A 144,179-nucleotide genomic window follows, 5' to 3' on the forward strand; every position below is an offset into this window, starting at 1 on the left:
CCTATAGTCCGGTTTTTACGGTAGTTGCCATATCTGTGAGACTTCCCGTAATTTCCCCTGCAAAGAAGTACAAGTGTAAAGCTTACAGGATGCTCGTGTTTGCTTGAAGGTGTTCCAAAGGATAAAACTTGCAAATAAATGTGGCAGGATACTAGAAACGCAGTGTACTGATTTATTTCAAAAGCATCTGCTATATTTCATGCACGTTCTCCCTGTACGACACAGTCTCTACCGGCGATACGTCTCAGTATACGCTGTAGTTTTACGACTATCAAAAGAATATGGCACAGTATATAATACAAACATAGCCATGAGCTTGCGTAACCCCGAGTTGCTTCGTCTTTCGCATCATATAATGCGCGCCGGCAATTCATATGGTGACTTGTTTTCATGACAGTGCTTAATGTCATCAATAATCACAGCGACGCAAAAATAATTTAAGGCCACAGCTACATAACCAGTATGTAATCTCAGCGCACACTTATTATTATAATGTTTACAACAGTAAGCATCGTCATCGTAACAGTGCAGACGAGAAACTGATATCGAAAATTCGGATACAGCTATAGTATTCTTAGCTACTTGTTGGCTATGGCCATTTTTGGAGTGTACCACTGCATTTTCGTACACGTCAATGTGTTAATTTTTTCCAGTAAACAATCAAAACTTTTCTTGTACGCAAAGTTTCTTCGCTGAAAAAGTTATCAGCTTAAGTCCTAGCCGTGTTGCTTAATTGAAGTCGAGATTGTGAGAGGATATAAAAAGTATTGCCTTCTTCAATTACATTCGTTAATCGGTAAATTCAGCCATATAGACTAATTACCATCTCTTTAAAATGTTCCCTGTATAACGATCAACCTGTGGTTTGGTGCGATCAACCCGCATGGCGCGCGTCAACGCAAAACCGCTCGCGCAATCGGCTTGCAGGCGCAGCATCAAGATCAAGATCGAATGGGTGCCCATAGAGTTGCATACCGTGACCGTCACTGTGGACAGAAAGACGGGGCTTGCCTGTCGGCGCAGGCAGTTTCCCGTGGTTCAGGCCAGTGCCATACCATTGACAAGTTGCAGGGGGCCACCTACTTGGATGTGGTATACGAGTACGACCGTAGACACCCGCAGAAGGTCTAAGTTGTCCTCAATAGGTGCACAGACCTCAACCGGCTATACCTTACCAACGCAAAGAGAGATCCCACCTTCTACTACACCCGATGGAACCTTGACCATGACTTGCTGGACGAGTTTCGGCAGCTAGATAACCACCACCACCCCACCGTCACGAAAGCATGTGGGCCGAGACTCGCCGAACCACAATATACCTTCTTGCTGACGGCTCTCAACGTCAGGTCGCTGTGTGTGCATGCGCCGGACGTGGTCCACGACGCTCCTACTTAGACGGGTATCCTTCATGTGTCTCTCTGAGACGTGGTCTGATTTCTTCGTTCAAGTCGACGGCTACACCAGCGTCAAGTGCGAGCGCCGCCATCGCGCCGTTTCGTCCACCACCTAAGAACTAGAAAGCGCGACGTGTTGTGCCGACATGTGCGTCGTAAAGACCGTCGTCATACCATCCTCATTCCAGAATCATCCCATTGTCGTCATACTACTTTTCCATCGTAGTGATCCCATCTTTGTCATGCTCGTTCAATCACCGTCATTATCGTAGACACTGCAGTGTTGCCCTGCCATCAACGTCGTGATGCCATTGCATTCGTTCCATCATTCCAGCTTCATCATACATTTGTCGTCATAGAGTCATCATGCCACCACGGTCGTTATATCGTCATAATTCTGTTGTAGTCATTTGGTCATTATGCGTGGGATCCGCGTGTTCTAGTGCCATAACTCTATTTGAACTTCGTGTTTTATGGTGAAAATTTGTCTAACTTGGTCGCGTGCTCAATGCTTGCAAATGGTTGTCAACCAAGAACAGTGTTCTTCCCAAACACCAATGAAGGCTTTGCTTAAACCAAACGCCACACTGCATTACATCAGCAAATTTTTTATTTTTTTAGTGTCCATTCCCCCCCCCCCCCCCCCCCTCCGAAAGATTTTTTTTTTTTGTTTCGGTGGGTACTTTCTCATACATAAACTGGCACATGCTTTTTTCGGCGGAGATTTTTTCACACCAACCTTTCACGCTTTTTGGCAGCATATTTGGTTCACTAATTTTGTTCATACTGGAACACACTGTATGACTGCAGATGCTGCTCTTCAACACTGTCTATATAGTTGTATCAAATACACAGAATAACAAAGTTTTTGAGGTGTTTAGCAAGGGCACAATGACATATGGCTGCAGGTGAATGCATGTGATATTCGAACATATATAGAATGAGACGCCATTCGTAATACTATGCATGTACAGAGCTCTAGTGAATAATACTGAACAAAATTTACTGTACACTAAAATAATTAACCCTTATTTACCTTTAAGGGTGTCAATTATTTTACAGCGTAGGATAGGTAGATGTGACACAGCGTTATTATTAGTGAACTTGCCCACTTCATCCACTGCAGTGGACACAACACGAACGCTTCAAGGACCTGTGGCTTTCATGCCCCCTCAGCGTTCCACCTCTCTGCTTTTAATTATTGCTACAGCGGCAGGCTGATGCAGGACCTTGACATCGACTAGCCCCTTGCCTCAGGGCACACGTAAGCTTGCAGCTGAGCACCTGGCTGCTGTCTTAGCTGTCCGATACATTTGCTCTCACTTACGCTTTTCAATTAAAACTGAATAGTACGGCATAAAAATACGGCACAGCGTTTTTTTTTTCCCAGCTTATACCGAAAACGCTGCACCCTACATATATGTATGCCATATTGTTCATCACATGGCGTTAGCCAGTCCAAGCACGGATCTCAGGTTCAGATGCTGTGGCCGGACAAAGTATAAAAACTAAAACCCATTTGCAGTAAAAGAATTATTAAAAAATGAGCAAATGATAAATGTATGCTGGAGTGTGCATGACAACGGTAGGATTGAATGCCTACTGAAATGCCTACCCAAAGCCCTTTCGTATGATTTAGGACAGATTGGAGCCATCCAATAATTTACGTTGCGCCATGCAAGGCTCACGTTCACCAGTAATTGGCACAACGTAGGGTACCATGGTAGTTGGCAGGGGTTAGACTGATGTCAGTCTCCAAGCGCGGCCCAAGATACATTTATCAACTTAGCCCAACTAATCCTTGTTCGGCCACCAAATGTACATCTGGCCAAGGTTGGGCCATAAGAGCTTTTCCCAATGGGTTTATACTAGCAGTAATCAAAGCAATAGCTTTCGTGCGAAACCTTTCCCAGTTTCTATAGGTAAGCAATCTGGCCTAGGAACGCCGCGCTAGGCTCGCAGGTGGCGTGAGCACTGATGTTGCCAAAGCGGTAACCATCAATAATATGTTGTTGCCATTCCATTGTCATCATTTTGGCATCATTACATTGTTGTCGCCGCTGCTGTCTTGTCCTCATCCCACACACTCGCATTAAAGAAGCACTATTATGACATTTTAGAATTTTTGTTTTTTGCCTTAGGTGAAGATCATGAACCTTGAAAACCCAGAAAAATTATTGGCAAGTCTCAGGGCACCCAAATTATTTATTAGTAAAACAGACCTTCTGCGAACCAGTTTCAGCATCAATTCCCAGCAGGTGCATGTGTCGTGAAGGCATGGCGCAGAGAGTGGTCATGTGAGAGCAGGACATTGCAATGATTTGGCACTCACTCCAGCTCACTCGGAGGTCTGCATGCTGCTACATCGGGGGCCACACAATGAGTAGCAGCACAGAAAACAATGGAGTGAGCTGGAGCAAATGCAAAAATGTCCAGATGTCAGGCTGTCAGCCTTCTGTATCATGATGTTGCAACATGACTACAGAGCAGGCGCAGCACACGTTTGCAGAAGACCCCACCAAATTTCCAAGTTGTAATTCAACAGATAGATGCAAGCAACTCCAACAAAATTAATTCCGAAAAAGTAGTTTGGTTCACTGTGTCTGCTATCGTTTTGAATCTATGATGATGCCATGAAAGATGAAACAAGTGCCAAAATATATTAGCACATTATTTCTAGCAATTCATGCAGTGACATGGTCATATGTTTCATCCAGTTTGCAAAGCAAGCTCAAGAAATGTTGAACATTCACTTCCAAAGTTACATGTGGCTATGTATGCAACAGAACAAAATTAACTACGATCCAATTATGAGGCACGCTATAGTGGGGGGACTCTGGATTAATTTTGACCACTTGGGGGTTCTTTAACATGTACCTAAATCCAAGTACATGAGCATCTTTGCATTTTGCCCCCATTGAAATGCAACCGCAACGGCCCGAATCAAACCCGCAACCCTGTGCTCAGCAGCGCAACACCATAGCCAATGAGAAACCGCGGCGTGTTACAACAGCACATGATCACTAAAACAAAAGGGCGTCCTTAATCAAAATGCACTATTAAGCTACAACGAGTTCAAGTAGTAGAAGTAACTTTGAACAGCATGCCCTAATATGCAGTACAGCGGCCCTTTACCCCTTTTTCTGATGCTATTAGCACTCTTTGGGTACTTCACCAAATTTGCAGTATGAGAATGTATCTATGTTCGCGCCTATCTTCTTTCCCTCCAACTTGGGTCAGTGGGTAGTTCTTGATGAAATGGGTAGAGCATCGGGCTGCTGTCCTGAGGAAACCGGGTTCTAAATCCCCTGTAGGACCAACTTGGGTTCCTTGGTATGTAACACTGGGTATATCATGCTCTTCAATAAACCTCTTTGATGCCAACTTGGACCACTGGGTATATATATGCCGCTGGCTATGTGCTGTTCTTCAATGACCCTCTTTGATGCCAACTCGGGTCACAGGGTATTTGCCACTTTGTATGTGCTGCTCTTCAATAAACTTCTTTGATGCCAACTTGGGCCACTGGGTGTGTGTGAATGGTTACGTAACTCCTATCATAATAATCATTATATAAAACATATTGACAATTACCCACCAACCATAAGATACATTGTTAATAGCATTAAAGTCATCAATCATCTCTTAAGGATGGATGAACCACCAATTTTTACCTTGGCAAAAGCTAAAAGAATGCATTAAAACACAAGTTACTGACTAGATTCACCATACCGGAAACAACAACAAGATATTCAATATCTTAAAGACTCTCTGCAAAGAGGTCTTCTCAAGGTTGCATTTTCTCTTGATAATGTCATTTATGTACCCGTCTCAGGCAGCTTGCCGCCTTAATGATCAATTTTTACTTTGACTTTACACTCTACACAATGGTACTCTACAAAACAAGAGAGATAACATTCAAAACAAGAAAATATCATGTTTCCATCACAGTGGTTGGTTCGGTATCACAGTCTTCAGTGCTTGACTGTGCCATCTTGATCTTATCTCTGGTTCGAGACTTCTTGGCTTCTAGTTTCCCCTTGAGGCCAACTTGGTGATTCTGCGGCTGTTTCTCAAGATAGCGTGGGTCCACGGGGGCTCCGAGGATTTCAGGTACCATGTATGGCTTGAGCCAGCCAACCAGGGGTGAGACACCCTCAAAGTAATGGGCTTTCTTGTGATAAAACAACAGTCCATCCAACTGTCAAAGAAACAAAGTTGAAACTTTTCAATGCTACTCTTGAATCTCAAGATGCCACTGCTTACCGTAGTGCTTGATAAATGTAGTTTATTTGTTTATTTTCATTTATTTAGCATTATTTCAGACACAATGAAGGTCTTAGATGGCAAGGCTAAAGACAGAACATTGTCTGCCTAAGGCCTTGTCACCCGTACATTGCTCAGCAGTGAGGCAGCATAGCATACAATATAGCATACATCATACATACACAGCATACATTATAGACATACGTGCATCAAATACGTATATCATTATACAATTTTCTAAACAGGAACAATTTAGGTCTAACAGAGTAATTTTTTTATGTTTAAGAAAAAAAAACACATAAATATATACAAGCACAATATGAAACTGACATAACAAAAAATAATTGTAAATAGAGCACACAAGAAACTTATTGGCACACTCCTAATCAAAAAGAGAAAGCAAATATATTTCCTCAGCATTTTTAAAGCAGTTCAATGATCTCGAGTTTCGCGCAATAGTGATCGTATTCGGATGTGCATTGATTAAGGATGGGACTAAATATGTTAGTTGCTTTGTGCCGCAGGTGGTGCTGCAAAAGCGAACTTTAACATGGTCACACCTGAAATTGTATTGGGTGATATTTGAGAGGCACTTTTAATAAAAAATTAGTGCATGTTTCTCGAGTTCACCTCGTATGAATATAGCAAGCTTAAATTCATACGGGTGATTAATTTTTCAAAGGCCATGTTTAAAGAAAAAATGTGCCGTTCCATCGTGGCATCCAAGGTTTTCAATACCGCAAACTGCTTATTTTTGAAGACATATACCGTATTTACTCACGTAATGAACGCACTCACATAATGAACGCACCGTCGTCAAGATTTGTATTTTTTCATCTCCCGCGTAATAAACGCACCCCGAACTTTGATCCCCTGCAGTCACGCGAACAGCCCTGCTGTAGCTGTGTTTTTTCTTTTCCTCGCATAATGATCGCATCCTGAACTTGCTGCCGTGAAGTAGGAGAGACGCAGTACAATTCGGCATCCGATATGGCATCCGGCAGGTACGATTGTATTGGACGCCGAATCGTACCGTGTGTTTCCCACTTTTATTGCAACAGCAATCGTATGGACACTCCAGGAGCATTTTTGCCATCGGCACTGACAATCGCGGCTCTATCTGCCGAATTTGAAGGAGGAAAGCGGGGAGGAAACGCGCCGTATTCCGTTACGCGCAGGGTGCTGGGGGGAGGGAAGGGGGGGGGGGGGGGGCGGCGCAGCAACTGCGTATTGCACGGCCGTGCACGCCCTATCTCGAAAGCGATCTTCGTCGGGGGCTGAGTCTAGGTGTGACAGCAGCTTATACCTTTGTGCGTGCTCCGATCTCACCGCTCAGTTTGCATTGAAGCGATACAAGGCACGAAGGTCACTTCGCTCACTGTTGCTGCTGCGCTTGCTCATGCCAGCGTTTTGATAGAAAGTGTCCACGGTCATCGAGTGTGATGTGTTCATATTTGCCTGTGCATGCTGACACCGAGCTTGTTAATCTATACAGTTAAGGGGGGACGCGGCAATTGAAGTGGTCAAATTGGTTAAAATTATCGATTTTGCGATTTATTTTTTTTCGCGATCCTCGGGCCTTCTTCTACCTTGTGGTGAAATATTATAACGAAATACGCGGTAGAAATCGAGAAAATAGCACTTTCCTAGAGTACTGTCATCGAAAATTGCGGAAAATTCGGGCTTTGGAAGCGGCCGTCGCACCGCAGATCGCTCGACGAGACGTTGACGCAGCGCCGCCATCTTGGTATCATCGTAAAGAGGAGAGATCGGAGCTCAAGATAGCCGCAGTAGCGTATTTCTCCACCGAAAAATAAAACCAGCAAGCGCGAGCGAAAAAAAGTCAAAAGCGGCATTGCGATTGGGCGTAGCAGTCACGTGGGGCACAGGACGCGCTCTTATTGGCTGCTATAGATTTGAATGGCTGACATTTTTTTTCTCGCGCGTATTTGCGCAGCAGCGAGCTGCACATTCCGATCAACGTGCTTGACGACCGTGGCAGCCTAACGCACGTTTTCTGTCATGAGCCCCAAAGGAAGCAAGTTCCAAACGACCCACGCGTACGGAAGGCGAAGAAAGGCGTGGAATAGAGGGAGGAAACTACTCTTAGAAGCAGATGCCGCCGACCTTGTCGACGACGCACGACCGGCGCACGCGGTTCATCGGGAAAGCGTGTGCGACAGTGACGGCGCGACCGTGTGCGACGACGATGACGGCGCGGCCGTGTGCGACGACGACGGCGCGACCGTGTGCGACGACGTTGAAGGCACGACCGTGTGCGACGACGTTGACGGCGTGACCGTGTACGACGATGACGACGGCGCGGCCGCGTGAAAAGGATGCACGGCGCATCAAAAAGGCAACTAAGGTGCACGAAACTGTGGCAAAGAAGCGAAAACCTACATCAAGATGCAAAGAAAATGTGTCCTCACATGCAAAGGACTACATCCCAGGCGGGTTTCAGGTGCTCAAAGTAAATATTTAGATGTTCACATCAAATAAAACTTTGAGCTCCGTTTTCTCTGCTTTCATTTTTTGTGCTGTTACGTTCAGTCATGCCATTTCACAACGAATGAAGATAAAATCATTTTGTCTTTTGCACTTATATCCTGAAACATTGGTGAGTGGAACAAAGCTGTCCATTTTAATCTGCACCTCATAAAAAAATTTATAAAGAATTTTTTGCAAAAGTTGTTAGTGAGACAATATCCATAGGAATGTTCGAAAAAACATTTTTTACTTAATTCGGCATTTAAAAAATAAACCAATAGCTTTATTGCAGAGAATGGGCCTCTGTGGACATGCTGATGTAAACATCTTTATGAACTTGTGTGTAATTATTTAATTAATTTTGGGATGACCATTAGAGGTTGTCAAATGTTGTAACTCAAAAACTATAATAGATAGCTTAAAACTGATTTCAGTTATTATATCAGCATAACAAATCACACCTGCATGCCAAATTTCATGAATTTATTCCCTTAAATAAAAAAACTAATTTTTCATTGCCACGTCCCCCCTTAACGAATGTTTGCAAGTTTATATGGCCGATAAAACGACTATCCTCACTTCGTATAGCTCTCTATGCATTTGCTATCGCAATTGATGTTTCGCCTTTGGCGAACCTGCGACATTTTTAGAGGTGGCCGCAGAAAAACCAAATTGATCAAAATTTCACCCCACATATGAACGCACCCCCCCCCCCATTTTGCACATATTTTTCGGGACAAAAAGTGCGTTCATTATACGAGTAAATACGGTAAGTTGATTCAAATTTGATTGACATGTAGTCCCCCATGTCAATAGGCAATAACGAAAATTGGACTGAATTAACGCATGATACAGCTTGCTGTTTCAACCAAATAGGAACATGCTGCCTAATCCTAAATAATATGCCTATTGACCTACAAATATACTTGAATGAATCTATGTTACATGAGGTGTAAAACTCAAGTTTTCATCAGAAAAAACACGTAAAAATTTTAAAGTTGGTCTACTCAATTACACAACGACTGAACTTGACACAAATAGCACAATCAGGCTTATTTCTAGGCTTAAAAACCACATATTTGGTTTTATTGACGTTTAACTGTAGCTGGTTCGCTCCTAATGAAAATAACAGTTGATCGAACCAATTATTGGCTGCAATTTTGAGCACATGTAGGCTGTTACCTGATAAAAACAAACCTGTGTTGTCGGCGTTTAAAACTACACCAGGAGTAAATTTGATCTTCATTTTTTCTTCTAATAATCAACCAATTACTGCAAAATAGACCTAAAATTGGCCCTTGAGGGACACCAAGTGGTATTTCTTTCTTTTGCAAACAAAACCCATTATAACAAGTATATTGTAGTCAAGCAGTAAAGTAATTTTGAATCAGGTTTAGGGCAATCCCACAAATTTCATAGTATGACAGTCTATTAAATAGTATGTTATGTTTAGTGGAGTCGAAAGCTGAATTTCTGATATCCAGGAAAAGACCGACTGGATATAATTTGTTCTCAAAATTACTGAGGATTTTTTCTTTGATCTTACGTGCCATTTCAGTAGACCTACGCTCACAGAAGCCGAACTGTTGACCCAAAAGGACATGCTTTTCATCTAGGAATTTAGTTAGTCTGCACTTAAGAGTCCTTCCAGCACTTTCGAGAAAAGAGGAAGTATGAATATCGGTCTGTAATTATTTAAATCAGTGAAGGAGCCTCCTTTATGCAATACAATCACTTTGGCGATTTTCATAGAATCATGAAAGATGCCATTGACTAAGGCACTGTTACAGATATGGCATAATGGAGCTGAGACAATCTCAGCAACAGCTATGATTGGTTCAGCTTTTATGTCATCAATCCTTATTGCAGTATCTTTTTTCAAGGCTTTAAGAATGAAGAACACCTCCATTTCAGTGCAAGGTGATAGAAAAATGGAACTGGAGCTCTCGCAGTTTACGTACTTTTCAGATTCCATTAATGAACCACTAGAGTGGGATGTCCCACCAGCCAGTAAAATGTGATCATTGAATTTGTTGGCCAAGAGGTGTCATTGTATTCAGTGCCATCAAACGTTAGAGTATTTGGATTTGTGTCTTACTGGTTCCTTTAAACCTGTGAACTGTGCTCCATATTTTCTTATGATCATTTGATACCGTGGAGAACATATGTTCATAATACCTGTTTCTAGCTTTCTTTAGGTCCGAAGTAAACTTGTTTCTGATTTTCTTGTATTCACTTAATACATTAGGATCCCTGTAGCGAACAAATGTTTGAAATAATCTGTCACGTTTCTGCATTCTTTCATACATCTCTCGAGTTACCCACTGCTTCTTAGCTTTCTCATACCTCATTTGTTCCAATGGGAAAGCAGCATCATAACACGACTTCATTATCTGAATAAGCATATCATATGAAATATTTGGACCATTTTCGTTATACACTTCAGACCAGTCTGTGTTCTCTATAACTTAGCGAAAAAGCACTTATATTCTCTTTGTTAAAGTGGAAACAGAACGAAGGCTGATATCGTTTTCTTTTGTTCTCCTGTCATGGCAAAAAACAAAATACTACTGGCAAATGATCACTTAAATCAGAGTTGAGAATATCCGAAAAAACATCATTTGGATCGTGATTTGTTATGCATACATCAATAATAGATTCAGAATCTGGCGTTATTCTGTGGCACATACAAGAGTCACTTTCAAAGGTTAAGGTGAAAGATGGTGCTTGAAGCGATACAAAGAGAAACACTACATTTATACTCATAAAGTTTTCTTTCATAACTGTGTTTTGCCTAATTTTGCAGTAATAGGTTGATCATTAGAAGAGAAAACAAACATTTTAAAATTGCATGGCAAAATCAGCACCAGTATATCAGTGTGACGTCACGGATTTCAAGTATTGCTTTCGATTTCGGCCGCTGTGTCTCAGTAAAAGTACTTGGAAGCTTGCTAAGTTCATTCTTTGGCTCTTCAGCAATACTACAATGCAGCCTTATTTTTTATTGAAGAACATTAACTAGGCCCAAGTAGACGTCGTCAGAATCCATGATGCCCCACCGAGCTGGTGTGGGAGCTTCCCAAGTCGATGTTGCCGCCCGTCCTTAGTTTTTTAGTTGTTTTTTCTGGTCTACCAAGCCTCTTTCGATAATAAGAATGGCCTTTTTGGCATTGTAGAAGGGTAATTTACTAATACAACCCAAATAATTTTTCCTTTAGTGACCCTTTGAGACAGAAAGCTTAATGCAGCACTCTATAATCAAAAAGTGAACAAGAAACTTAGAAATTTTTTAGCTACTATGTACTTTTAAATGAAATAGTAGTACATTTTAAAAATGCAGTGTTCAGCCATACCTCATCTTCAAAGGGAAGAGGCGAGTTCATAAGAGCAGAAATGGCTTCCGTGGTGCAAGGAGACCGTGGCAATGTCACAAACCGACAGCGCCTGTTGTCATCACTTGTCTCCTTGATCTGAGGCACCTCATTTAATTTCTCATCAAGCCAGTAGAACCGAAACTCTGCCTGCAATTGTGGAACGAACATTAAAATTGTTGACAGTGTATAGTAGCCATGCTGTGTTTGTGTTCACAAAAGAGGGAGAGTAAATCTTTCCAGAATATTAAAAACAGCCTAAGTACAGACATTATGCAACGAGAATGACTGAAAATGCCCAAATATAAGGAAAACTTGCAACAAAGAAGTGTAATGTTGTGAATAACGATAACGATTGCAATCAAAAACATCATAACGCAACATATCTTCAATTATTGAGTAAATTTTATAGCTACAGCCCCTTCCATATATACAGTCTCATATATGCATACAATATACAGGGTGTTTCAGCAAACACTTTCAAAAATTCTTGCAGGTTGCCTGTGGCAGATAGCGCAATTCTAGTTCATGAGCTGGTCTACTCGAAGAGGCGGACATTATTTGCACAAGAAATTGAAATGCATAATCAAATAATTACCAAAAATTCACTAATTAAGATTTAACTAATTACCTGATGGTCCATATTGCAATTTACAAATTGTAGCCGTGGAGTTCGCAAGGTGGATCCACTTGGAACGAATTCTTGGGATGAAACCAGTTTCGAGATATTAATTCCCAAACTTTGCAGAGAAATGCATTGGCGTTCAAGTTAGTTTCTTAACAAAACGTCACTTTATGCATTGAAGCACGGAATTAACTGGAACGCCAATGCATTTCTTCGCGAAGTTCGGGAATTAATATCTCGAAACTGGTGTCATCCTGAGAATTAATTCCAAGTGGATCCACCTTGCGAACTCCACGGCTACAATTTGTAAATTGCAATATGGGCCATCCGGTAATTAGGTAAAAACGTAATTATTGAATTTTTGGTAATTACTCGATGTCCGCCTCTTCGAGCAGACCAGCTCATTAACTAGAATTGGGCTATCTGCCACAGGCAACCTTAAATAAATTTTGAAAGTGTTCGCTGAAACACCCTGTATATGCAGAGTACTATAATACATACAGCCAGTAGGCAGCACTTTCATCATGTTGCTTGGTATGGTGTTCCTGTGTTTGCTACTCCAGAGCGAAACTGCAAATCATTATTGCAAGAAACAAACCACAGCAACACATAGGTACAGCTTTCCTCGTTCCTCTGCACACATGACAATCATCCGCAATGTATTTTTGTGGGCTCCAACGTAAACCTGCTGTGTCCCACTAAAATTAGTCTTGGAACTTGAAATGCGATAGCATTTCTTGGGGCACCTCCAGAGCAAAATTTCGTCTTGCACCTATATTTGAAGGAATGCAGGGTTGAAAGTGGAGAGCGTAAATCTTGGCGTCATAGGATGGGAAGAGGCATTGACGTCATTTCAAGGCCAACCCGATTCAGGGGAAAGGAGGAGATACAGCATTGCTTGTAGTTGGTCTTGCACATGAGATTACAGTTCTCTGCGAGCATAGGATTAGAAGGTCTTCAAAGACATGAGTGACGTGATGTGTGTATGGGCGCAAAAACAATTAATCCTAGTGGATGCACCATTACACTCCACTCAATCGGCTCTGCAGTAGAGCCAGCACAGCGTTCTGCCTTCCGCTGCTGGCATGACCGCTTCGCACACCCACATTAGTGTTTCTGCTGAGCAGCTGTGTGCCTACTGCACAGTACGTGGTGCATACTGGTCAGAGCAACACGGACAGTAGACGTTGAGCTATAACTATCTAAGCCTTTCATTGGGCAATGACAAACCGCAAAGGTTTTCCACAGGTCTCATTTCGCGCACTATTGAGGTGCGATGCCTGCAGCAGCGCTGCCAGCATTCCTCATCATATCAGTGTTGTAAGACACCTGGTATCTGCCAGGGTGCCATCTGCCAGTACCAGTTGCCTTGCGTGCTATGTCATCCCAACATGTCGTTTCTACGTATTTTTAGAACACCATCAGAGTAGATCAAGTGCAACGCTAAACCTTGCTATTACTTTCAATGCTTCACCCTTTGACCGAAACTACCACATTTTTAAGCAGAAGCAAATGAAATGCTGCAAGGCAATGGTGCAAGGAGGTGAGCTACAATTCCCGCAGACAAGGCTCTTTCACACTGCTATGACTAGAGCGACATCCATCAATACGTTGTTTTATCGAACACTCTACTTTGAGCAGACCCTACAAGTGACATTACACTTTGCCTTCTCCCATATCGGTGCCGTAGGCACTTGTGATGTACATATATGCCTCTTTTCTCTCCCTTCTTGCTACAGATGCATTTCCAGCAGCACTTTTGCACACTCTGCTCTTTGCAGGATTTCAGTTTTTAACATTGCTTTTGGCTATTTGTGCACTGCAGGCTGCACATGCGATGCAGACGTAACAGTTGCGATGTTCTCTGCTGACGGAGCAAGTGCATCCTCTAAGAAGGGCATGCCTGTGTTTATTTTAATTTGCAAGATTTTACAGCGTACATCAGTGTAAGAATTTGTGGACATGACCGTCACTTAAAGCGGCCATGACACCCCATCTTCAATCTTGAATTATGCATGCATATTAAACTGTGTGCGTCCTACACCAAGAAGGCAAAAATTTAAGCGCATTTTATGTGGCAGAAAATTTGTACTTGAATTTTTTATATTGCAGATGAACCGTACAGCTGTCTGACAACATTGATGGGTGATGAAATGAAGTGTGCTCTGCATGGTCAATGTGAACGGTATGTGCGTGGTTTCGTTTTAGCATATGCGTCTCTGCTATGCCGTTGCCGCATCGTCCAGGAGAGTTCACGAGGGCATGCACATGGCTTAGAAGCAGACGACACAGCACTTCTTGACGTCACACAAGCCATCCCAAAATGGTGGTTGCTGTTGATAGAAGGGGCTTAGAGGCAGTGATTTGAAATTGAAATTTCGGGTTAAAATGTATCTTGAGAGCATGGTTCTTTTTTTGTGTGTGTCTGTACGTATAACCATGTTGGTCCCTCCTCTCAGTACCAATGATACAATGAGAATAGTGAGACGACAATGTCATGGCACCACAGTGCTAGTTTGCAATGCCCAAACCTGGTCAGGGGCCTTTTAAAGTTAGTACCAGATGCCTCACAAGGGGGAAACTTGCATGACATTTGTTAGTATAGACGTCTTAAAGCTACATAATGATGCTGCATGTGCAGGAAGGAATGGTGGGATAAGCTCTGTGTCAAGCATTACAATGCATCAATAAATGGATACCTCACTGTCGCAGACAGGGTGGGACTTCCAGCACAAGAGGTCCAGAATGTAGTACGTCCGATGCACTTCCGAGAACACACAATCCAGCAGGCAGAAATCTAATAAAGAGAAGTCAGATTCTGAGAATTGTCATGTTCGGGATTTGTGCTGATGAAATAGGAATGCATTGTGCAGACCATAATTAAATATGCTTATTGCAATGGATTATTACTGAAATTAACTCCTTATACAAAACAAAATATTTCGTTTCTTGTGCTCATGGCAGTGTCAACAAATAATGGTGTATTACTTGATATCCAAGCACAGAGTTATATTTAGGAGTGCCTGCAACATGTGGATACAGTTGAGTCCATTTTATGTTCAGATACAGTCACGTCCATTTAAACACCACAAAAATTTGACTGCCGTTACTAGTAACCATTACATTGAGGCTGCTTAGGAAAAAAGCATAAAGTATTTATCACTGTACGACATAAAGCATGCCTTGGTGCTTTCTTTCTCAGCAGGAAATCCACAGCCAGATAGGCTAGATTAGCACTAAGACAACTTGCATTTTTTCCAATACATCCAGACTTTGTACAAGATTCAGCGAAAGGCCATTATAAGAATGAAGTCCCTGACAGAGTATATCATATGAAAAGATTCTTGAGATGACAATACTCGTGTCCATGCCTACCACTCTGGTTAAAATTATCATATATCTTGAATGCCAGTATCTGGCGACTGTGTCATCTGCATGCGCAAAATCCTCCAATGCTGACGCACTGCCTGCCATGGAAGACCATAGCTCCGCCACCATCATATTGGCAGGATCTTCGACAACCTGTGAGTAATGGGATTGCGAACAAAGCTCACCTTCCTGAAGCAATTTTATATACAAGAATGTTGGACTTCTGGCTACCCATCAAACAAGAACTGGACCACCATCAGATGACCAATTTTTACGACAAGCTTTGGGTGATTTTCCTGCACTGCCCATGTCAATGTTCAGCACAATTGTGCTTAAGATGGCTTAGTTTAGCAATAACTCCAGTGTCGATGGGTTGAAAACCTCAGTTGTATTTGCAGGGAGGAGGAAAACCTCAAAAACTGCCATCTTGGGCACAACATGGTGTGCACTGCAATTATCTAAAATGAATCACCTTTCTCCCCTTGCACCAAATTCTGGCCCATTTGTGGAAAAGTTCAGCTTATCCAGGCTACCTCATTGTGGCAGTAGTGAGCCAGTATTTTGGCAACACCACGGCGACAACATTAAATTCTTGACCTTCCATATTACAAAAATGGGGCATCTGTTACTTCCCTCATAATTTGCCACTAAGAAAAATGGTGATACACAACCTGGTGCGAGTCCCCTTCTAAGGCATATGTCCTCAACGGGTAGCACATAAAAAAAATAAGCTTGTCTTTTCACCACTGTACATGACCCTTATTAGCCTGTCTCAAAGTAGTGCTGTCTCATTAATATTTCAATGAGCGCTGCGTGCGAAGTTAAACATGTAAAACACGAATCCCAAATGAAACTACTGTAGGCACTATAAAGCGTAAGCGTCAAAGATATGACCGTTTCTTGATGCCAGCTTCACTCGGCTCGTATTTCAAGCAAAACTGCCTTGTCGATGATGCCTTATACACAATTCAATGTCTTTCTTTAAAGCAATGGATCCAGCCTCCCCCTGGTTGGACATGATGCACATATGCAGCCTTCTACGCCCTCTGTTGGAATCTGTATCCTTATTAGCAGCTACTATGTGCAGGCCCCTCAGAAACCACTGGTGCAATGCCTGTTCAACTTCTTTTTCATTCCTTGGCACCTCACTTTCCAAGGTGTCCAATGTCTGGTTCTCCTGCAGTTTGATTGCAGAATGAATAATCTCCAAATAATCAACTGCGCGAGCCCATTATCCCATATAGTAGACCAATTTGCACAGCTTACTGCCGTTGTTGCGATCTCTGGTGTTGCTTTACTTCCTTTTCGCAGGTAGTGCTGTGCACTTTTTTTTCCCTTGGCTGTTGCGCTCAAGTGCAAGTGGAGATGTGAAAAGTGCATCCACCATTGTATGGGCTCTCTGGTTATCGAATGAACCAGCTGGGTAAGAAGTGTGGGTGAAAACAAGCACACGCTACAACCCTGCCCGACTATGCGAGATGCACTCGAAAGGGACACAAGGGAAGCATGCGTCCCCTGTGACCTTCTGACCCTTGCCTGGCTTTCCTGTCCTTGCAAAGACGAGAACACTACCGCACACACAGTGAATGCAAGGCCCTTTAAGTGGAGAGTAAGGGCAAGGTTGTTGGGAAGATCTTTGCTCCACTTCTATGTTTGGATGAGCCAATTAAGGCACCAGGAGGTAAGGAGTGTGTTGAAAATACCATTGTATACGTGGCATATTTAAATGGTGAAAGTCATTACATGGATGACTCAGTAGTGCGCCGCAGCAATCCTCAGCTAACGTTTGCAATTTAGAGGCCACAAATGCATCTCCGAAAAACCTACAGATAAGGTATCCGAGCTGAGTATTTTTGCCATTGCACCTTGACTGCTTTGTGTAAACTTGCATTGGGTGCAACAAATGGCAACATTTAATTTGTTTGGCTCATCTCATGCACTGTGCCATGGTGGCTTGCTATTCAAAGTCTAATGCGTCAATTTTATTTGATTAGCTTTTCCTTTAGCTGTGGCGTATAACTGCAATGGAGCATCAGCCAAGAATTGAATGACTAAGTAAATGCCACCTTGCCAGGGGTTCACATAGTGGGCATATTTCACATGTCCTGCTTGCAAATGAGTGGCGTAGTGGACAGCACGTGTCTATTGCTAGATGAAAGTTGAATGCTTCTTTAAACTGCAGGGAAGCCTCTTAACACTGTCCAGAAGTTTCATGGAGCTCTTTTGATGGCACCGGAGTTTTTCCCAATGCTCTCCATAGTAGTGCGAGGTGCTTCTCAATGGTTATGTGAGGTTCTATGAAAACACCTCTATTTAATGCTTAGCACGCGAAACGAAATGACTCTCACCATTACATTTCATTCACGCCCAAGCATGAAGTCTCTTGCAGGCTTTTTCTTGCCACTTGCTCATACATATTAAATTGTTTTTACCACTAACTTAGTCCACAGTATTGTAATAACAGGTTTATTTTACCACAGAATATGTTATGAAGTTGATGGTGCCATGCTTTCATGGTTTATCATTGCTACATTGGATATATTGTACTAAGCAATATTGTTATAATTGGTCCTGAGTGCATTGCTAAAGATATACATGCAGAAGCTGATAGAGAAATGTGTAAGCACAAAAACCTCCTTTACTACAATATATGAATGCATATCTGCCATCTTCGTCACGGTCCTCGTTTTCTTCTTCATTCCAGCAAAGTATTTATGTATAATGGGCTAACTTTCTTTTTTCTTGCTCATCATTACCACCTGCATCACTAAAAAAAATGACAATATGCTATGAAACCCTCTGCCACCCTCATTTTGTCTGCAATATACTCAACTGTCCTTGATGTACATTTAATGGTTCACCAGTTACGGTGCCGCTATTCCCAGCACATGTCAGCAATGAACAAGGTTAGTTGCCAGGGTAGCATTTTCAGAATACAGAGATTGAAGGAGTTGATTACCAGTGCAAATCTGCGATTCCAGAGCTGCAAAATGTATTTTGCTTTCCATCTGCACCACTGGTAGAAAGCATTTTGCACCTTTAATTGAACTCGAAGTATTATTTGCCTTTATTTTGAGGCCATTGGTAATGTCATGCTCCTTTTTTGCGAGATCTCTAGCAGCATTGAGCTAAGTCAGCACTTAAGAGAAAGACCCTCCACCTGGGAATGCCAAGTACTCAGGCATACGTATCCAGCTGTCATGAAAGATGCCCGCCTTGAGTGAGTCAGTTACTATGCTGTCCAGAGCATGAAATGCCCATCACCATTAGCAACCACATCCAACCCACTTTCTGTCAGCTGAGGATCAGTGACAGATCTTCAGGAGACACTGTGATAGCATGGCTAAGCTGGTTTACACCACCTAAACCATGTCACAATTTAAAGGAGCCCTGCAACACTTTTTAATGAACTCGCTCGTCTGATTGCTCGCTTAAGATGAAATATTGCTGAAGCGCAGGTGATTAACAAAAGGGATGATGTTTAAGTAAGCATGCAATCCTTAGCACTAACTAAAAAAGAGGTCACATACCTTGGCAGTGCATAGTAAAATCAGCATGCAGAAGCTTGCATATATTTAGTTATTTTTTTTGTAAGCATTTCTCCTCCTTAGTGTTATCATGCGGCATGTTCTCATGACAATGCGCTCTAGCTTTCACCTGTTTGGTTGTTATTCCTATTTATTTATTCTCATTGCAATAAATCCTTCAGCTAACGCTTTGGGGTGTGCTCATTCCTCCTGTCTGCCTTCATTTCCTGTGCTGTAAGTTACGTAATGTATTTGCCATTAGAGGGCATCACTTTATGATTATCCACTAGCAAGAAGCATTCGAATTGGTTGCATAATGAGCAGCATTAACAGAAATCAAAGATAACAGTTCAACTCCTCTATAGTGCTCCCACTCCTTCTACTACCCGAACGCGACAGTCTATGGAGGACGCATGCCATTGGGCCCAGTAGTCTACCTGCCATTAGTCAGTGTGATGTGATGTTCCGTCTAGTTTTGCTTGAAGTTATAATGGTCACTATTTCCAGATTTGGCGCCAATGGCTTGCTAAACATGAAGGTTCTCACTTAGCTTACAAATGAATTACTATAGGCATACCAGATATAGATGCTAGCTCCCACATGGAACAGTAGTGCAGAAACAGAGAAATTTCCTGCTGCCAGCAGTGCTGTAAATACACAGAGCAGCGAGTGGAGGAAGTACCTTTTAATAGTACATGTTGTGGTTTTGAGGCACCACTTTTTGTGGCTGACTGAAGCGCAAATGTCCTGTTTCAACTACAGGGCCAATAGCACATTCTTTGCATGGCTGGGCAGCAATGCACTTGAATGCAAAAGTGCATGCAATTCTGTGTCCAGACTGTTCCAATTCTGTTTGGCTGTACACATCAACAAGTGCTAATGCAGCTGCACATCTCTTGGAATTTGTGATGGAGTTCCATTCTGATGGAAGCCCAAGTGGCTGGCATCTTGAATGGACACACACACACGCTATTCAATGTGCTCTAAGCATAGTACTTACTGAAGCTCATCATCTAGAGAACAATCATATCACTATCTGCACCTTTGCAGACAATGAATGCTCAGGTGTATCGTAATTTCGCATTCTTAGATGACGCTGCCGTTGAAGTGTATTCTATCAAACTCATATAGTGATTGCAAAAGACATAGTATTAATGCTGCATGTGTTGAAATGACAATTCTATAATAAACAACAATGCCTCAGCCTGCAATCAGATTTGCAGAAGAATTCGCAGGAAAATGTGATTTAAGTGAGGCAATCCAAGGAACTTTAGTGATGACAGTCCTCTTGCACAATGGAGGGGGCAGCATAACTCAATCAGATGAGTCATTTTTTATGTCTGAAAGCTGTGCTTCCTATAAGCAGTGCAGCGTGTCGCTACAGGCTCATTTTGACTGCCGGGGATTGTTTACCATGAAGTGAAGTTTCGGTCCGAGACCATTTCCACAAACCAGTGCAATTTGGAATGTGGCCACCCCACCATCACCAGGCATCAAATCCACAGCCACAGAATGCCATAGCAACTCAGCCACTGATGCAGCATAGCTTAACTCCACTGACATAACATGTGCCTTCAGCATAGCTGCAGAAAAATGAAGCAACTAAATTAGGTCCTCGCCGATTCATTTTTCTGATCAACATGTTCCTCATGCTTGAGCCAAATGACACTAACAGCATGTTTGGTATAATGTTTCTTGGCAGCTACATTTCCTGTAGTCATGTAAAAAATGTATCAGAAGACTGCTTTGCAGTGTAGATGTCTGGTGGCATCAGCTATAGCCACCATCAAGATCTGTATACAACAGTAACTCTTTTTCTTTGCCAGGCATCACTTTTCCATATTCTTTTATACAAAGGCTCTTTCAGTGGCTGCTTACAGTTGTCTGTGAAAAAGAGCAAAAGAAAAAAAAAATGAAACTCCACAGGGCTAACCTGAGGGCTTTCCATCCGAAGATTTGCTTCCGCCTGGCAGTAAGGATGAAAAGATAGCGATACGATAGCCGTTTCTTGCGTAGCATCTTGTCGAGCCCTAAAAGAATAAAGTAGAAAAATAAACAATAAGAAGCTATAAAAGCAGCAATGTGGCTGCAAAAATTAACATGAATCCTAAATTAAAAATAAATAAAGAGATTAAAGTTAATTAGTAAAAGTCAAAAGTTACACGGCACAGAAGCTTCTATAAATTTGGCATAAGTTAATTGAACATTAACTTCCACTCAACCAACCTTGAAAGTCTAAATGGTTCCCATACTTTTAAGCAATTGTTTCAATTTGAACTCCGGCTAACTTGAACCAATTTTTCATGCCCCAAGGCTGCCACAATGGTAAAGTTAATGAATGTTAGCCTTATACTGCATATGACAAGAGTGGTGCCATCCTTTAACTAACTGAAATACTGACACACTCAACGGCAAACCCACCAATTAAAGCTTATGATAGCAGACAAGTTTTGAAATTTCAATGTATGGTTGTATGGTACAGCACAATGCTGACAGAGAAGATTTATGTGACAGCTCACACAGACGTAGGAAATCAGCCCAGCTAGAAATATTATTGGGTCTTTGCAAGGCATACTTACAGCATAGAGCTGGTGGCTGGTTCTAAAAGTGAATGCAACATGATACACGCTAGAGAATTTTGTCACGTCTATGGCATGACTACAAGCTGTAATGACAAAGAAAGAAACATAATAATTTCGATACATTTTTGCTGGCCTCGATGAGCTCCTCGATAAACACAACTTAACTTGGCTTGGAAGTTTGAAATGACTTTCAATGCTGTCTATTTGATCTCACCTCGTAACGCGTACCTCAAGCATCAATGTGATTTAAGCTCAGAGATTTTTCGGAAGCAGTGAATACACATTAACTGATGCACTGTGCAGAAGCAGATGACTTGGAAAATGAACTCATGTTGCCTGCTCTAGTTTAAATCAAAAAGCCATGGTTCTTTTCAAGTGATACAGAAGGTTCCACAATGTTCACATTTAGGAAACGAAAATTCTGTAGTTTGAAAAAATTTGTGTTGTAAATAACTGACACTCAAGCCAAAGAAAAGCTTTTGTCCAATGCCAATTGCAGTCATGGCATCAGCTTTACATTCTTGTGTCCTTTGTGCTTATGGCACTGCTGCTTCAGTATGTCAAAGCAAGAAGCCCGTCAACTCGTGCTGGAGCTTACTAAATTCATGCAACCACACATTTTACATAAATTACAAGGACCCTCAAGAACACACAAAAAGAACAGCATGCAGGAGAAGAGGCCAGGAACGTTGTAAAATTATAAGAAAGAACAAAAGTTGAAAGCGAGTGTTCTAAAGCATTACTGGTAGCTACAGAGTTAAAATATAACAAAGCCTAGAGGCAAAGCTCCAAATAGTGCCCATGCATTAAGTCACTAACAATAAGGGCGCCGCAGTGTTGCTACACTGGACAGGCACGCAGGCGCAGACAATGAGATGCGATTCAGACGAGATGTGTAATCAAAGTGGTCTCAAGCCTCCCTCAGCATGGTGGCGCCATCTAGTTCAAATGCCTTCAACCGTATCGTTTCGCACACCGTAAATTTTACATAGGAATTTTATAAGTAGCCATCAGATCTTTAACAAAAATATATGGAAGGAACTTTACACATTGTCTATACCTCCGTGGTACGTGTAAATGATTGTTTTTGCATGAAATTTTTATTATTTTATTCTTACAAAAATGAGAGGTAGCAACAAGGCCCAGCACCTAGCTTTTTCTCTATAGTCAGTTTATTACCTCTATGCCTGTAGCAACCAAGATTCAATACTAGTGATTTTTACACCATTAGTGCTGTGAATGTGAAGAAGTAGTAATGTTTATATGCATAATTGCAGGTTTAAAAAGTTTGTGTTTGTAATATTAGACAGTTTGCTTACTTCCATTTTATCTTTGGACACTACAGCATGTTTGGAAATTGAAGTTTGAGGAGATTGGATTGCTGCACAACCGTTAAAGGCAGCCGCCAAGCATGACAACAACTGCTATTAGCTGCATCCTTTCTTCGTAAACTGATTGCTTTTAGCATTTGTGAACAGGGGCAGTGGAGAAAGAGCGTCACTTTAAGCACATTTGTGTTTTTCAATCGACACCATCAATGTGCTTTGTGTTACTTTATAAGCACCCTCCAGGGCACTTTTCCCGATTTTTTCTTATTGATCATAGTCACTGCTTGCCAGACAATAATATGGCTTGTATTAGCATAATGCTTGGTGACAACATTAGCAGCCATGTGCTTTTTGGTCACGCCATTTTGGTGCTGTTTGAGACGCTGCTCCAAGTTGCCTTCACAAATAGAGGAAGCACCTATATGGGTCTCAAAACATCAATTTTTGATTTTGTCCTTGTTGGGTGTGGCAAGAGCACATTCATTTGTGAAAGCACACTGGTTTAAGCGTGAGCCAAGCACACGCACAATGCGCATATGAACGAGATCTAAAATAACACATGAGCTACCCTCAGAAAGGTACACCTGCTTCATTTTTCTTTCTCTTCAATATTTCTTGGGTGTGGCAGTACTGTGCAACAGTAGACTGTTTTGGAGGTTAACTCATAAATTGCAAAGCTGAAAAAGGAAGAAGGTACCTTCGATGACACAACAAGACAGCGCTTGGCAACTGGGCAGGGAACCACAAGCCAATTTTCAGCGAAGTCTTCTGGCACATCCACAAGCCATTCCGACAGCATCAACTATAACAAAAAAACAAGACAAAAAAAAATAGGAGTCAGATATAACACTTCCTTTTCTTTTTATTACAGACTATGAATACAAAAAAATTTGGTCTTTTAAGGTAACTGCATGTCCTGAATGTCTACAATCAGTTATAAACTCAACTGCCTGTGAATGGGACTTGCTTATTACACTTTTACATCTCCAAGGCATTTAAAAGCAATCATATGGCTCCACATTGTCAGGTTTTATTGACTTTATTCTCTCCACTGTTATGAAAAATTTTTGTGACGGCTCTGGCTTGATGAATTATCATTTACATATTTTGCTAAGCCCTTCAAGGCAGGTATGCCCAGGCATGTAACTACACTGCTCTACTATCAAGCAAAAATACAATTGAATTGCATAGAAATATCGGACACCATGAACAGTTGCACAATGAATTATCGGGCACCATGAATATGTTCTACTTTGGTGGCTGTTACATGCCATCAGAAAGCTCAAAGTCAAATGCCTTCTCCTCCTCTCGCTAGTATATCAACGGTGCAGCATGACTTCAGGCATGGTTATTCCACTGTTACTCAGCTAGTTGTGAAGTCGTTCATGAGTTCGCATTAGCTGTAAATAATCGAAGTCAAGTCTACTTTATTTTCACGAATTTTGCCAACACATTTTACCAGCTGTCGCACCCCAAACTACTACTTAAACTATCACGCAATTTAAAAAGCAGTATAATTTGTAAGTGAATTTAGTTGTACTCAGAATCTAGGTAGAATGTTTCATTTTCTTCCAAGCATTTCTAGATCTGCTTCCAGCTGTCGGCCATTCGCAAAGTACCATGCTGGTTTCATTGTTGTTGCTACTGATATAAATAACACTGTGGACACCCAACTGACGATCAGCTTCAAATGAACAGAGAACTTCATGAACTGTTTGGGTGGTGCTACACATAGCAAATGTCAGTAAACCTTAAGAAAAGCATTGTAATGTCTGTAAAAAATGGAGTGCACGTCCTCTTATTTGACTACATAATGAATCTTGCATCGCGATGATCACATAACCCAAATCAAGCAATATCTCAACTACATTGCTTGAAATGTTCCCTTCACAATTCTTCATGAGAAACAAAACTTGCAACATACAAGCTTTATCCTATGCATTCGTGAGTATACTAATATTGTTTGTGTAATGAAAAAGAAGAGCACAGAGACAAGGTTTGCCAAATTGTTGATTCGATGCCTGCACTGCGAGCCAGCCGGATCGCCAGTGCTTGATGCAACTGAGCTACTCGGGCTTCCAGTTGTTCTTGCTCTGCATTGCTTGACTGCTCATTTTTACTTGATGCTATCTGCTGAACTGTTGAATACACCCCTTTATAATGGCTGGGTCCCTTTAAGAACATCTCCACACCGGAATTCTGGTCTTGGACTCTGCCACCAGTCTTGCCTGACTCTACCAGCACCTCTACAAACAGTTAAGCAGGTAGCGTCAAGCATAGGCGAGCAGCAAAGAGACACAAAACAGGAACAGCTGGAAGCCTGAGCTGCTCACACTTGTGCCAAGCACTGGCAATCTGGCTGGCTCAGTGACTGCACTGCAGACATCGAATCGACAATTTGGCTGACCATGTCTGCGCACTTTTCTTCTTCAATACAACTGTGACACCTTTACTCACGTTATATCAATAGGTAAGAAAGAGTTCACAATAAAGCAGTGAGATTTATTTTTAATCACTATGGCCAAGTACCAGTTTCAAGATTCATGGCAAAAGCTGTCTAAAGCCCACCGTGGAAAGGAATAGAATTGCATGGTTACGCTTCATGCTTAAAAATTATTAAAAGACATTTAACTACATCTAACTACCTATGTGAATTTTTTAACAGGTTACACTATTAAAGGGCAACGTAGTCATTTGATAGCTCCATTTCAGCTGAAGAACAATGTGTTAAGCATTCTTTCTTTCTGCAAACGATCACGGTTTGAAATGACTTACATTCGGACACTGTTGAAACAAAAGATATAGAAAATTTCAAGACATTGATTGCGAGGTGATGTCTTTTGCATGCGTTTTCTTTTTTTCTTAAAACTACCACTAATTCTCTCTGTTTGAGAAACTGTTGCTATGTATGTTCTCATCATTTGTTACCCACTTCGTGACGGCTCCTGCTGGAGCCCGCAGCTTTGCAAAATAAATAATGAATAAATAAAGATACTTCTAGTAAAGCGCTAGAAAGATGAAGACCAAGTGCAAGGCGGTATGAATCTTGTGAGACACTTCAAATTTCTTGCTATCAACAGTGTATACAGAACGCTATGGGGGACCCGCCTCGGTGGCTGAGCGGCTATGGTGTTGCGGGATCAAATCCCGGCTGCAGCGGCCAGATTTCGATGGGGGCGAAATGCAAGAAGACCCGTGTCCTGTGCATTGGGGGCACATTAAAGATCCCTTGGTGGTCATAATTAATCTGCAGTACTCCACTACGGTGTGCCTCACAATCAAATCGTGGTTTTGGCACGTAAAACCCCAGAATTCAATTCAGAACGCTGTGGTGCATACTAAAGTGCATCTAGTTTCAGTGCCATATTCACAAGCAACAGTTTTTACACACATGCAATTATGCACTCTTTCATAACAGCAAGCAGCTTTATTTCTTTGTCTGTGAACACACAGAATAGCAAGCTGCGAGCAGTGCAGCTACTCGGTAGCACAGAGGTTAAGAATTCGTGCCAGCAGTTAAAACAAATTGCATAGGACCAGTGAGTGAGTAGACAATGTCAATGAAATAATGAAACAAAATTGCAATGCTTCTTGTATGTTGTGCACATTTATTTGCAATGTGTATAATGACAGTAATAACCATTTGTGCGCATGTTGTCAACATTAGACAGCTTGGATGCCCCTACTTTGCATGTTCTCTTCTTATTCGAAACAACAGTGGAAGTGTTTACCAGAGAAACAACATCTCTGGAGAGTGAGGATACAGCACATAGCAGGGCGCGTATTAATTAATTTTTATTGTTGCGAAAGGAGTGCGAGTGCTACTTCTATGAACTATTTAATAAGGTTTTGCTAAGTGTCTCCATATTACCTCGACCACCTGAGCCGCAGACTCGGCATGAACAGAGTCTGCAGCTCAGATGGTCCAAATTAGCCCCAGGCCCTCCACTACCGTGCCCGCCACGACCAAAATGCATTGCTTTCAAAGCATGCCGTACCATCGTTTAAATACTGATAATATGAACTCACTAGATTTTGAGCAGGGCATCGCTTGATCGTGCTGTTGCGCACGCCACTTTCAAGCAGCACTGCAAAAACATACGCGTGCGCGCGTGTAGTTCCCGCAACTAGCAGCAATGAATGCAGAGTGCGCGCGAAGATCAGTGCGATCCCTCTATGACGTAAGGTCTGCTGTTAAAGCACGTCTCCAGCGGAAAGCAAAGAACACACCCTGTTTTTGTAAATCCTTGGTGCGCTGTTCCGAGGCCGCGATACGGAACAGTCCATTTGCTCATCACCGTTCTTCGAGGCATCGTCAGAACCAAGAGCAAGGCGGCGTGCATGCTCGAAGAGGTCGGACCGTTTCCTGTTACAACGAAAAAGACAACCTAAGTTCACGTACTTATCGAGCGCGCATGCCGAACTCACTTTTTCTGATCCTCGAAAAACTTCAGCCTCCGCGCTTCTTGCGATGATGCGCTGTATTTAAACTTATAAGACGCAAACCTTGGATGAGGAACCAAAGTGCTATTTTCGTCTTGAGTGACTCTTAAGCCTGCCGACAGGCTATCCAAAAGACCATCCATAGTTTCAGGCTGACAAAATTCAACCATATAATAAAGAACCAACTTCAACGCAGTTCAAAAGGAATAACAGTACAGATGCTCAATGAGAAAACGACTGAAGAACGAAACCGCCATCATTGAAAAACGAATGACTCCCTAGACAAATGAACACAAAACCTCTAGGTAAGTACCTTTAGTGACTGCCTTCGAACACAAACTGGTCACAGGCACCGAAGAAATAAACTTTTTTTTTATAGTACATCTGCTAGTACGAGTACAGTGCCTAGAATATACTTAGGCACTGTTGTACGAGTTATAAAAAATTGAAGCCAAATCCTTCAAAAATGTTCAAAAGTATATTGAGCAAGAACTAGCAATTTTTGCCTTATTGCTTTGCAATAAAGCACAATTATAGTATTTCCCGTAAAAAATATTTGTATTCGCAACAGTGCAGTTTTTATGCACTATTATTCCTTTTGCAAAGTTGGACCATAGCAAATGTAAGAGGAAGTGCGTTGCACTCCATGGTTGCAGTGGTGTGGCCTTACTTGCCATCTAGGGGAGCTTACACAAACTAAACACGCATCGGTCTTGCATCTCTGGCGGCCAAAACAAGAACCAACAGATCCGATCCTGTTTCTGTCCGTACGCGAACCCGTGTGTGCGTGTGCTGGAGCTGTCAAGTGCATCCCGTCGTGTTTTTAATTGAAAGAGAACGCACCGGGTACCGGCGCTAGGCACCGGGCTTCTCACGGATTGTGTGACCGATGGCCGCGCGTGCACTGTGAGACCTCGGCGGCTGCAAGCTGTTTGTGGACCTCTAACCGGCCTCCCTTTTTAACAACGGGCGATGGCCAAAATCCTCAAGCACCTCGGCTTCGGCAAAAAGCCGCCGATGCCTCCGCGAGTGGATTACAATATGCGGTCGTACTTGGGATTAGGTGAGTGTGCGCTATTCGTTCTAATAACGTTCTCCGTCGGCACAGCGGAGCATGTAGCTTCTGTGCTTTTTTAGTGAATGGAGCCGCGGTTCTTAGCGTTTGCTGCATCCGCGCATGCGGCGTTGGAGGAGCGCGCGTCCGTATCTTCGATTTTGTCGGGAGGGGTGAGTGACTTCCGAGCAAGGCACGATTATCCGTCATCTTCCGCACCGGCCAGCTTCAGTTGATGCGTGCGCTCATCGGGAGAAGACCAAATTTTTCCTCGATCGTGACACAGATGCATGCAACGGCATAACCGCGACCCCGTTATATATTTTTTCGCGATGCTCCTTCGTAAACAGGAGGTACCGTTGCACACGCGGAGTCTCCATATCGCTCTCACCTCCCTCCGCGTGTTTCGCGCGGTTGTCTTCTCCTATGACAGCGCTTCGCTTAATTCCTTTACCTTTGCCGCAAGTCACAGCTAGCTTTCGTTACCCTGCACCGCTTTAAGTAGGCGATACGAAGAAATGAAATTGGATAAAAATGAGCGAGAGTAGGCGGAATTATTAAAGCTTCAAAGCATTCGTTTATGCAAAAATTAAAGTGAGTGCTCCCTGCGCGCCTATCAAAAGGAGGGATTGTGTTCCGTAACTAACTGTCCGATTCGAGAGGGCGCGGATTCGTTTGTAAAGTACACAACAGAAAAGGGACGCTATACATTTGTATTGTTGCGTTGCAGCATGCGGTTAAATCAAGCACTGCTTTTTTCATATGCCGAGAGAAAATATCTGAATATAAATGAAAGGAACAACATGAAAATTAAAATACCATTGGGAAGGACGAAAACGCACCATTAAACGGCCGCACGCTCCTGTTTTTCTTTCTTTCCTTTTTTCTACCCTTCTTTTTTTCCCTTGTTATTCTTTCTTGCTCTTTTAGCGTCGCTCTTTCCTTTTATTTTCGATTTAAAACTCAAGAGACCTGAAATTCTAGTCTTCACACGCGTAAAACATCGTGCACATTCGATCTGTATCGAGTGAATGAATTGGAAATGACATTTTCCGTTGTGCAATTTGAGTGGCGAGGGCTTGAGGAAGAGCAACAGAATTTAGGAAGGAAAACTATATATTTTTCCCCTGGAGGCAAAAAGGGTGAATGAAAAAAAAAAAAAAATCAATGATCTAAAATAATATCGCACTTCGCGATAAATCATGAAACGACAACCATAATTTTATCTAATATCTAATTTAGGGTCAGATAATATCGCAATTCGCGATGAATCATGAAATGACCATCGTAATTTTATCTAATATTTTTTAGGTCAGATGGTGCGCAATATGTGCATATATTTGTTCCTCTATAAGCACTAAGCACCAAGCTCGATACCCATCGCTTTTAGGGAGGGATCTTTTACGGATGTAAAACGTCAGGAATGAAAGCTCCGGTACTTCCCATTCGTCGAGATCCAGTAAAAGGTAGTTTCTAAAATCGTTCTGTCGAACGCCCTGCCTCGCTTCTCCATGAAAGTTTGGTTTGTACCTAAGGACAGAATTAGTCCTTGACTTTGCGGAGCGCAAAAGCTGGAGCCGTTGGAAAAATGTGTGCTGCGTTGTTCTTCCGTCTGTCGGTCAAAGCGCTGCGCGCTCTTTTGTAGTTTGATTTTGGCCCACTGGGCTGGCAGAAAAAGAGGGTCTTAGTACTAGTAAAAATAAAATGAATACACAAATCGGGCACGTAGCCGTCTCCTAGTAACTGACGAAAGCGTACCACTAACATTCTTTTCTTAAGTCGATGTTTGCAATGTTAAAATGCTACTTAGCGTGTGTATGGAATTGCCCTTGTAGATGTTTTTTTTTTTTTTTTTTGATGACATGCTACTCACTGAACCCTCTGTATAACACCCGTTCCTGCCATGGTAGTCAGGCTAGCAGTAATAAATAAGTAAATAAATAAACACAGACGACATAGATCGCCCTTGCGAACGCCTCATCAAGATTGGCTTGATTTTCGGTCTTATTCAATCGAGGAAAAATTCCGTGGGAATTTCTTTGTTTCCGTTGACTCATGATTTCATTTGAAGCCAATTCATGCTGTCGTTTTCCTATGTCGGTTGCGGCGTGTGCACAGCTTGAGCTGACGAACTCCTTCACTTTGATGATGATGATGATTCTTTAGACGAGTCCTTTGGCTCTGTAGGCTTGACGTCAGGCGGACAGTTTCATAATCTTACCATAGTGGCCGCACGTGAGGCGATAACGTGAAGTTTGTTTATGTCTAGCTTTGCCGCCGTTGAAGTACGACTTTCACCAGAACGTTTGACCACGGTAACGTGAATGAAATTCACGGCAGAGCCACGCGCAGTGTCCGTGTAAACTGCTCTGAATGACTAATACGCAGCGCGCCAATCTCTCTCTCTCTCTCCCTCCTCCATTCCCGAAGAGAGAGAGAGAGTAGATTTTATGGTTGCACGTAAAAGGCATGAAGGAAAGGGGGGGGGGGGGGTTAGGAAGGAGTGCCACGTGATAAAGCTGAATTCAGGAAATTCTGACAGAAACCATCGATAACATGACTATAGCTGTCCACCTTCTTTGAAGTCCGCTGAACCCACCGTGGTTGCTTAGTGGTTATGGTGTTGAGCCGCTAAGCACGAGGTCGCTGTATCGAATCCCGGGCCACGGCGGTCGCATTTCGATGGGAGCGAAATGCAAAAACACCCGAAACGCCAGGTGGTCGGAATTATTCCGGAGTCCCCCACTACGGCGTGCCTCATAATCAGTGTGTGGTTTTTGCATGTAAAACCCCATAATTAAACTTAAAAAAAAAAAGGCTGGAAAAAACGCTAGACTCCTTGCCTCACTTCTCCACAATTCCTTCACCAGAATCACCACGTCCCCCTAATTCCTTTACACCGCCCTCGCAACATTCCTCGACGTACTCCTTGATCGTCGCAATGAAGCGAACGCATTGAAAAGTCGGCCCAACACGTGATCACGACGCGATAGATTTGCGTGTCTTCCATGCCGGGATCAGTGCATGCTCTTCCGAGTAGAAGCAACGGGTGTGAGAGCAACGTCCGGCTGCCGCACTCGCACGTGACAACGAAGAGGATAAGTGTTTACGTTGCAACGAGCAGACCGAATAAGTTGCACAAACATATCGGGCGAAAATGTGCACCGCACGGGTGGAAAACGCCCGAACAAATGTGCTTCGATCAAAACATAGCGGAAACCGAATACAGTGGTCCGCCGCATGAAGGAAAGAAAAAGAAACATTGTTCGGCGAGGGCGAGCGGTCACGTGTTGGGCCAACGTTTGGATAGAGTGGCTAGAATGTAGTTTGGAGGCATCGGATAAAAAAAAAAAAAAAAAAAAAAAAAAAAAAAAAAAGACCGAAGAGGATTCGCTTGCGAATGCTGGCTGTATGACGTCATACTCCCTCCCGCTTTGCTTTCCTTTCGCAATGACAGAAAGCCACTAGTGCCTGAGCACACGGTTGAGGTGTCCTCTATTGAGAGACAGTTATCGCGTTGCACTTAACCCAACTTTTCACCCTTTTCCACAACAATCTCTCCACTGAGAGCGAGAGAGGGAAGCGGAGAGAAAGAAATCACATTTGTTTTTCAAGGCATACTTTAAACTGGTTGGGTTGGTGGTGTGTGGTAAGTTTTGGCAGAATCTCTGAGCGAATGAAAGTGCCCCTATAATTATTATACAATGTGTCGTAACCAGTAAAAAAAAAAAAAAAAAAAAAGTTATTGCATGTGTCCTCGTCGCCGTTTTCTTTTATTTCACAATCTGCTATGGTATCGTATTAAATTCTATTGTTTCTTTCTTGTAGTTTTAGGCTTGTATTATAGTTTAAAAATTTCTTTTCGCACTTTCATTATTTCCGAATGCTTTACATCTCTAGGTAAAAGAGAGAACTACTGGAGGGAGAGCGTTATTTTTCGCTTTAATTGTGTGCCCGTGTAAATTCCTTTGTAAATGAAGTAAACCATCAAAATAGATAAATGTTCGCTCATGGCCGGCTGGCGTTAGTGGAGTCTTATTGTATTGTTTTCTTTTTTAAACATTGGTGAAAACAAGGCGATCGCCATGGTTTCTCACTCGACAGTCTGTTGAATTTTTGTCCCTTGCATACATCTCCTAATTTCGCCGATACCATGCTTCGTCCGTTATTACTGCCGCGGACGCGCTACCCCTTTCAGTCCCCTGGACCGTAGCCAAAAGCACGTGCAGGGCGGCTTACCTTCGGCAGGGCTCTACAGTAAAGATACCGTGATCCCTTGTCAGCGTGTTTAGAACGAGGCCGTTCCATTGTCGTGCCGGCATGTCCTGACATCTGGTTTTGGGACTTCGCTGCTGGCAATGTACGGACAACCGTAGATGCTGTTGTGCTGTTGCGCTAAACGAAACGCGCACGTTTGTGCGGCAAGCTATCTATAGCTCGCGTCATTGTTTTTGCTCGTGGCGGTTATGGACGCGCGTGCGCAACAGGCAGGTAGAAATTCGCGTCCAATATGTAATAGCGTCACCTAATACACTATATATGCGAATCGAACCCGCTAACTTCCGCTCTACAGCACTACGCTATAGACCCTGAGTCGCCGCACCTGTGTGTGTGTGTGTGTGTGTGTCCTTCCCCACACGCGCATCAGGCGCTGTTTGTCGATGCGCGGTGACGTTTCTTCGCTTGTAATTTAATTGTCTTATAGCCAGCTGTCGACCTTACCTCACCGAGCTATAGCCTGAAAAGGCGCTTTTCATTTCCGCTTCGCTTACACCATGTCTATTATCGCCTTAAAATTTTTAGTTTAATTAATTAATTAATTATTATTTCTCGGGCGGGGGGGGGGGGGACCGCGAGGCGAGCTTATCACCTTATCATCCACTGAGCAAGTAGTATCACACCAGCTGAAATGTATTCGGAGGCCAGCAGCCGTCCTGTACTCGTCTTAAGAAGTTAAGATCCTTCTGGGCAGTTACTCTTATGTTGCGACGCGCGGCGTAAGCGGAACCGACAGCGCGATCTCTTGCATGCCTGCTGCTCGCTCTGCTGCTGCTGCTGCTGCTGCTGCTGGTATACCGTTCTCTGTCACGCGTCTTTCGCTCGCGAACTTCCAATTTCCGCTCCGTCTGCGAGCAGCAGCACCCCGTTCGTTTCTTCCTCTCCCAAACGCGGACTCGCTCGGCGGGCGGCGGGTTTCAGTCTATTTTCGAGTGAGCAGGCGGGGTAGCGTCTGACTCCTCCAGAAGGGAGATCCGGCTTTAATTTACGCTCCGTCTCCGTCCCGTGCGCGCGCCACAGTTTCCTGCGTCTGACTCTCTCTCTCTCTTACTTTGTTTAGCTTGTCTTCTTTTTTTTTGTTTCGTCTGCCTTCTTTCTGGTTCCATGTTTGGCTGCCCAAATGCCCGGTTATAGCTGACGCCCCTCTGCGCCACGAAATCCGCTTCCCCGGAACGTCTCCTGCTCGACCCCTCTCTTTTGTTGTCATCGACGCTTCGTTAGGCGTGGAGTGACGTCATAGATGCGGGACGTCGCGTTGCCTCCATTTCAATATTCTGATTACCGCCCAAGCTATATAGCGCCGCACTGTTCCCAGCTGTCCCCCGTCTCTCTCGAGCCCCCGCGCAATGTCTCACTCGAAGCAATTCGCTGCTGGCCTGAATGCAAGGCTACGTTGTCCTACAGCAGGCGAACGCGCGTATGGAAGCTCGGGATGCTCTCATAGGGAATTGCAAAAGGGATCCACACAGCCAAAGTTAGTTGATTAGTTATTTGGTTAGTTTGGTAGTTAATTAGTTATTTCCCCGAGGATGACAGAGATGGGCATTGACCAGTGAGGCCAGAAGGAGGAATGGACGCCCGGCGTTTCGCAGGCTCGACGTTCCCTAGAGCCAAAAGGACGTCAAATGGCGCTTACAGGCTTCAGAAAAAAATTTGACCCGTTTGCATGACATGTGTTCAGTATTGGGTACTGGTTACTTTATAACCACAAACATGCACAAGCATGAATGGTTCTCATTTTATTTTTTATTTGTTTCACCCGAGGAAGGAGAATTAAAACACCGCAGGCGGAAAACTACAACAGAGTATATATTGTAGAGTCCTGCGTCTATAGAGACTGCTGTAACACACGATGCTAATAGCCGGATTGTATCTGAACATGTTAGGAAATTGTATTTTGTCGTCTCGATCGATTACAAACATTTTTGGCGCCGTTCTTGTCACATTGCTCGAAGTGAAATTGCTCCCTGTAAATCGCAACTACGAATAAGCAATGCGTATCAATAAATTAATAGCAAGCTTTTCTTTTTTTCTTCGTTCTCTCTAAACTGTGGTACAATTTAGCATAATCTCGGACTTCTTGCAACTGATAGCGACGTGAAGTATATGGCAGGCGCCCAAGCGCGCGAGAGTTACCTCCATGGCACGAATGGGGCGTGGAAATGTGTCAGCGACGGGATATACGGTCTAGAAAGTCGGAGCTCTGACTTCGCGCTGACAACGCGCACGTATACATCTGAGGGGAAGGGTTAGCAAGCGAGCAGTGACGGTTATAACGAGCGCTTTTGTCACGGCGGGCTTTCCAGCTGATGTATAGTACCATCATCATCGGATGACTAGACTATATTTTCAGACCGTTCGCTTAATCGCCGCGTATAATACTAGACCTACAGCCACGAGCTTGTGATGTCCGACTTCCAGGAATCAGGACCACCCGGTTGAGAAATGTTAAAAGAAAGGAAGAAGGAAAGAAACAAAGAAAATGATCAGTAGTTTCGTTTGAATTGGTATTCTGCTGCACAGTAAGGACATGTGTCATGGGAAACGACACCTGAGTACGTGACTTGACCTCTTTATTTACTTAGCTAAAAGGGAAGTCGGCAATAAACGCGCTTTTCGTTTAGCCGAGCGAAATAACGAAATAGAAAAAAAAAAAGTTTGTGGCTGGTTGCTTCTCGAAGCAAAGTCAATGAACGCAGAAGCAACTAGTGCGGTGATGAGCCATCTTGAGGTATTTTGAGTGCACCAAGTCGTAACGGGGACGGCAGTTCAGTTCAGGCGCGTACAAGCAATGAGATCATTTCCGCTGTGCAGTTTGACGTAGACAAAACACTTTTGCGTTAATGAATCCCGAGAAAATAATCTCTTCGTCTCGAGGCACTCCTTACACGTTGTTTGAGTCAACGGATGGCAATATCAGACTCTGCGAGCTCTTATATGCTCGTTTTGTTTTCCCCACTTTTTCCAAACGTCTCGCGCGTTCTCTAAACTTTACTTACCCTTCTATTATTTGCTTGTATCGTGTGTTTGTGTGTGTGTGTGTGTGTGTGTGTGTGTGTGTGTGTGTGCGTGTGTGTAGTGTCTGTTCCGTACTTTGTCCTTATTGTTAAGCTTCGGAATTCCCCGGAGTGTGTGTCCGCGTCTTCTTATCGCCTCCTTATTTTCCTGAAGTTGGCGGGCTTATACCGCGTGGTTGCTCTCTTTCGCCATGTAGAGGGAGTCACGTGATAAAGAACAAGAAAGAAACGGTTTCCGCTTTTCGTCCTTGAGCGCGTCAGCTTGTGGCGCGTCTCCGTTGAATGACGCGGCTTTCGAAGCTTCAGGCAACAGTTTTATCGCTTTAGCTTTGTGGTTGCGTTTCGTTGGGGCACAGTGGATGGTGCGAGGAGCTGCTAGCTGACTTTAGCAACCCAGCCCCCGTACGCAGTAGTGGGCGTGCCAGATTTGCTGCTCTAATCAAGCAAAGAAGTTCTTCTGTACGAGCATGGAAAAACCGTGCTACTGTGTGGAAATGATAAAGTTAGATTTCTAGGATAATGTAGCAGCAATCCATGCACGTTCCCGTAGTCTTCGAGCATAGTTACATCCTTTATGATCACATATATTCATTTTCATTTCATTTTATTAGGTGTCACCAAACGCAGATTACACGGCAAAGTTGTTGGGCCAACATCCGAAGCTAGTGGAGGCTCACGTTCAGGCATAATTTGCAGCACAACACATATAAGATTAAGCAACATAGTAAGTATGTGGTACATTCAATTATTAAAGTAATCAAATTACATTTCAGCAAATGAGTCAAATAACATATGCAGTCAACCGTAAAAAACAAAGAAAATTAGTAAAACAGTCACATATACAAAAACAGTAAGTTTGTCATAATTACGCTCATATTATATGGACTAAATTAAAGAATAGTTGAAGCAGAAGAGAAACAGCGATAGGCAATGAAATAACATTAGTGGAGTCATACGTTTGCAAAATAGAATCTTTTAAAGTTGTGAGCTGTTTTAATTTCAAGCGGATATTGTATTCCATATTTTTGCGCCATAGGGTTGTGTAAGACGTTCGCAGTGTACGTTACGTACGCGTGGCAGCCAAATTGAAATTAAGGTAGTTTGCGCTTCTAGGCGTTACTCGTTGGTACAGTAAACGGGCCAATTATAATGGATGATTATTGTATATAGTGTCATTGATTGCTATTAAAGATTTTACTTCTAAGACATACATGAATGGTAGTATGCGAAGTTCTTGAAAAAGTGGTTGGCTGCGATGGCGTACTGTGCGGAAAAACATGATACGTAAAACCCTTTTTTTTAAGTCGAATGATGAGTTTTAAATGGGACTGAAATTTAGAACCCCAGGATTCACAACAGTATGTTAAGTGACGCCGAAAAAGAGAGTAATAAATAATCCTTAGGACCTGGGTATCGAAATGACGTTTGGCTTCTTAAAAGCGCAAATAATTATGATGCCAGTTTTAAGCAGACATTACCTATATGTACTTTTCAGCTTTAAGTAAATTCTAATGGAACGCTTAGATATTTTACAGAATTAACCGCTTCCAAGCAACAGGTATCAGAATAAACGTGTAACAGTGTCGTATCAATATGGTGAGCGGGATATAATATAGTTTGTTTTGGAACTATTTAGTTCCTGGCTGTTTGTTTTCAGCCAATATGACAAGCACGACAGTCCTCTGTTTATGATTAAAGCAACCTCGTCTACAGATTTCCCAAGAAAATTAGGATAGTGGGATTCCGAATTCGTTGAACGGGAAATACGGCTTATTACTATCGAGAAACTGCCGGCGAAACTTTCCTGATCCAATTTCCCGCCAAGGACCGCCGAGTCGGTGACGTGGGTGTGTCGTCATATATTTCGCGGTGTAATTAATTTTGAGCGTTTGAATGTGCCCGTGCGTTAAGAGAACCAGAGTTGACATGCTGAGCCTTTTGGTTTTTGTTTTGTTCTAATCCACTAAAATGATAATTATAAAGGATATAAACAATCAACTAACCTCGACCAATGGTCGCCATATAATGAAATAATCTGGAGCTGTTGTTTGAATGCCATGGTGTGTCATTATGACACTCACTTATACACAACTTTTTCTTCTTCCATTTTGCTTGTAAAGCTACCACTAGTGGTAAAAGGTGCACATTATTTAGTACGATAGTTGCGAAATCTGCTTGATACACCTGAATAAATCGGGGAACTGATTGATGCCAACCTGTTGTAGAACGATGCCTAAAGCTGCCCAGATGGCGTACCTGCAGTAGGGTGTCGCATGCACGCGTGCCCAGACACATTAGAAATTTTTCGAATTTTTTTCAATTAAAATTTTTAGAAATCGCCTGTGGCAGGTATCATAATCCTTATCATTGAGCTGGGTTATTCGATGAGGCGAATATTAGTAGCACGAGAAATCGAAACACATACTCAACTAATTAATTTCTTAGTTGATTACTTTACGACACATACTGCAACTTACGAATTGTAGCCGGTGAGCTTGTCAGGCGTATGTATCCACTTGGAATGAATTTCCAGAATGTCACCAGTTTCGAGATATGCGCCATCAAACTCGCCTTAAAAATGCACTGTTGTTCCACTTACCTTTTTACCAAAATGGGGGCTGTTTTGACATCGAAGCACAAAGGTAACTGGAATGCCCACATTTCGTCCCACACTTTGGGAAATAATATCTCGAAACTGGTGTCATCCTGGAAATTCATTTCAAGTGGATGCGTCATGCGAGCTCACCGGCTGCAATTCGTAAATTGCAATATGTGTCGTTAAGTAATTAACTAAGAAGTTCATTAGTGAATTCTTGTTAATTAGTTGAATATGTGTTTCGATTTCTCGTGGTACTAATGTCCGCCTCTTCGAATAACCCAGTTTAACGATAAGAATTATGCTACCTGCCACAGGCGATCTTGAAAAATTCCGTAGAGCCTAAAAATGAACACCCTGCATATCTTATACCGTGGCCGGGCCTCAACAAAAAATCAAAGTTATAGTACCCTCCCCACTTCTTGACAGAAATCGCGGTGCAGTTTCCGTTCAGCTTTTGACCTCATAGATCTCAGTAAAGCGCGCGGAAAGAAGACCTGTATGGCTAAAGTGCTGTTGAGTTCACACCGTGTGACTCGGGCCGAAGACCGGGACGCGGAAATGAGGTGGGGGAAGCGGTGGGATGCGCGACACTTGACTCTCTCTCTCTCTCTCTTGTTCTCTCTGCCACTGACTCTGAAACCGATCTGGCGGGTGCGGTGCTTGGCACACTGATAAGACGAAGGAGGCAGATGCGTCGCGACTGCGAGGCGTCGCCGCTTCGTTCGGTCGGTATCAGGTTGCGTGGCAGCGTTCGACCCTTGCGTCGCGAAAGCAACAGGCCCCCATATACGCCGCAACTGCCGCTGCCTCCCTGCTGCGCTTTTTATTCGTGGCGTTTGCTTTGAGAGGAGAAGGAGGCTAACAGTGGCTTCGTGTGCATGAACACCGCTCGGAGGGCCATCGTAATTTTTTGCACTTAGCCCGACCTTGAGTTGGTAAGCGATGTTTTGACGAAGGCGCCGTGTGTTCGCGGTCGTAGACATTAAGATATAAATAAGTGAATAAGTTGACCCAGCAGGATCTCAACACCTTCTGGCTCTTCACAAGAGAGGCAAAATCTTTGCCCATTTTAGTCCCCTTCCCGTCTGTTACGAAATGAGCCATCTTTCCTTCAACAAACTCTTGTTCAGTCATTTCCGCCCGTACTGAGAATATACCGCGATGTTGCCGCACTATTTCATCATAGCCGCCAGCATAGACGGGAGTTCGCTTTGAAGAGGCCAGTCTCCTGACCGTATATGTTGCTGAAGCTAATGGTCTTCTTTATAACATACAGCGATATCCGTTGCAGTTGTGCTTTAATTTTTCTTGCTTTCTGTATGCACGGTTGACAAAAGTACACCTCTGTTAGCGTGCCCCTATAAAACCATCCGTGTTCCTGCCGACTCTAGCACACTTACCTAAATAAGTTCGTGACGCAAAGTAATAACCGCGACCAAAATATCAGCTCTACTTCTTCACACATACGCGTTCATACACGCAGCGAAACTCCACATGTCGGCTGGAATATTTATACGTATAGCGTCGGTGTTACGCGGTGCGAGCGGGAGAAAAATTAATAAAGCGTGGTGGAAGGAACTACTGCTTATACTCCGCGCTGCATAATCAATCTCTCGTTTCCTGCTTTTTCTTTTGTTCTTGTAGTTCTGTCTCTCTCGTTAAATCCGTTCGCATCGCTCCGCTCCCCAGTAGCGACGCAAGGCCGGTCAGTGACGGCGCCCGTTCTGCTGCAGATACCCTCTTCTATATCAGCGCGCGCGGTCGCCCAACCTTTCGAGTGCCTTTCCGTTCGCCGTTGTTGCCTCGGGTCTAACGGACGAAAATAACCGGGGCGGCTCAGGGACCCACTTGGCTGAATTGCGCGCCTGGGCTTCGTGAGTGCGCGCGCGCGTACCTATTATACTATATAGAGGCCGTCAAATGGGCGTGTGCCGAAAAAGCAGGCAGCAGCGTAACAACAACATTCGGGGCGGCCATCGATGGTACACAGATACGCGCCGACAACCACCGCGCCTTCTATATGGGAACGTGTAGTACATTGTCCCTGCAGTTTGTGTATTGTTTTCTTTCTTTGGAGATGGTATACTTGTGTGCTTCAGGGGTGCCGCGACTGTGCTGATGGCGCCTCCCCAAGGAAGTCTGATATACTATATACGAGACGTCATTCATGCCATCGCTGAATGAGCGTGGGACTTTTTTTCGGCAGAGCACTTCCTGTTACATAGCGCCTATACATCATTGACCAGCCGGTCGATATCCCCCTATATCATAGCGCATGCTCTGCGAGCATTAACATAATTTCCAGCACCTTTATTGCACGCACTCACAAGCAAACAAACAGCGCATGTACGAGCAAACACGTGATCGCACGTGTTCCCGCGGTGGCTGGACTGGCTGTGTCGTCGTGCTACTGAGTACGAGGTCGCGGGTTCAGTTCCTGGAGGCGGCGGCCGCATTCCCATAGGGCGGGATGCGAAAGCGCTCGATCGTGTAGCTAATCGGCAGACAGCCCCGCTTTAAGATCGGAACAACCTCAGGTGGTCAAAAGTATAATCCGGTGTCCTATAGCAACTACGGTGTCTGTCATAGCATGTGCGTTGCTTTGAGAACACGTTGAAGCCCATTAATGAATCAAATCGCCAAGGAGAGCGCATGTGTGGGCGCTCTCATATACTTTATTGCCATCCCGCGCGCTCAGTAAGTCAGAGATACAAGTCGCTGTAAAAGACGTCATATAGTGCACTTACATATACGGTGTTTTGAAATAAGCGTGTGTGCCACAAACGCTGTGCTTTAGTGCTAATTGCTCCATGAAAGTATTCCATCAAGGTGGTGTTTAGGGGAGTTCATGTGGTACATGCCGAAAGTTCCAACACCCTGGAGAATGAAAATGACTTTTGTAATCACCATCCAGAGGCCTGCATTGTCAGGAGCGCCACGGAAATCGCACCATAAAACCGAACGACATATACAGTCGACTCCCGTTAATTCGACCTCGACTAATTCGACTTTTTCCTTAATTCGAACGCACTGGAAAGTCCAGGTTACAAACCATACCTTGCTACACGGAAGAAAAGCTTGCTTCGTTCAAACTCGAAAGCATGCCGCTTCGGTTAATTGACCCCGACCCTGCAGTGCCCCCCCCCCCAACCCACCCCCCGTACGCGCAGCTATTGCTGATAGCTATGGAACACAACAAATTCAGCAGATACTGCTACAGCTTCCCTAGTCGCGAAGCTGTTTTATTTGAAGTCGCCGACGCTTCTTCCACCCATGCAGCATCCATTCCCGCTTGTTTCGTCTCGTGTCACACTGAGGCAGCGTTCAACATGTCGGCGCACTTGGTCTCATGCTGGTCGAGTCTAGCTTCAAGGACAAGAAACAAAAATAAATTATAGACTACTTCAAACAAGAATAAAAAAGAGATTTGAATTCGTTCATTCGGCAGTCGTTAGCTAATTCGATCTTTCGGATACTTCGAGCAAATCTCGCGGTCCCGCAAGGATCGAATTAACAATAGTCGACTGTATGACGAAGAGGCGGGGTAGCCCGTATACTTTTGACAAAGGCTGTACGTATATGTATTGTTACGTACTGCAAATCTTCTATGAATGCGCCGACAGTTTTTGCCTGATTAATTCCGCGACCGAAGCAGGTTGCCCCCTGGGAACTGCATGCGTAAGCACGGCACTAAATCGTGTCGCGCTACCGGGTACCCTCTGTTGACGGAGCTCATTTGTTTCCGGTGGTCTCTGGCCGCCAAAAGTAGCGTTGTCGCCATTCAGTTAATGGGGCCCGCTGCTATAACGCGGGCCGAGTAAGGGACCACGTGACGCCGCTAACGATGTCCGTCTATACTTCCCGTTGCGCTCCGTGCAGGTATGCCCATCCGTTGCAACAGCGAGAGCAACCTGCTGGAAGCCGTGGCCGAAGAGCGTGCCATCAACAAGATGACTCACCGTTCCCAGGACGACACTCAGGTCAGTGGCCTAGAGACGACGGCGTCGTCGCCTTGGCGACGCTACCCCCCTTCTCCGCACGCTCTTTCACTTTGTTTAGCGTCCTCCTATGTGCGGGCGTCTCGGTAAATCCGTGCAGTGTGGGGAAATAATAATTGCGCGAATTGCGAATTGCGCGAAGGAGTTTGTATGTGCACGCATATACAAACTAGTAGAAGAGAACCAAGGACGACGCTGGACCTTCATCTGTGTTTGAATAAAGGAAGTGCGTAGATAGGAAGGGGCTCTTATAACCTTAGAACGCGATGGACAAGTGTGTCGAGAACACCCTTGTTAAATGCATGCGTTAAATGCGTTAAATGCTGTTATCTGTTTACTGCTACGACGGGATGAGTGTATATAGATAACCACTTGGGAAATTGCAGGAAGTGACCTTAGTGGTGGAACACGCGGGATCAGGGAGGGGGGAATACGACGCTGGATTCTGCAGTCTTATATGTGTTAGTCTACGTCTGTATTTGTTTTCGAATGCGTAAGCATTACTATGCTTACCCAACGACAAAACTGTCCGTGCTTCTGTCCGTGCCTCCCGTAAAACGATCGCTTTCGAGATAGAGCCCGCCGCAGCGAGTGACTGTACCGTCGCGCTGCCTGTCGCTGCAACGCGCTGTCGCTTCAACGCGATCGAGGCGGCGAGAACACAGCGCTCACGGAGCTCTCAGCACATGCCGCACTCTGCCCGTTTCGCAGATCACTTTCAAGATATGGACCCGTGCGTCTCTCATCAACGCTAAGTGAGCGGCGAAAACACAGCACGCCAAGCTATCAGCAGTCGGCACACTCTGTCGGCATCGCACATCGCTTTCGAGATACGGACCGCGCTGCCGCGTCAGACGTAGCAGCTGCCGGAGCACGGTTGATAACGCTTCATCATGGTTGGACGCGAGTGGAGAACGCGCTAAAGAGCGATATCACGGCTTCTAATGATTGGAACGTAATCAGCGCACCTGACGCCGCCACCTGCAGTAGTACCAACCAGCACGAGGCAATGCACATAAGAAATGTTGCATACATTTCATTCATTTCCTACATCTCCCTCGTCATTTAACCCCACGTACACATCCGCTGCGGGCTATCTATAACACGAGTGAACATTGCTTCTATACTTGCCTCTTCATCGTCGTCTCGTGCAGGTCTCAACCGTGTATCTCTGTTTCACGATTCTTTCGCGCTCGTTCTCGCAATTATACGAAACACACCAGCGTATACGATCACTGAACATCACGTCGTTGCTACGAAATGCTTACGCATCTTTCAGATAACTTCTACAAGAGATTCTACGTGGATTGTTCAATTGTAGCTTTAAATGAAAGTACAGCGCCAACCTGCATTTTTATTACACGGTGTTCGTGCAAGTTAGCTGGTTAATTTCTTGCAATAACGCACCAACTCTCTTAACTTTGTGTTTTCTGGTGGACTAACATAACTGGCAGGCCTTCATAACAAAACAAGGGAAACTGTGATGCGGAGAAGGAAGGGTCTTTCCTTGTAGCTGAATTCCTTGCACCGGTGATCTTTCTCTTTAGGCATTCAAATGATAGTTTGTTATTCCCGCGAACGTTCTCTCGAAAGTAAACTGCGGTGCCTTTGTGATGGTGCCGTCGGTTATAATGCGATTGGTCAGCACTCACACGCTGGCCAATCGCACACCGTTTTCACGCGTTGAACAACTTTGGGAGCTCGGGTGCTGGTTGGTGGACCGGTGCCTCTCCAGCTTTCGCGATAGTGCACGGTTTTAGTGGTACAGTCTCAGGGCGAGGCGGCATGGCGCATGTTATACTGACCACGAGACCGCACCCTTCCCGGCCATTGCTATCTCACTCCGTGCCTTCCTGGTGATGTGGCCTCTGCACTACTCGAGCGAGCGCCCCTTTTATCTCGCCGACGTGACAGGCATGTGGCCACATACAGCGAGCCGCGTTCGCTTCTTCGCGCGTGCCTTACATCTCAGCATTGCGAACCCAGCTTCGCGGTTGCACTTCGGTACGCACGCCATGTTGGCATGTGTTATTACTCGTGTGATCCCGCTGCCGTGCTGCAGCTCTGCGTACATGTATACATCCCGCCTACCAATGTGGGGCTCGCTATGAATGCCGGTAGTGGAGCGCCGTGTTATTGCGGTAACTTAATTGCGTTGCCAGCGGTCATGCGGACTGTCTCACATATTAATCCTGACACTTTTCCCGCAGCTGTACGACTTTCGCTATCACTTGCGCCAACTCTTTGGAAAGAGACGAGCGTTTCGGACAACTACAAAGATCACGCGACTAGAATCAAAACCTAGGCCGTTATTTTTTCAAAGGGGTTTTATCTAATGTGATAGGGAGTCTTACCCGAGTCTTGCAGAGGTCTTATGTATTTATTTTTTGCTTTATTCTGCTCAAGGCGTCACTGACACGCGAATTATCGAATAACTTTATCGTACTCGCGTCTTCGTAAATGTTTGTGCACATTTCTTAATTTTGTAGCCCTTCTTTTTTTTTTTTTCCTTGTTTCGTCGCCCTCTATACTGACTTTTTATTATTTCTTTTTGCCCTTTCATGTCCCTCTCCTCTCTGCTGGCAGCTCTTGACGGGTGAATCTCAAGATTAGACATTTACGATGCGGTCGGCCGCTTTTTCCTTGTTTCTCTGTGCGTTTCAAACCGTCGTTGTGCGTTTCAAACTGTGAAGGAAAGACGTGTTCTTGCAAACTCCCTGTATTTAAAAAAAGTTACGTTTTACATCACCACGGGATCGATGGAACGGACACATACACTTGGTGACGCTGCACAAGTGTTAAACTAACTCTCCTTCCTCTCGCATCGTACTTCAAACAAACAAACAAACAAACAAACAAACAAACAAACAAACAAACAAACAAACAAACAAACAAACAAACAAAGAGAATTGTGCATTATTGTCTACTTTAGCTTGCAACTAGATGTATGAATGACGACGAAAATGTGTACTATGAAAACGTCGAACTTCTTTTTGAGATATCACGTGTGACATCTAATATGCCTTCGCCGTCGAGTTGCACTGTACATGGAGGCTTGAAGTTAATACGCGAGGACTTTAGCCTCTAGTAAAAATAACGAACAGGTTTTACTATAGATTATTCGCGCAAGCCAGCATGCTTTCGTATTGCAGGGATGCTGAGCGCGTATGCATCCTAAAAAAAAAAAAAAAGTTAGAGTAAGAGAGAAAGTGAGCGAAGGAGAGAGAGACACGCCATCCTCAGCGGGAGCCCTACGATATGGCGCCTGCCCCGTCTACTGAGGCTATATCAAATACACCGAGGCCTCGCCGAGTCGCCAGCACGAAAAGGCCATCATCGAGCTCGTCACGACTGGCGGCGAGAGCAAGCATTTCTTCATTATCCAGACACGACGCACCAGGAACGCACGCAGTGGCGCGAAATACGCGAATACCTTTGGGCATTCTTCCAAGCGCATCACGGGCTTACGAGAAAATTCCTTTCGACATCAATGGACGACTCAGCCACTATACCGTGTGTGGAAGAGGAGTTGTTTTTCTTTTCTTTGAACAACGCAAACGCAGAAAAAGGAAAAAGAACTTTTTTTCTCAATGCTAATGCAATGAACGGGAGCTGCACACGGAGTCTTCATGTGCTTGACCTTAATGCTCGAGTAAGACCCGCTTTGTTGGAGCTATGCGCAATCGAGGTCAAGCCTCGCAATCGCTTGTGGCGTCAGCGTGTCAGGAAGCACGAGATGCGGCGGGTGGCTTTTCACGCGCAAGTAAAGGACGTGAAATCTCCCTGGATGAATGTGGGAATATCAACGCAATTAAAACTTGCCTAATTTAAATCGTCGCTATATATTTGCGCGTTTTATTTTTGTTGATGAGCGCGGTTGGCTCGCGTCACTATTCTGAAAATAATATGGGCCAACGAGTAGCACGATTTCTTTATCGCTCTTTGGCAGGTCTCTCGAAACGGCAGATTGACTTACTTCGCACATTAGTTGTTTTTGTTTCCTTTTATTGAGATGTCTCCTAGGCTTCGAAATGCACTTTCGTGGCTGTTTAAAAATGTGAATATTTCTGTTCGCTCCGGGGAATCACTGCGAGTCGACTTGACCAAACTGAAGGGACAGTACTGTACACCCGAGAAGAAACAAAACGGAAAATTACACATAACCAGAAGCGATATTCTCAGTTGCAGCTCCGCATTTTTGCAAAAGCGCTATCTGACGGCGCCGTCTCCCATGGCTCGCATTCTGAGCACCTTCGACGGCAGGTGTGTTTCGGCGCCAGGTGATTTTAATCTTCGCTACACCATCGCACTGGCGGCCGGTAGCAGATGGAGCGAGCTCTCGTCTCTTGTAACGTTGCCAAGATAGGCAAGGTCCAAAAACAGGGGTGCCTCCATGGCTGCGAAGTCGCACGCCGTCTCATTCGTAGCTGTACCTATACTGTCGTCTACCGAGGAGCATCATCGCAGGAATCTTCTTTCTTTCTTTCTTTCCTTCTTTCTTTCTTTCTTTCTTTCTTTCTTTCTTTCTTTCTTTCTTTCTTTCTTTTCCTTGTGGTGTCGAACACGCTGTCGAGTACGCAGGCATTCGGCCAGGAGAGACACGGTACCGCGCGCGCACTGCTGGTCGCTTCCTTCTTTGGTGTGGCGAGCAGACCACGTATGCCCGTATTCCTCGAAGTCGTTAATGATTTGCAGCTGTCGCCACGACGGGGCGAGGCGGTCGCAGACCAGAGGGGAAAGGCGAGAGGCAACGGGAAATCCACGGCTGAAAAAGAAAGAAAGGAAAAGTAAGACGCCCTAGCAAAACCGCAGAGGGAGGATGCGGAGAGGGCTGCGTAGAAAAGAAACTTGTGCAGAAAATAGCAAGCTGTCGCACCACAGCAGCAGATGGGAGTCGGGAAGCAAGCAGCGGCTCGATGACACTAGAGCTGTCGGCGAAGCTTCGTGACGTTGAGAACTCCGCCTGGAACGGAGCCTCCGTGCAGGAGTTGCGCTTGTGTGTGTGTGTGTGTGTGTGTGTGTGTGTGTGTGTGTGTGTGTTGCTTTATAGAACTGATACGGTGTTAACGCTTTCCGCTCGGTTTCTTTGTTCTTCTATTTCGTCTTTCCCCTGCTCTCTCTCTTGCATATGCGTGATTAAGATCGTTTCAACTCGGCTCCTGTCTCGGTGTTCCGCACTCGGGCGAGGGAAAGACAGACCGGATTTTTTTTTTTCTTTGTCGTTTCTTGCCATCGTGCCCCCGGTCTGCGAAGAGAAGCGTAGGCGCGAGCTGTGAGGTGCCTTCCTTGACTAGCCAGGCGAGCCCTCTGCACAGACGGCACGGGCGACCCCCTTTTCCCCCTCCACTCCGTATGTACCCGGTCTTCGCTGGTCGCGTGGACCGCCTCAGCTGGTTTCTCATCTGGGGGACCGGATTTCTTGTTCTCGCTTCTCTCGGACAGGGTCATGAGTCAGGCGTCGTCGGCCGCCACGCCTGTGACCTTCGCAAGGTCGCCGCCGCTCGCCGGTTCTCTCTTTGCGTGCTCGTTTTGAAACTACTGCAGCAGCGCTCATTTCGTGTCTGTGTTCTCCCGGATCTGCATAAAATTTTGCCCTAAGCGTACCGCGCGGTCGCTAGCTGAGCATGACGTCCTTGGGTTACGTTCGCTTATCGCCGGCAGCTGCTGTTCAGACGTAATTGCAGCGGCGTTGCAGCTCTCCTAGCCTCCTGCGTAACGACTAGCTTTGGGCGCGCTGTGGCCGCAGGTAATCGGTTGTGCGCTTCTGAAGACGTAAGAAATAAAGCGAGTAGCCAGTGGGAGTGCCCTCTGCTTCTTGCTGATACAAGCCGGTCATAGTTGAAGACTGCAACGGTTTTGTGACGTTGCGCGTGTGCCGCTGCAGTCCTGCCCTGTGAGCGCGTGATGAAGGACAACTGAGGACTGCAGCATTGCCACTAAAAGACTATACAGGGGCTGGTTTTGACTGGTAACTGACTTCTCGCGCGGTTTCGGTGTGGCAATCTCTAAAGGAGCTGACCACTCTGTTCGTTGTACATATGCACGCATGCGCTCAACTCCGAATTCCAGTTTGCTCTTCCAAGCTTTGCGGGAATGCAGTTCTTAATGTGTTAGCATTCTTACGGTATACTCCACGCACTTTCCGGGGGCTAACTGTTTATCTATGTCTCTAACTGTTTTCTCGCCTATACCTGGGTCACTGGGTAGTTCATGGTCGCGGATGGGTAATGCATCGAGCAGCTGTGCTGAGGGAACAGGGTTCGAAACCAATCGTCGGACCAATTTGGGTCACTGAGTATGTGGTAATGTGTGCACATGTGCCACGTTTCAACAAACCTCTTTCACGCCGAGAGAGAGAGAGAGGAAAGGCCAACCAGACGAGCGTCCGATTTGCTACCCTACACTAGGGGTAAGCGAAGAGGGGGAATAGTAAGAGGAAAAGAGGGAGGGAGTGAGTAGTGAGTACACGTGGGACGATGCACAATGACACTATAACACAAGGACACTCTTAAACCGGTGCACTTCAAGTAGTGTACTATAGTGCCCGAATCGCTTTTTGTGCCAGTGACGGGTGTAGCCACAGTCCGAGTATCTTTGACTCGGAGAACGGTCTCGAGTCCAGTCGGTTTAAAGTTGTCCTGAGAGAGAAGCGTTGGACGTCGTAGCGAGGAACAGGTGCACATTAGGTGCTCGATGGTTTCCTCGCATCTACAGGAGTCGCACATCGGGCTCTCCGTCATTCTCATACGATACGAGTAAGCGTTCGTGAATGCCACTCCCAGCTACAAGCGGTACAGCAAGGTTGTCTCGCCACGGGAAGGGCTAGATGGCAGTTGTAGCCGTAGCAAAAAGGGGTCAAGCTTATGCAATCGGCAATTGAAGGCACTTGAACTCCACAAAGCTTGTGACTTTTTGTGTGTAAGCAGACGAAGTTTCCTGGCAGTGTCCGTCCTTGCCAAAGGTATTGGACGCGTCTGGCTGTCTTCGTGGGCAGACCGGGCAGCCCTGTCTGCAAAGTCGTTGCCGACGATGCCACAGTGAGCAGGGAGAGAGAGAGAGAGAGAGAGAGAGAAAAGTCATAAGGAAAAGGCAGGGAGGTTAACCAGGCTGAGCCCGGTAGGCTACCGTGAGCAGGGATCTACTGAAAGATTATGTTGTGCCCTCCGACGCGAGTCATTATAGATGCGAGCCTGGGTATGTACCGCTCTTCCATGAAGCACTTTGACGCCGACTTGGAGCGCTGGGTATGTGCTATAGTATTCAATGAACCTCTTTGATGTCAATTTGGGTCGCTGGATAGGTATGTGCCAGTAGGTGTGTGTCATTCTTCAATGAACGTCTTTGTCGCCAACGTGGGCAGCCAGATATGTGCCACTGGGAATGTGCCACTCTACAATGACAAAAAAAAAAAGATCGTTGCAATTTCTACGATGCTGGGCGTAATTGAATCCACGCCACACGGCTTCCTCAAAGGCAGCGACCCGGCACTTCAGCAGTCTGCGCCATAAATGCACCGGGTATGTGCCGCTTTTCGATGAAAGTCTTTCACGTCAGCGCTTTAGCGAGCTGCGCCGTGAATGCACTGGCCACGTGCCACTCTTCTGTGAGCCTCTCGTCAAATTGCACAGGTCACTGAGAAGGTGCCACTGGGCGTGCGGCAAGCGAGGAAACAGTTACCCGCTTTCGCAGGCACCGGCGCGCCACGCTTCTCGTCTCGGAGGCCACGCGTGGACTTCTCGGCAGCGTCACTAGACGGCGCAGCGTGTCCAGAAAGAAGCGCGAGAGAGGAGTCTGGCTGCCGCATGACGCGTTTCTCCCGGGGAGTCACGCATTTCGGAGGCCACGCGCAGGCTTCGCAGCGGCGCCGCCAGATGGTGCCTAGTGTTCTTAGGGAAGCGGGCTAGGCGACTACTTGTCACCGCCCCGTTTCAGAGGGATGCCAGTAAATCATCGTCATCGAAGCGCGAAAGAGGAATCCCGCTGCAGTGCACGCCTCATACGTAACTAGTTTCTACGGTGACAGTATACGTTGCGTCGCTGTATTGATTCAATGCTAAACGCATTACCGTCGACAGTCCTGGAGAGATGGGTTCTGGTAATTTCTTTTCTTTCCCGCAGACGTCCGTCTGCAAACTTTTGGCGCCAATGGGAAATATTTTGCAACTCTCGCAAGTTCGATATTTAGCCGTGTCGCGTGCATGGAACCGCGCTCAATATGAGCTGCAACGCAGGAGCCCGTGCCACCCAAGGAGCTCCAAAGTTGCATGAGAGCACCAACGTACGAAAAATAAATTGATATAGTAAACGCCGTTCTAATTACTGATAATAACACCCCCGGTTACAAGAGTAATGGCAGGTTTATGTACAACTTTCATTTTTGCGAGCGAAAGAAAAATGGCAGGTTAAACCGTGTTGCATGTCGTACCGAGCGCGATAGTATACATATATGCATCGAGTACCGCCATGTCTCGACACTTCGCTGCTGCTTGTTGACAAGACATGTTTCCTCATTATCTTTCTTTGTGGGCATAGCAGCTAGCAAACCTTATAATCTTCTGATATGCCATATCCAGAAGTCGCGCCTTAAATGTCGTGCGCACCCGTCGCGCGCCGCTGCCCTGCGTGCAAACCGAATGCTTGTCTACCCTGGCGTCGCTGTACGAGCAAAAAGTCAGCGCGTCTGTCTAACAGCTGTGTCGTGTTGCCGGAAGCAGCGTTATGATATGCATATATACGAACAAACATTTCCGCATTTGGTCGCATAACCTCGATCCTTGCGACTGGGCAGCCTCGTGGCGCCGACGCGTGACATTTTGCCTGCATGTGGCAACGAGCGCAGGCGAGCGAAAAGAATTGCGAAATTGCATGCTGCAGTCGCGGGGCTGCTGCAGACTGGCGCCAGGGGCGTTTCTTGCGTTTTTCGAATAATCGCGGATCTCTTTCTCCGTGGATGCAATCTCCGTTTACTGCTTCACGCTCTGTTTAGCTGGTTACGAGAGTGCAGTTAGAGGAGAAGGGGTGGGTTGGAATGAGAAATAGTGATCGAGTTCAATCAGAACCACGTGATCAGCAGCTCGCAATAATGCCGCCACCGTGTGTTGTTCGCGCGGAAGCGCTGCAGCGCTGATCGCATAGCATGCTTTTAACGGCCAACTTGCAGAATATTATGATGTAGTAGGGACGTGTACCGCATTATATCATTATGCGGATGAAGTATGGCTGGCACAACCACGACGGGGCGCGAACGAGAAAAAATGTAGCAGCCGTGCCACAGTTAAAGGGACACTAAAGTGAAAGGATGAACCAGTTTAGATTGATGAAGTATTATTGAAGTAGTTTACTTTAGTTGATTTCGCAGTAATAGGTTAATTATTAGAAGAGAAAAATGACAGCCAGAGTTTCATTTTTGAATTACGCGCCGAAATTCGAGGGCCGGCACGTCATTTTGACGTCATGGATTGCAAAGTATTTTCGTTTTTCGCTTTTCGGCCGTTGTGGTTCAGTAAACGTTCTTGAAACCATCCATGTACACTCATTGGTCCTTTTAGTATACGATGTAGTGCACCTTTAGCCTTAAAAAGCTTAACTAGGTCCGAACAGACGACATGAAAACCCGTGACGTCACGTCGTGCCAATGCGGGATCTTCAAGGCGGCGTCGCCACCCGTCTTTCGTTCTTGCGTCTTTTTCTGGCTTACCAAGCGTCTTCTCGTGGTAAGAGTGGATTTTACGTTATTGTGGAAGGGTAACTTACCAAGCTCAAACCATCTTTCTCTTTAGTGTCCCTTTAAGTGACAAGCTGTGGCGCGTGACTTCACAGACATGCTGCGGTGCTACCGTCACATTCCGTCTGAACAAATGGTCTATCTTTTTATTTTTACGCACTGTGTTTAAGCGAATTTTAGCTGCAGGCAAGATTTATATGCGTGTCCAAGTTTACAAAGTTACTTTATAAAGACTTATTCGAAGCGGCAGCCGCGAAGAAAAAGTGGCGACGTAATCGTCTTTCTTTTTTGTCCCTACTGTGCCTGTTTGTTTACAAACACGCAGTTGGTCTATACGCAAAATATACGTCCGTAGCTCATGCGCTGGACGGAAACTGCCTGTCTCCGTGCGGTTCACACTGAAACACGGAATGGCCGGTGCTCTGCTTACGACGGAGAAAGGGACGCTGTCGGCGAAATGCTATTTTCGTTGAATATGCGACCTTGTCGCTTTTCGCGATTCCTGTTCTTTGACTGCGAAGCCCCCCGGTCGTAGCGCGTCAGGGCTTCGTTCGCTGGAAACGTTTGAATCTCACGCCGCGCGCAGCATCTGATCGATACATTTCGTTTTCGGCTTCTCGCGGTAGATGGCGACGCGCGTCCTTGGACGCAATGGCTGAGCCGTTGCGGTTCTTCTCTGAATTACACAAGCATCAGACGGCCAGGAGACGCGTGTACAACTGTATGCAGTACGCCGGGAATGCGCCTGTATTGTCACGGACTAATTTGTACGGCTAGGAGAGGACTTTAACACAAGAAATAAAAAAGAAGGATGCGTGAAAGCAAGAGTCGGGGGTAACTGAACAGTGAGCTGCAGGCTGTAAGCGTTAACGCTATTCTTAAATTACCCGCCGTGGTGGCGTATAGTGGCTTTGGCGTTTCGCTGCTATATGCCCGAGGGCGCGGGATCGAGTCCCGACCGCGGCGGTCGCATATCAATGGGGGGCGAAATGCAAAAACGTCCATGTACCGTGTATACTGGGTGCACGGTGAAGAACACGAGGTGGTAAAAATTAATCCGAGTCCCCCACTATACGGCGTGCCTCATAATCGTATAGTGGTTTTGCCTCGTAAGACCCCGGACTTTAATTAATGCGAATTATTATTATTATTATTATTATTATTATTATTATTATTATTATTATTATTATTATTATTTGGTTTGTGTACATATAACACAAGGACACGAAGGAAATAGGGAGGGAGCAAGCTGACAACTGCCACCGAGAGGGACACAACAACGCCTGCCTACTCTTTCAGGAGGAGGGAATAGAGGAAATGAAAACATGAGGAATGAAATGAGGAAATGAAGAAATGACGGAGACACAGACAGAACAAAGCAAAATACAAATAATGTGTATAAATGGGAGGCCAAGTCAGTGTCCTTAAGAAAAGTTAGCAGGGCTCGATGTCCCTGGTCACGTCGGGAAGCGCACCCTCTTGGAAAGAGGCAATCGTCAAGGGTCGCACATTGCAGTCCAATAAGTCCATATTCCTTAATTAGCAATGCGCGCTGCGCAACGAATGTGGGGACATTCTAAAACGAGATGTTCAAGTGTCTCAAAGGAAACTCTCAGCGAAGTCACGCAAGGTCATTTTAAATTTTTCGGTCCACCTTAAAAAGTCCATTTTCCGCTTACAAATCCTGCAAAGTAATGCTACGATCCTAAAATAGACCTAATAATGCCTATTATATCCCAAAATAATAAGGATATATGCAGTAGGTAATTGAATTTCAAATAAAACTACGAATATGAGACAGAATCTTGATTTTATGAGGAGTGTGAAGCTTAGTTTGGAGTTTGAAAATAGCCAATCTGTATTATTGATGTGGTCCTGAGTCCCGCCCCCTTCAGACGCTACTGGAGCAGCTACCGCGCACATGGCGGGTGGAGGCACGCGCTCATATTGGTGCAGTGATTGGCCAATAGGAGAGGAGGACGGCAACAGAGGGCTAAATCGCTACTCTCCACAGTTGCTCCTGCTCTCGGACTGCAAATATGCCTCGACCAAAGATGAAGGTTATGTGGGCGATACCATTTGACCCTTCCATATATTGTTTGCTCATTTAAATAAGGAGACATGATATAATGGTTCGTACCACGCGTTTCGGCCGTAATGTGCTGAATTATTAAATTGTCGGGGAATCTTCCGTACAAGACATTGCATGGTGTACGGTGATGTGCGCATGAAAGTACGTCGCATGTTCGACATATTGACACCATTGTCCAGCAGAAAGAAATTCATTAAAGGAAACGTGGAGATGTTGATCTGAGCAACATTGCATGCCTCAAACCTGCTATACTCCGACACAGGGAAGGAGAATATAGGGGAAGTACAGGAACAGGGGAGACGTAATTAAGGCATATGAGTATGGCAGTAAATATGTGTACGAAACAGATATGCAGCTGTGCGCACAATACACGCACGGACATTACTGCTTTGGTGAAAAAAATGTGGTTGATCCCTCTTATATAGGAATCGGTATAGAACACGAAAGTGAAACGTGTCTTCACAGAAGTAGTGTAATGTTTATTGCACATTGATATATAATGTCTATTGGTGTTTTGTGGCTAAAGCGCCCTTAGGCGTTGATGCACCCACGCTGACGCCTGGTGGCACGTCTCCTCCATCACGACTACCAACGTCGATGACCATGAGCAACCGTCGTGCATATGGAAGCTGCACTACGCTGCACACGCTAGCACAACGCGAAAGACGAAGCACGTAACTGACACACTAATACAACGCGCAAGACAAAGCACGTAACTGAATCGTCACCGAGTCAAATGAGCGCGTACAGCGCGTCGTAATTGCAGCCTCCGCGATCAACTTCAGAAACATTTTCAGAGCTAATTGCGGAGGCCACGCTCCGCTGTGCTGAGTACGGTGAACGCCACCTAGGTGGCGTTGGTAGTGCTTCTTGATGCCAGCGTCCCTTCGAATGCTGGCATCGAGGCGTCGTAGTGCTGAGACCACCGAAGCGTTCACTGTCGGTGCGCGTTAGTGTCATAATGCAGTACTTCTCTTTTCTGCTCGTAGGCGGCGGCCCGCCCCGAGCAAGAGCGCGGGTACACGGAGGAGTGTTAGATATATAAGGCGCGTCTGTGTAGCTCTCTGCAAATGCTTTGTGGCGCAATGGGTTAAACGCTCGGCGATCTATCGTCGCGGACCGAGAGGTCGTGGGTTCGGTTTCCAAATTTTGCATGTTTGTGGAACTTTTTCTTCGGGTTTCTTTCTTTGTATTATGCGTGTATGTTCGTGTGACGTATTTCCGTGACGGAAATACGTCAGTGAAGTCTTGGTGGACCCCGGCATAAAACACTTTCGTGTTAAAATGTTCGATACCTTAAGCGTAGCTATAGAATATATCTATATAGCGTTAATTTATTCGCATATATATATCGACGTTCTTTCCACTGGCGCGTTTAAGCAAGTATTGTGTCGTGTCCACATCGTATGCCGCTTGTCGGTGTTGCGATATTCTTGCGCCCGGCAATAATGGAATGATTGCATTTTTAAGGGGCTCTAAGCGCCTACTATTCCGCTTTTCAGCTCACCTTGAGTTAAACACCAGGCGCGAAAGGTTTCCTTTTATAAAGCCATCGTGTGCTGAAATGTTGTTGCGCGTCGATATGCTCGACTGAAAGGGAGAGAGAGAAAGGCAAAGGAAAGACAGGGAGGGTTAATTATAGAATATCTCGGTTGGCTACCCTGTACCGGGGGAGGGGGAAAGGGGTGCGATAGATGAGAGAAAAAGAATACGAAATGAAAAGGACACGTGGTACGTTGAGTAGTGAGATGTGGAGAAGAACAGTTTCTTGTTATGGTTAACCTCTCGAGCCACTTGATAAAAGACCATCTTTACGTAGAAAAAGTACGCCATGTGCTTCAAATGGGAAGAGCCAAAATATTCAAATGCATTTCTGTGGAGATATAATGATATCTTTTCTTCGGCAGAGCATTGCAATCGGCGGCGAACGTCAGTGTGTGACTATCGCTAGCGAAATATTGAACAAATATTTGCTAAATAACTTTTTATTATGATACTTCTGGCCGCTTGATGTAATCAGACACATAGGAAACCTGACACCAGTTTCAGGATGACCCTTTTCAATTTGAAGCACATAATATATCATCTTCGAAGATTACAAATATATTAGGAAACTATAACGCGTCTACTGCAGTGCATGGCGATTGTGAATTAACCCTAGTATCTACAAGCAGCAAACCCTGTCGGTGTAGCAGCTTCTTACTTATTTTAAGCCGGCAAGAGATAAACCGCTACTGCTTAAACTTTATTTTGCATTCTATAGGAAGCAAAAGGAATGAAAAGTACCAAGAGTCTCAATAACACGCCTACATCAGGCGCTGGCGTACATTTCTCAAGCTAGCCGATCGTGATGTTTGATGCCAACAGTTCCTTTGTTTTCCGCGCTGGCGCTTGGCCGTGACTGCGATTTTCCGTATACTCGACGGTTTCGTGAGCTCAACAGCCCTGACTCAATGCTGATCGTAGCGCCGCGAGGTCGCAAACTGTTCCACTTTGTCGTCCGCATTTGTGTGCACGCTCGCGGGGCGAGGTTATTCTCACGCGCCGCTGTTTGTTTAATATCGGCCCCGGGGAAGCCAGCCGCATTACATTTCCATGTGTTTGTCACACGGCTGGAGCCTTCCTGTAACGAAATATATAGATATTAGCTGTCATACGGTTCGTTGGTAAATGTTGGTTCGTGTGGGTAGCAGTAAGAGTTTGTTAATGTAGTAATGCATGAAATATACTCACCAGGAGTCGTTAATGTGGTTGTGGCAACTAATGGTCTTATGTGGCAATGACGCAGCGCCATTAGGCACATCACCCGCCGTACGGGGCTCAGTGCATGTCTATGGGGTTTTGATACCGAACACAAGGTCACGGGTTCGATTCCTGGCCGTGGCGGCCGCATTTCTGTAGAGGCGAAATGCAAGAACGCTGGTGTGCTATTTAGGTGCACATCAGAGAACCCCAAGCGGCCGAACTTAGTCTGAAACCCTTCACTATATGGCGTTTCTCACATAGCGTCAGCGCTTCTTTGAGATGTTAAATCCAATCAATCAATCAATCAATCAATCAATCAATCAATCAATCAATCAATCTGCTTTCCACTGTGCCACGTTTCCATTGCGCACGAGTTTCATGTTGTAGCCGGAAGGTCAGCGACTCTGTGTTGACGCACGATGCTCGCCTGAAATAGACGGATTAAGGACCTGAGATCAAACCGCGTTGTCATGCAATCGTGCCGAATGCAAGAGACTTGTGGCTCTCGCGAGAAGCGTGCGTATACTTCTGCCAACTCTTCTTTCCAATCCCCGCTTCGAGTCGCGCTTCCGTGTATATAGGCTTAGATTGCAGAAGCGCGTTTTGTTGACTTATTGGGCGCGTACTGCTGTATATGCCACTTGACTGCGTCACCTGCGAGGCCGGCCTCGACGTCGCCGCGAACCGGGCCGTGTGCGGTCGGCCTGCTGCTGAACCTGGGGAACGCGCGCAGTGCATTCAGCCGGTTCGCTTCTCCGAACGCTGTTTGTTTTTCTTGCTTCTGTCGTCGGCTGCGAAACGACTCGTGGCCTCCCTCGGCTTTGTGCGCGCGCGCAAACTGGGTGCCGTTTCTCCATCGCGCTCGCGTGTGTAGGAGAAGCACCCCGCCGCGAGCTTGGGAGTACAACGCAGTATACTTGGGCTTCGTCCTGGAAGAGCGTGCCCGGGGCCCTGCGAGGGAGATTGCCTCGTTACTGAACACGCCGTCTATGTTCGTTTCGATGCACTAGAGGCCACGGTGACTTCTATGGTATTCTCTCTCTCTCTCTCTCTATTTTTCTGTTTGTTATTTCTTCAAGCACTCAGTGCGAGCGGTTATCCTAACAGCTCCCGCTGCTGGCGAGGAAGAATATGTGTGCCGTGCTCGTGAGTCAACAAGTGAGGGCTGTCTTTGTAGATCGTTTTTCTTTTCTTCGTCTCCTTCTCTACGCGACTTTACCCGCACCGAGTTCTCGAAGCGCGTTTTGTATCTCGAGCGTTTTTTAGAGTCGTTTTCTTTCGCCTGTTTCGTTAAGAGTTGCACTTGCTTTGCTTGAGATTGCGGTCATAGCTCAAGCGAAACGCAGCGCGGCGTTTGTTTTCTATGTCTCGGAAGAAAGGCGATAAAGAGGAAAAAACAAAAATAATACAACGGGGGAGGGGGGGAAGTAAACGCCTTGACGTGTCCGATGACCCGTGAGCTTGTTTGACCAGTGATGCCTGCCTAAACGGGGTGAGCGGGTAAATAGCGCTAGAGTTGGCTTCTCCTCGCCGCTTACTTGTTGCTTCGAGCGGCGAAATGAAAAACAAAAATAACAATAATAAGAGGTAGAAAATTTTGCCAAGCAGCACGCGTATCTTAGGCGTTGCTTCTTACAAACTTGCTAGCGGAGGTCGTTGAACTCTAGAGGAGAATGGGCTGTAGCGAGCGTTTTTAAAAGGGCTGCTGAGTGCTGGGGCGTTACCGCGGAACTGTGTAACGTTTTCTTTCTTTTTTCTTTCTTTTTTTTTTCTCTCGAGCATCCAGTGTCGCGATGTGGCTGGGGCGAAACTGGCGCATGCAGTCGTGGCGCGAAGATCGTTGCGCAGAATTATTTGCAGATGGGTAACTGCGGAACGATTGGAGTCAGGTGTCGCGCTAATGCGCTCGTTTATTTGTTTGTATTCGCGTCGACTGTACCAGCCTGTTTGTGATTTGTTTACAAATGTTTATTTTTCTTCTCGCCCCCGTTTTCTTGCCCTGAAATCGCTTGGAACGATTCCGAAGAATTAAATTTTGATGGCCTCGGTCATTTCGAAACGGCTGCCCCGGAAGGCAAGCCAGAAACGAGCCGCCAAATGCGCGACGTCGATGCGATACATTTAGTCACTTTAAGGTGCAAAAGTAAACGGACGTTTTTGCGTAAATCGTTTCCGGAATAAGTTGAATGACCCCGCAGTTTATTTCTTTTTTTAATTTCTTAATACATTCTTGTCATCATCATCCTCCAGTCCCCTTTCGTTCTCTTGTTTCCTTTCTCACTGCAGAGTAATAAAATTCTGTAAATAAAATTCCTCATCCTCCTTTCTTAAATACACCTGCGAAGAAGAGGTTGGTGTTTTTTTGAGGGGGTGTTAGGTGCTCTTCTTTGCGTAGCGTAATTACAATATATGCGTATACAAGATGGAGGGGATAGAGAATGAGAGAGAAAGAGATGAGGTACAAAAGTAGCAAAAACGTTTTTTTTTTCTTTTTTTTTTTTGAGGGGATGGCCTGAAGGCCTATCATGGGGGCACGGGGTAAAAAATATCGCCACGCTCATCCGTTACAAGTAGGGAGTCCAAACAGGCCTCCCAAGAGGAAAGGGAGTATCGAGCATGCGATACGAGGTTCCGTTTGGCGTTCTCTAAAAGGCTGTTTTGATCTTGCATGTTGTCTTTGGCTTGGTCGGCATGGCGACGTCTAATAATTGTTCTGTAGGCGATGAAGTCCTCGATAACTTGGTAGCGTCAAAATTCAGTCGAACCCCTGTATAACGAGCATAAATAAAACGAATTATCTGCATGATATGAGGAAGTAAACGTAAAAAGATTTTCTCGCCAGTGTTATCGTGTAACGAATTAATTCGTATAGTCTATACGTGCCAAGTTTTTACGATTTCGTCGAAAAATCCCCGAATTTCTAGCGCTCATTTACGATTGTCGTATTGACACAAGTATTTTACGATTTTTTATTTGCGTATATTTCATGGCAAAATCAATTTCAACTTCAAAACCAATTTTTCTAACCCGTAGATTATGCAAACCTACCCGCGCAGCAGCGCCATAACTGATAGAACCAATATGTATAACGGCAACCGAATCGTAGACAACAGTTACGTCAGTATCTCATTATTAAACTTCATAAACATTCCTGCTTGTTGCTGTATGCTGTTGCTCTATTCGCGTCCCCCCTACAGAACAAAGGCTGCGAACCTTTTATAAACAGTGAACGTACTAACTAGAAAAAACTATTTTTAGTACTTTTGCCGAATTTTAGAATGTTTTGGCTTCCAGTGTAGTGTTTTGTTAAATTGTAATGTTGGCAGGCCTGTGCATATAATGATGCTATTTTAGTGTCAGATGTGGCTTCGTTATAACGAGGCTCGGCTATATTGTTATTCTGTATTCAAGTAGGGTACGCCTACGGGCTCATCGTCTTGCTGGTAGAGAGGGCAACAAGCGGTCGATTTACAGGATTCGCCAGGTGTTATTACGGCGCGCCACCCAAACGATACCTGCGTAGCATTACCTCATCTTTCCCGATCAAGCCACGGGGGTTGACGACTAAATACAGAGGAATAAGGGCTTGTGTCTGAATACTGAGGTGGTTTTTGCAGGCCAGTAGGCGTAGGAGGGAGTTTGGGGCCTTCAATACAAGGAGATGCTTTAGGGTCTGTTTGATAGAATAGAAGAAAGGCAGGGAAGTTGCTAGACGTAACTAGGAACAGTAACATTCTTGTGACACGCTGAGTCATGTGTAATTCTAAGCACATGATGTAATACAGAAAAAAAAAAATACCGTGAGGTTCGAACAGAGGCACACGCAGAGAGGCCTACAGTTTCTGAAGCAGCCTGTTAGTGTAGTTAAATAATTAAATAATTATAGACCCAGTACCTTGCTTTCGGCATTGTGCGAAATAGACACGAAGGTAATTTTGAGTAGGAATCCGGGCGACAGTTGATTTCAATCAACCTAGATAACAGGCTGCTGTTCAATTATAGGCACATTCAGCCATAGAGAGAAGCATTCCTGAACGGATGCTGTAAGTGTGTGCCTCGCCATACGCCTATGGCATGCTACTGCAGATGACGAGGTTCACATGTGAAGTGTGCTATACTGAGATCGAATGTCGCGGGTTCGAGCCCCGCCGCGGCGGCCGCGTTTTGATGGGGCGAAATGCAAAAACAAAACGCTCGTGTACTTAGATTTAGGTGCAGGTGGGCAAAATTAATCCAGAGTCCTCCACTACAGCGTTCCTTATAATCCGATCGTGGTTTTGGCACGTAAAAAAACACCAGCATTTAATTTTTTAGAATAGCAAACGGTTGGACGGTTTCATGTTCAGTACATCATCCAGTTAACAAGTCGCCGACGCTGTCTTCGTTTGTTGGCGCTTCCAAAACCCGTTTCTCTGCTCGCGGCCTTATATAGCCAATCCGCTACAGGCCATTGCAAACCCTACATGTGCGAAACAAAGCGGTGCTCATGCCGGTGCGCTTACACGTTCAAAGGGCTACGCTATAGACTCTATATGCAACATTTGTGGAGAAAACGCGAACACAGAAACTGTTGATAACGCCCATGCTATTCGATTCCGATTCCTCCAGGCTTGGCAGTCAATGTGTACGCTAATGTCGTAACCCAACTCTTCGCAGACAAAAGGAAGCTTGGGGGTTCGATCTTGGCCTATAGGCGCGGCCGCATTTAGATGAGGGCGAAATGCGGAAACACTCTTGTATAACCTGCTACGTTACAGAACCCCAGTAGGTCGAAATTAATCCGGCGTCTCCTGCTACGGCGTGCCTCATTATCATAGCGTGGGTTTGGCACGTAAAACGTCTAAATTAAGTTTTTTCGGTGCGAGAACCCTACTAGCCTACCGTTTCCCCCCTATCTGTATGAAGCCTCTTACGCGTGTTTCATCACGCGCGTTTAAGTGTGCACCGCCTTATCTTCATTTCACACAAACGCCCGCGTGCATATGTGTGGAACAAATATGGAAAGTGAATCGGGATCGTCGTCGGAAATTTCTAAAGAGGAGATTCGTCGTGCCAAGTGCAGGGAACAACAATGAGCTCGGCGACAGAGGGAGCGGGAGTCGATCAACGAACAAGATGTGGCCAAGTGATTGCGACTGCAATCGCGAGGCATTTTCGAGTCTGTCTCGAGGCAAGATTTCAAGATTGTCGCGAGGCATTTTTGAGTTTTATGGATAAACATTTGCACGTCACTGTCCTCACACGCACGCACTCACGCACTTACAAAAAAGAAAAAAGAAAGAAAGAAAAGCTGCAAAATGTGCTCACGGTTCGTGATCTTGTGCCATTAAGTATGGCGACGCTGAAAAACGATGACTTAGAACAATTAACAGTGGCGTAATTAGATGAACAAGAAACACATTACACAAGCTGCACTTGTGTGGCCTTCTGCCGACGATAAAAGGTACCAGATCTTATTCAGTGAAGCATTTCACGGTAGATGACGAAACAAATCCAATTGCCGTATGACGTGTACTCGCAAAGCGCTCCGCAAAATTTCATGCTGTTGCATCAAATGTCCTGGCCACGGTTTCGTCTCGTTCCGGGTGACATTGCAGTTTTGGTGGTCCCTGCGTGTGTTGCTATGGTAGTTCCTATGTTTTTATTTCACACACACGCACACGCAGACATACAGACAGAGAGCGAGAGAGAGAGAGGCGTTGTTCCTCTCTGCTTCGTTCACCGCCATCGTTGTCCTCGTATAGGCCCCTTCTTTTCTTGCTTCGGTTCACGTCTGGCGCGCCTCTAAATGGAGCGTGTTATGTACGCTTCCTTTCCGGCTGATTGAATGCGCGCGCCGAAGGAGACGCGGAGAACCGAAGACCGGGGCGCTACGGCACGCTCACTGGGGCGGAGTCGCATCCGTTAGGGCGTGCTACGTCGCCCGCTCCGAGCGGACGCTCACGCTAACGCTTGCGCGTCTTGCGTAGGCAGGCAGGACGCGTTGTTGACAACAGTGTCGCGCATGCCCAGTCCAGCCCACCGTGCCGCGTTTGTCCCATTTTCGTTTTCTTTCTTTCTATATAGAGCGTCGTTACGGTGCGAGCGACCGGCAGGTTATGTCCCGATGGCTGACAGTAAAAAGAAAGAAAGAAGGAGCTAGCACGCATAACGCTCCGCGGTGGCACACGCCTCTGCCGCTCAGCGAGGCCTGAAGACCGACGGGCCGTTTCGCTCGCAGCGCGCCCGCCCGCTGGCGCGACGCCGCGGCGTGCGATGATGATGTATGTGTGCGTCGCGACGTGTTTATCCTGCTGCGCCTGCGGGGTGAAGTTCTTGTGGGGAAGAGCCTGCGCGGCTCTGTGATTCTGCTGCTGCATCTCTGCATGTTTGCCCCCCCCCCCCCCCCCCCCCCCTTGCACTGCTTTTGTCGCGCCTCGTCTTGGTGGCGCGGGACGCCACCATGCTGCGTGGGAAAGAACGCGCAGCTGAACATTGGGCATTATTTGCAAAACGCTCATACGCTAGAATGTTTCGTTAGAGCAAGTTCCAGGCGCTGCGCTGCTGAGCTTGAGGTAGCGGGTTCGACCCTGGCCGCTGCGGCTGCGTTCCGCGGTGGGGGCGGAATGCCAAAATGTTGGTGTGCGCCGTGCTTTGGGTGCGCATTAAAGAACCCCAGGTGGTCAAAATAATGCAAAGTCCCCACTATGGCGTGGCTCGTAATCATGTCGACGTCTTGGCACGTAAACCCTCAGAATTTTAAGAACAAATTCCAGCCAATCGTGATGAGGCGAGAGGGGCCGACCAAAGCGAAAAGCCATGTGGATTTGTCCCCTCACGTTTCAGTCAACGTAAACGTTCGTGCACACGTTTTACTATTTATAAGTGACTCGGTAATTCACATAGATATGGGTAAAGTGAAGTTCATTGAGTTCTTGGCGGTGCAGGCAAATGTCAATTTATAATTTTCTTTGTGACACAAAAAGATTGCCTTATTAATATTTTCCCATCTTTCCATGATTGATTTATTTATCCTTCAATAAATTATAGATTTAGAAAATTCAAAAAGTAATGTCACAAAATCACAATTATATTAGTACTAATATTATTATTCAAAATTTACGTCTCTCCTTTACTGTATTTAATTAATTATTAAATTTATATTAATACTCCTATCTAGGTAAGGCTGACTAATACCCCTGTCACACGGCACATGTAATGTCATTTGTAGTAAATGACATTTATACCGAATGTCATTGCCGTCTTGGGTTCCCGGTCTACACGGGTAAACAAAATGGCATTCGCAATTGATGGCAATGTTTATCGGCAGGCTGCTATGATAACGAAACCCTACAAATCGTGCTTCTTGTTTACATCTTTTCACTATATTGTTGACAATACAATGGTAAACATTGGACGGTTATCTGAAAATATATTACATTTCGTTTTAACTTATCTATTTTGTAATTTTTGGCCAAGCCCCTGTCGTCGAGAGTACACAAGTCGCGCGTGAATGAGTTCGGGAAACTCATTCAACGGGCGAATTCCATTAGCAGTGAATGTCATTCACTACGCCCGTGAGGAAGCAACAAAAATGGCATTAACACGTAATCTCATTCGCTGCGAATGCCATTACACGTGCCGTGTGACAGGGGTATAACTTAGTATAGACTACTTAATTCTTTTATTGCGATAGCAATTATATGGACACTCAAAAGCAGATTTCTGCCGTCGGCGTCGCCGTCGCCGTCGCCGTGAGGTTCCGTATGACGTCAATGGAGATGAAATCGTCGCCGCGCGCCGAACGCTGTATGTGCGAGTGAAAGGGCGCGAGGGACGCGCGCTTTCACGGGGAGTGAACGCACGGCGGAGAACAAACGCGCGTTCTGCTCTGCTCCCTTAAGGGCTGCAGAAGTAGGCGTCTCTTTCCTCCTCTACAATCACCATATATGTAGAGCAAACGTGCCTTCTTTCGACGCACGAAAGGCCGTGGGGGGAGGGGGAGGGAAGGGAGGCGGCGTTTAGCTGCGGCACCAAGTGCCTATTTATATCAGAGGCTCCGGCAACAGTCACCAACGCCGCACGCATTTTGAGCGAACGCGGGCAAAACGCCGACGGCGTCGACAGCAGTTCTGCGTGTTGCCGGTGCTGCTGCATGTCCAAGTTTATACAGCTGATAAAGCTGCTATCATTACTCCGTATAGCTCTCTTCAAATTTGCTATCGCAATTGATGCTTCACCTTTCAGGTGAAACTGCGACAACTTTTTTTTAAATTTCTATCATAATACCACCCGGTTCGTGGCCTATCCCCCACAGTGGGTTGTGCCATTGATTGAGGCATCATCATCGTCATCATCATCATCATCATCATCATCATCATAATCATCATCATCAAATGTCATTGGAAATGAGCGCTGAAAATCAAGCCGCCGTTTTTCTGCTCAACTATTTGCGTCGCGTCTATTGTTGTTTAATTTATGTTAAAATGAATGGTCGGGGGCTGTTTGTTCAATGATTGGTCGGGACGGCCGAGACACAGGCTCGGCAGTCCTGAGTCAATGACTGCGATAAGAAGCTCCACTGCAATGTTCCCTGTCACATGACCTCGCAATCCCGTTCATTCAACTCACAAGCAATGCTTATAATAATTGGTCTTCACATTAGTCGTTGCCTAATTGCTTGGTGGGCGACTTTAGGATCTTGCTCCGCAGTATTTCGCTTATTTTTGCGCTACTATTTCTGGAACAACCAGTCTGTTACCTATCTGAAAAAGGAACTCGCGCACTTGTAAACGCGCACTTGTTTTGAACGCGTAAAGCAACAATGAATGCCAAGCCTTCATTTCTCAGATTATCTGGCGTGATCATCGCTTAATCGTTAAACAGTGTATCGTTTGTGGATTAGCCCGTGACACAATAGTTGCCGCCATATTCATTTTCATCCAAATAAATCGATCAATACAACTAAGTAGCTGAATCCCCTGGGTACGTGAGCGTGTGGATCTCTGACTGCTGTACAGTTCTCGCCACCCCCAAGGCTTTCTAGATTTTAAACTCTTGCTCATACTCTCTTGTTTGCTGTACTTCTTTCGTTGCGCAATATACAGGCAACGTTTTAATTAGCCATAAGGGCGCCGCGAATAAGTGGCGTATGAGGAATGGAAGAGCTTCGTTTGTCTTTTCTTTTCGTGCTCATCTTTACAAATCGAATACTCCGAGCTATTTAATTAACTTCCCCGCGCTCGCGAGACCCTGTAATGATTATTTTTGGTTGGTATGAGAAACTCAATATTCCGCCGGCAATTCGATTTGCTAAACCCAGCCGTGAAGAAGAAAAACAAAACGAAGCACATAAAACGGTATGTTGTAGTTATTTCAGAGAAATACGGCACTTGCGAGGCGGGCTTTTTTGAGCAGAGGTTGAGTTTTTAATTACGCGCCTTACCATTGTCTGCACTATGGTTTCCTTTCGTATTATTATATAAATATAGTTCTTGTGCTAGTGCGTAGAAAAAAAATTACGCTTTAGTAAAATGCGCAAATATATCTCTAACCGCTACATGTGATGGAAAACTTTTTTCACAAATTGAAGATTACATGCTTTCTTTATTTACTATCTTATCTTTTATCCTATATCGTTGCCACTAATTCTGATCGGCGGAGCCTCACTTCGGAGGCACAGACTTAGAGAGTAGGGCTTAGGCTTAAGCCCAGTACATATTAATGGATATATATATATATATATATATATATATATATATGTGTGTGTGTGTGTGTGTGTGTGTGTGTGTGTGTGTGTGTGTGTGTGTGTCTGCGTGTTATACTTGCCAACGAGCGCTGCTTTCAACGCGTCATTTTGTCGACGATTTCCATGAAAAAGACGGAGCGTTTGGACAATGAATGGCTGGCAGCGAAATGATGCATGTATGTGCCGCAACTGCCAAGTCGCTGCATTTCGAAGGGAACGCGTCCATCGGCATTTTTATTGTTGTTGTCGTTGTTGTTGATGATTATGATGATGATTCAGATGCAGCCGCTTCCCTTTGAAGCGGGCGATCGCACGAGCGCATCGGGTTTTAATGTCGTCTGCCAGTATTTGTTGCGAGATGAGGCAGCGCGCAGCGGGACCTCTTTCTCGGAGGTCAATCGTTCCTTACTTATGGTTGGCCCTTCGCACCGATACCGGCGCCGCGGCGCACCAAATGAATTAATCCCCAGACTGGTAATTCTTCCTCCCACTTTCCTCTCCTGTGGCAGCAGTTTCCCCGCGTTTGTTATCCCTATCCGATACCCCTCTCCATCCTCATTAGGGGCAGCACAGGGGTGGTTGTGTCGCACAGGTGAGTGCCTGATCGGGAACCGCGCGCAATCTACGGTGACCCGTCCCTCCTTCGATCCGTTTCTTAATCCCCGGACCCCGCTGGCTCGGGCTCCATTCACGGCTCCGGCAAAAACCTGCCTGATACAGCTACCCCATCGAGATTAAGGGGAGAATCCTTCGCGATACTCGAGGATTGGACGATAGAGACTACACGCGATCCTAGTACCGTCTTGTGTGTATTCTCTTCTCCCTCCATCTTTTCCACGTCCCCTTGCGTGGGAAACATGGAAGGACGTGCGACAGGAAAGGTAGCTGTGCCAGAGTGGGGGAGGGGGGAGAGAGGAGGGAGGTCTGCTCCTTCATTAGACACGGGACATGTCCGCGGAAAGCGCGCTGGAACTGCTTCCGCTCGCTCTGTCGCCTCTCCGAGATGCGTTTCCGATCTCGAGAGTGCCGTCTTCCTTGTTTCCGCTCGGCTTCCCGGCAAGCTTGAACTTGAGCGCCAACGTGCCCATGCCTCTGTGCGCGAGCCCTCGTTGCTATCTTTGGTATCAAATACTTGAGCTGGGGCTCTTGGGTTGCACAGCTTTACCACGGTGCCTTGGAAAGTATACCTTGGACTCAAGTTAAGAAAGTCTTTCGTTTTTGAACTTTTCACTTTGGAAGGACGCTAACACTCAAAAAAAGATGAGCGGCCCTTACAGACAACGTTGCAGGTTATTATATCACTTAAAGAAAGCAAAAAAAAAAGAAAAAAGAAAACAGAAACGTTTTCTTTTTTTTTTTTTTTTTTGCTCTGTGTGAGCACTCGCTTGTGCCAACTTTTTGGCTTAATTGATGCAGTGTGGATTTCAGCAAGAACATTCCTTTGTCTAATGTGGGGATACAAGTGCTTCAAAATGTATTAAGCGACTGAGGTTTAACAGATAGCTGCTCTCAGTCACTGGATTACGAATATTATCGAAAGTCGCCGTCGTCAGTAACTCCAGAGTGTGTGCTTATGCAATGTTATATATGTGCCGACCAGGCAGAGTTCCATGTGAACCCGTGTCTATGCGCTCACTAAAGCCGAGCTAGATCTATACTTTGTATAGATAAGGAAGTTACTGCCATGGCTGACATGCGTACCGAATGTGAGTCTCAATGCTGCTAATGTTAGTCTCAATGCCGCTATTAGCAGACACCGCGGACTTTGGTGTATTGCTCTAAAAGGCCTTGTTAACGGAAAATATTCGCCCTTAAATGGGATCTTCCCTTACTGGGTTGTAGTGTAGGTTGTCGAACATTTTCCTTTCCTACTGATGACCATTATGCTATTATGCTATGCACTTTTGATAGTGTTTTGTATTTTCAATATATTTTTGTCTGCAGTTTTTCCTTCCTATGATATTGGGATCGCCGGCCTTCCAAACTTCCCAGATCTTATATTTAATAAAGACGTCAGAAGTACACATTATACATGGGTTAACATGCCGCACAGGCTGCGGCACTTCGAAGAGGCCATAAGTGTCAAACAACTGCTTGAAGTTTCCACGCACGTTGAAGGTATCAGTGCACGATGTACCAGGTCGGAATGAAGAACGTCATTGCAGGATGTCCTTCGTATGGCGTATACGTGTTTCTTTAAGTAGTTAAGCCTCACCACACCCATGGGGTTTCCAGTGAACCAGCGGTGGAAGAACCGATGACACCTTCGGAACTCGGAGACGACGCGCTGTCGTGCGCGACACATCTAAAACGCGGCGCCGAAGCGTGAGCTCATCATTCAGGAGAAACCGTGCCTCGAGTTGGACCCTTGTCGTCTTCATTGTCGTTGCTCCGTGCGCCCAATGCTGTCTAGGGGCGTCTTGTGGTCGGGCAGTTTTTCCAGTAGCAGATGTTTATTTTACTTTCTTATTTTTGTATCGTACAGTTCCCTATCGGCCGCATATGTGCACCGTGCGCGCACGACTCCTGGAGCACGTGACGAGGAAAACGAGCTGGGCGGAGTGTAACCGCGGTGTCCCGTCACGATGATTGCTGTCGTTGACTGTGTGCTCCTGCGGGGATAATGCGAGGCGGCCGTGTCCGTAGCGAGGGCGCGTGAGAGTCGAACAGCGCGCACTAATGGGCGCCCATGCTGGGGCAATAAGTGCTGTGCACTCATCAAGAGGACAGTATACGCGGACTCAGTAGCGCGTCTCGCAAATGAAGGCTCATAAACGGACTTCGTGCTTTGCCCTTCCTCCCTTAGCCTTTTTTTTCGTTGCGGGCCTGACCACCTGCTGAATGAACGCACTCCGCGCTCTCGAGGTAGAGAGGGAGGTATTGTTTTCGTTTTGTATTTTTACGGTACACAAGCGAGGTTGTCTCCGAAAGCCGGGACTGAAAATCGCCAGCCCCCTGCCCAGGTCATGTAAGAATGGAGAACGCTTAGTCTTCGCATTTACCCGTTTCTTTGCGATTGTTTCTGATGACTGCACTGCAGATAATAATACTGTATTCGTTCGAATCTTACTTGGATTGGATTATGAGCCGATGCCCATTAGACAGATGGCAGAAAAAGAAAGATCTTGAATGTAACCTGATAGGAAAAAAAGAGCATGAGACACATGAAATTAGACTCACAGAAAGTGTATTTCAACCAAAGGCACTGCCTGTTGTTACCTTCCCTTCACACAATCGATTGTCTTCCTCGTTAATTCCTAGTCACCTGACGGCTCACACCGTGCACGGCATTCCTACAGGGACCGCGATAAGAGCTTGCTCGTGGGAGCGTTAATGCAATTAGGCAAAACGGCACATTATGGCTTCCGATGGATTACAGCAATGGCTGGCATAAGTTATAGTGCAATATCTTGTTCGGTCAGGCACCATGCGATGGCGTGAGTGATGCGAATCTAAGCTGACCCATGTGTTTTACGCAGCAGAGGCGACTCGCAAAGCTACTGCATGGAGGGCTGTCTTCCAGGGACGGTTTTATCATCTTTTATTTTTATTTCTGCCTTCGTTGCTTGTGACAGTTCATATCAGCACCAGTGAGACGAGTGTCCGTCACTCGTCGCGTATCCGCTGACGGCTTGCGGCCAAATTAAGTGAGAACTTGGCGCTTCAAACGTCCGCCTCAAGTCGGCCACATGCCACAGTGCAATTGTTATAATGGCTCAGCACCATGAGCTGCTTGCTTGCTTAGTTTTTCATTGTTTTCGTTCTTTCTTTTCTCTTTCTTCTGCTTTTCTTTAAAGTATACGTGAATGTTTCTATACAGTTGAAGTCGTCGATTCAGGCTTCCCGATAGCGTCATACCTCGCTCCTACACTCGCAATGACGGAGCAGGGGCCAGAGTTAATTTTCACGCAACTCTACTACGTCTTCGCGAACTAGAAAGGCTTAGCAGGTCTCGGATATAATGCGGAGCCTGCAAGATTAGTAACTGTTGGTCTAGTAGCTACATGTAAGTTAGAACGAAAACAACACAAGTGATGTTCTAGTTCTAAATGGGGTGGCTTCAAGCTTCAACTGCGGCATCTTTTGTAGCCAAGAGCACCGTCGCGAAACGAGCATCGATGAGGTAGGTACCTTCACATAGAGTCTCTACATTAGTGCTGGAAATTGGACTAGATGGTGCTTATTCATCTTCGGAACAGCGCTAAGAGACCGGTTGTATTAGAAGGGCCAGACAGAACAGCGCTGTTCCGAGGATGAGCTGGTGTACATACACGTATGCTCTCTTTTGAAAACAAAGGGGAGAGCGAAAGAAGATTCAAGCCTGGAGGCATCGGAGCGACACGTCAAGCGCTTTAGTGCTGCGCATTACGGCGTTCATTGGCGATAGGAAACACACACGTACACTCGACTGCGCGGCTTCATAACATGTGAGCACCCGCGGCGGCTACCGGACGTCGGCGGCATACGCCCTTTCCTCCTCTCCCGTAGCTGAGGTACTTTCTTGGCTCGGGTGGGCAGGCGCCGCGCCCCGGAGTTGGCTGAGCGCAGCCCGTTGATCAAGCGAAGACGACGATGGCGAGGCTTCCCGCATGCGACGCACGTCGGCGCCCATGGCTGTCGTAAACGTGTCCCTCCAGCCGGTCGCCCGAGTTCTGTGGGGGTTGATCCCCTTCGATCACTGTCACGGATGCCGCTGGCAAACCCTTCTCTCTCTCTCTCTCTCTTGCTCTCCTTCCTTGAGCAAACTCGTCTCGAGATTAGCCGTATATATACGAGAGAGTGCGCGGAGGTAGGCAGGCGGAGACTTGCCCGAGAGAGCGCCGCCCGCGTGGACCATCGGTCACGACGACGCCTGCCTCGCGGCTTACGGGCGCGCGGCCCGTCATATGCGGGCAGCGAGCGCTTCGCACGCTGGGAAAAATCATTGGCGCGAAGGAGCAGGGATTTCTGGATGGCAGTCCCGGAATTGTATATGGGCGTCGCGCATGGACCCGAATACCTATACACGTATACGGCCGCCTGTCGCGCCGTCGCGTTTCGGCTTGTTTGAAGCTTTTGCTCGATGCTTGTGCGGGGTGTTGGATGTCGGGGCGGCCTTTGGAGGGGTTGGAAATGGCGGAGAGAAGCGAGACGGAGACTCAGTGTTGCGGATGTAGGATAGTGCCGCGGTGTAGTGAGGCGTCCATCACGAACATGCCTGTTGTACGAAGCTCCGGTTTTGAGTGCCTCTGACGTACTGTTCTCGTTCGTTCCGACGACATAGACAGCGCACGTGTATGGTGCCGTGACGGTGGGAAGTACGACTATATGTGCGCTTTAAAACTGTATGATGCCGTAATAAAGAAGCCAACTTCTGTTGCCCCCGTATGTTGTCGGGGCGTCGTGTGTCATGCTGACTATAGCTGCCAGCTCTTCTTTCTCTCTCTCTGGTGGAGCCTTTGCCGCGGCATACAGAGAGAGAGAGAGAGAGAGAGGAGTTTTTTAATGGGTGCTGGGGATGTTTGCCTTGCTACAATTCTAGCATGCTGCTCCAAGTGGCATAGATGATGCGTGAAATGCCCCACGCATACACAGCACGCACAAGTACGCACACACAAGCAAACACATTTAGCTTCATTGGCGTAATAGTTCAGCGGAAACCCGCTAGGTGGAGAGAAGTAATTAAATGGAAAATGAGACATGCACCCGATGATAACAATTGCTATGATTGATGGCTCATAGCAATTGATGAGCTCAGGTGGCAGAGTTGCTGCCCCGGAAAGGCGGTGGTCTCGGGTTCGAGTCCCGGACCAGGACGAATTTTTCTTCAACTGCGAGGCTTTTCTTTCCAGGAACCCGGGCTTCCTTTGTAGCAATTGCTATGATTGGGTGGATGTCTCATTTTCCATTTAATTTAGCTTCATTTTAGCTGACTCACAAAACGCAATCGGAGGAGGCCTGTATGAAACAAATGCAGGATTGAGCCTAAAAGGCTGGCATGTTACTTTTATATGTTCCCTTCAACTCTCTGTTTTGTTTTCCTTTGTAAAATATTTTTGTTTGCCGGTGGTAACGCAGCACCTGTTTTCTTTCGGCCATGCAGCGCGGAAATAGCCATTTCAGCATTTCTTCTATTTGATTCCTACAGTGGTGGACTCGGGATTGATTGGAAACCGCGTCTTTCGTAGGTAACCTTCCGCACAATTAAGTACACCGTACACATCTAGCGTTTCGCGTGAGAGGAGCAATAACAGGTGCGGCTGATCGAGAATTTTCAGCCTTATAGAATGGCGTTACAGCATACGGGTATACATACACGTATGAAGCAGAGATTGCGTGCTCAATATTCTCCTTCAATATCCTTCGCCGTGGTTGTGCCTGCGCCGTTATATATGCTGGCGGCGTATATGCAACTTTATTCCTATCCACACGGAGCTTCAGAAGAAGAAGCAAGTCCGTTTGGCTCCCTGCGGCTGCACCAGCGAAACATACAACAGGCTCCGCTGGCCGCCTCTGCATTCGCACCACCAGGCGCCTACCGTGGGTCGATCGATGAGAGCCAGAGAAAGGCACGGGCGGCGTTTGACTGCTTGTTTGCTTCCCTACCTCTGTCGCCTGCTGGCCGACCGGCCGGTCCCGTAGCCAGCTACCTAATTACGCGAGAACAGTGTAATTAAGAACGCGCGCTCGCAAAGAGAAATCGCTGCCAGCGATGGGCCGTACAGGCCGCTACGTGCAGCAGCGCCTTTCTTCCGGGCAGCTTTGGCTCTCCCGCATCCCTGCCCCCTCTCTCCTTTGCTTGTTTCAACCCCCCACCTTCCTTGCCCAAACTCGAGTCTAGCCGAGAGGATTCGTGCAGCAAACCGGCTCCGACTTTGTTTCCTCCTCCTGCTCTATCGCTGCTTTGCTTCGCGCACAGGTTGCGCGCGAGGCGAAGACAATTTATCCTCGTGTAGTGCGCTGGGCTTCGCCGCCTAACTCCGGCGTTGTGCGGCAATGCGGGGTTATGGGATTCGTCCTGGTGAGGGCGCGCCTCTGCCCGCGTTCGGAGAGAGGAATGTGTAATTTGGATAAAGGAATGCGGCTGGTCTTGTTGGCGTATACGGCGTTCTCGAGCGGCTGGAACGCGGCGTAATTTTCTAGCGTAAATTAGATTTAACGAGCGTCTGTCTCCCTGATAATTGTACGCCATGGCGCCCCGTGGTACACTACGAGTTGGGATGTATCGCCGCAGGGGAGATTAGAAAGCTTAAGGGCGATATATCTCCCACCCCCGATCATCATGTATTTCTGCGGGATGACGTGGTTCGCATCTGTCTGCTCCGTTATTGCAGGTGGGAGCGTGTTCATCTCTTCCCTGTTCCTCGCCGCCCGTATTACCTGCGAGGAAAGGTTACTGGGCTGCTCGATGTGTTTTCGCCTGCATGCGCAGGGCGCGCATGGTGCATGCAGGTGTATTATAGTGGCCATCGCACAAATCTGCATACATTTGCGCTTGATTTCTTGATAGTCACATACGTGCTTTTCTTTAGGTTGTTTTTAAGCAGTTGATGGTGTGAACTGATGGGGCGGTCGGAACGGGCTAGTGGAAGTTTGCAAAGTCGAAGGTATAACCTTTTTGGAGAAAGAAGAATCTACACTTTAAAACGCATGACGATTGACTTCGCTGAAAACAGCGCAGGTTCGGGCATGTGACGCATGTCGCAATAGCAGTTGTCGGTTACGAATAATTTGGCGGTTTATAAATGTGCGTGTTTCAAAAATTCGTCGCTCTGTTACGGATATGAAATGGAGCGAGTTTTAAGCAGGTAGTTACTTAGTTTGTTGTTGTAGACAAATCACCATTTTTGTCTGTGTATATGCCGTTTAGAACGCGTTCTTTTTTTTTCAGCTCTTACACTAAATAAAAAGAAATAGAACAAGAAAATCCTTCACAGACCTGTTCCAATTGGAGCAACGGATACATCAAAGACAGCGAACCTGCACTGACGAGTTCTCACACCCTTCGGAAGTTCTATAGGGGTTTGCTGGCTGTTCTCAGTGATGATTCATAACCAATTCTTCGGTCATGCGGCAGCTTCGAGGTTCCCACGCAGGCTGCGTTGTTGTAGCACGCCGTCAGCCTCCATCGTCGCAGCCGTACAATCTCCCTGCTGACCTCCAACGTGGAGCTGGTAAAACACGACTTGGGAAACAAAAATTACGGATTAATGGCTTAAAAAAAAAAAAACGCGCAAAGGAGGCGTTGTCTATTCGTGTGACCTGTAATACGCGTGGTAACTTTTATGTTACAATCATCGGTGGTTACGTTTCAAACCAAAAATTTGAGACTCCAACGCAGGCATGCGTTGATGATTGATACCGAGCGTCCCGCCGCACGCCGACCTTCGCCGCACGAGAACAGCCGCGAAACTCCCCTTAACAGCTTCGCTGTAACACAACGAAACTCGTGCTCCTTATACAGGGAGCTGAAGCCTGTCGGACACGCGCCGTCCGAGCTGACAGAAAGAAACACGAGTGAACCACTGACAGCAAGAACAACAGGAAAGCTGTAAAGCTGAAAAGGAAACAAGGAAAAGAAAAGGGGAACGCGACAGCAGATTGCGCTCGGTACTGGCTTTTCGGGAAAAGTCAATGAGTGTCAGGAGCAACACTGAACACTGTGGACGGCGCTAAGCCGGGGCCGCGCCGACGAGCGAGCCAGCCAGGGCGAGCAACGCCGTTCTACAGCGCTGTTTACGTTGCTTGCGCTTGGCAGGCCGGCGTGGGTTGGGAGCTGCGGTGACGTTTTGGGGAGACATCTGGTGGTTTCTCTCCCTTTCCCGCGGTTGTTTTTCCGTGGCGGCGTGCCGGCCGGCTTCTTCCTTCTCTATCGCAGAATCCCGAGTCCCGAGGCCCCTATTGGAAAAGATCGCAGGTTCCAACGACAGTGAAACCTAACTCGCTGGGAGAAATTGGGGAGGGTGAGAGGGGGAAGCGACGCCCGCTGTATTGCCGGCAAACATATAGCAGTTCAGCGCCGCTCCAGCTCGACACCGGTGGTGGGTCTGTCGCGACGGTGGTGTGTGTGGCGCGCGCACTTGTTTGCCCACTCCCGCTGCCGGCGACAGCACGCAGTTTACCAGCGCTGACCTTCCTGTGGCTGCAGTTGCTCGTATTGAAAGAATCGACCGAAAAAAAGAAGAAGAGCAAAAAGAGCAAGAAATGAGGAAGAAGGACACTGGGAAGTTGAGGAGCAAGACAGAGAGAGGAAAAAAAAAAAAGGCCCCTTCGGTATTCGTCCCTTTCTCCCCCGCTGTGTGGCTATTTTGGGGAAGTCGAATAGGGGAAAGCCGGTGGAAGGTAGAGAGAGGTCGGCCGCAGTTTCGTGAGTGCGGCGCACGCCCGTGCTGTTGTGTGCGTGGGGCATGCGTGCGCATGTTGTGTGTGTATCCGCGTTCTCCGACGAGCTCTGATTGCAGCCGCGCCGCTTGATTGGACGTCGCGAAAAGACATTTGCAGTCGCGACGCTGTATACCCGCGCGAGCGGGTGTCCCCTTCTGGCGGCGAGTCTGCGTATGTGTTTTGCGCGGTACGGGGGCTGCGGGATTGGGAGGACCGGGACATTGCTACGACTCCTGCCTCGTTTGCGTCCTTTCTTTCTTTCTTTCTTTCTTTCTTTCTTTCTTTCTTTCTTTCTTTCTTTCTTTCTTTTTATATGTGCTCCTGAAGTCTCGCATCTGCTTTGACAAGTTCGCTTAGCCCTTATACGTTTGACTCCATTTTTTGTTTTTGTTTTTTAAGGATGGACCATGGGAACTCGGTTCGACTGAAGCAGTGCGCTCCGCTGTATGCAGCCAGCTATTTCGCGTTCGAGTTGAGCCTCGCTGCGTCGGTTCTGCGGTTGCCTATACCGTGGAGAAGAGGCCTAGAACCCGAAATATACTTACGGTGTTCCCTGCAATCACTGCTTCCGCGAAAACACTGTGACGGGTGTGTGGTGTGTGTGTGGGCATAGTCCATGGCTTCCACGTTCCGCACGTGTCTTGTTTCCATCATCGTTGTGATACGTAGACAAGAGACTTCGTGTCCTGTTGCTTTAAGTGCTTGAATGAAGCAAGTTAGGCTGAAGGACGTTTTCTAAGCACATACGTGTACGCGCTTGTCTCGTGCGCGTGTGATTCTTTGTTTATATTTGTTTGCCGGCGTTTTTTATTTCGTCGTTTCATTCCAACCACTCGTGATTTTTTCTCCGCGACATGATAACCATTGTGCACTCATTGAATTGCTGCCATGAACATTGTCACACCCGCCCTGGTTGCTTAGTGGCTTTGGCGTTGCGCTGCTAAGCTCGAGGACGCGGGGTCAAAGTCCTGTCGCGGCGGCCGCATTTCGAAGGAGGCGAAATGCCATAACGCCTGAGTACCGTACCGTGCATTGGGTGCACGTTAAACAACCCCGGGTGGTAAAAATGAATCCAGAGTCTCCCACTGCGGCGTACCTTACAATCAAATCGTGGTGTTGGCACGTAATACCCCAGAATTTAGTTTAAATTTTAACATTGTCACGAGCCGCGTTCGCACGAATGTGACAGCAGCGAACCTCATCCGCCAATGCATCACTTTAATACGATGTCGCAGCCTTTATAGCATGTATCGAATGAAGTTTCGATGTGACGTTGGCCCCGCGCCGTGCGACATGCTTCAAACACACGCCCCTTTTCAGCTGCCGCTTATACGTCGGATGCTAGAGACCACACGCGAAGCTTCTCAATATCCGGCCGACCCCTTCCATGCGGTGCGCCAGCTGTTGTATAAGATAATTTGCTGGCGCTGAGCCAGGCACTTGTCTGTTCACCATATGGCACCTTACCTACGCATCGCCCCTGTTTACATAAGTGCGATACGATAAGATAGCATTGACGTGAAAGCGGTAGCTATACGTATTGCGGGCTTTCTGGTAATCTATACGTATAGCTGTAACCGTGTGCTGCACTGCAGGCCGAGCGACAACTGAACCTGTTGGCTGCACGATGGTTCTGACTGAACAGCAATGCCGTGTACAACGGTGTCATGACTCGTGCGACATTCATCGCATGCTGGCATAGCATGGATAGCAATTCATCGGCTAAGATAGCAAACAATACACCGCCACGGCCGTTCTTTTTACGTGCTGGATCGGAAGAGTGTGTCCCGGAACGCTTCTTGTGCTTATCCTGCGTTTGTATTGTGCGCTGACTCTTCCCAATGTTTAGTGCTTGGATTATTTGCTGTAGAATATAGAATTCGACGTCGTATTTATTTCACTCACTGCGAGATGATTAGACGGCGTGGTTGGACGTCCGGCTTATTGCGTACCGCATTGAAAATCAAAGCTGCATGTCATAAGGGACAATGCAGGGAGATGCGAAGTGTTGCTGCTAATGTAGCGGCCTAGAAAGGGTTGTCACGTAATTTACATACCTGCCAAGTCTTCCGGATTACACGGGCGACTCCCGGATTTGGTCCATTTCTTCCGGTTGTACGGTTGACAGGAAAATCTCCCGGGAATTGCGGTTGTGTCCCGTTTCTATCCTTGTCCAGCGCTTTGTCAGGCCACATTGGCAAATGGAATCCAACCCAATCCAATCCAATTGGAAGTTCATCGCGCAAAACATTGTTAAGAAAGTAGTAGGGAAACCCTATACATGCGCTATTTCGTTAACCGCAGAGCCGCTCCTTACGCTGACGGGGCAGTTGGGTGCCCTAGCTAGCGAGCGAAGGCCGCCTTCTGCAACTAGCAACACTATACTATACTCTCCATCGTTCTCCTCGGCGTCAGGCACTCTGGCATTGCATAGGCCTACGGTCAGTCATGGCTTTAAAAGCAAGGAGCGCTAGCGCAAAAAAGTATCTTCAAGTATTTTTAATGTAGTGCTCAGCCGAAGTGGCGCTGGGTATTTTGTTGATACCACGGAGCAATGCACAGTGCGAGCGGCAATTTAACATCGGGAAAAATACGAGGACGCAGTGCCGCTCGTCCATGTGTCGCTCGTGTAAGACGCTGGAAAGCGTCATCCTCGCAAAATGTGAAAGAAATTGAATTTCTTACAATCGAACATTATATGAAGAATTTTTGAACACCCGCCGTGGCTGCTTAGTGGCTTTCGCATTGCGCTGCTAAGCACGAGTTCGCGGGATCAAATCTAGTTAGGCCGCGGCGGCCGCATTTCTTTGGCGGCGAAATGCAAGAACGCCCGTGTTCCGTCCATTGGGTGCTCGTTAAAGAACCTCAGGTGGTCGAAATTAATCCGGAGTTCCCCATCACGGTGTGCCTCATAATCAGATGGTGGTTGTGGGACATAAGACCCGATAATTTAATTAAAATTTAAGGAATTTTTGAAGACAGCATTAGCAACAACGAAATGTTTGCAAAAGTGAAACATTGGCGTTCATGTGGTCACTTGTATATCTGTAATTAAAATTGTAAGGAAGTTCTGTCAGTAATTGAAAATATAGACCCCCCCCCTCCCCGGTCGGAAGATCTCCCGGATTTAGTTTCTTAGAACTTGGCAGGTATGAATTTCCCTCCGGTGATCGAGTTTATAAATTCTACGCGGGTTTCTATGGCCATTACAGATCGCACTGACGACGCCTGTTATGTGATTAAGTGATTTATTGGTCACTCCCTCCACTTTTACTCTCTTATTATAATATAAGGGGAGCGGATATATTCCGCGCCATATCTTGAGGTGAATGGAGAGCAATTTTTCAGAGCTAACTTCGTTAGGTTGGTGCCAGCAGTGGAACGTGCAGACGTGGGCGGGGTCCCTTATGAAGCGTGTTAATCAAATCGCGTAGTTAAATTGCGCATTTCACTGCCATCGGCGTCGGCATTTCTCGGTGGGTCGTTTAATCAACCGTCTCTTCGCTGTCGTGATTTGAGGGCTGTGCCCGTTTGGTGCTTCTGGGCTTTCTTTTCCGGCTCCTCGGTCTCTTTCTTTTATCTGTTTTACACAGTCATTGATCTCTTCATTGTATTGCGCCTTTCTTCTTTCTTTTGTCTTTTAGTGTTAGGCCGCCCTCCGGTCGTCCTCGTTAATTGAACGACGCGGGTAATAGACAGCTATAGACTTTCAGTCTTCTTGATTGCATTTATTTCCTTCACACACGTGGCTGTTAGAGTGTTTAGCCCGCTCGTTAAAAGGATGATAAATTAGATTAAAGTAAAATTGAATTGTCTTTATAAATGTTAGGCGAACTCAGCTTGCGCGCTCCCTTCGTAGCAGAAAATAAGGAAATAAACTATACAACCTTGGTATAAAGTCCAAACTGCTGTTCGCATTTTCTGCGCTGTACCCTTCAACTATCAGTCACGATCATAGATAATCTGGCTCGTTCCACCGCCCAACGTAACGGTATTTTCCTGCCAGCGTTATACAGCACGTTCAAAATGTATTGGGTGAGGATCAGTTTGTGAGAAAACCACAGGTGGACATGGGATGCCGGACGTGTTAATAAACTTTTTTTTTTCTGTCTATCTCTATGGCACGATCTCTTCGCCCTTCTTAGTATTCATTTCAGTGTGGTATTGGACGTCACGTCTGGTGTCTCTCATTGGGGCGCGGGTGTGTTCACGTATTGCGATTCTTTTGCATGTGTACTGGCTGACTCATGTAATTATATGTTGTATTTATTACAAGCATTTTTTTTTCTCTAAGTACAATTGTCGTGTTTGTTCAAGTGGTATGGACGCAGCTTATGACATGATCAAGCGATCGTTTCAAATACAATTATCTAGTTCATTAATTATCAATCGAGTATTAATAAATAATTAAATAATCAACTGTTATGTACGTACATTTAGTTTACAGTTTAATTTTCTGCGTTTTTGTATGCTTTGTTCATACTTACCAAATGTTGCTTCGTTAGCGATGCGTCTTCTTAGGAAGGCTCTGAAAGTGGCCTATTTTTGTTATCGCTTACCAGTTAACAACAACGGCAACAGCAGCGGCGGAATTAACAACAGCTACAGCAACCAACTGCAAGAGCAACAAGTTCCGCAGGAAGGCGGCTGCTCGGCGGTCGGTATCTTCCTCACGCCAGCCTTCTATAGTCCTGACGCCACGTTTTTCGAGACGGCGGCGACGTGATCTGAACGAAGTAACCACGAACTGTCGTATACGTGGGAGGATGACTGCGTGCCATATCGCAGAGTATAAACAACGCGCGAAACGTAATTCGCATCGTGCTTGTTCGAAATTTTATTTCTTTTCTTTTTCTACCAGTTCCTTCGTTTCATCGCTTTGCTCGTGTGATTTTTCTTACCGTCAGCGAAAGAATTTGTGTTCCTTTCTAGAGCGAGTCCGCGCCATGTCGTATCCCGTAACAGCGGCGATCCAATAAAGAACTAGGACAGTGACCTGCGTTTGTTCGTATTTCCCCTTTTTCTTTAAGTTTTTTTTTCTTACCCTCTCGTTTCTGGGTGTAGAAACGATCCTCTTTATAAGTTGTTTCTCTTCGTCATAATGCGTGGACGTAAAGGAGTTTACCTCCGTGTGCCGTCTTTTCGAAACTCCATTCCTCTGCAAACAGGATATCCCCTGTCGACTATATGGCGGGGGCGTTTATTTTTTACTCGCTTCGTTTTATCGAGAAGCTTTCTGCAGCCTCGGCGCTTTCCGTGCTTTCTCAATTTCGCTGTCTCCGCGCGGTCGACTCCCTTTGTGTGCGTTTCCCAACTTCTCCATCTTCTTCGACGCTCTTTCATTTTGCGCCTCGTTTATTCCTGTTCGCCCGTTCGCGTTCTTCAAATTTCATCCGGGTCACGTACGCTCCTATGGCATGCGTGTTTTGCGCAGCGACTAGCTTGTAGGACCTGGCGTCCGCCGGGCTAAGCGAGCTAGAGCCATGCAGAGGCGACGACAACGACGGTGGTGACGAGTTTTGCCTGGCTCGCAGTTCTCGAATTGCATCAGCCCACAGCGCCACGGTGCGGTGAGCGCCTTTGGAAAAGACCCGTCTTCGTCCACACATATACGTCTTCATAATGGAGGTCCTAGATCAAATGTCCACGCGGGGCCGTGTGGGCGCTGAGCGAATTTTCGCGCCCGCGTCTGTGAGCCTTTTCGTTTTTCTTCCTTCACGTGAAAGGCGATGCGATGGCGGTGAAATTGAACTTCTCTTTCGGAAGAAGCTGAAGTGAGAAAAACAAGGTGTTCTATGCGCATGTGAGGGGAATTTTTTGTGCGAAACCTAGGAGGTCTTGAAGGCCCTTGCACTTTCTCTCTCTCTCTCTCTCTCTCTTAGCTTTTCCTTTTAGGAAATATCATAGAAGCGTTGGGAGATGTTCCGAACGTGTACTTGTGAACTTAAAAGTCTGAAGTTTTTGTCGTTCTTGTTAGCTTTACACTAAAATCATGAACATTGGCGCCGAATGCTTTTGAAACTTGCGTGCCTAATTGAATCATTTGTGCAAGCTCGCAGAAGGCAGATGATTGTGCTCGCAGATTTAAATGTCTGTTTTATTCCAATCTTCCTTCAAAGTGTGCGCGTGACTGCGGTTGTCTATTTGAATTGTTTTTGGCCATGCTTTTATGCGAGCATTCAGTGTTCACTGTCGAAACCCACTATACTCAGGGACACCTACGCGGATTCCACTATACCATTTGGCCGGAGAGCGGTAACTGTAATAGAATAAGAAATGCCTTTCATAATGGATGGATGGTAATAACTTTATTGAATTGTCCTGCAGTTTTGACGACCCGGGCTCAGGTCTCCCACGACGGGACGTCATAAGTTTTTTCTTTAATGATAGAACGCAATGCCTAGTGCGGTTGCTCACGCAGACAAGGGAGATGCACGTTAACACACATTTCCCAAAGTCGTGTATACCTCCGTGGATTTAGTACTCCGAAATGTTGTTCAGCCGTGTTTTGGGGCTTCAGTATAGCTATCTCTCAGTTAATTAATATTCTTACCGGAACCTTCAATGCTCTGTTTAAACATCGGAAAGAAACCGCGCACCTGCGGTGCGTCATTCTGAGATCCCCCGCGCCGGCAAGCAGCCGTGGCAGCTTGGAGAAAACCCAGTTGGTGTCCGCACCTTCTGGCATCAGAGCCTGTTCTACGCTGTCTGCAGCTTCACATTGACTTGTAGCACCCCCGTCCCACCTTCCGTCTTCCTCTCACCACCTCTGGAGAGCATCTTGCGAGAACGATGTCCAACCTAGACCGACAAACTAACTTCTCATCGAGATTTTTTTTTTTTCGTTTGTTTGTCTGTTCTCTTCTTGTGAAATCGGTAGATGGAAACAAACGTTAGCTTGCACGGCGCCAAAGTGCGGCCTGCGTGCTGTCCTTCTTGTCCAAAGTAAAAGAAGAAAAAAAAAATAGCGACGTGGTAATTCTCGAATCCTCCATCAAGCGCGGTTTTTCTGCGCCCACACGTACGCGCCCTTTGTTCATCCCCTTGTTGATCCTCCTCCTCCTCCGTCTTGCGCAACATCTGCGGCCACCAGCGGCGCACTGCATTCTTCTACCGCACTGCGCCCCGGTCAGCCAGCCAGCAAGCCAGCCGGTCGTCCTGCCGGCCACGCAGGACACGGAAAAGGCGGCATTGTTTTAAACGAGGTTCGCGACGACGACCATCGCCGTTCCTCTATAGTGGCCAGCTTGGCGGCCCACGCGGCTTCGTCCTCGAACCGGCTGCTCTGTTGCCGAATAGCTGTGTGCACGTTGAAAGCCATCCCTGAAATGGACGAAGGGGACCGCGGCGGCTGTGGCATGGGCGCGTGCTTCTTCTTCTTTCTTCTCCCGCGAAGAGCTGCAATCGGTAGTCGCCCTCTTCGCTTCGCGGGCGCTGGAAAAAAAAGAAGGAAGGAAGCGCTATATCGCTTCTACACTGCAGGCCTCTGAAGACACCGCTGCGGCTTCTTCGTGCTCGCGTTGTAACTGCTGCTACTTCTGCTGCTATAGCTGCTCGTCCCCCCTTCTTCTCGTCGTCGCAAAACGACCGCCGTGCCGGCCTTCGCACGAACCGGTCGGTGTCTGCGATGGATTTGCGGCCATTTCCACTTTGCGGCGCTTGCTTGTCCGCTGATTCCTTTGCCGTTTCGGTTTTCGTTGTTTCCTCTCTATTCTCTCAGTATTGCGTGGGCCATTTTCTTAGAGCATCTCCACGTTTTCTTTATTATATCTTTTGGTCCTTTTAACTTAGGCCTGCGGGTCCTCCCTAGTTGCGTAAGTGTTTTCTTGGTATAGCTACGCTTTCATTGTTTATACTGACAGATTCTTTTTTTCTTCTTTTATTTTGTAGAAAGGCGGGGGAGGATAGGTCAGGGGAAGTAAAGCTGACAAAGAGATATCTGCCGTGTAACGTCTTCGTTTTGGCGAAAGGTGGGCTCGTCGAAGAGCGGATGCCCCATGGAGGCCTAGCGGGCAAACGCTTAGGAGCGGTCGGGACAACGTATAGCAGCCTTCCTATATGGCGCACGCTGGAGGCTCGCTGGAATGAATTTCTTATGGGTTGTTCTCGCTCCGGCAACAGCGCGCTTTTGTCCCGGACATGTTTTATTCGTTAACGAACGCGTATACCTTGGCCTCCTGGGGTGTTTGTGTTTTCTCTCGCGCACTTCTCTCGGTCCCTCGCGAGAGCCTCGTTGTTGCCGTTGGGAAAACCGCACGCAATATATCCGCGCGTAGTTCTATAGTCCCCGAGTCTTGTCCGGCCGCTTCTTCTTCTTTGCTGCGCAAAATGCTCATCGCCAGCGCCGGCTTGCAATAAATTTCTGATGCCCGGTGCAAGGGTCGGAAGATTTCACGCCCGCCGTGTTATCTTCTGCGCTTTTTAGTGTCGCCGGTGTGTGCATGCTTGGCGGAAAACACTTGAGCAGCTGCGTCGTACTTGTTGGAAAACGTTCGTAATCGTTTCTTTTGCGCTCTGACGTTATGCCTTGCTTTCAGGTGATTTTTCTCCTGCTTTAAAACACTCATTAATACAGCATGAGCGGAAAGTAACACCTTACGGCCGTTGGAGAAATGCGCTAGGCGCAATGTTGCGAAACACACGAAGTAACGCCGCAGTGCTGACCGTCCTTCTTCGTTCTCTGCGGGGATTATACACTTATTTAGATAGATAGATAGATAGATAGATAGATAGATTGATTGATTGATTGATTGATTGATTGATTGATTGATTGATTGCCCGCTCTTTCAGTACTAACTATCACACAAAATCAGAAAAGAATGATTGTATAATCCCCGCGAATCCCTGTCTAAGTATCTTTATCTCGCATAGCTTCTCTAGTTACTCCAGTCCGCTAGATGCGCTTTGTGTTTCGTAACGATGCATGAGAGGAATGATAAAAGGAAAGTGACGCTAATCCGCCAGTGCAAAGGCTGCCTGTCGTACCTGCCGCTGAAGACTACGTATTGTACAGCGGTGAAATCGCAAACCTCGTCCGCCTATAGCCTCCGGCGGTCTCCTTTCAGTGCATTCTAAAGGCAACGGGCAACCCAATACCGCTTTACAATGCGCCCCGTGGCGATGCAAAGTCTATCGGACACTATTGGTCCATTTGGTTCGTATTCGCGGGAGCGTGTATAGAGAGAGAAGGCAGTGAGGGGTGTACGTAAATTACTCTGCGGTGCTCCGGTTTCGGCGAGCAGCCCTCCTATCGCGCTTCGAATGCAGCGACCAAGCGGCTGCGAGAGCCTCTTATCTCCGGGCTGCTCTTTTCATTTTGGGTTCTGTTCGCCCAGATGGGGCAGGTCATATTCGAGAGACAAGGCGACAGGGTTCCCGCCTCCCGCTCGAGTTGCGTCCATCGCGCCAGCCTCGCCATTTTCTTCACTTGGGTGTCGCGGGGCTCAGAAAAGAAGAAGAGCGACGCGAAGTGGGTCGGAAAAAATACGAAGGAAGGGAGGGAGGAACGACGGCGTCTTCATTAGGACGACATCGCTCGCCACCCCCCCGACTTCTTCACCTCCGCTCGCGCTCCTGAATGACGCTTTTTGTCTGCGCACGTGGGCGCTTGAATTCCCTTCATTTCGTGTCTTTTTCGTGCGTGTAATACAGAGTGAAGAAGAGGAGAGCATGGCGTGACGGAACGAACGCGTCTTCTTTCTGTGCTTTTCTTCCTTCGTCTAGGGCCTCCTTCGAGAGATCACGCATGTATTCCTCTTTCCATTATCTGCTGCCGGTGAATTACTTCGCTTATTTTTTTTTTCGCGCTGCTCTTCGACTCGGAGAGATAAAAGCTAAGCGAGTGTACAGTTCCCCGCACGATATGAAAAATGGGGACTGCGAGAGGCCAAAGAAAATCCTCTCCTTGCCACGGCGGTGACAAAATTTAAAAGGAAGAAGCTGGCTCCGAAGAGATAAGGCTACGTGCGAAGGGCGCTAGAGGGCGTAATATAACACCGAACTCGGTGAACCGTTAAGGCCCCCCTCCCTGTTCTCTCGAGGAGTATAAAACAACACAGATATGGGAGGACAGTGATTGGCTCTTTCAGCGGTGCGTCTGCGGAAAGTCGTCTGGGCGGCGAAGGCGCGTTGTACGTTTTTTTTTTTTTAAATCTTATCATTGTTAATGAAGGTACTGCTGTCGGAAGTGTATCACCTACGTTTGCCGCCAACTTACTACACTGTGTCGAGTTCACGCCTACGCGTCAGTGGTACAGTTTCCAGCCCACAGTCGTTATCTCTTCGGGACGCGGATGAATTCATTTAGTCGCTTTTGCTCTTCTCGTTAATTTCTTTTTTTTTTTCATCTTCGCTGCTTATTTCGTGCTCGTTTGTTTTTGCTTTTTCGTTGCCGAAACTTAAGGCGGTCGCTTCGTACCGAAGACTACACTCTGCGGAGGTCAAATTTACGCTCCTTCATTTTTTCTTAGTTTTGGAAAATTGTTTGTCTGGAGTGGAAGCACGATAGGTACAGCAGTGGCGAGTTCTTCTTCCCCCTCTCGTATTTGATTGCTTTTGTAATGTCAGCATCTGTTCTTTTTTTTTTTTTTTACCCTACATTGAAAGTAAAAGTATATAGATGACCCAGCCCCGACGTGTCTCAATTTGGCTCATCGAAGAACTTCCAGCCATCATCGCTGGCGCCATAAACGCAGCCATCGCCTCAATACAGGCGCCGCGACAACGGTTTGCAGACTTTCGCCTAATAACAAAGAACGACACAGTAAATAGCCAAGTACGCAGTAATCGAGCAGATGGTGTCTGGAGGATATGAACTGCGCGCGCGCAGTGCTACACACGCACACACACACACCTCGTCCGCCGCACAAGGCACGCGCAAAGTGTGTGCTGGTACGCGACACTCTGCAGCAGTCCGCGGGGCAATTTCGGGTAACAATTAGCCGAGGCGGCCGAACCTGGCGCTGCCCTTAAACGCCCATCCCATTAGGGTCGGGCCCGTCGAAAGGCCGTCAATTAAGGAGCGCCCGCCTGATAACGGGACCCGTCTGGCGCTCGCGCCCGTGCGCCAACAATCGGTATACGGCAAACCCCGTGCACGGGATAGGCGCCGCGCATAGGCCTTCCGTGGCATAGCGCTCAGGCCTCGCCGCCGCCCGAAGAAGGCGGCCATCGGGCGGGCACGTTCCACGGCTGTCGCCGCCTCTCGCGTTGGCGCCAGGCGACTTCTTTTAGCGCCCCCCTGGCGCATTCTAGGAGGCCTTATTTCGCCCCTGCTTCGACACTTTTATTTATTTGTTTGTTTGCTTTTAGTGCTACAGTATCTCTTAAGGGAAGGGTTCTTCGGCGCTGCCTGTCCTCTGACAAAGTGTTGCTTTTGGGAGTCGCCGTTAATGAGGCAGTTCTGTCTGCATTGGATTAGCGCTGATGATGGTCTCCTTCGGATGGTGGAGGCTATTATGCGTGGTAAGGTCCTCAAAAAAGGACAGAACTGGAGGGCCAGCTGGACTTTGCATACTGCATGCTTGGAAGTTTTCAACATCAGTGAGAGAGTACCTGTCATTAATATCGCTTTAGAGAGGAACCGGTACGTCCACAGCGCATGATCGAGTCGCCTTATTAGCTCGCCTTCTGTGGCCAAAAGAAGAGAAAGAAACAACAACAATGGGAACGAACATTCATGTTGCCTTGACTCCGTGATCTCTGCTGACATACCTGGGCGCGCCGAAAGGGTATCTTTGCTGTTGGTGGCTTCGGACGAGGGATTGATAATTGCAACAGAGCGTATTAGCCATCAGCCAAGATAAGCACAGTCACTATCTCTTTCTATCTCTCATCTAGCCTTTGATTTTTTTTTTTTTTTTTTGCGGTCACGCCATCGAATCGCTCATTTTCTCCTATTTACGAGCGCATATATTTCACGTGCGAGTTGCCAACTTAACCTCTTTCGCTTCGTTATTCACGATCGTGCTGACGAACCGTTGACTAACGAGAGCGGACTAACGAATGAATGACTCGGGACACTGTTCCGCAGCCTCATCTTCGGCAATACTCTTGCTGCTGGCACCGTTCCTTTCAGCGAAAACGAACCTTGCCAGCTCGTTTCGTGAGACGGGCATGCACTTAGCCGTTGTCGTTCCTCCTTTGTTTACAGGTATATGTATCCTTTCCTGCGAGTCTTCCTGCACTGGAGTGCACGTTTGTTCCTATAGCAGTACGCTGAATGCTTGCTCGTGCGTGCTTGTGTGTCTTTTCGCTTCGCCAACGCCCGGTAGCTCACGCCCGCTTGCTCCGCATCGCAAGGAAGTCGCGGGGACAGCAGCTCGAGACTCGCGGATATACGAAGCAAGCAGGCGGTTCCTCTCGGCCTGTATCGAGCGACCAAGATGCTCTTGCGTGTAACCCTGGGGCACGAAAAGGGGAAACGAAAGGAGGACCAGCGCATCAAAATGAGGAAGAAGATGAAAGAGGTAGAACTTGGATGGCAGGAAAGAAAAAAAAGAAAGAAACGACAAGAAAAAGACGCTGACGCTGAAAGACAACGGGTTCCCTAAGAAAGACAGCTGCGCCGGCGCTTGCAGTTCGAGCTGTGTAAAAGGAGGGTCTCGACCTCGAACCCGGTGCTCCTGTGCACAGCGCGATTACATAAGCCATGCGCGCACACGCTTGCGTGCTTACGCAAACAGCTCGGCCGTCTTCTGCACGCACGAATGCCCGTTTGCTCCTGCCGCTCTGTTTCTCTCGTTGCCCGGCATCCGCGTACTGGGCTGTGTGGGAGGCACGGCAAGGGGTCGCGACGTGGGACGGAAGGGAGATGATGTAGAGGACGTATGCGGACGCACACTTGTATACGAAGCGGCTCGCATTGTCCGTAGGGGGCAGTCTCTATCTCTGCTGTAGCAGGCGCGGCTGTTCCTTTGACTCGCTTGCTGTGCATGCGTAGGGAAACGTCCTCGTAATACGAGCAGGAGAGCGCGATCCCGCCGGCTTAGCCTCTTGCAACGGTCGAAGAACGCGGACTTTGTAGGAATGTTTGTGCCCGTTGCAATAACCATCCCCGCCTGTCCGACGTTCGCCCCTACGGTTTGTGTAAGTACAACATTTCGGGAGTTGCATAAGAAAAAAGCCAAATATAGGCGTTTCAACGGTAGCTCTCGGGAAAGATGAGAGCGGCGCTTCCTTCTTTCTTACACAATGCGAGGGGATAAGCGAGAGGTAACTCGTGCCCTTTTTTGCATATATACAACCTGGTATACAAGCTGGACGATGTATCTCTATAGCAGTTGTCGTCGGGCGCCTTATGGGAAGCCAGCCTTACTTTCTTCAGCAGCGTGAAGAGCGACGCGCCTTTCGTTCATGGATATGCGTATACCACTCGTGTCGAGTGCGATTTATCCGTAAGAAGCGCGGTGACTTCAGGCACTCATCGGTACGAGGGAAGTTTAAGGCCCTACGGAGAAGACTCTCAAAACCCGAGGCCAGGATTGAAGCAAAGCCTTCGAGCGAGTCGAGCCTTGATGGAGAGAGTGCGAGCGAGCGAGCTAGAGAGACAGAGAGAGAGAGAGAAAGAGAGAGCCGAGTTTTTGAACTCGATACCCATTCGCAAACGTTCATCCTGTTCTCTCTGCCCCTTCCCCCATCTTTTCTTTTTTTCTTCTTTGTTTTTTTTGTTTTGTTTACTTGTTTATTCCTTTGCTGCACCTTCAGGGATGCATAAGAATATTGACCTTTTTTTTTTCGTGGTTGTTTTGTTTCGCAGCTCTACTGGTTACCTATTTGCATCTGCTGCTCCTCCGTTTATGTTTACTGTTTCCGCTGGCAGCTTCCTGTCGCCATGCATTTCTTACCACTTTAGTGTAGATTTTTTGGTCTTTCCTGTTTTCAATCGGCACCCGTCGTCGGCCACGTCTTTCCCCTCCATTGAATGGATAACGCTCGCTGCTTACGGACGTTTCCTCCATTGTACAGTACAGGCGGAGGGCGCGCGTGCCCGAATGAATAGCGGCTCGTGTCGTGCGAATCGGGTGCATGCATACGAACTGTGGGAGCTTGGCCTGAGGGCTTCGAAGCCAAGCCCGCCGGGGTTGAATATATTTGTTGCACGCGTGCCTGCAGACAACGTTGCGCTGTGCGCTCGCCTGCAACCCGTACGTATATGCTTCTAAGCCCTGCGCATAATACTTTGTGTAGGCGCCTTGTTGGACCCCTCCTATGCTCGCTGCTGGGTTGAGCAAGCACTGGGCTCAAATGTTTATGGGCTGCCATATAGTCGTCGCTGTTATGGCGAGATCGCAGCAAATACAATGTTTGTGTGCAGAAACAGCGGCGTGTAAGTATGGCGAGGAGTGCCGATGAGGATGAAATGCCAGATATTCGTAGTTAGAACGGGGGGCGAGGGGGTGTGTGGGTTGCAGGGGACAGGGAGGTGGAGGGATCCGAATAGATTCGGCAAGACCCGCGGGGCCGATGTCGTTGGCCTTTGCATGCTAAAACAAGTGTGACGTATATGTAGGAATGCTGGTGGAGAGGGGAGAACCGTCACGGTATAAATGGCTCTGTTGAACCGTGTGGCAATAAGTAGGTTGTCTGAGAATGAATTTCCATGCTGTGTGATGCCCTTTGGCGTTGATGAACGAATGGACGAAATTGACGTGCGAGTGATTAGCGGTTTCTGTGCTCTGTTATCCTACTTTGTACATCTTACTTGGGACAGCTTTTTTTTTTTTTTTTTTTTGCTTTATGACTTCTTGGTGAAGAGTGAGTTTTTTTTTTTTTTTTTTTGCTTTATGACTGCTCCTCGGCAAAGAGTGAGTTGCACTGATATTGGCTCACATTTTGTCGGGACTGGTCTTGTAGTTCTGCATTATTTTTATTTTGGAGATAATCGTGATGTTCAGAAAATGAGTACCAAGGATGGTATCGAATTGAACGTGCCACGACATTAGCAGATGAGTAGGCATAATATCCACGTATAAATGTGGCAGCGGCACCAGATGATCGTCGCGAGTAGCCTCCATTGCGTAGTAAAGGAAAGTTGGCTCGTAATGCTGGTAATCTTTCCTTCTAACCAACCATCGCAATAAGAATTCAGCACCGGAGTCTAGAAAGTTGAGGCGTGCGGTGCTACACCGGTCGCACACTTTTGCATTACGCTGGCATTGGTGCAACTGTTCTTTGTCGCGCGGTGAAGGCGCCGCTTGAATAAACGCAACATACGTGCTGTTGTGGAGCGCGATTCTGACTGAACAGCAATGTCATGATTGGCGATACTTCTTTTGGGGAGAGGGGAAGGGGTGGGTGCATGACCCTCTGCGTATATATGTGAGTGTGGAAGCATTGGTTCCGAAACGTGCAAGCCATGGCTGCCTAAGTGTTCGTGGATTACGGCATGCCAGGAAGAACTATTAATATCCATGCTATATTTGTACCATTTGTCATTTTAAGAGAGCTAAAGGTAGAGAAACCTCTGCAAGAAATGAAAAAAAAAAATGTTCTGAAAATGGCTCCCACAGGGGCCATGGCCGTAAAAGCTGCGTCTCCCTGTAATGGTTTCGCGGCGTGTGCAGCTGTAATGATGGCGCTGCAAACATTAGTGCCTGTTGATGGCGACGTTTTCTTCGTCTTTCTTTTCATCCTGCTGCGCCTCGGAAGGGAAAGCAGGACCAAGAGCGTCCGCATTCAGGAAGGGGACAACTGTACGTGGAATGGAAATGAGAAATTAAGCGATCACGATTAATGCCCGTTGCGCGTTCGTGCATATCAATTAAGGGGCGTGCTCTCGGTTTGTTTTCGCTCGCGCGTTATGATTATAAATGACTTCTCGGTTTAGTTGACTGCACCCACGTGAATGGTTGGCGAGAAATTGTAGCGTATTTTCTGTCAGTCTTTCTTTCTTTTTTTTGCTCTCTCTATCTCTCTCTGTCTGTCTTGGTCTTTCTTCTTCTTTTTTTTTTAGGTTCCGTGGGTCGCAATTACAAGTTGTAAAGTTGGTGTTGTATATTTGTGTATATTTTAATCGCTTGCTGCGAAGGCACCGACGACGTAACTTCCTTCTTAAAGGCATCTAACTTCGCTTAAAGCGCAAGAGCTCCCTTTCCTTGCCACATATATAGTTCTGTCATCCTTTTGAAATAACGAAAAGGACGAAGAAACGTTCCTGAGGTCGTTCGCACATGTATGGCAAACGCTTTAGCTGGCGCTCCACTCCCTTGTTTCGTCGTCAAAGCTTCCTGAAGACAGCTGTCAAAGAGCTTGGTCAAAAAGCTGATGAGGCGCATCATATTATATTTTATCCCACGTACTGAAATCAAAGTGGTCTATAGGGGTGGAACAGAGCGGAGTCCGCTGACGAGGCAAAATTATTAACATTTTTACACTTGGCGTCGTCGTTATGACAATAAGGTCGTCCACGGGTAACTGGCAGGTTTAAAGCAGGAGGCGCACGTTATTCGATCCCGCGTATGACTAGTCGTACCAAAAGCCGCGTCCGGTGAGGTTTAATCAGATTCAAACAGGTACCAGGAGTTGTAGCAGCTACCATTTAGATGCTACGTATGTGGGAGCCGACGCCGCGTCGTGCATTCTGTACCCGTGCTTATGCCTTACTTGCGTACACCCGTGTCAAGGAAACATTTATATATGTCGTGGTAAAGCTGGAAAATGTGTCACACGAATTTTTTTTTTTTTTTTAATGCGATAGCCTTAAGGGCGCCGTGCCGCAGAACATCCGGTGTCGGTGTCTGGCGTCGGCGTCCCCGTGAGCGAAAATACCGTATATATTTAGCTATATGTATATGCCACGCCTTGCTATATGACATGCGGAATATGCGGGTTATATTGCCACACCGTTCCATCGCGAAAGTTGCTCATACCTTGTTTTACATTCTTGACAAAGTTATTCTCGGAAGTTTGATATTGACACTCCACAGACAAATGTCATGAAACAAAACACCGACAGCACATACCTTTTATGGCAAATCTCCTCAGAATGAAAAATTAAAAGTGCTAAACAATAACAAAACCCGGAAATTATGTAATTTTTCTGGCGCGGCTGTGCGTCACGACCTCTGGGATCGAGCCACGCAAGAGGCCGCGCTTCTACCGGAAAGCTCGCCTTCGTGCATAGCGTTCGTCGCCAGCGTTTCCCGATAAACATTACGATTACATAAGCTGCAGTTGCCGGGAAACGTGAGAAGCAGTCAGGGGATATTTGAATGCTATCGCGTTCCACTCTTAAAGGCGAAGCTTAAGCGTACTTCCATTTTTCCTGTCATTGCTTGTTAAACATATTGTGACGTTCATTGGTTATGATACGTCGCGAGAAGAAATTATTTTGACTCAACTGGGCGAACCGGTTAGTGCATTTTGCTTGCGTGCCTGCTGCCTCATCGCGCCTGCTATGGGCGTTCAGCTGGTAAGTGACCGACGTGAGGTGCCAATGGCAGGCATACGTTGGAGCGCTGTGCATAGTGTAACAAGCGTGCACATACGTTTAGGGAAAATTAACGACACGACTAAACCTTTTCCTTCTACTTCCATCTTCCCTTACTATATATTTTTATCGTGCTTACTTATTCACTCGAGTTTGACGCTTTTTCAACCGGTCTGTTATCTCCTTTGATTTTGGAAGCAGAAAGAACCATGTGTGTGTGGGTGTGTGCGTATGCGTTGCTAAATGAAAGTAGAATAAAAATCGGGCATACATTGGATGTGCTGCCGTATTCCTCGTAATGAAGAGAAATGAACATTTCTGTCTTGTTGTAAGGCTGTGTTTTGTTACCATAGTGTTAGCACAACGTTCCAAGGAACAACGTTTCGGGTGGGGAATTTAGCGAATAAATCTCCCTGCGGTGCCAGCCTAGGAGTGCATAATGAATCAGAAACGATAAAGGGGGAAAGAATAATAAGATTGAGGGGAAGACAGAGGAAGAGAAGGAAGGGAGAGACGGCTTACTGGTACGTTACTGTAATGAAGAATACAAAGCCCTTTGAAACTTGGAAGAAAAAATGCGGAAGGTGGCGGGGGGGGGGGGGGGGGGATGAGGTCTTTGGTTTCTTGAGTTCTTTGGTTGCATGTTTACTTTTCTTTCTTTCTTCTCTCAAAAAGGTGAATGAGCTGTCAGGCGTGTACAGTGTGGTTCAACGTTAAAGGGAACACACAAATGTGCCACTCTAGCTGCAAGAGCCGGCTGCATGATAGGTCAGTGCAATGCATTGTACAGATGTGTAAGAAAGGTGTCAGCTCCACCAACCACAAGTGATTTGTTGCAAATCCGTGTGCATTGTACGCTTGCTAGAGAGAAAAATTAGCACATGCTCTACACTCATGTGTCTCTTTAACAATGGGCAGCATTGTACTTCGCTGTTTAATTTCATGGGCTGCGCTTTTTTTTTTGGAGTACGATGATAACCGTTATGTGTCACGTTGCTTTAGCACCTAATGTATGCGCAGGTGGGAGCGTATTTCAAAGGTATAAGGAAACTTTTGAACTACCAATTTACCTCATAAAATATGTTTTTATGTATGTCATAAATATGTTTTTATGCAACCCCACGGACTCCTCTACCTATAGCAAAATAATTATGCCTCTACATTTTGCCGTTCAAAGGTTACAGGCCACGTTGTAGCGTACACCGTACTTGGTGAAATCGAGACTGATAGGTTTCAGTGTCACTTTTTATTTCCTTTTTCCTTTTTTAGAACAAGAATATATCTAAGTTGAGCGTTACTTTTGGCTCATATCAATTAAATGTTGTAAGAAACGTAATATTTTAAAATATTTGTTTAATCTCTCGCATAAAGCTCACATAAGGAGGCGCTTCAATGGCATGATTTGGCAAGATCCTAAGGAAACGGGGTGTAAGAAATTACTCGTCAGCATTCGAGATAAACAAGAGACGGTTAGAGTATTGGTAGAAAAAAAGGAGGCAAGAGATTGATAGAACTGTGATGTTACAGGCATAGGTATCTGTTGAATATATAGATAAACGTTTTAGTGAAGAAAGAAAAAAAATCTAAGAAATATGGGCAAAATGCTGGACCGCTATAGACATAGTAAAACCTGATTAGATCAAGCAAGCTAATTGACTATTTGATGCCGGCCTGGTTCAAGTAAGCGCCAATAAAACTATAATCATCATCATTGGCAAAGTGTTCCAAAAACTGTACCTGAGCCTGCCAATCCTCAAGTTTGGCCTCTGAAGCTGTCTACCACTATAGCAGCAGAAACCACGCAACTTTAGATGTCTTGCGGCAAATCGGAATTGAACTTGGTTCATTCGGTGCTAAAGCTTGCCATGTGGAGGATCACTGTTTTCGTATGAAGGCATATTACAAATGGTCTGATGGAGCAAAGGAAGCAAGGGGAAAAAAAAAGAGAGCTGATAAACGGACAAAACAGAACAAGGAGAAAGTTCAAGGACAGCCTTGCTACAAGTCGGGAGAGAGAGAGAGATTCAACTTTAATGGTGCCAGCAATTCATGAGGGCGGACGCAGCCTCCCTCCGCCTAGCAGACGGCCGAGAACCCCTGGGTCTCAGCGGCTGCCTCGGCTAGCTGGACGGCCCAGACCTGGTCTTGCTGGTCTGAGCTGAGCAGCAGGGTCTCCCACTGCTGCCGGTTTTGAATTTTGCGGCCCGCGAAAGGAGCCGCCTTCGAGCATGCCCATAGAATATGTGGCAGATCCGCCCTACATTTACATAATTTGCATTGATCGTTGTATTGCCCTGGATAGAATCTACTGGCACTTTGTACTTGCATGGTACATACTTGGTACATTGCACTATGTCCATACTAAGGCGTGCAATGAACTAGGCTTATTGAATTCAACTAATAATTAATCTGTATTATGGTCTGCTATTTCACAGTATAGGCTGGTGAAAAGCTGCTATTTCTGTGTATCTTTAATTTTTGATGGTTAACTCCCCTAAGACGGATCACATATGTTTTCATTATTCTAGTTCATTACACAGCCCATAGGTATACCTGCATAAATTCCAAAGCATGATGGGATACATCGATTGGTTTCAAAGGAACCAATGCTGGCACGAGGGGTAAATATTTGGAACTTTTTAAAGAGAAACATTGAATTAAAAAAAGTAACAATGTATTTTTGCGTAACTTTAAACACATCAATAGCATTAAAACGGTCTTCCTAACAAAAAAAAAAAAAACTGTAGTACCATAAATTTATTCCCTAAGATAACACTTTTCTCTGCAACGTGTCTTCATACCTTAAATTATAAGACCTCTGGAAAAGTTGGCGCACCTGAATCACTTTACGGCGCTGTTTCTTTACGCTCCAAACGAATTTCTAATCAACTGAGCTCTTAGGGAGTTAGCTCAAGTTTGATTAACGAATCAACAGGGTGTACACGTAATTATTTCATCTAGCCGTGCTACTAACAACCAGCGGTAGAGTATGTCTACGTAGTGCCGCCATTAACTGCGAAGTCATGTAGATGTTTAAACGGGACTTGCATGCGTACACGCCCTGTTCGAAATGAAAGGTATTATTGAACAATGTTAGCACAGTTTCCACCATAACAACCCATAGCCTTGTGTCATATCCTTGTTCGCGCAAAGTGTGCTATGTGCAAGAATGCAGCGCTAAATTTTTACATCTGTATGCATTCTGCATGACGAGTGCGCCTTGAATACTGCGCTTTACTGCACGTCCAATAAACAGCAACAGGGTACGTCTGCGCGACTGATGCTGGACGCGATTATATTCTTTCTGTGTCCTATAGCAGCTGTCCAGCCACCTAAAGTTAAGCCTAGAGCTTCTTTTTTTCGGGTTGTCCTTCGGACAGCTGAGTTAGCGTTGCTCTGGTTTCTGAGTTTGCGTTATAGTGGTTTGTGGGAACGTGCCTTCGTGAACGATGAACAGATCAGTCAGCGCGATATAGAACGAGCGCTTCGCTTCCAGCGTCAGGTTCAATTCGTTGGAAAGGCGCAATGGCGGCAACTTTATCTGCCTTCATTTTCTCGAGGGCGGCGGCAGCAGCCGCTAGAATTGCGATGGCGTTCTGGCGTCGTTCCAATTTCCCGATACCATGACTGGGGGGCCTCCGAACTGGAGTTTCAAACGCAACGTAAAAACGCGTGAAAAATAACTGCGCTCGCATTCCGACGTGCTGTTTCTTGTTCTTTTTTTTTTTTTTTTGCGCCTGCTTGGACAAGTGAGCGATGGTATCCATAGTATATATCGCGAGTGGTTACTATTGTTTTTCAGTATTCGTTTTTCGGTTAAGAGTGGTGCCCACTTGCGCGTATTTGGGACGCTGTTTTGATTGATTGAAACCGAAGATTGAACGTGCGTGGAGCCGCGATATTCTTTTTCTTGGGAAAGCTATTACGCTACTTGTATAAGTGAGCTTTCTCTATAGTTGTGATTATTCCATATTGATGGGTTTTTTTTTTTTTTTTTTTGCAACGTAGGGAAGCATGCGGCTAACTATATAGAAGTTATTTGCCCGAATCCGACTTGCCGTTTGTTGCCGTTTGTTGCGTCGATTTGTGCGTGTATCGCAAGAAAGACGTTCGACATAATCTCCACTGTTCTCAATTTCGGGAAGACGGCCGTTGTTGAATTCGGCAGTATACTATAGTGCGGGGACATCTCGGCGTTTCTGATTTGCGCCGTGAAAAATCGCGCTGACCAGCCAGTGTAGAGCAAAAGCTATAATAGAGCGCCTTGCGAAGGGCGCAGGTGCGAGTGGCTGCCATATTTTCTCGGAGCTTCGATCTTTCTTTCCTTTGTTCGCGCTCGGAAATAGAGCCCGCTAAGCTCGTAGCGAGGCCAAGAAAGTGCGATCTTGGCTAAAACGGGAGAGCTGGGGCTGAATAGAGGACACAAAAAACAAAAAGCATGCAGGAAAGCGTTCTTATATCGATGCCCTGATGCCGTCTTGCTCTGCGTTGGAAGCAAAACGGGTGTAGGTGCATGAACCGTGAAGGCAGGCACACACCGAGTGCACTTTGATAAATAGCGGCGCATTCGAGCGCGACGCAAGTTCAGCTATATTTTCCGTATAGTTCAGTTTCCCCTTTCTTTCTTCTTTTCTTCTTCTTTCAGTTCCTTTATGCGATGGACGTGCTCTGCCGTGTAGCGGCATTTTGTTCTCGGGATCTCGAGCAGGTCCGTTATACAAAGCGATGGAGAACTGAAGAGAGGCAGTTGCACAAGAACACGAGAGAATTTTGGCCAAGCGATTGTTGCGAGGAATTAAATACACCTCGATGGAGCGCTCAATAAAGGAGTCCTCGTTGCGCCAGCCATGCTGTGACTTGAAACTGATCTTATATGTTTTAATTCGCCACAACCCGCGAAAAACATGTCTCATTTTAAACAACCTTAACGCGTTTCAATGCTCGTGGGCTTAGTGTGCTGCTGAAACTTTCCATTATACAGTGGCGTATACGCCACAAGTAATACCATATATGGTATTCTATAATGCCCGCATTCAGCTGCTGTGCTTTCGCGTAGTACCTAATCACTTCTTTTACATTATTTTGAGTAGTTGAGAAGGCTTAAAAAATTCACTATTGTATTAATGTTCCCGTTATAACTGTGGTTGAGCGAGCAGAAATTAAACTTAGGGGCCCAATTTTTATTAGTTAAATCATCAGAAGCCAACAAACAAAGGCACGAACGTTTCTTATAGCGTCTTATGATTTCTTTCTCGCGCTCTCTCTCTCTCTCTCTCTCTCACTTATATATATATATATATTATATATATATATATATATATATATATATATATACATACTTTTTTTTTCTCTCCGGGGAAGCGCGAAATATGAACCACAAGGAAGAGACTGTGGACACAGTTTGTGGTTCACAGTTTTTTAGTATATAGCACCTGTCCCGCCCGTATTGTCTTTCTCATTGTCGCGTGTTTTGCGCTACAAGCTTTTCCAAATATGCTTCACCAGCTGGTGAAATGGACATCACTCTCGACAGCGGTCCGCGTTGAAACAATTTCTGTAGCTATTTCGGTGATGTCAGCAGGCGTATTCACCAGTAGGAGATTCACCCTATATGTAAGTAATTCCGAACGCAAACGCGTTACGCTACATAGCGGCAAGCTGTAACGCATAGCGTCCCGTATACCACGCCCGCGTGGCTACGTATATACGCGCCGGATTCCTCTGGCGATGCCATGCTCTTCAAGGTGCGACGCGGCGTTTGCGCTCCTCCTCACATTCTGAAAGCGCGTTGCAAAAAAAAAAAAAAAAAAAAAAAATGAGGAAGACAAAAGAAAGACAGGAAACGTAATAATAATAATGATAAAGCGAAGAATGCAAGGCTCGGAACTCTCGGTGGGGCCATCAAACGACGCGACGTGCTTCTATAGCTGCCGCTCTCGAAATTTGTCTATGGCGTCGAGAGAACTGCACCTCGCGAAATTCGTTATACTGCGTTGTCTCGAAAGGGCAAAACGTAAGTGTACAACGACGCGTAGCACTTTAGCCTCCTGAAGGAAAGAAGGAGGCTCTGGACCTAAATGCCCGAGGACAACTCCTATGGCGTTCTCCTTTCTATACCTATAGCGTGGCGCCCTGGGACGGGGCTTATGCCTGCCATCCTTCATTTGACGTCGACTGGCGGTTGTATAGGGCATGGTGGAAAAGGAGGGAGAGCGGGCGATTTTTAGGGCTTCTATGTCGATGCATCGCGTCACCCGATGCTTTTCTTTCCCTTTTTTTTTTTTTTCTTCCTTCGTGCGCTGGGGAAGGCGCATCATCGTCCGTCTACTGAGTGCGCGCGCGAGTGCGTGCGTGCGTGCGTGCCAAGGCGTCGTGTGTCGCACGGAGTTTGCACCGTGAGTTTTTTCCATGGGATGAGTGCGTAGCCTCGTCCCCTTCTTAAGGGCGTGGTGGTGGTCAAGGAATTTGCTGTCGCTCGCGCAAGTTTTTGTGCCTTGCCCTTGGGAAGCTTTATGGGTCGTAAACCGGAAAACTGCTCGCGAAAGTGCTTTCTCGCGGTGTCACACTTGCCTCTCGTCGTCCTGCTCTCCGGCATCCTCTTGCGTTTCGCGGGGAAAAGAAGAAGGATGGTGTCGGTCCAAAATGTGGCGCGTTCTCTTCGAGAGAGAGAGAGAGAGAGAGAGAGAGAGAAATGCTTGTTGAAATGCCGTGCAAGCATTTTTTTTTTTTGTTGCGTATTTCGCATTTAGAAGCCTTCCTCGACATTGTTTGTGGACGACCAGGCATGGGACGTCGTCATTCGTTTATCTTCAGGACGCGTGAAGTTTGCGCTCTTGATGTTTGATAGCAAACGCTTTGATGTATTTTTTGTGGGCCTCTTTTCGCGAAAGCGCAGTGTTTGCCTGGATTCGTATATAGGTATAGTATATGGTAACGACGTGTTTTTGCATGCTCTTTGTACTACGTAGTGCGAATCAGAGTGCGCTGTTAGTCAAAGTAAAATATTAAGATAGCATACGTTGTTGGATTACCCTCCTAGAACACCAGATATGTTACCATTGGTGAGACCGCAAAGTCTGTATGTGAGACAAAGCAGGAGAAGCGTAAGACCGGCGGCCACTCACCTATGAAATTCTCGCACCAACTTCCCGTGTCCTCGTACAGCATTGCAACGTCCTACGAATACTAGTTAGGTGTTCAATTCAAAGGAAGCGCTGTGTTGTATTTCTAACTAATTGAGAGAGATATGCATATGACAAGCGCATTAGATTTTTTTTCTTGTACAGAACAGACCGTAATACTAAAAATGCCACGGAAAATTTGGTTCACACATGTGACTGACGCGCAGTAGTTGATCGATATGTGAAATTCCGCGTTGTTAACGCGGAATTCTGAAATGAGTAGTCTGGCCTATATTGTCGCGGCAAACTAGGCAATCAATCAATCAATCAATCAATCAATCAATCAATCAATCAATCAATCAATCAATCCGTTACTTTACTTTACTTCCAATAGAAATTAGGGGTCCTTCAGGCTAAAAGCGGTTGAAAACCACTTAAGAGTTCCTGAGGGCCCGCGTATGCGGTTCACCCAGCGCCTCTGTTTCGCCCTCTGTCCATCTTCCAGCACCCCAACGCAGGCCGCGGAGCCGCGCTTTCCCAAATTAAGTTTTAATTAATTCATTCATGCATACATTCATTTCATTAGGCGAACAGATGCAGAGGCAGCTTTTAATACGAGTGTACAACTAGCCTGATTTATTGTGCCACTTTTTTTTGTGGCGTTATAGGTAGCTTTTGCAGAGCACTTGTTTGGGGGCGGGCCATAGCCATGTTAGGTTGAAAATTAAGATTTGTGGATATGGGCATGGGTCAGCAATCCGGACTGGTAAGGGCAGATTAGTTGGTCTAGCGGGTAAGCCCCAGAGTTCTAATTAAGGGCAAATTAGATGTGAGAGATGCCGAAGTCACGAGATCGAATGCCAGCCGCGGCGGCCGCATTTCAATGGGGGTGAAACGCAAATGACGCCCTTGTATCGTGCATTGGGTGCACGGTGAAGAACCTTATAGGTGGTCAAAGTTAATCCGGAGTCCCTTACTACGGTGTGTCTCATAATCAAATCGTGATTTTGGCACGTAAAACGCCAGAATTTAATTTAGATGGGAGGGATTTTAAGAAAAAAAGTTTAGCATTCTTCTTTCTACTGGTCTTCTTTGTTAAATTGGCAGCCCCTGATGTGATTCTTCGCTGAGATTATGCAACTGCGCTCTGATTGTGCGCTGTATGCCGGCTTGGAGCGGACGCTATAGGCCTTGACGTTTGTTCTAAACGAGGCCTTGATGTTTGTTCTAAACGCACCAGTCGCCAATCACTTTTACTTAAAAAAAAAAAAATGCTCTCTCGTAGTCAATGTAAGCACACCGTCGAAATTCAGGTTTTCGTTCTTGATAAGAGCCTGTGTCTCTGAACCTTGGCCCGAACGTTACATGGGAGCGGTCAGCGAGGGGACGCCTGGGCGGAGGCGCTGCGATATCGAATAGTACTGCGAGCGTCGAAAGGAACAGTTGCCCTAAAAAGGCCCGAGGAGACAAAAGGAAAACGTTGCCGCTGTAAAAGCGAAGGAAAGGAAGCAGACAGACGGATGGAGGGTAGTGTAGGGACGAAAAGGGACAGAGATAAGAGGGGGGGAGCCCTCGGCGCGCGGCAACAGCGCGCGGGCGATGGCGACGTAAGAATGAGGGATTGGGCGCCGGCGCGCTGCTTGCTCCCGTATATATGTGCGCGCCGTGCGATGCTGCGCCGCGGAGGAAGAAGAAGTAGAGGAGGAGAGGCATCGGTTGGTTCTCCGATCCATTTGTCACTGCTGATTCGGCCCCTTGCGCTGCTAAAGTGGGTGCGCGGCCAGCAATAACAATGGTGCCGGCGACGACGGAGGCCAACGAAATGTTCGTGTAGCAGACACGGTCGAGTAGAAAGAACAAGAAAACGAGGGAGAGAAAGAAAGAGAGAGAGAGAGAGAGCGCAGGAGTGAGCACGTGCTCGTGCCGCCGCTGCTTCGCCACAGCGCAGCACAACGGGCGAGCCGAGCGAGGCATCAGCTCCTGCGAACGGAAAACGACGCATTACTTCGGCGTTCTCGAAGCGCGCAGATGCGCGCTCTGACAGGAAGTATCGTACGCAGCTCTTTTTTTTTTTTTCTTTTTTCGGGGAGGCTCACCGAACGCGGCGAAATAGCGCAGGTTCCTCGCTAGGGTTGCCAGGGCCGAACAATGGGAGAGGGATCACGACGAGGGTGTATAGTGCGGTTGGGGCTTGGCGATCTGAAGGCTATACTACTGATCTCTGCTACATCGATTAATTTCTGCCCCGCGGGAGCGTTTGATGAAACGACGTACATTGCGGATGACGTCCGCCGCTGCCGCGCGTTTGGAGTGACGGATATGCCACGTCGGTTATTTGTCGATGGTCTTCCGAAACATTTATTCTCGGCTAGTCCGTGGCCGAACTATTGGGACACCTGCAAATGGCAGGCGACACCGGGTGTGAGAGCATGTTAGAGCATTGGGAGATTTGGGGCGATATACGGTATACAAGCATGTAAGAGCCGATCTAGTTTTCTTTCTTTTTTTTTTTGTGAGCTTGACAAGGTGCAGCCCTTACGCATTGGGGGGCCATGTTGCCCAAATTTTTTCGGTCGCGCGTAATCCACGCGATCCCTTTGTACCGAACGAGCGAAAGCGATTGCTTTCACAATGCATTTATTTGCTCGCGCAAGTACGTTACCGACCTCGGTTCCGTCTATAGTCATCACCACTGTCGCTGTTGCCGCTGCTCAGGCTTGGTTGGGCCGCGCACTCATGAATGCAGTCGTCCTCCGTGCCTACCACGGCGTTAGATGGGCCTGTGCATGATATTTTTCACAAAAATGTCCGTGGACGTCACATGCCACGCGCCCAGGGCCAAAAAGCCGACAAGGTGCAGCGATGATCTGTGTTTCATTTTTTTTAACAGTATTTTTTCCCCCGAATTTCGGGCAGCGAAGTTGGGTGTGTGGCTCTTACAGGAGCGCAGCCCTTACTGGAGTGTATGCGGTACTAATGGCACCTTCGACTGTTTCAGAGGGGTCTCGCCGTGCTAAAAGGTCGTGCAAAAAACACCATACAAATAGTATTAATGTGACTAAGCGCACTCTAATAACGATGATCATACTTACTCTTCACAATTGCAACCTGCTCGTGCTCGAAGACGTACTAGTTGCCGTCTGACGTGACCTTCGTAGCGCTGCTGCCAGATGGCTCTGAAACGACTAGTCGAAGATGCCATGTACATTTTATGACTTGAATTTTGTTGGTTATATTGTTTGCGATAGAAACGACTGGCTGCGACGCTAAAATTGCTCCAGCTCAAGTCTACCTCTCAGCCTTTCCTGCAAATAAAATATCTCTCCAGCCTTATAGGAGAATTTTCCAAAACAAATTTGGCCAGCGTAGAATGCTCGCGTAATTGATGTCTAAAAATGCGTTTCTGGACTTTTTTTTTTTTTCAGCCATGCTCGTTCCCAGATTACGACAAATGCTTTTTTGCTTCGCCGTGACGTCAGCACGCCGAAGATTAGATAGATAGATAGATAGATAGATAGATAGATAGATAGATAGATAGATAGATAGATAGATAGATAGATAGATAGATAGATAGATAGATAGATAGATAGATAGATAGGAAACACAAATGAATGTCACTACCTTCCCGTCGCCTTTTGTTTATTTTTATCGTTCTATAAACTGACCGGAGGCACGGGGCTCAAGCAGCTTCCGCAGGAGGCGTGTTAAGGCGGTATATATAACGAGGCGCTCCATCGAGAGGTGTCGACTTTCGCACGTTACGGACGCGCCGCCGTCAGTGAATCGCCCTTACATCCTCTTCCTCAGTCTCGGCTGTCCGTCGCCCGGGGGGCCCGATCTCAACGCGACGTCCGCCCGGAAGAGCCTGTCACGGGCTGCGCCCGTGGGAGAGACCCCCCCAAGGGGCCCGCGCTTCATGTCGCGCGGCACGGCCTGCATGAGTGTCGCGCGCACTTCCGTATCAATAAATGTAGGGAAGGAGGGGGACGCGCTCATCCAGAGCGTATGGCCCCGGACCGACCGCGTGTCTGTGTCAAGCGACCGCAAGAGGCGCACGGGCTATTGGGGGTTGAGAGAGGGGGGGGGGGGGGGGGGCAAAGCCGGTGGTGAGGCACTGGAAGGAAGGAACGGAGGCTGCGGGAAACAGCGCGCAATCAAGCTGAGTAATGCAGGCAGGCCATCATCCCTGCCTTTCGCGGCAGGCGCGACGCCGCGGGATGATGGAAGATTCCAAGCAGTGCCAGAGCTTCGGCCGCGTCTTTGCTTCAGTCACCGGGGGGAAGAAAGCGCGGGATTCGGCGCGACGTTTCTCTCGAAGTTCGCCTGACGGGTCCGCCTGTCCGAGCGTAGTATGCCTGTCTGTCGAAACGGGCTGTAGCGTTCAGCGCACCGCACTCCCCTCCGTCCCCCTTCCATCCGTTTCTGCCACCGTCCCTGACAGTGCACCGAATGCTTGCGGTTCTTTCGTACGACCGCGGTCTCATCGAAAAAGAAAAAAAAAAAAAAAGGAAAAGGAAAAGGAAATACACGTACGTGTATTTTTGTGGCTTCTTGTGGGTCTTGCTGGGAACGACGGTTCGTCGGGCGTCCGTGATTCGGTCGTTAATTAAAGTGCGATGTCCGATTTTTATGCGTCTGCGTTGTGCTTCGCGCGTCGTCGTTGCTGCGTGCGCTGCTGGGCTCGTGGCATGCTGGGCGCCATCCGTTGAACGCCCCCCTGTTTTGACGGCAGCCGGCGGTGGTTGTCGAAGCGACGGAGACCGCCGAAAAGCGTTCGCGCGGAAATTGTCTTTTTTTTTTTTTTTTTGCTTGCAGAAGCGCCGGGCGTCGTGCTATTACACAGTACGTAAACTGTGCTGGTTCCAGGGCGTGTCGCCACGCTTGTGTGCGCCAGAATGCGCATATGACTTTCCCTTTTCTTTCGTCCGTCGTGTCAATGAGGAGCGCGCGCGTAGTGATAAATTGTTACACTCGCACTTCATCAGTGCTGACAAAGTTGCTGGAATGGTTGCGCTGTTTCGTTGACCGTGAAAATCAGTTTCGGTGGACACAGGAAATAGCTTTTCAAGTTGTTCTTCAAGAGCAGTCGTTGCCGGCGAGTTATTGTTTACAGAAAAGCTTGTTCCCCGATTGCAGTGTACGTATCTGTATTATACTAGTTTTCGGTTCATTTCTGTTTGGCGCTGTTGCAGTTGGTTTTACATGTCTCAGGAAATGTGAGCTGCTCGTGTGTGTACACGAGCCCTCTATTCCTTACCTTTGTTTTCGCAAGTTTAATTTTGGCTGCATATAAGAATACAAGGACCAAATAACTTTGAGCGCACTGATCCAAATAGACATCGAAGAAAACTCAGATATGCGTCAGTTGTTGCTAGAGCACGTATGCTTCCTTGATTTTTTTTTTGTCTTCTCTATATATATCCTCATATCGTTGTGTTTATGGCGTCCGTCAAAACGTATTATTTATCCCGGTGCCCGTATTTTCGTGTCTGGTGCAGTTGGTGCTGGTACCAGACTACTGCGACCCTGCCGACTTGAAGGAGCAGTTCCGCAAGGAGATCGGCGCGCGACGTCGGGCGGCCGCCCTCGCCACCGCGGCGGCCGGAGTCGTCGGCACTCTGGACGACGACTTCTACTCGACGCCCTACGAGACTCAGAGCCGCCCTTCCGCAGTCGCCAAAGGTGCGTGTGCGTCTTCACAAAAGCACATTTCTGCAAAGGGCACACCTTCTTTTGCAAAGAAAACGTTATTCAAGTTTTTTTTTTACTCATTAGCTTAAAAGCGTTCTCTGCGGTGATTCAATCCTTCAATCAATGGGTGGTTGGTTGGTCTCTACCCGCTAACGCTAAGAGATGGGATGTGGTGCACGTATAACGGGCCGTTGCCTTCCTCCGTGGTCAACGGCTTTCACCATTTCCAAAATTAAACGTGACACGGCATGCTAACTTAATCTGATACAACATTAAGCTAGATGCATGCGACACTGCATCTCAAGCGTGTAATCATTTTTTTTTTCGCCGGCTTTCGAGAAGACTGATACTCCATGTGAGACATACCGCTGCATTTTCACAAAGCGAAAAGTGAATGCGGAACACATTTTAAAGTCCATTAGATGACGCAGCAAACCAGGATGAAAAGTGAATGCGAGCGACCGCCATGTGATGTTAAACCTGTATCTGTCTGTTTAGACGAAGAAGAGGTGCTTTTATCTGAACAAACGGAAGAAATATAATCTTTGCATGCATACACAGTCGCTGTGCGTCACGCGACTCTCTTCGCGGATGTATCACGTACCTGTGTCTACTTCGTCATTTAGTTGGTTTATGTAAAATGTCGCTCAACGGAATTCCAGCGGATTTCCAAGACGCAAACACTGTTTTTGACAGTAATTCATTGTCGATGATTTCTACTGGAATTTCTCTTTAAAGTCAGAAGGGCGTTTATGTCTACACCTCTGGTTTCTGCCTACCGAATAACTAAAACTGGAATAGCACTACTGCTTGCACACTCGAAAACGAAAAGTATAAGTAACAAGCATTTTTTTCTAGTTAGTTTTCGCTTGTATTTCTTGATATTTTGTATTCTTTCAAGTCGGGCTTATCGAACCGCGACTTTCTCACTCTACCTCTCTCTCCTCTTTACACAAGGCTTGCCATACGGCGTATTATAATTGTTAACTAACTGTATGCAGGGGGTCTGCTTCGTGCGGTGACTGCGCAATTCTGCGTCGCTGTTCCTTAATGCCTGCTCTCAAATGCAGCATCTTTTTGTGCCTAGTTCTCTGTCTTTGTGCAGTAACGCATGTCATTATGTATGAGGTACCGTAAAGAGTATGACCAGCCGCAACTTCTGCGGTCACCATCTTTAATTAAGAGACCGAATAAGCACATTTTTCCTCCCGCTCTAAAATGTATCCTACAGTAAAGATTCGGGTTTGCACGTTGTAATTAGACGTGCACCCTATGTCAAAAGTATATAACTACCACTCAGTATGTGGCCCAAGTTGACTTCGTTTTGTTTTGCGGGCCTCCTATTGCATCTCCAGCGTTCTGAGCTCTTAAAACGAGGATGAGAGTTTCCGCGGCCTCCCGACATTTGGAGCTCTGGTGATGCAATAGGAGCACCATTATAAGTTCGGTGACAGCTTTTGTCACATGCCGAGTGGATTGCGTCTTCTTGACAAAAGGTACGGGTACATGTTCTTGGGCTCAGGAATATCTGAAAGCACTATTCTTAGGTCTTTAGCTCTTTAGGTCATGCACCAAGCGACGGTAGTCTCGCGTATGACTGGAACAAACTCATAGTTTCTCAAGAAACGCCACCTTGGTAACTGTACAAGGAAAGTTACAGGAGGCACGATGGATGCAATAGTGTTATGACGTCCATACACAGTGCAAGCACGCGCAGCTATTTTTGCGGGCGCTCGCTAAAAATCACGTTAAAGATTGTATAACGACAGTCAAACCGATCTGCCCAGTATTAGAAGTTTCAGAGCAATATTTATTTTTAGTGGTTCGAAGCGCTGTATCCTGACACATCTTGCGTCCCTAACTAAATAATTTAGCCATGCACGTTCGAAACAATACTGGGATAGACACGGTGCGTTCCTTTGGTGGGCAAAGTAGCCATAATTTGCTTTGGCCGCATTTACATCGTGAATCGGTCAGTCGTGAGCAATTGGTGATGAGAACGGAATAGAATCGAATGAAATGAATCGTTTCGTTATACCAGCTATATCGTTTGTTTGCTGAACGTTTAAGATCTCCTTGTACAGTAAGACACGATGACTTGTCTGTTGTGTACTTGTATTAGCGGTAAGTATGCAGCAGCAGCAGCGATAACAAACCGGAGAACAAGAAAGCGTTCACGGTGAAGGAGGCGCATTGTTGAATGCGCCTCCGATAGTCGTCTTGAGAAGAAAGAAAAAGAAAAAAAAGGAAAGTGACGCACAACGTGCTTGAAGTACCGGTCTGGTAATTGAGATAAATTTACGTAGCTTGAAGCCCAAGAGACTTCTATCTGAAGCTTCCCAGTGCGTACATTTTTCTCGCTTTCGACGCACGGACAAATACTTTTTCTGCCCTAATATCTTTTTTTCCGTATTTTTTCTGAGCAGACACGGTCTAGAAAGAAATTTGGCTTTGCCAAGATACAGCCAAAATTGCAACAAAAGAAAACCCACCTTTTGAGACACTCGGCTGGCGGGTGTCTGGAGAAAAAAAAAAAAATAAAGAGAGAGAGAGAGAGAGAGAGAGAGAAAGGCGCTTTTCGTTATCTCGTATTCTTCTGAAACTTCGTCGCCTTGCGAAGCACTGGGGGCATCTGGCTTCTCTTTCGTCACTCAGATTAGAGATTTTTCCGCTGTTTTGTCCCCTATGAAATTCTTCGGTAAACTCCAACCCTTAAATTAAAGTTTTGACGTAGAGTGATGAATGAGGCCTCCAGACTGCGCATGAGTATGAAAAAAGGGGTCTTGCGTCGTATGCATGAAAAATGCTCTGCTTAGCGTCACCAGCGATGATGCGGGGTCCCGTTTTAAGTTGTAGCCACCTTTTAAAGTTTCCCCCTTTTGAATAACGCCCGAATTTCGCATACTTGGCCTAATCTAGCCTGATGTTGTTTTATTTGTTGTTGTTTGCAAGAGAGCAATGTTCTTGTTTGTGTTTTCTTTAGTACAGCCGTCGCGACCGGCCTTACTTAGCCCCACGAGAGCCTTAGTAGGATCCGTGTCCGACACATTCGTCAACCCACGAAGCATTAAAGAACTTACTGTGCTTATTGAGAGCGACTGGCGCATACGATTGACCCGCCTTTGACTGAGCGACCCTGTACTTCACGTGGTCACCAAGCAATCCCTCTCTGCCCTTGCTTCTATTGTCTACTCCTCTACTTCCTACTGTGACATATGGTAACTTGTTCAACGTATTTTTTTTTTTTTTTTGGGGGGGGGGGGGGTGTTGACATCAATACCCATCCATCTTTAACTCACTTTGCCGCTGTTCCAGTATCGTGATGGTTTATGGGTTGTAGCGTTGAAAGATTGCACGCAACATTGCATTTATATGCGACAACTTAACGCCAAAGTTTCGTCATCTGTACGCTTTCGACGAGTGAAATAGGTATGTGTTGTTTCTGTGGGGGTAACATTATCATCTGATCTTTATTTCCTCTTCCATTTTCGGATTGTCAGGTTTCAACTCCCAAGTCAAAAAGCGTTTGTCTGTAGCGACACCTTCTGTTCTGACGCTCTTTCTTTGGGAGGTGAAAATAAGTTGTTTGCACCCGGAGTTCTAGTGCTTGTGATATTCATATTGATCTTTTTATGCATAACGAAGCTCCATTTACCCTACTTATGTCCGCACCCCACGTAAACGAGCAGCTATAGCGTAGTGGAAAGAAGCCGTCCAAATCAATTCGCTTTTGAAAGTGCGCTTCTCCTGCAAGAGGGTCTCTATGCAGGAAAGCCAGATTCTCAGTGCGCTGCCCGTGGGACGGCGTGCCGGTCAGGTGCTTGCAGTCACGGAGTGCTTGCGGTTTAAGGTTCCTTATTCGACATAAAGCTGAAGCACTTAATGTGTCCCTAGTGCCACAAAGCGCCACTGAAGAAGTTTTTAACGTTTGGCTGGCCAATCGGACATGTCCGTTGACAGTATGTCATCGTTAGCACCATTGTAAGCGACCGTGTTGAATGTTCTCCGCTGACGCTATTTTATACGACCATTCGGTTGAAGATTTTACTAAAGCATGCCTAGGTTTGGGTTTATGAAGTCGTAATCTGCATGCGGCACAGCCGCCTTCGCTCCCATTTTTTCTACACTGCAGCTGTGACGCTTCAAATGCGCGCCGGGGGCGCGCTTGGTCCTCTCCGAAGCGCTCTTGAGCTCGGCGTGTCCCATCCAGTGCTTAGCTGGGACCATTAGTTGGATGGAGAGACCTGCCTTTGAAGAGCGAGTGGGAACACGAAGCAGGGCAGCGGGGAACGGCAAATGGGGAGAGGTGGTGGTGGTGAAGGGGACACGAACGCGCCGTTTAGTTGGACCAGTGCTCCTTGCGCGGCTTTTCTCTCTGACGGTGCCTGCGTGGTCTTCGCTTCCTGCTGCATACGTTATAGTGGGGCTCTTCAATAATGGCGGCCGCGAATGCTCCCGCATCGCTTGTACTCCTCTCTCTCTCTCTCTCCCCACTCCTTCCCTCCCAATCTCTTCCCATCCGCCCCCTTTCCTGAGCTCTCCCCTGTGGAGGCTCAAGAACTCTGGAAAACGGCTCAGTTGTTGAAACGTCTTGTGCCTGGAAAACTGCTTCTAGCTCCCCTTCGTTCGTTTCTCCGGAATGCGAACGCTGCGGTTCTTCGTTTCAATTAAGGCTCTTTCCGTCTGGCCCGTTTTCCTTTGCCTTCTTTCTATGTAATTCGCCCTCGATCTTGTGAATGCTTCAGTGCCGTTATGTTTGACCGTTTTAGAGCTCTGTCGTTTTCAAATTGCCACGTTGGGCCTTTTTATCTTTTTTCTAGCTTTTCTTTTCTGTGTTAGATCGTGTTCCGGGGTTCCTTGCCATAATTATAGGGCAGAGAACACAATGCCTAAGCTGAGCTCGGTATTTTTTTTTTTAAGCATCTTGGAGGACAAGACAACAGCACAGTTGCGCCAAGTATCTTAGGGTCCACGTTGGAGTATGGACATCGTTTTTCAAAGACGGAGCTGCCTGAGCGTTCTCTCTCTTTCTGTGCCTGCGTGCACGCTCGTGTTTGTCTGAAAGTGAGAGAGAGAGAAAGAAAGATCAGCTATCAACAATTTTCTTATATAGAGCTTCTTTCTCGGGCCGCAGGCGCTCGTAAGAAACGCTTACATTTATCATGCATCTGCACAATTACTTTAATTAGTGCGCATCGTTTGAGTTAACGAGACGAGGGCAATGCAATTTAGTAGTAACTTCACGCATTGTATCTTGAAAGTTGTGTATTGAAAGTGCCCGCGGGGTCATGGTCTACGCACGTATGCCATCTAAGTCCGCGGATAGCCCGAAGTTTTTGAATCGCCCTACGTGCTAGCATCGCCCTACGATGCCAACATATGGGGCAGAAACTTGGAGGTTAAAAAGAGGCTCGAGGACAAGTTAAGGACCGCACAAAGAGCGATGGAACGAAAAATGTTAGGTCTAACGTTAAGAGACATGAACAGAGCTGTGTGGATCAGAGAGCAAACAGGGATAGCCGATATTGTAGCTGACATTAATAGAAAAAAATGGAGCTGGGCAGGCCATGTAATGTGTAGGGTAGATAACCGGTGGACCATTCGAGTTGCAGAATGGGTGCCAAGAGAAGGGAAGCCGCAGTCGAGGACGGCAGAAAACTAGGTGGGATGATGAAGTTTGTAAATTTGCAGGCCCAAGTTGGGATCAGCTAACGCAAGGCAGGGGTAATTGGATATCGCAGGGAGAGGCCTTCGTCGTGCGGTGGACATAAATAAAGACTGATGGCGATGATATGATGATGATGATGATTATAAAGATGATGACGTGCGCTTGCTTGCATGTATGCACGTGGGTGTCCATGCTACTTTTAATTTCTGAGTTTTTAAGTTGCATGCGCATTAAATTGATGAATACCCATGCGTGTACTTGCGTGCGCTCCCGGGTGCATTATTGCAAGTTGAAAAATCACCGTGCCAAGTTATCCTCGCCTGTAAACGTTTAGGAAAAAAAAAGAAATACAGGCGCGCCCTGAACTATACGCATGCGTGCGGCAACGCGCACCTAATTGCGAGCATTTCGTGATCGTTCCTCGCGAAATCGCAGCGTGTCCATTTGATCGGACCTTTATTCCACCTAAACGCGAGGTTTTTGGCAGAGTCACAGCTAGGTATGCGATTTCACGTGCTCCACTCCGCCTCCAGCGCGCTCACTCCGCCCTACGCATGCCAAGTGGTAACGCCGATGGTGGCATCAGTGCCCGTCATGGACGCAGCGCAGTGTGCTGTAACTGTTTCTTGTGCTTTAGAGAGAGAGAGCTTGTTTGGAAGTTACTCCGTGCCGTTTCTATCCTTGAAGAAAAAAAAAAAAAGAAGGGAAAGGAAAGGAAACAGAAAGGCAGCCGCTCATTAATTGTTCTCTTGCCTTGTTTCTTTCTTTTCTCGTTGGTGCTTCCTATCTTGCTCCCCCACCGAGTCTAGACACGTCGACAGCTGCGTGCTCGTTAATTCGCGCTTCCTTCCCGAATACTCGCGAAGCGCGCTAGGCTGAAAAGAAACTGCCCGCACGCTTCGTCGGGCTTAGCTTCGGCCTCGCCTGAGCAGAGCAAACTCACGCAAATCGCGCTCATCGACCAGACTCCGCTTTTATTTTTTATTTTCACTTTTCCCCTTCTTCCCGCACCGTTTTCTGTATGTGCGCTTTGCGTGCTGCATACAGTCGCGCGCGCTTGCGGCGTTCCGCGCTGCTTTGTTGCTGCACGCGAGCAGCGAGCCGTGCGCGGCGTGAAGCCGCAGTGCTTTGTCGCGCCGTGCTCGTTTATGTGAACTTCGATGGTGTTTTATGCAGCACGTTCCATTGTTTCCTCTCATTTCGAAAACTCTCCTTTTCCTGGATGTCAGTGAGCGCATGAACGTGGTTGCGCGTATGATGTTGCGGTTTTATTCTCTATGATTTTTAGTTTTTTTTTTTTTTGCTTCAAACGTGCACCAGTGTCCAAAATATGGGCGCCGCCTTCGGAAATGCGCGTGTGACGTGTGCATCTTTCGTGAATATTTTTTTTTAAATCCCCGAGTCACGCGCAACTACTCATAAGTTTGGCGAAGGCCTTACACTCAATGGCACTGCCTCTCGCTTTATTTGCGTCGAAGGTTTATAGTTTTGCGCTGCGAGAAGGGAAGTTTTCTGGTGCGGGCTTTATGCCTATTTTGGAAGACGGGTTACGAGAACAGCGCTTTTTTTTTTCTTCTTTTTTAAAAAATCTGAAGCTTCGCTCTTGGGTTCACAAATTTATGTCACGATTGTAATAAAAAGAAAGCTAAAGCTTGCGAAAATGGTAAGATGAAGTTTGGTAGTCAACTGATTAGGTGCTACCTGATAAGTGGTCAGTAATAGGTAACTAATTACTGCTAGCCTGATGTTTCTATGGGCCGCTGAAAGTTGCTGCACCGAGACAGAGTTTTGCGCACATACACTAAGTTTGCATGCCGGAGACGCTCCTCAGCTGCTGTGTTTCCAGTACGCACTTTCGTGCACACAGATCTAACGACTTCTGGACACGTTTTATCGCCAGGCGTGTGGTGTTGATGTAAGGCGTGTCGATCTGTCTTCGTAGGCTGCGATTATCTGGTGGCTGATTGAAGACAATCTTCGCGAGACGCCGTTGCTCCTATTACAGTCTATAACCTCTCTTAACGTTCATCCTCCTCGATTCCATATGTGTTGCGTCGATGGGAAGCACTGATGAGCGTCTCGGTGATCGTGTCGCAACCTGTTAAAATCGCCTCTTGAACCATATAGGAGGTTGGAGGCTTTTTCTGCCAAGATAATAGATAAGAGTTGAACGACAGCTCCGCGGAAGACAAGCAAAAAGTAACGGCGAGCGTAATTCCGCCGACCACGTGATGTGACATGTTACGTCATTTGAGGGCTGCTTGCAGAGATGAAAGTGTTATCGCAAGCTGTTACCGCGAGCTATTGGAGGTTCCTTAAAACCTACTTAAGGCATGCGAAGGAGAGAGTTGGATTGGTTCTGCTGAAAAATATAAAGCTTAAGCGTGGCGATATCAGAATCATGGTATCAGAGGTGGCGGAAGTTTAGAAAGGCTGTGGGAAGGCGTAAAAAAGGCAGCTAAGGATGTGTTATCGCTTGTCCTTTCGATGGGATATTAATGCTAGCAAGTCGTCACTTTCGTTTTCTTTTTGGCGAGCTCCACATTCGTAAACATCCACGTGAGTTCTACTCCAGCTCTACGCCGTTAGGCCATATATTCTCTGCAGTACAGTGGTCAGTGAGCTGATGAGGCGTCTCTCAAGATTCCGAATAGTGGACGAAACGTGCCCTCCACGTATGTTTTCTTTGTGTGCTAGCCGTACGTTGTTTGCATACAGCGTGCATTTATCGTTAGCGCGAAGCTGCAGTGGTGAACGGGGTAAGTAATTTTTATAGCTCACCATTTCATTTCCACGCGAGCTGCGTACTGGAGCCGCCTGGAAATCTCCGAACTCCCGCTAACGCAAAACTGTCTAATTCAATAAGGTTTTCCTGGCTTTTTACCTGATGACGAGGGAGAAAAAGAGGCAGTTAGGGGCGATTGATTTGCGCTGTAGTGCGCCCCGGGGGCCATAACGTTTCCTGCATTTCAAATGAACTCCGGCGAAGGAGCTTGTCCCGAGCTTCTGAGAGGATTGGAAACTCGTAAAAACAAAAGAAGTTAAGGAAGAACAAAATTAGTTATTACTGGATTTAGCTTTAGCGGTCCCATATCCTGTGAATCTGGTCGGGAGTGCTAACGAAGAAACGGATACAACAACAAAAAAGTCATCGCCTCGATAGACGACAAAACAAACAGAACACAAAGATAGAGTCGCATAATTGTGGGCAGTTCTTTGCGCACACAAGAGCAGTAGGCCGAGCGACGAAAGCGCAGTCACGTGCCAGGAGCCTTGTGGGATAAAAAAAGAAAGCAGAAGCGATACCAATGCAGTGTCGAAGCTTTCAGAAAATGGCTTCTTGTCACCACTTCCTGGCTTTAAAAAAGGCACAATTTACTGAAGAAAAAGTTTTGCGCAATATATATACAACTTGCCACGAGAGGAGTACAGCAGGTGTACGTAACCCTTCATATAAAATTCAGAAATTGTTAAATTTTACAACCTTCGCGGCTAAACAGTCGAATATCCAACGCGTCTCAACATGCTGCTATTCGTTCTCTGAATTTTTCTTCTTCTGTCAGTCTGCAGTAATTTGTTTCTAGAGCAAATCCCACATCTGTCGTATTGTGGTTGTTGGATTGTAGAATGAAGTGCAGAAGGAGGCTTCCGCTCCCTCGTTTGTGCATTTTTGTGTTTCACTGCACACAAGTTTCGTACTTGGGCGACTCGGAATAGAACCTGCTGTAGAAATCCAGGCGTCGAGCATTTTTTTTTTCTTTAACACTCTAGCCCCGTAGTCTCGAGCTGAAGGTGTGGGATAAAGAAAAATTGGGATTGGCGGACGCCGTCGAAAAGTAAATCCCTCCCGACTCACTCCAGCCTGGTGGCAGAGCCGAGCGTACAGACCGCGCAGAGCTCTTGTTTCCTCGCACCCACTGCTGGGGGAAACGGTTCCTAGGTGTATGAGCTAGCAGACGACGCCGGCGATTTCCCAACTGGATACGCCGAAGGAATGGCTGACTCGTGGCTGGCGCCGAGACAAGAAACGCCTTCGCTGCGACGAATACGCCATGTAGAGATAAGCGTGTTGCTACGCTGTCTCTTTCGACGCTCGAAAATTCAATTTTGATCCCCTCGCTGCTTCGCTATGCTGCCGACCCGTTCGGGTCCCTGTTGCGAGGCAGTTTGTTCTGTAGATCCCACACGACGAGTCGAACTCGTTCGCTTGTTCGTTTCTGTTTCTTCGCGTCTGTTGTCCCTCCTGTTTTCTTAATTTCGAAAAGCGCAGTGTTGACACGCTGTAAAGGCATGTCATTTTTTTTTCTTTTTGTGTGTGTGTACCTTTGTGCTTGTCTGCTTTTAAAATATATTCTGCAAGGAAAACATGACGTATGTACGTCCATTACAGCAGTGGGCATACAGGGACGGTCTCGTTCGAGTTGTGGCGCTATGTCAAAATGCTCTTTTAATCCACAAAACAGCATTGCATACATGTCTGTAATACCATAATATTTCTACGTATACGTATATAGTCCCATGCAACCTATAATGGAAAAAAAAATAGTACGTTTCAAAAAGCCACTATATAGGGGGTACCCTCTTCTCCTGCAGTACATTTGTTTGGCAAATCACTAAAGGAACGCCGTTGCTGAGACTAATAATGTCGCTGCAGCACTTTCGCCTCGCGATCTCCCCGAAAATTGCGCCCAATTTCGACGTTCTCTGAGACTCGTCCTCTTGGAATGCGTGGAGAGTGACTTCCTGCGCCCGCCACAGCGGCGTGAACTGGACACGCGCGTACTTTAATTGCGGTGTCTTCTTGGAATGTCCGAGGAGAACGGAGGGTCCGTTGCTCTCGTAATGAGACTGGCGAGTCCTCGCTCGCAATTTGGAAGTCGTTACGCCGACTGGAACACGGGCCCACCGTGACTCAGCCGTGGCCTCAAGCGCGCCGCCCCTCAATCGAAAATTGCTCTTGAAGTGACCTGAGTATTGTAGCGCTCATTCTCGTTACCAGCCTTCTCTTTGGAAGATTGGCCCGTGATTAACAGGCGGCTGTTCCACTGTTTCACGTGGAGTTTGCAACTGGGTTGTGTTCTATATATATATATATATATATATATATATATATATATATATATATATATATATATATATATATATCATAATGCACATATGCCACATATCTAATAATCCCGTATGATCATACGACATTGTTGAATAGGTGGCATATGTTTCATATATGAGATATCTATTTTTTGTTAATATTTGTACGTCAATTTGAAAGGTCACTGAGTAAAAAGACACTGAAAGGCCACTGAGTAGTTTTGCAACAAGAGGTGCATAACAATTATTTACGTTTTGTGTGTCATCAACTTTCTTGCACTTCTCAGAAACTTTGTGACAGCTGATCGTATTGGAAAAAAGAAAGTAAGCTCAAACCGGGCTTGTCCGCCCCTCTTGCCGTCGTTAGGGTATAGGGAAGAAGAAATCATGGGCACGCACACACTCTGGCGACGTTTAACGTATTTGTGTCCGAGAACCTGCCGATGGCTACCGCTTTTATTTGTACTCAGGGGAAGGGGTGGGGCGTGTATGAGGGCGTTCCGAATGACATCACAGTTATGAAACACACCTCCCCTTTTTGCGTAGCATCCGCCATTCCGCGCTTAGCCTTCTTCGAACTAAAGTTTCCTGCCATACCTTTTCCCTGATCGATTTATGTGGAAAGGCTCTGAGCTGCGTGTTGTTCAACGTGTCTCTGGGTGCTGGTATACTCTCAAGCGATCGAATTCGTCTGAAGGAAGGGAAAGTACGTTTGCGTCACAAAGAATTGCGTATAGCTCGTGGCAGGGAGCGCGCGTAGCGAAGTGAGGCGCCCCAGGCAAGGCTGCCTCTGTCGTAGTAGCAGCGAAGCGTCGTCGGCGTATCGTCGTTTCGTCGATGAGTAACAACGGGAATGACGAAGCAGGCGAGAAAGGTAGGAAAGGAAAGGAGGGGACAGGGAAGAAGATACGGGACTGGAATCCAGAGGGGGCTGGCGGTGGCGGCGGCGGCAGCGACCTCATATGGCGCACTGCAGCAGCAGCAGCAGCAGTCGCCCGCATTGATCCCACGGGCGGCGCGCAGCATCTTCCTCCGGTCCTCATCTTTTGTTCCCGTCTCCCCCATTCATTCGCGCGCCGCCGCCGCCGCCGCCGAACTGTCCTCCTCTCTTTCTCTGCTCACTTGTTCTGGGTCTCTCTTCCTCTTCCTTTCTAACGTACACGTACTAGACGGGAGGCAGTCGTACGGGCGCTTTCTCTCGCGCTCTCCAGCGACAACTCCTTCCCTTTCGCTTTTAGCGGCAGCGCGGTCTTGGTGACGTGTCGGGCCTCCTAGACAGGCCGCTGCTCGCCTCATGGTGCCAGAGAGGCAGGTCTCAGGGCGTTTCTGGGATAAAAGAATAAAAAAATAATAATGCGACTGGGATGTAACGATTTCGGGATGGCCCTGTCCGTTCCTAGATGTGGCCCTTTTATTTTACTTGGTTTTCTGTAATGTTCCCTCTCGCTTTCTTCTTTTCTTACATTGGGAGCCGCGGGCCTGCCAAATTGGTTTCGACCTCGTTCAATGGCGCCACTGGTGGTGGCAATGGTGGGTGGACAATGGCAAGGAGTACGCGAGGTGGCATCCCTGATTTTCACTTTGCGGTGGGCGACGCGGATACATTGTCGTCGTTCCCTTCGAGACGGGAACGACGTGGAGGGAGAGCGCGGGCAGGCTTCTTGGTGCGCGATGCACGGCGAGAAGATAAAGTGGCGGGGACATTGGTCCGTCGACTGCGGCTGATGACCCGCCTGCGTGTTGTACAGCAAGAAGTCTGCGTCTTGGATGATATGGAGCAGTTTCGCGTGCCTTGTGGCTCGTGTTGCATCGTTGATGGGGCTCGTTGTTGAAACTCTTTCAACGCGAATAAACGCCAAAGGGAACATGAAATTTCCTATTTTCGTTCCTTGAGCTAAAGGAAAGATGTCGATGATCAGATGACTCACGGACTCGCGTCGTGCTTTGCGGCTCTGAATGAGCGGGAAACGGGGACGAAACGTTCGGTATTTCGCGAGCGTGCATAGGCCTTGCGACAAGTCGCGCATTGCTCCAACACGCATAATTTACTATGGCATGAACGGAAAGCTAGTATTGTTTCTTCTTGAATTAGATTATAGATGCCGTAATAAGAACCTACACGTGACGTGACCGCCTTCGTCGCCGAATAATCTGTTGAAAATGGGCAACGCTTTTTGCATACAGAAAATCGGTACTGACAGCTCCAACGTCCCGGCTGTAAACACAGGTGCGAGATTTATGCAAGCAGATGAAAAAAAAAAAAAAAAACATTCGGAAGAAATGCAAGGGCACAACAAACAATAGTAAACTTGTCAAAGCGGATGCTTACGGCAGATAGGCCCTTTTACTAAAACAGGCTGCATCATTCTATATCATTATGTCAGATATCACTTTTCTTTCATCCGCATACATCACGCAATGAAAAGAACGTTGCCGGGTTGGGGACCCCTATGTGTGTGTGTGTGTGTCCCCGGGTTGGGGACACACACACACACACACACACACACACACACACACACACACACACACACACACACACACACACGCACACGCACGCGCGCACACGCACACGCACGCAGCACGCACGCACATAAAAAGTTCCTAGTTCTTATGCGAACCATTCGTAAGAAAAGGTGCCAGTGAATTGTGACGTTTAACCTATGAACGAAGGCGGCCAACGGCAAACAGCTCTTACCAAAAAAAAAAAAAAAAAACAAAAAAACTGTGAATTCAATCCCTGATGCGCGTAGGTAAAACGAGCTTTCTCATTTTTGACGGTGGTGCGAATACAGCCCATTCATTAATCTCGCTTCTGCATTTCATACGTGTGGAGCACATCGCGATGCTACCAGACGACGACTTAACCTCTTCTTCGCCTCTGAGATCACTTTACTGGGAGGCAAAGCGCTAAATTCACGACGGTGTTTCGTCCGCTAACATACTGGAGAAGGCGACCCGCAGGGTGAAGTAAGCGCGGGCTCCTTTCACATCGTATCTAGCTTAACACGCCCTGCAAAGAGTCGCCCTTTACAAAGACCTGCGGGCGCTCGTAGGAAGCTTGGAAGTATAAGCAGCGTGCTCCGGGAGCGTGATGGGACTTCTCAATGAAATTAGATCGGAGCGGCCTCCGCTAATTGTTTTAAATTTGCATCGCGCTTCTCTGGAAGCAAGGAGCACGGTACCAATCGAGTTCTGTGCGAGTAGAAAACGAGGCGAGGCTGCCTTCAGTTCAGGATGTTCGGGAAGCCGAAGCTGTTCTTCTTCGGGCGAAGCGCCCCACTGTGTTTCGAAAGGCGCTCATTTACTATGCACGAGTTTGGTGATTGGTATTGCATTTCGATTCCCGAATGTTTCTTTTCTTCTCCTTTGTCTCTCTCTCTTTCATTTTCAACCGACGGTCCTCCATATCCCCGTTGCTGTGTTTATCGATGAATGTGTGTAGCTCATCTGTTTTTGCTTTACGGCAATCTTTCTGCCCTTTTCTGTTCTAACTGGCTTTGAGTTCCCCGCGAGGGGGAGCTGTATTGGTTAGTCTCATTAATGTTGCTTTGAAAGGCAATTTAGAAGACAACGACTCTGTCATGACCCTCGTTTGCATTCCTGATTACGCCTTTCGAGCTACCGCGGCCATTTTTCCCCCGCACATTCGACTTCTCACTAATTAAGGTTCTTTAGCTCTCTCATATTCTGCACGGTTCGTCAAACGCTTGATTTATTGCGCTTTCTTTTTGCCTACATTGTTTTTCACTGCTTTTACGATTTAGTTACCTATAGTGTCAGTAGACTGTGCACAAAAAAAAGTGCACATGTCACTTACTTTCTCGCTTCGTTTGTGTCAGCGCTTCCATTCCACCGTGAGATGTCTGTCGCGTTTGTTTTTCGGACCTTGTACGGTCTTTATAAAATTAGACCTGGTCTATTGACCAGAATCTGCAGTGCTTTTAGGTGGCAGCCATCTGTTTCAGGGGGCTGCGGTGACGGGAGGAACGAACGGCCGCTGATAACGCACAGGCTTTTCTTATCGCCTCCTTGGGGCCAATCTCATCTCGCAATCAGCTTTTGCGTCATCAAAGCCGCCATCCCTGCGCAGGCCGTGCCAACAGAGGGTGGCTGGGGTGGCGAATAATGAACCAATCGCAGATATCTTTAAGAACGATAAACATTGGGAATTCGACCTCAGAGTCCACATAGCTTGTAGGTGGCAGCCATCTTTTGTAGGGACTGCGGGAGCTGGCGGAATGAACTGTCCTCATAGCGCTCAGTCTGTTCTTCTAGCATGCTTTCCGCCATTGTTCACTCGTCATGGCTTTGTTGTCAGCTGCCCCGTCACAAACCCGAAGCCCCTGCGAGGGTTTGAGGCTGAGGCTGAATTCACGAAGCTCTTTGTTCGTAAGTGCTATTTGCCATGGGCCGGCTGCATTCGCTAATATGATATCTGTCCCAGGATTGATTGGAATTGTTTCTTGCAAACAATTATAGCCTAAGAGATTTTTGTGAATACGGGCCCTGGCCTATAGCGCAGCAATAAACGCTAGCTGTGCTCGAAGTACTATAGTGACATTGCTATACTAGTATACGTCACTATACGGTGTGATCATTTCTAAGTTTTACAGAACTTTGAAAAATCGCCTGTTGCGGATAGTGTAATTCTAGTTCTTGAGCTGCTTTATTCAGAGGCGGACATTACTTGCACGAGAAATCGAAACACATATTCAACTACTTAACGAAAATGCTCTAATTAACTTCTTAATTACTTTGACGCACATATTGCACTCTACCAACTGTAGCCGGTGATATTGCAATACATATCCACTTGAATTTCCCCAGATAACACCACTTTCGAGATATTATTTCCCAAAGTGCGGGGTGAAATACATGGGTGTTCCGGTTACTTTTGTGCTTCAATGCGTAACAAAGCGCTTTGGTTAAAATGTAAGTGGGACAACAGTGCATTTTTACGGCAAGTGTGATGGCGAATATCTCCAAACTGGTGTCATTCTGAAAATTCATTCCGAGTGGATAGGCCTTGCAAACTCACCGACTACAATGATTAACTTGCAATATGTGCCGTACCGTAATTACTGCAAGAGTTAATTAGTGGTTTTTATTAATTAGTTGAATATGTGCTTCGACTTATCGTGCAAGTTATGTCCGCCTTTGTGAATAATCTAGCGCCAGGACTAGAATTATCTGTAACATGCATTTTTTTTATTGCATAAAACGAAGATGATCACCCCGTATATATATATATATATATATATATATATATATATATATATGACGTGATTGATGCAGGCTGCTGTTATTCCATCGTGCCCTGCATAGTTGTTCGATTCGATCTTTTCTTTTTTTCTTCCCTTTTCTGACTTGATAGTACATGCGTGCACTAACTAACGTCTCACCTTTATGTGACTGCCATCTTTTGTACATACTGTATTCCTCGTTTCCCCGTAAGTAAGTTGCCGTACATGGCATTATGATGTTGCCAGCTCTGAACTTCAGTTAGCCTTAACCGTCCTGCACTTTAGTTTGAGAACTGCACAAGTCTTGACTAATATGTACATCTTCTTTCTTTACAGAGAACAAAGGAAAGGGTGAGTGTTTCGGACTTTGGCATGCACCGTCTGTATTTAAGCCGTATCGCTCGGTGTGACGCATGCTTGTTTAACGTTTGCTGCACTTGCACAGTGCTCAGTGAACAGGGAGTGCCATTTCTGCTCTTCCAGAATAGTTTCCAAGGATTGCCGCTTTTTACACGCGCCGGAAGCTTGTTCTCCTAACCAGATTCACTTATGCATCTTATTTTACTTCTAGTGCATATTGAGAACAGCATCTTGCGAAGCTTAGTGCCTAGAACCATTTCATTATTGAGTAGCAAATGATAGGCCAGAGCCCGGAATTAATAGTTGCCCATTATGTGTATGCATACTGCGGCCACTTTCGCTTCTGAAAATTGTAATAGAACCCCAATGCAGGATTTTTAAGCGTTCCAACGTGCTAGATTTCTTAAATGTATCAGAAAACACTACCTTAAAGCCAATCTATATGGGTGTGGTGTTCGTAAATTAAAAACTAAAGCCGCTGAGTACATGTATGCGATATTGCAATATCGTTGGTCAAAGACGCTTTCTACGCTTATCATCCGATGAGGACCATGCTACCATAAGACTATGCTACCGCGACGTACTGCACTTTCTGCATGCTTCCTTCATTTGACACGAGATACTCATGTGATATCTCCTCCTCCGTCACCGTTCAGTGCACCCCGCTCAGATTTACTCGCTTAGTTTACTATTTTCGATTTCGTTAGACAATTTCTATGCCCATATTTTCCATATACTTTTAAATGGATTCAGCTATACCTATCCGAGGTTTCAGTCCCACATTTTATTGCGATAGCAATTATATGGACACTCAAAAGCAAATTTCTGCCGTCGGCGTCGCCGTCGCCGTCGCCGTGAGGTTCCGTATGACGTCAATGGAGATGAAATCGTCGCCGCGCGCCGCCGAACGCTGTATGTGCGAGTGAAAGGGCGCGAGGGACGCGCTCTTTCACGGGGACTGAACGCACGGCGGAGAACAAACGCGCGTTCTGCGCCGTGCTTCCTTAAGGGCTGCAGAAGTAGGCGTCTCTTTCCTCCTTTACAATCACCATATATGTAGAGCAAACGCGCCTTCTTCCGACGCGCGAGAGGCCGTGGGGGAGGGGGGGGGGAGGGGGAGGGAAGAGAGGCGACGTTTAGCTGCGGCACCAAGTGCCTATTTATATCAGAGGCTCCGGCAACAGTCACCAACGCCGCAGGCATTTTGAGCGAACGCGGGCAAAACGCCGACGGCGTCGACAACAGTTCTGCGCGTTGCCGGTGCTGCTGCATGTCCAAGTTTATACAGCTGATAAAGCTAATATCATTACTCCGTATAGCTCTCTACAAATTTGCTATCGCAATTGATGCTTCGCCTTTCAGGTGAAACTGCGACAACTTTTTTATTCCTCTAGTTATAGCAATATTATTTGACTAATTTCACCACTTCTGGCGTTTTAGTGGACACCGCATTATTTTGTTAACTTCTTGTGCCTCCCTTAATCGACTCGCGCCCTTTAATATTTCCCGATATCCGCTTTGTAATGTCTTTCATAGTCCTGGAGCATTTTAATCCCCGTTCGGATTTTGCTTTTTAACTGTCGATTCTGGACAGACGCTTTTTTATTCTTTTTTTTTCCTCCTTTTTTTTTTTTTTTGAGCATGCATTGTCGTACACGTTCTCTCCATCTTTCTCTCCCCTCTTTTTTTTTTTTTTGATGACATAAACAGGCATTCTACTAGCGTTAACAGCTTCGCTGGGAAAAAAAAAACTTTGCACCACCTGCTGAGTTTATATATGCGCTTTGTGTACGCGTACGTACTCCACGACAGAACGAAACGACAGAGTTGTGTTGCCACTCATCATTGTGTGCATCCCACATACCGCGGAAACTTTGCTTTTGTTTGTCATTTCATTCTGCTTTTTACACAAGTTCAGTCGTACTAATGTAGAAAAACAATAATTAACGGGTATCTGGTTACGAGTTACTGACGATTTATGTGCCTGCGGTGCAAAAAATAAAAATAAATAAAAAGGGACACAAAAGAGGGGAGGGGTGAGAAACAGACACGTGCCCGTAGCCCACCGCTTGTGCAAGGAAGAAGTCGCAATAGCGCGCACGCGCTCACGCCCACACATACAGACACGCGCAGAGCGGCAGCCTGTGTCTTGGGTAACAAAACGAGGTTTAGGCGAGATGTGCTTAGCGGTGATGCCAGTCTCACTCTGACACGAAGGCTTCCCAGCACCTGTCTCCCCCGATGGTCATATTGTATTACAGAGACGCACTCAGGGGCAGATACGTCCCCTTGGTCCGTCCTGTATACTTTTGCCTTCCCAGCCGAGGCGGCTCGTAACGGAGCACTGCTGTTTAGACGAGGCCAGCGGTGAGCTGCTGCCAGGGCCGAGATTGTGTGACACCAGTCGCCAGCGCGCGCTATATATACGCTGACAGAAACGGCTCTTGCTGCTGCTGCCGCCGCCGCTGTTGCCATGGCAAAAGCTGACCGCGGGATATTTGATATAGCCGACAGCAACAGAGTGCCTTGTGACACGGTAGCACTCACGCGTGCCGAGACGGTGGCGGCTCTTTAGCGCAGAGCTCTCAGCTTGACGCTATACGTCAAGGTGAACGGGGGTAGGAGGCGGCTGTGTATTTGCCGCGCGAGCCATGCCAAGAGTCTCGGGTTGCAACGAGCCGCAAGTCTTGTGCTTTGTGGTGACAAGCGCTTGTCTTGGCACCCCCTCGCCCCCTCCCCTCCCCTCCCCGTAAGCTCCCGCGTTATACCTAGCTAAGCAGAAATGCGAACAAGTGAAAGAAAGGACCGGACCCTGGCGAAGCACTTAGCACGTCTGGCTGTCTGCCGCTGATATCGAAGACGTACGGACTTATTTCACCGTTACCGGGGTTGGCTTTCAGTCGGAGCCACGAATGAAAGGTGCGCGTTGACGAATACACCCAGCAGTCTGGGGACACCACGTTGCGTAAATTTATCCGAAGGATATTGTAACTTAAGAATTTCTCGTTGGCTCTGGTTGCGAAGCTATTTGATAACCTATGAACCGTATACTGTCTGTTAGAAGGCGGCACGTGGCTTCAAGAATAGCGCCGTCCCGGCCCAACACGCCATTGAAATAACGGGGTTGTCACAACCAACTGGATCTGCCGGTCGGAAATGTTGCAGAACCTACAAACTTGTTGTGGTCGTATAGTTTACCCCCCTTTTGTTACGTCGTTATTCTTCACCTGCATATTCTTGTACGCTTCCGAAACGAAGGAACTTTACTGTATAAATATTTTTTTTTGCCAGAAGATACGAAGAGAAAAAGAGTGTCAAAAGAGGTAAAGGTGGTTCGAACAAAGTAATTACGTCGGAGCTGACGCCCCCTTGATCGGATGATTTAGATCTTCAGACAACATATGATTACAAAAACAGGCACGAGAAGAACATATTCCCTGGCTAGTTTGGAAACCATTTTAGTTATTTCTTGGGATACGCGCGAGGAAGCCCAGCGGCGGCTTGCAGCGGTCGTTCTTCATAACTGCCTATACAGCGTGATTCATAGTGGGCTGCTAATGTTTATTAGAAAAAAAAATTGGAGGACGCTTAAGCTTCGCCTTAAAGAGTGGAACACAGTAGTATTCAAAGATCCCTGAATGCTTGTCAGGCTTCCCGGCAACTGCAGCTTTCTTTTTTCTCCACCTTCGCCTCTGCGCGCCGCTGCCGTTTTACGCTGCCGAGGTGGCGAACGCCATCTGGATGCTGTTTCTACAAGTAACGTAATCGGGCGCGCCGCTTTATCAATGGAAGAAATGCTAGAAAAGGGGTTTGTGTTTGAGTTTCCTCGTAACAAAAGTATGTTTTCTCGTATATTCAAATTACAATCCGACGCTCCCATGCCTGAAAGTTGTAGTCAAGTCGTACTTGACGATTTTTCTGACGTATTTTACTTTGAGAAATTCAAGTAGTTCACTAACGCGTCTGCGCTATGCGGAGCGCCTGCGTGGTCGGGGTGGCTCGAGATTATTGTTTCCGCCACGGACGCCGTCACCGACGCCTGACGCGGGATTTTCTGCGACACGGGGCCCTTAACGCTGTCGCGTTAAAGGATCAGCAAGCAGACTGTGATAGCCACAGCAGATTGCGAATTACCCGAATCGCATAGTACACCCCTGAATCTGCAAAAACAGTCGTTGAGTAACACTTCCGTTCATTATTCCTTGTTGTCGTGCGTATACTTGAGTGCGTGAGCGACTGCATGTGCGCTTGCGTATGTGTGTGTGTGTGTGTCTGTGTGTGTGTATGTGCATGTTACATTATGATTCACTTTTAAACGGAACACCTAATTAGTATTCCAACCAACATAACTTGAACGCATACTCCACTTCATGTAGACTTATAGTAATAAAAATTATTGCCGATGCCTTTGTTTCAGAACTGAGCTCCAATCAACCACGAAATACTAATCTAGTTTCTTTATCGATGGACCGTATTGTGCGTGCGTGCGAATACTTCGGTGTATTTTTGTGTGCACGCAAGCCTTCGTCACATGCCATATTGATTTGTTGCCGTGAAATGTAACACCAAAGAACCAAACTCCTCCTCTCCTCGCAGTTTTTGTTCCCTCCTACCCCTCTTTTTTTTCCCCTTTCAAGAAAGCATTCTTGTTATTTCAGTTCCTTGAACGTCGGTATACCGGGTGCCCTAGCTAATTTGGACCAATATTACAAAAAAAAAAGCTCTAGAGAAATCGTACCAACTGCATATTAGCGGTATAGTCGTGTGTACTTACAACGAGTATTTTTTTTTCATTGCTAAATATTAATTAATTAATTAATATTCTAGAGCTCTAGATTTTTTTGCTCTTTTTTTTTTAAATATCGGTCCGAGTTAGCTGGGACACCCGACATACAGATTTTCGCTTGCGTTGTCGTCTCTATCTTCAACTGCTTAGTCTTGCGTTTTGGGAGTAGCTGGAGCTGGGAAGCTGTAAAGACTATTCCGGGCGGTGTTCTTATTTTTGCTTGTTTGCTTGTTTTTTCTTACGTTTGCTGAGTTCTGTGCGCCTTCGGTCAAAACAAACGGGAGTCTCCGTCAGCTCTCCCACTTTTCGAATCGCCCGGTTTGAGGCACAACGCAAGGCGTATTGAAGTCCTTCGGCTCTTGGGCTCCGCCATTGCTTTGTCTCTTGTTACTCCAGTCTTCGTGCATTTTCTTTTCTTTTTCCTCTTCGTCAGCGCTCGAATCGAAAATGGTCGCCGTTGTTTTCTTTAGGTGTCTCATGCTTGTAGTTTTGATCTTTCTCTTTCTTTTGCATTCCAGTCCGGACTTTCCTGACGTTTTCAATAACAAATCCTTTCCGATCGAACTTTTGTTCCCCCGGCACGAAGTCGACGTCGAATCGAGGGCGTCTTCACGTCGAATGTGCTGACTGGGGGGTGGCGGAGCCCAAACTTACGTTCTTGAAGTCTGATGCCTTCCTTCTACGTTTGTTCGTTCCTTCGCTTACATGTTTATTCGTTCCCGGCTCCCTCGGGCGTGGAGATGAAAAGTACCGTGGTAGGCTTTGGCGACTTACGCGCTTGGGATCGTTTCTTCTAGATTTTCGAGCCTGTGCCTTCTTTAGCGACAAGACGGCCTATCGGAAAGTATATGGAACGGTGAACAGCCGGACTGCGTCAGTGGAGGACTGTTGCGTGTTGTCACCACGTTTGTGCATTCTGCCTGTTCTCACTGTTTCTGTTGCTTAGTTACTATTGGCGGACGAAACTTTTCCGCTCTTATGCCTTTACTTTGCCTTTCGTCTTGACTGGGTGCTTTTTTTGTTTTCCTTGGTTTTATCTGGGACACAACAAAGCCGGCGTTTTTTCCGGTTTTTACGCTCTGTTCTTTCTCTTGCGACGGAATAATAATAATAATAATAATAATAATAATAATAATAATAATAATAATAATAATAATAATAATAATAATAATAATAATAATAATAATAAATGATGAACCTAGCCGATCTCCACAGTGGGTTTTTGTGCAGGCCGTATAGTGGGAGGGGAGCGGGGGGGTTGCATGGCTTAGCTTGGACCAGGTGGGACCATATACGTCTAATTCTGAGCGACGTGAGCGTTTTGCATTCTGCCTTCATCGGAAAGCGACTGCAGAAGCAAGCAAAAGGAAACCACCGTCAATCGTGTTAACTTTGTCCTCGCTGCAATTTACAGAGATGATCGCTCGTACACGCGATAGCGCGTTTCGAGCAAAGACTTCTAACAGAGGAACTTATTTTAGAATGCCGACATCACAAGCCATCGCAGCGGAGGGCGACGAGGGCACTGTTGCAGTTTTTAAGGGCGACAGACTTGGACAAGCGGCTGTAGCCCGGACAGATGTTTATAGTGCTGCAAGTGCTACTGTGCTGTGGCACCTGTGACCGACTGTTATTGTGTGTCTGTGCTCCTTTCTTTCTCTATCTCTACTTTCCTGTCACTTTACGTCCCCCTCCCCTCTCTCCCCAGCGTAGGGTAGCAAACCGGATCTTCCCCTCTGGTCAACCTCCCTGCCTTTCCCCTTTCTTCCGTCTCTCTCTTGCAGCAGATGCCGAACGTGGCTGTAACCGTCGCGTAGTTGCATATTGAACAGAGATGTTCAGTTACTCCGTATAAGCCAGTGAAAGCTTTATAGGAAAATTTGCGCATAGCGGTTCTACGTAGATTTACGTTGAACGGAGGTGCGGTAAGATACAATCTATTCAATATTCGCCACTCGTTATTGAATGGCATTAGCATCACACTGCTTTCTGTAACCTGCGCTTGCTAAAACTTTCATCGTTGTTGAAGCTCAGTGCTTGCATCTGCCAACCAAAGGCCTAGTTGCTAGCGCGACGCCGACGTTAGCGCGTGCCACGTACGCAAGATTCCTGGCATGCGCACTAGCAAAGATAACTTAACAGTGCACAGGCGATGACACCTAGACATTCTTGCATTATTTGGGGCATCGAAATGGTAAATGAGCGCGCCTCACAGAACTGCGGTTGCGGGTACATACTGCAGATCGTCGCTCGCCCGCACGTGCGATGAATAATATATATATATATATATATATATATATATATATATATATATACTAGCGACAACATCTTTTTCTGTCTCTTACAATAAACGTAAAACAATCGACATGTGTCAACTTCCTTTAAGGATTTAGCGCGCACTGTTCGCGTGACATCGTCGTAGTGGCGGCAGTGCTGGAATAGGGCTTTTGATTATCTGAAATTGTAAAGTCACGTTCTAACGAGTCTATCAAACGGTTGTTCGTGAAACAGGTCTTCACGAGAGCGTTGCTAGCGAACAGGTAGAGTATAAAACATGAAAAGCAATGAAAAATACACTTTTTACTTATTTAATTAACGTCGGAGAAAAGACCCCCGATTGGTGACTAATGAGGTCAGAAGTGCCGAAGGCCTTCTTCCTTGCAATTGTGTGCTGGTCCACTTTTCTTATACCACTCCCCCGTTGAGGCAGGACAGTCTCTACTTCCTCTACATTGCCTCTCAGTTAGCTCGCCTGTATCTCTCAATCGCAGCAGCGCGAAGTACCTTGATGGGATAGATTGTCGAAACGTCTTGATTTCAGCTCACCGAATTGCCTTTTCGCTTCAGGGTTGCTCGCTTTAGTAAGAAAATGAAAAATAAACAAACATTTGTATGCAAGCCAATATATGGACGATAACCTATCGGAAACGACACGTTGTATCTCCTAATGGTGATTGCGGGCGGTGCCCAAAATAAGTACCTCGTGCAAGCTCTAAACGGCGCGCGGGCCTCATTGTTATGGCCCGCACGCCTGCGGCCGCGGGGCGTGCCGTGATTCTTTGCCGAGAGTTCGCTCCAGTCATTAGCATAACAGCGATTCGCACGCGCGCGATTCGGCTGTGTACAAGCGAACGCGTTGTTTGTTTCCGGTCGGCGGCGTCTAAGGGGTGCCGGCGGAGGAGCTCAGGCGTCTGGCTTGTCCGTGTCTGTCTGTCAAAAATAACCGCGCTAAATGGCGGAAATGCCGCCGGAAAATTACCCCGCCGTGGCGTCGGTGGCGTAAAATGGCTCCGCAAAACTCGATCTTCCTCGGTGCCGACACCGCTCCGCATGGCCTGGTCTTGCGGATCCACTTCCCTCGCGCTTCCGCCATACAGCGCACATTACGTCTCCGGCGTATCTCTCTGTTTCGATTCCTCGCCGCCGAGATCCTCGCTTCCTCACCCTCCATCTCTCACACGCCCTCTAGAAAAGGCCCGAGTTCAAACGCAGCCTCTCTGGGAATCTGATCGAAACTGAAATTAAATTTATCATCGCCCGAGCGCAAACCGACGCGCTCCCAACTGTAGGGGCCGCAGGGTGCAAGCGTGTGAGGCCGAGGAAAGGAGAGCTGATGCTGCGGAGAGCGGCGCGCTCATCGTGGTACGGAGGACGATCACGAGGGTTGCCAAATGGTGGTGACGGGGCGAAGCTCGAGGACGAAGACCGGGTGCAGGCCAAATGAAACGGAGCACAAGCGTGACGAAGCGCCATTACCTGAGAGTGCCCTCGCGTGGTGACGGGCTGCGCGGATTGTGTGGAATCCGTGCGCAGGCAAAAGGGGTTGCTGTTGCAGGGAACGGACGGCGACTATAGTTGTTTACGAAGGGTTGCGTTTCCCTGCCTTCGGTACAGCAGATAGCTGTTCCAGCTCGGCATTGTGTCTGTTTGTGGGAGTGTATGAGGCGGAGGGGATGGAGGTGGTGGGATACTAGTGGCTAATGCTACAGGGACACGGAGAAAAGGGAGAATGGATGACGTAAAGCGCTGTTTTTACTCTGCAGCCGTTGATTGCCCACGGAAGGCGGTTTCTCACATATTGAGGGAGGAAAGACGGAACTGCGAAGGAGGAACGAAGCAACGCAAAATAAGAGGAAGAATCAACCCACTTTGCGGAGAGCACTGTGTCTCCTCCGGTATGCGGGGAGGGCAGCACACGCTGAGAAAGGGTGGAAGAAGTGGAGAGCGCTCGAACATCGCGAGGGAGGGTTTTCGGGAGGAGCGGGAAAGCGCAAAGGCGCGTGGGATGGGGGTCCCTGGCTGCAGTCGGCGGCGGCGGCGGCGGCGCTGGCGAGGGAAGCATTCCCGCACATACACCGCATCAATGCGACACGCAGGCGCAGAGAGCCTCGGCCGCGCGCTGCGTTCGCCGGCGCTCCCGCGCGCCTCGGCTTCATCCGGGAAGCAGCATCGTCATCGCGGGAGGACGGCGGCACTGTGTGTGCGTGCTTTTGTCCCTCTCTCTCTCTAATTCATGGCCCGCCATCCCGCGCTGCAGTTTCTCGAGAGCTCCTGACCGTGGCGGTGGTCGAATTGGAGCGCCGTTTTCGGAAGAGGGGCTCGAGCGGCAGTGATCTCTTCGGGAAGTAGTCGGTGGCTTTGATCACTCTTTGCACTGGCATCGACGCCGGCCGAAGCACTGCTGGCAGTGGGTCGCCGGACGAGTCGATTTTTCTCCCATTCCGGTCGCTAGCTGCGACAGATGAACGTGACTGTCGTACGACTCCGTGCGCGTCAACTGTCGTCGGCGAAGTTTTCACGGTCCGGGTGCTCGCGTCGTCGTACGATGTGCTCCGCCGAAGACGAAACTGGTTGAGGAGACTGTGTTGACGCAAAGACTGCCGTTGCCTCGCGTCGTCGTCAACATGTAGACCCCTGCCTGGTGCGGGCTGCGCCGCTGTCACAGACTTTTTCAGCTGTTTCGACGCACGCAGCGTTGGACGTGGCATGAAAGGGTGCTGAGGTGAGCTATATCTCGTTACAGATTGCGGAACTTGTGGGAACTGCGTCCTTTGCTATCTCCTTTAATAACACTGTGAACCGATTGTAATGTTTTCTTGTGGCGCGTGACTTCTTTTATTGTCCCTTTCAGCTCTAATTTGGATACACACGTTCTTCAGACTAACTGTAGCGGCAAAAACAGCTTTGATATAGCATTTCTAATATTATGTTCACATATTTGCATTTTTGACGACTTGCTTACACTTAATCGAAGAGCAGCAACTTTAATTTCATTTCATTTAGAATTTTCACAAGGTAGTACCGTAGCATGCGTCATGTCACTGCTGTATAGAAAGCGCTGCTGTTGGCTAAAGCTTGACGTCGAGCAGGAACGCTCGCACTTTACTTACTTGCCTGTGCGCAGTAGTTGATGATGTCACCCAGGAAACACATTTCTACGTTTGCTACGTACAACTATCTACGCTCACGATCAACCAACAAATAATTTGTTTTTGTTAAGTAAGTTTCAGTTACTGTAACGTGCGCCGTGTACTTAAAGAATGTGTCGACAAACAAGCTAATTAAGGTTGTAGGTGCTTCTTTTTGATCCAGCATACCCATTAAAGTGACGGCCATTTAAAGATTAAATGTCAGTGCGGGGGTGAAAGGGGAAGAGTGGGCGACAGATTGCATAATTACGTTGTGACAAAGCCTTCTCTCTTAATGTGGAATAAGCGCTACAGTCGTACCCCTGATCTTCTGTGACCGTGCTTGATAAGCACAGCGATGTTTTTCTCTCTACTTATATGCTGCATTAAAATTAAGAGACGCCCTTCCGCGTTTAACATGTAACGCTCGCGTTGCCAAGCAGCTCTCCTGCGACCTGGACAAGTCGCGCGTCGTGAGCGGTTGCGGTGCTTATGATCGAGGAAATGAGCAGAACCGCGAGGATTACGCTCCGAGTGGAGAGCAGGCGGGATGCGCCTGTCTGCATTAACAACTCTCCCGTGCGATATTTCTAGCGGTAAGTATGGATTTAAACGTCGTTATAGAGGACGGATGCTAGAGGCTGCAGTGGGTGGTGGTGGCTTATGTACTTTCTTGTTTTGTCAGGGATCGGAGCTTTCCCCAACGTGTTGGGTTTAACTTGGGTGCGAGAGGAAGTGTCGCTGTGCATTCGCGTACGAAGCCCGATGCGTCAGAGCGACGCGACATGCGCGTGATATTTCTGCTTCATCCTTCTCGATAATGCGGATTCCGCAGGCGTACTTGGTTATAAGCACTACACTGTGGCCTCGCCACGGTACGTATCGTGATTTGTTGTTTAAAGTTGTATATTTAACCATTTTAATTCGCCTACTTCTCAGTTATGTCGCCAGTAAACGACACGTTCCTTCCTTAGTGACGCGTTTCTTTAGAATTTGTTCCCAAGAGTAGACAATGACGTTGTTGTTATTACTTGTTTGTAGTTCCGTAGGATATCTATCTTGAAAGGGGTGTATGGGCTTATTTGTTGGTACTGTTCATTCAGCGAGTTCTATAAATATAATTAAACGCAAATGCGCGAGGGACAAAAATAACGCGGAAGATTGTAATGAAGTGTAGTGTGTAGGCCATCTTCGTGCCATGCTTGTGTCGTTTTCATTTAAGAAAATTCATACCGATGAGCAGAAACGGCATGTGCTGCTGCGGCGTCGTGGGAATTTAATACACTACGTTAGCTATGCAATAATGAAACATTACTTTGCTCACTCAGTTTGCGCTACTAGGTGTGGATCATGATTTAAACGAAACATTCAATCGTCCGCATAGCTCGAGAAAATTCGACCGCCTTTCGGTAATTTTATCCGCTTTTACTTGGTTTCCAAGCGCGCGCCTCAACTTTATAGCTGCGCTTATAAAGCTCCGTGCACAATGACGCAGCTGATACTATTAGGTTGTACAAATATCCCTGCGATCTTTGTTTCTTCTTTGAATTATTCGAAAACTGGAATGTAATGTTTACGTCCCTTATTTCTCTGTATTTGCTGCCAGTTTACAATTTAACGTCTGTCCTGTTATGTTTTGTACAGTGACCTGCTAAAGGAACTAAGCGCTCTAAGCAAATCCGCGGCTTGAGTACAACATTATTCTAGACTTATTTCGTCAAAAGCGAAATAATAAAACTACTATTGCAGGAATGAGCTTGTTACTTGCGCTCACTATATGCGTGCTGCACTTATGCTTTATGGGTACATCTATCACTATTGGCGAAGTACTTGCATGACTTTCATAGGCTGGTGAAGCTTTGGGACGAAAAAGGCCTTTTATCTTTTTATCATTGCATACTCAGCAGTCGTTTCCATCACTTCGAAGGTTCTTAAGAAAGAAAAAAAAGTTATCCTCCAGGGGAGTGCCTCTGACCTCAAGATAAAAGGTGAATGCCTCATTGGTAAACACTGTCACGGCGGGCACTTCCTTTAGTCATTGAATAAAAGTCCACTCCAGGGCATTGCGGTCGTAAAGTGTTGAACCGTAAGAGTCCAGTCGTAACGAGAAAGCTGCGTATATACCTCTCTGTACCTTTCGCGTGCATCTAGCTCCGCTTAGCTTTCTCGCATCGAGGCAAGTGGTTTCGCATAAGAAATGGGGGAAAAAAAGAGAAAGAACAGTACGAAGAGAGATCTGTGCCCATTGAGTGGATGAAAACAGGGGTTGCATTTGGGGGGGAGTTTTCCTGTGGGAAGGCGACTGGCTGCAGTGCCTTAAAGCCCTAAGATAGCGGGCGCACCTTTAGAGCAGCCTTCGTTCGGTGAAGTCAATGGCTGAAGCGGCACATGTACGACTGGTTTCGTAACATTTCTTTAACCAACATTATTTAATCATGAGAGGAGAATCCTGCTATGGCATTTTGCTCAAGGAGGGGTGTGTGTGTGTGCGGGGGGGGGGGGGGGTGTTTGTGCGTGCGTGCGTGCGTGCGTACGTGCGTGTGCGTGTGTGTGTGTTGCGAGTCCTGTTGTGCCTGGCTTTCTCTCATGCTAGAACTTGCTTCTTGAACCGAATATATCACATGGTATACTTTCATAGCACACGTGTATACCGGGCAGGCCTGTCGTCTCTAGATTTCCTTTCTTAACTTGTCTTCTTCCTTCCGCCCTGTTTCAAACAACGCGCTTGCGTAGGGTCTCAAGCGAAGTCTACAAACAATAAGAGAATTGCGCGAAAAATCTTGTAGCCGAGAATTGATTTCTTCAGATGTATCTGTTCCACGTTCCCTGTTCTCTCCTAATTCACGTTTCTCTCTATCTTTCTATTTGCTTTGAAGCTGTGTGACTACTCTTTTATGTGCGTGCAACTCGGGGGATGGAGACGATCTCAGGTCTTTTCGCTGTTCCTCTTCTTCAGAGAAAGATCAACGGTGTTGGATCACGATGATTGAAAATCTATAGCATAACCGGAAAAGCTGCGTGCGGAGTGGCATCGCCGTTGAAGTGCTCAGCCTCCTCTCGTCACCCACGTGCCCATTTTATTTTAGGCGTTAGTACTTTTTTTTTTTTCTTTTTCCCCGCTCCCGATTTCTCCATCTTTCCCTGCGCCGAAAATTGGTACCGCTGGAAAGCAAAGGGAAAAACGAAGGAAAGAGAAGCAGGAATGGAACCGCAAATATGCTGCCACGAAAATAATCTTCGCCGCTCCAGTTCACGGGTTCGCCGTTCTTCTGTTTGTTTTTAATACATCCTCCACGAAAGTGCCTGTCGTGTGCCTTGAGTCTAGGCCTGCGCGAATTGAATGTGGCCTGCACTGGTCTCTTTTCTTTTCCTTTATTTCACCTCTCCGATATATGTAATACTAGTTTGATGAACGCGCCTGTGCCTGATTGGTTGATTGGGACCCAGAAGGGTTCTCTTTCTTTGCCAAGAATCACGAAATCCCGCAACGCAAACTGTATGCTTGGCAAGAAGGGTTTTCTGTTTGCTCTCGCGAAGTCGGGGCCGTTTCCTTCGTACGCGCTGAAAAACAATCTTTCGCGACGAAAGAACGCATCCCGAAAGAAATGACGCACCGCCGATGAAACACGTGGCAGTGCCACTGAAACATAACGCCCGATAGAACAGGCTACGTATTTCGTAGGCCGCCGGATACTGTTACATTTGACTGTGTGCGAGATTTTCGCCAAAATTCCTGTTGTCAGAAAACGGCAGAGGAAACAAGTTCAAAGGTATATAAATATATATTCTGGAAGGTTTTCGAAACCTGAAAGGAAATCTGCGCGTGGAAGTTTCATCCGGTATTGAGTTTACTCCGCCTTGCAGTTATATATCATTAGCTGGTCCCGATTTCACGCGAATTAGCGAGACTCGAATTTGTTTCGTCATTTGTCATGCAAAATCAATATGACATCGCTAAAGTGAATTAGGGTTTCTTTACCATTAATAGTAACTTAATATGGTGATGCATGCTGCTTATGGCAGAAACAAGAGCTCGATTAGTGGGGTGTAAATGAAGCTTTAAGGTGGTTCATGTATGTGCCGGTAAGCTCGGCGCTTTGGTTGGTTACCTCGTAAGTAGTTCGAAGTTGGTAAACGACATAGCCAGTTTTTTAATGATAATTATTTAAAGGAGAGGTTGATGCCTTTATTGAACTCGCTACAAATTGTCGCGAGAGCAAACAAAATAATGAGAGCTAAAAAATATATTGAGGGGCGCCAACTAGCACGCACTTCACTGACTCATGTACCCAGATCTGATTGCCGAGTAACGGTCACTGTCTCAGGAAACGTTGCGAAATAAGCATACGGTCGTCAGATAACAATATAATGCGGGAACCAACGCAGTCGTGTAATTCGCATTTACTTGGATGGCCAATAGTTGCTCATGCTCATCTGCGTCTATGACCCCGATTCCGTGCAATTTGCTGCAAGTGGATGGGCTGTCATTTTGTTGCCCCATAGCACACTTTGCGTAAGTGAGGATGTTACAACACTAGAAGGTTATATATATATATTCGGCGCCTTTTGTCTGCATGGCGGAGCGTCTACGAGCAGCCGTGCATGACGAAAAACCATGCTACTCGCTGTAAGGTCGGCTTTCCTGGGTTAGAATTCCCGCGTTTCAACGATGATGGTTTCGTCACTGACCTTTATTCATTGTTAGGGTTGTCGAAAGCTTTGTTAAGTTGCAGCATAACTAGGAATTTCTTCTTTCTGCCAACCTAAAAGATAGCCTTAGTCGAGTTATGAAATCCTAATCTCGATGTTCAGCTTTGAAACCTAACGCGGACACAATTTTTAGCGCATAATGAATTCCTTCCTAGGTGATGTACTTTGTTTCTTCTTTTCTTCTCCGTCCAGCCCAAACTCCTTTGATCTTTTTGACGCAAGTATGAAAGTCTTCCAGTTTAAACTCGCCATATTCTCTGGCCTTCACTACCCCCCTCCAACCTCCTCTATCTTCTTCTGGCCGCTTGTTTCTAAATGATCGCGGTTTCAATAAAGCCCCGTGGTCTGGGACGTGATAGCGTGCTCCCGAATCTGCGCAGCACTGTTCTTCTTTAATAAATTTCTTGTTTTACTTAACAAACTTCATTGGCTTTTGCTACTGTAACTTTTGCCTTTCCGTCACTTTTTTTAGTTGATGTAAGTCTTTCTCGTTAGATTTGAGCTCCGACATATGCTGTGCATGTTCTATCTTATGACAGCATTTTTTTTTCTTTTTTGCCTTTCAAATTTCGTTCTTCTACATAATTATATTGCAGAGTGACTTTATAAATGTACTTTTCTTCTAGTAGCTTAGACAAAAATTAAAGATTATAACTCAGCTAAGTTTCGTTAAAATACGCAGAGAAATATACTTAATGTTAGGGTGCAACGCGTATGATTTTTACTCTTTACTTCTTGACCTTTTTGTGGTAAACATATGAAGAAAATGTTCTCAAAGCGCACTGATAGAACAAGTGATTGCGCACTCATAGTTGAAAGCGGTTAGCGCAGATGTTATTTCCACTTTCTGTATATCGCGCTTTTACAATATAGGATACTCTTTTCCGGACCTTTATAGGGAACAAAAACAAGAAAACTAAATATCCTTTGTACAAGTATCCTCTGTACAATAACTCGCGATAGCAAGTCCTAGTCTCTCTTCCTCATGGTGCCGCTGACGTTCGTGCTCTTGCTCTCATCAGTCGACACTTCGTAGGCAAGTTGCCCAAGTTGTGCTAGCAGTGCGCAGTTACTACGCGCATTGGTGAAGCCTCTGCGTTTGCTGGGGTGGCGTTAACGCGGCGCCGTTTAGTATGCACTGGGCGACTGGCGGCTGTTGCCTCCAAGATTTGGATGCGAACCATTGTGCATTTTTCTGTTGTTCTGCTTCTTCTTGAAATTTCTTTTTCGTTTATTGTGATTAGACATGACACACGAAAATCTTCAGACAAGCTGGCACAAACCTGTGCAACCACCAAGTATAAACTTCGCATCTACATGTCTCAGACACATATGACACATGAGAGGCTTCAGACATCCACTTGATGAACCAGTGCAAGCACTAAGTATAAAATGCAAGTAAAAGGCAGACAAGCGACGAAGGGACGTCGTGTTTTGCACGCTCCCAAATAAGATAGCACTTTGTTAAGCTCTGGGGCAGCTTCTTACGCCCGCAGACATTGTAACTGTAACTGCACTATTTCTAAACAGAAGGGAAACAATCAGTACATCGCATTTAAAGGTGGTCTCCCTCACACGTACTGACCAAGCAAAATGCTGCTTAGCTTCGGTGATCTGACAAGAAGAGCCGGATTCACTATGACAAGGCCGATAGCTACATGCACAGGAACCCTTGTTGCGAAAATAGTTGCGAAACTATTTAACGGCAGTATAAGATGGTAACGGAACACATACAATACACGATGGGTGGCATAGTAGCTCAGTTCAAGCTGCCTATCTGAAGTAGTTCGTTTACGGTCCTGCGAAGCGTGCTTCACTGCAGTAGCTATCAATTTGCGGGAAAGCATTTTTGTTTTGTCCGGGGAATTCAAAGGACGAATATGGGCCGTGCGCCCACGTCCCTACTGCTAATTGCTTTTCGCTATGACAATAATTCTAGGATCCTATAGTTTCCACTTTTGTTTCTTAATATTTCACCCAGCATTGGTTTGAACGCTCTTTTTGACGGGGTGACGTGGCACTGAAGTTAATGTAAATCAATGTTTCATTATAAGGTCGATTCGACCTTCGTGAACCGGGTTCTTAGTGCGATTTCGATTAAACAAGCAGGCAACGAAAGCAGTGTCTCATCATAGCATTCGAAAAGCTTGCGTGTCATCGTAAACGGGCAGACGTGAGTGGATTATTCTTCAATAAACATATTTTCGCCCAAAGAACAATCGGCGCTTGCCTCGCTTATGTCTGCCAATTTTTCTCGGCCCGTGCCGCTAACGAACCTACGGTGCGCCGTGCGAGGGTATTTCAAAAAGCCCGGTTTAATTAAACGCACCCAGAGAGCGGAGGTAGAAAGAAAGTGAGCGCTCGTTTTCGACCGTCGTTTCACCGAGGCACTCTTCCTAGCCACGCGACACTTGGTCGTCATCGCCGATGCTTCCCGCCGCTTCTAATAATATCCGGAATTCCGCCTGCGCATGGGGGCGCCGCCATTTCAAACAAAACTAAGTTAAAGTTTAATTCAAACGCTTGTGTTTGGCATTTAAATTGCGCAAAGGCAAAACGAACGCGTCCGCGCGCACTCTCTTCGCGAAGAGCTTTGCGGCGCGCAGCTGAAGAGGTCGCTGCGCGCTTCGTCTCATTTGTAGATCGTCTTTCTCCTTCTCTTCCCCACTCTCGTAAGCCGAACCGGCTTCGCTAGCTGCTTCCGCCGCCTCTCCCACTTCAACTTTGGCTCTTGGCTACTGCCGCAGCAGCGCACGCGCTAAAAAGCCTTCGGGCTGGCGTTAATTTAGGCGCGCCTGTGATTGACGGCTGCTATGTTTCGAGTTCTTAGCTGCAACGTCGCTGCTTTTTGTTACTTTGGTCTTCGCTTAACTTTTTTTTCTTTCTCGTTTTCTCTTCTACTTCGCTTACTCGTCGTTGATCTTTTCGTTACCTTCGATGTTTTCTTTTTTTTTTTCTATTTTTCCTGCTGACGTCCCTTTTCTTTTCCTGCTGCTCATGTTTGGTTTGTTTCCCGTCGTTTCAGCTCGTGCTCCTTCGATCCCGCTGAGTTTTAAGCTCCGTTTCTCTTTGTTACGCTGCCAACCATCGGAATCCACGTCTCTAATTGGGCGGGTGTCTTCTGTGCTCTGTCGTGTTCCTTTGCAGCCGCTTCAGCGGTGTCCGCTGTCCCCCGTCCGTCCCTTCTCCCATGTTTTTTCTTTCTTTCTTGAACGTTGCCGCACCAGTCACTTTCGGCTTCAGGTCATTAAATCTGCGCTTCTTTATAAGAACGTACAGTTATCTATCGCCTGCTGTGCGTCCTTCGATATTCGTGATTTATTTTTTTTTCTTTTAAATCCTGTTGTACCATTCCATACTCTGTTGTTGCTCGACTCCGGCTGGACTGTCTCTTTTGTAGAGCCGCCAAATTATTCTCAAAGCTTTTAAGCCATATTCTTCCGTTCTCCTCTTGCATTTAAGGCCTTGGTCTTTCCTAGATTTTTAAGTGTTCGCAAGAGTTCCTGCTCGCAAAGCTTCGCGTATTCTTCTGTGCTATGTTATACTTTCTTTCGAACTCTCGACGTCGTTGAGGCCGTTCTGCAGCAGCCTGTGATAATTACTTTGAGCCGTAGCGTGGTCCGCTGAGGTTCACTCCCCGAGGCGTTTTTTACACCCTTCAACTGCAGCGTCTTGTAATAATGCAGTTAGACTTAGTGTGGAACTTCTATTCTGTGAGGTTCTGTCCGTTGAGCTCTGTTTCTCGCACTGCGCGCCTGCGAGGTTTTGTTTTTCCTACTGATGTTTTAGAGTGCTACCCGCATATATTTTACTTGCTTTCATCTTTCATGGTTTATTTTATTTTTACTATGGCGCAGGCAATAAGGTCATTCGCATTTCGCAGAACATATTTCTTTATCTTATTGGTGCTCTGTTTCAATTTTTTGCGCTTTAGCTGCCTTATAGTGAACATGATCGAGGGATAATGCATTTAGAAATGCTTTCGCATATCGTGTTCATCATCTTCACTCAACTAATTTTCTTCGTCCCCCCCCCCCCCCCTTTTTTTTTTTTTTTTGGTTTACCCGCTGCATAACATTATCAAACTGCACTTCCGAGTATCCTCTTAGTACCACGAGACTAATGGAACTTGTTTGTTTCTTGTTGTGTCGTTGAGCGTAATAAAAGCAGCAAGAAACGATGTTGACATGGACATTGTTTCATTTCCGCTTATTCCGCTCAACGACGCAACATGATGCACCGATTGGCCCGACAGTCAGCGATTTTGTGTCTTTCTATTTTTATTTTGCTTCAAGCAGTGAGGATGGAGAGTTGAGGGGAGGGAAGTTGCATCATTTGTCGCCAGTTAAGAAAGTTGCATTTGCCGCCTTCTTGCTACTGTGTTTAAAGATTTATTCGCTGTTCATGGCGCTGTTCGGAGATTTACTTTCTAGCGTTGTCAATAGCGAAGACACGTGGAATTTAAATCAATCCGTGACATTCTTTTATCAGTTACTGCTGACGCGCACTTTCTTTTTCGCGAGGAAAAACTAGTTCAGCAAGAAACTAAGAAGCAGACAATGTTAGACCGTCATGTGCACGCTAGGTGGCGCATGTATACTTGGCCCCCTAATGTTGATGCTAGCTGCTGCCCCTTTCATCATTTTGCCGTCTTGTGCCGCTTCTTCCTATCCAGCTCAATGTTCAATGGGGATTCTCTCTCTTTCTGTCATTATACTCAAGAAAAGGCGCCAGCGACTGAATTGGAGGACAAAAGTGAGACGAGGGAGTTGCTTCAATACATGTTTTTATCTTTTCCCATTAATGTCCATTGTCAGCATTGTTTGAAACTCCATTTCAATGTTGTTGTTGTTGTTGTTGTTGTTGTTGTTGTTGTTGTTGTTGTTGTTGTTGTTGTTGTTGTTGTTGTTGTTGTTGTTGTTGTTGTTGTTGTTGTTGTTGTTTCTAATACTTCTTTCTTGATTTGTTCCAAACGTGTACTTTCAAGAGAAGAGAGCCTGTCCGGCATTTGACAGTAAAGTCAACGAGTAGGTTTCCCTGAGATTTGCTCTCACATCTCCTTTTTTCTATCGCCTTTAGTTCCTCCTAAAGAATTGATGACATGTATGGAATGGTGTCCATTTAGCGGAGAGAAAGACAAAGCTGCTCGGCGTTGTTTCGCGGCTTAATCTAGCATTTATCGTTGGTATTTATTCATTTTTGCTTCCCCGCTGAATAACATTTAGGTGCGCATAACTGAATACCGTGATGTTTATCTCGCTGTTTTCGAAGTTGGTTGTTTATTGGCGTTTCCCCGATAAAGAGGGCAAAAAATAAACGACGTAAAGCTTGTTAGAGGCTGTTTAATTGAGCCTGAAACGCACATGGGCTGAGCCTTTATGTCAGTTTTGACATACATAAAAGGAAAAAAGAAAAGAAAACCAGTACACTTGGTTTTCACTGGTCTCATCATTTCTTATAGACGGTTAGGATCGTACGTTATTTTCGCTTTCACGTGAACGATACGAGCGAAACCGTGAAAATGCTAAAAACTCGGGGGACGTTGTTGAGAATAAAACACTCGCGCTATGTAATCGGAAAATAGTTCTTTCATCCTTGTTTCGCAGAACGCCGAATGGTATACAACTCCCTATTTTTCCTTATTTTCCAGAAGAAAGCGTCTCTTCTAATCCTCAAACAAAACATGCGTGCGTACCTGTGCTGGCGAAGAATAACAAACACATCGTTATTTTATTCCCTCTTTTTTTTGCGTTTTGTTCTAAATAGTGCACGTTCTAAGTGGATTTCTTATTTCTCACGCGAACACACTTTTCTGAGAAATCCGCAGTAGCGCAAAATTGGGAAGCTTCTCTTTTTTTCTGATTTATTTATTTATTTATTACTCCAGGGCTAAACTGACATTGCGAGCGCCACGAAGTGTTGCAACCACAGAAACCTTGTTACGCTATCCGCGCATACACGACGCAGAGTTCGAAAAAGAAAAAAAAAGAAAGAAAAAGAAAAAAAAAGAAAGAAAAAGAAAAGAAAATTTGCGGCGCGAGTCCATTTCGCAGCTGTAGGGCGAGCGAGAATGCGCGGGCGCACGCCAACGCAAATTGTTGCGCGTGCCTGACGCGTGCAGGTGGCCGCGGACAGCGCTAATAGAATTCCGAGAAAGTAACGCGCGAGCGGGCGACGCACACACCCTGCGAAATAATAGAACTCGCTTTGTTTTGCAAAAAAAAACTTCCTTTTTATCTTCCTACATATCCTGGTAGTTACGGTACCGCGCGATTGGTTGCTTTACTAGTTTATATGCAGTCAGAGCAAGGCGTCGCAGGCTTCGATATATAGTATAAGCTTCGCGGGGAAAGGTGTTCCGCGCTCCGCTTTCCTCGGGCGCTCTGCGTCTTCGTGAAAGCGTTAGCTCCTTTCCTTCTATCTCTCTCTTTCTGTCCGTTATGTGGGCTTTAATTTCTTTCTTTCTTGCTGGCTTTCTTTTATCGTTCCCTTTCTTAGCCTCTCTCCGTTTCTTATTTCGCTATCGACGAAATTCATCGTACCTCTTTTCGTCGCGTGTTTCCAAAATGGAATACAATAGCGGATTCGCCCGCTGACGTCGTTCGATGTGTACGGTGCTCGAGACTTTAGAACGACGTTGAATGGTTCTTGTCTCCTTTATTTATTTCTTGCTTATGTTTTTTA

General features: G+C 46.6%; 2 protein-coding genes across 2 annotated transcripts; one reads left to right on the plus strand and one right to left on the minus strand.

The window, feature by feature from the left end:
- Positions 1–5,311: 5,311 nt before the first annotated feature.
- On the minus strand, positions 5,312–27,665 carry LOC119442358 (snurportin-1). Its single transcript, XM_037707205.2, has 7 exons — positions 27,381–27,665; positions 27,183–27,318; positions 23,650–23,754; positions 20,976–21,072; positions 14,846–14,943; positions 11,504–11,671; positions 5,312–5,595 (listed from the first exon to the last, which is right to left on the minus strand). The coding sequence occupies exons 1-7, from the start codon at positions 27,563–27,565 to the stop codon at positions 5,329–5,331; spliced, it is 1,056 nt and encodes a 351-aa protein (XP_037563133.1). The 5' UTR covers positions 27,566–27,665; the 3' UTR covers positions 5,312–5,328.
- Positions 27,666–27,865: 200 nt separating this feature from the next.
- On the plus strand, positions 27,866–106,321 carry LOC125943567 (uncharacterized). The gene is made up of 3 exons (XM_049662989.1): positions 27,866–28,458; positions 42,223–42,323; positions 106,040–106,321. The coding sequence occupies exons 1-3, from the start codon at positions 28,368–28,370 to the stop codon at positions 106,319–106,321; spliced, it is 474 nt and encodes a 157-aa protein (XP_049518946.1). The 5' UTR covers positions 27,866–28,367.
- The last annotated feature ends 37,858 nt before the right edge of the window (positions 106,322–144,179 follow it).

Source organism: Dermacentor silvarum, chromosome 2 (genome assembly GCF_013339745.2).
Source record: "Dermacentor silvarum isolate Dsil-2018 chromosome 2, BIME_Dsil_1.4, whole genome shotgun sequence".
Classification (NCBI taxonomy): Eukaryota; Metazoa; Arthropoda; class Arachnida; order Ixodida; family Ixodidae; genus Dermacentor; species Dermacentor silvarum.

Excerpts from the sequence above, each read along its gene's own strand:
- LOC125943567 (XM_049662989.1), top strand. The coding sequence starts at position 28,368 with ATGGCCAAAATCCTCAAGCACCTCGGCTTCGGCAAAAAGCCGCCGATG. Across the intron at positions 28,459-42,222 it reads GCGGTCGTACTTGGGATTAG|GTATGCCCATCCGTTGCAAC; the intron begins GTGAGTGTGCGC and ends CGCTCCGTGCAG. Across the intron at positions 42,324-106,039 it reads GTTCCCAGGACGACACTCAG|TTGGTGCTGGTACCAGACTA; the intron begins GTCAGTGGCCTA and ends TGTCTGGTGCAG.
- LOC119442358 (XM_037707205.2), bottom strand. The coding sequence starts at position 27,565 with ATGGTTGAATTTTGTCAGCCTGAAACTATGGATGGTCTTTTGGATAGC. Across the intron at positions 27,319-27,380 it reads TTTTTCGAGGATCAGAAAAA|GAAACGGTCCGACCTCTTCG; the intron begins GTGAGTTCGGCA and ends TCGTTGTAACAG. Across the intron at positions 14,944-20,975 it reads TTCGGATGGAAAGCCCTCAG|ATTTCTGCCTGCTGGATTGT; the intron begins GTTAGCCCTGTG and ends TCTCTTTATTAG.